At 42.7% G+C, this 121,896-nt stretch overlaps 1 protein-coding gene and 1 pseudogene across 5 annotated transcripts; one reads left to right on the top strand and one right to left on the bottom strand.

Moving 5' to 3' along the window:
• Nucleotides 1-7,945: 7,945 nt before the first annotated feature.
• Nucleotides 7,946-121,599, bottom strand: CHD2 (chromodomain helicase DNA binding protein 2). 5 transcript variants are annotated; one of them, XM_027522053.1, is made up of 39 exons: nt 121,013-121,599; nt 120,541-120,673; nt 102,444-102,675; nt 98,423-98,509; nt 96,777-96,838; nt 90,151-90,255; nt 87,241-87,381; nt 85,530-85,663; nt 84,611-84,836; nt 83,198-83,298; nt 82,270-82,314; nt 81,944-82,122; nt 79,824-79,948; nt 76,401-76,617; nt 74,525-74,614; nt 73,458-73,648; nt 62,760-62,948; nt 60,835-60,997; nt 60,350-60,502; nt 58,547-58,618; nt 55,223-55,372; nt 54,387-54,535; nt 53,202-53,298; nt 52,696-52,788; nt 49,114-49,284; nt 48,001-48,176; nt 43,126-43,167; nt 42,431-42,570; nt 39,423-39,561; nt 39,089-39,239; nt 37,855-37,977; nt 36,503-36,631; nt 35,531-35,671; nt 33,701-33,835; nt 29,146-29,324; nt 27,065-27,164; nt 24,312-24,525; nt 19,029-19,275; nt 7,946-11,462 (listed from the first exon to the last, which is right to left on the bottom strand). In XM_027522053.1, exons 2-39 carry the CDS (start codon nt 120,600-120,602, stop codon nt 11,129-11,131), a joined length of 5,484 nt encoding a protein of 1,827 aa, XP_027377854.1. In that variant the 5' UTR covers nt 120,603-120,673; nt 121,013-121,599; the 3' UTR covers nt 7,946-11,128. The 5 variants fall into 5 exon arrangements, with proteins under 5 accessions (XP_027377854.1, XP_027377856.1, XP_027377853.1 ...); XM_027522055.1 differs by lacking the exon at nt 90,151-90,255 and having other exon boundaries at nt 121,013-121,598; XM_027522052.1 differs by lacking the exons at nt 120,541-120,673; nt 121,013-121,599 and adding an exon at nt 116,851-117,273.
• On the top strand, nt 103,035-103,470 carry LOC113880046 (annotated as a pseudogene).
• Nucleotides 121,600-121,896: the final 297 nt, after the last annotated feature.

A 121,896-nucleotide genomic window follows, 5' to 3' on the forward strand; every position in this document is an offset into this window, starting at 1 on the left:
TCCCCAAAGCAGGGGTGGCGTCAAGCCAAGGTTCTGGTTGCTCTGGGGCTGGCAGGGAATGGGGCCAGACCCTCACCTGCAGGCTGGGCACATAGAGGGATGTCGATGGGCCCTGGAGAGAACAAGGAGGGCAAAGAGGGTCCCCCAGATCTGAAGTCTTCGAGCCTTGGGATCAAAGGCACCTGTGGATCCTCGGCGGGGTCACCACCGTCCAGGGGCGGTCATCAGCACCCCCAGCTGGGGGACAGTCTTGTTGCAGCTGCCAGTGCAGACCCCACTCCCAAACGCATGGAGCCTGGAGCCCCCCACCCTGCCCCAGCCAGGGCCACCTGCCGCATGCCAGGTACCCTGCCAACTGTCTTATCCAAGGACTGGAGGGTCACCAAGGAGCCCCGTCCAGCTGCCTCCTTCCTGAGGCTCAGGTGACTGGACTCCTGGGCTCCATCAGATGGGCCTGGTGAGCAGGCAGCCCTCAAGTCAAGGCTGGGGAGTCTGGACCCCCAGGGTCAATGCCATGGCCCTCAGGACAGGGCAGCCCCAACATCTGCCTCCTTGAGTTGATGCATCCTTCCTGGGTGGGAGGAGGTGGGCGGTAGATCCCTCCAGGAAGTGCCCAGGCCCCTCCCTCTGGAGGGGGTGTCTAACCGTCCCTTCTCTCCTGTCTGCACAGACCCTGGTAGGCGTGTCCCCTGCATGTCTGCTCCGGGACACTTCATTTAGTCCACACGCATTCAGTGAGACCCTATGACGTGTCTGGGGCTGAGCCCTCTGTTGGGGACACAGCAGGGATCCCAGGCCACCCACCTGGGACAGATCACAGAGGATGGAACTGCAAGGAGGAGATGAGAACTGCCGGGGGAAATGGCCCAGCGCTGGTCCTCACGTTGCTTGCCTTGTTCTCTGGCCTTGAGCCAGCCACATGCTGGCCCCGAGCCCCCATCTCTAGTCCTGGGGAAGGACCCGGACAGGGTCTCAGGGCCATCAGGAGGATAAGACAGTACCCGTCGGAGGCACTTGAGTGACAGTCAGAGAAGTCACTGGATGGGCAGGAACCAGCTCTGCCTTTAGAGGCAGGAGCAGCTGGAATGGAATCTGAGCGCCACCACTTCTCTTTGTGATCTCGGGTGAGTCACTCCAAGTCTCTGGGCCTCCGGATCCCCAGCTGGAAAATGGGGGAAAATCCGACCTCGTGGCAATTTCATGAGGACTAAAGGAGAAAGCAGAATAAAGCAACAGGCCCAAAGTCCAGCACCCGGTAACCACCATCTGTAGACGGGGGCTTCTGCCCACACGCCTGTAGCTCAGGTGGCTTCATTCACTCACAAGTCAAGGTCACGACCAGCTCGGGGCTCCCAGACACACATGACATCCAGATGCTTTCTAGGGGCTAATATTTCCCCGGGCCCCTCCAGGGCTGAAGTTCATTTGATAATTTATGAGGTAGGGATAGAATCTTTATAATTATAGCTTCTCTCAACTATAAAATCAAGACACATTTATTAATTAAGCCCAAACAAAACTACAAGACCAATAAAACACAATGGGATAGCATTAATTTAAGCAATGGGTGATGTTTCGCAGAGGCTAAGTGGGCCCTCCCCATGTGATGGAGGCCGGAGGCAGGCCGCCTGGGCCAAGGTCTTGCCAGCTCGGCTGCCCATCATCCGCCCCCCGCTCCCCCCACCTTTGACTCTGCAGACCCTAGGAAGCTTGTCATGGGCGTGAGTCCCCTCGACCACCAGAGAGCCAGCGTGGATCTTTCAGCTCCAATACACCCCTCAAGTCCCAGGTTCTTTTCTCCTTCCAGCCCTTCTTAATGACTGAAAAGATGTTCATCGAAACGGAAACATAAAGGAATTTAAATTCTTCTAGAGATCTCAAAGTCTTCCCTGGTGGCTCAGTGGTAAAGAATCTGCCGGCAATGCAGGAGCCGTGGGTTTGATCCCTGGGTTAGGAAGATTCCCTGGAGGTGAGCATGGCAACCCACTCCGGTTTTCTTGTCTGGAGAATCCCATGGACAGAGGAGCCTGGCGGGTTTCAGTCCATAGTGTTGCAAAGAGTCGGACGTGATGGAAGTGACTTAGCACGCAGAGATCTCAAAGGACTACCCTCCCTGTATCTGTAGGCCCCAACTCGGGAAACACTGAACTAGGACCCAGCAGGACAGGAATTGGCTAATCTGATTCCCACCTGCATCCGCTGTCCCAGGACTCAGGGAGTGAAGCGGCATTGGCTCTGTGCAGGGGATAGAGTGATCCAGGACAGGGTTCAGAGGAGGAGGCAGGAAGGCCCTGAGCAGGGGGCTGGGGCCACAGGGGCCTAGAGCAGTGTGGGAAGAGGTGGCCCCCAAAGGAGACAGGGAGGCCCACGGAGCCTTCATCTCCAGCCTCCCCTGGGGTACGGAGGGCAGAGAGTGGGCTGGACCTCACAACAGGTCACCAGACCCAGGCCGCCCCGAGGAGCCAGCCGCATTGGTGATGGCTCACCCTGCAGGATGCTTAACCCGGCTGGGCATTGTTCCCCATCAAACGGGTAACCCTGGTCCCCACCCTGCAGAGGTTAACACTGGGCCCAGGTCATGGCAATCGGGAGCAGCCTGATCTGAAGTTAGGTGGTCTCACCAGCACCCAAACTCTCAGCCGGGCTGCTTTGAGGGCCCTGGGTCTCCTTCCCGCTCCGTAGGCCCTCCTGTGTGAGCCCATGGAGCTCCCCTCCCTGTTGTGGCCACTACCCTAGACCTCGCTGCCTCTTCACTCTCTTGCCTGGCACAGGGAGCCTGGGGCCAGGACCTGGGTGCCTCCCTCCTGGGCTAAGGCAGCCGGCGGACTGTGAACCCATGTGCCTGCCCAGCATAGCCAGTCCAGGAGCTATGATGGGAGGATGCTTAGCAAATTGCTGGTACTTAATACTCCCCGCCTTGGTGGCTAAGACGGTAAAGAATCTGCTGGCAGTGGGAGAGACCCAGGTTCGATACCTGGGCCTGGAAGATCCCCTGGAGGAGGGCATGGCAATCCACTCCAGTAGTGTTGCCTGGAGAATCCCATGGACAGAGGAGCCTGGCGGGCTACAGTCTATGGGGGTGCAAAGAGTTGGACATGGCTGAGCAACTAAGGCAGCTTACCAATCTTTCCCCCAGGCCTTTATCGCCTCATTACCCTTCCAGTTATTTCCCTGGACCTTCTTAAAAATCCAGCAAATGAAGAGCTAATGGGCCGCAGGCCAGGCAGCCTCGGGGAAGTTGTTCCACCACCCAGAACTGGCTTCTGTCTGCCTTAAATGTCCCCCTGGTCCAGGCGGCCTGCCGACTGGGACCTGAACTCTGGTCTGACCCCCAGCCCGCTCATCCTCCAGGGAAGGGGGCACCCCAGGCCTCCTCTCCCGGGATTCCCTGTCTGGGCACTGCACAAGAAAGAGCTCCAAGCCTCACACCCACAGGGCCCTTGCAGAATCGGGGCTCAGGACTGGAAGCCAAAGAGACCTGGGCCCTGCTGGGAGCCCCGCTTCTCAGCAGGGGTGTCAGCAGTGACAACGTGGGGGCAATGGATTACCCTGGGGGCTCTGCCAACGTCTGTGGGCACAGGGAAGGGACAGATAGGAACGGGACAGCAGGTCAGAGAAGGCAGTGGAGAAAACCAAGCTCCAACTGCCTCTTGGGGAGAAATAGGATTCGTCAGGCACCAGGAGGTGAGTGATGTGAAAGCCGCTCAGTCGTGTCGGACTCTTTGCGACCCCCTGGACGGTAGTCCATGGGATTCTCCAGGCCAGAATACTGGAGTGGGTAGCTATTCCCTTCTCCAGGGGATCTTCCCAAGCCAGGGATCGCACCCGGGTCTCCCGCATTGCAGGTGGATTCTTTACCAGCTGAACCACAAGGGAGGAAGGGGAAAACAGTGGCTGGAAGCCAATCTGCTGATATCTGAGGCTGCGGGGGCAAAGGTCTGCCTTTGGCTGGAAGGTTTAGGCTGGCTGCAGCCGGGGGGACTCGGGAGACCAACATGAGCCTGGAGAGCTGGTCAGGTCGTGCAGGGCCTCGGACCCCATCCAGCGAGCTTAGAGCTAAGGAGAGGGTCACAGGGAGCCGCAGAGGGATGCCTGGGCCTCGGGGCTCAGGGCGGCGCCGCCCGCCGCCGCGTGTGGCTGGGAGGGAGGAGAGGCTGGCGCTGGCTGAGCCCATGCGTCCCCGCAGGGTGGCGGGAGGTGGCCATCGAGCGGGGCCGCCGGACCACCCCGGGGGCAGAGAGCCTGCGCGGCTGGCCTGAGGCCCGCCCGAGAATGGGCCGTGGCGGGGCACGGCTGGTGGGGGCCGGCAAGGCCGCGCCTCCCTGCAGCCGGCACCTTCCTCTCTCCCCACCCCGCCACACGCCCGCAGGGACAGGGCGCCTCCAGGTCTCTGGCTCGGGTGCGGGCTCACAGCCACGGGGACCGACCCCCTTCCTATCCCGGGTAGCTCATTGCCGGGGCGGCGCGGCCGGCCGTTTCTAGTGGGAATCTGCTGCCCTCTGCAGGACGGTTCTAGAACCGCGTCACTAGGCCCCTCCAGCAGAGACCCGGTGCTGATCCCCAAAGCCAAGGCGGACCCCACCCAGCTGGCCCGGCCAAGAGCGGTCGCCAGGTGCGGTTCCCCGCAGCCTCAGCTCAGTTCGGTCGCTCAGTCTTGTCCGACTCTTTGCGACCCCATGGACTGCAGCACGCCAGGCCTCCCTGTTCATCACCAACTCCCAGAGTTCACTCAAACTCACGTCCATAGAGTCAGTGATGCCATCCAGCCATCTCATCCTCTGTCATCCCCTTCTCCTCCTGCCCCCAATCCCTCCCAGTATCAGAGTCTTTTCCAATGAGTCAACTCTTCTCATGAGGTGGCCAAAGTACTGGAGTTTCAGCTTTAGCATCATTCCTTCCAAAGAACACTCAGGACTGATCTCCTTCAGAATGGACTGGTTGGATCTCCTTGCAGTCCAAGGGACTCTCAAGAGTCTTCTCCAACAGCACAGTTCAAAAGCATCAATTCCTTTGGCGCTCAGCTTTCTTCACAGTCCAACCCTCACATCCATACATGACCACTGGAAAAACCATAGCCTTGACTAGATGAACCTTTGTTGGCAAAGTAATGTCTCTGCTTTTCAATATGCTATCTAGGTTGGTCATAACTTTTCTTCCAAGAAATAGGTGTCTTTTAATTTCATGGCTGCAGTCACCATCTGCAGTGATTTTGGAGCCCCCCAAAATAAAATCTGACACTGTTTCCACTGTTTCCCCATCTATTTCAGAGCTTACTCAAACTCATGTCCACCGAGTCGGTGATGCCATCCAACCATCTCATCCTCTGTCATCCCCTTCTCCTCCTGGTCTCAATCTTTCCGAGCATCATGGTCTTTTCTAATTAGTCAGCGTTTCTCATCAGGTGGCCAAAGTATTGGAGCTTCAGCTTCAGCATCAGTCCTTCCAATGAATATTCAGGACTGACTTCCTTCAGGATGGACTGGTTGGATCTCTTTGCATCCAAGGGACCCTGGAGCCTCAGGACGTGCCAACATGCCCCTTTGATAATATCCACAGATGCCAAGAGACCCCGCAGGGACCTCACGCAGGTCACCACAGCCTGGCCGGAGGCTCTCACATCGTTTGTGTTTGAGGCTTGGAGAGGTGGCAAACTGACCCAAGAACGCCAGCTGGTTAAAAGCCAAGTGTGCCCACCTCCCAGACCCATGCCTCCCTGGGTCGGCCCTCACGCCGTCTCGGGCCCCCGTCTCTCTCCCTGGCATGTATGTGACGTCTCGTCCTCCTCCTGAATGCTTGTCCAGGGCGTGCCCCCCGCCCCAATCCCCAGCTAGGAAATCGGCTGAAAGAGGGCAGGGTCACAGAGCCTAGCACAGAGCCCGGTTCAGGGGAGCACCTCACTCTCATGATTTCGTCCCAGCTCTGTCTCCCCACCGGCCTGGGAGCCTTGAAGGAGCCGCCCTCTGTCTCCGTGTTTACCTGGCTCCAGTCCCCATGGGCCTTCCTCCTGTGTTTAATCTCCTCCGGAGCAGAGCAGGCTTTGTTGGGGCCCCCCTGCAGGGCTCTCAGGACAGGCGGCTCCCATTGTCAGGTCGGCTCCAGGGTGAGGGCCATTACGTTCTAGGTCCCCCCAACCATCCCTCCTAGACCCACACCCCCCGCCACCCCAGCCCAGAACTGATGGATGCTGACTGTTCTGCGTGGTCCTCAGGGCTTGCAAACCTCTCTCTTTTCCATGGCCAGAGTTCTCACTTACCCTAGGAGCCGTCTGCTTCCTGTGCAAATGAAGGTGAAAAGGCCACATGTCTTACAGCATACAGAGAGGGGCCAAAGGGACGAGGGATGGCTTCCCTGCCCACCCCCAAACCACCCCTTCCCCAAGGCCATCTCAGTGCATGGGGTCAGTGGGGACTCTGCTTTGGTAACAGTTTCCTCTTGGGTCACAAAAGAAATGCAGAGAAAGGTGTGAACCCTCTGTGGGGCAGCTCTGGCTGCAGAAAGTGGCTGTCATTCTGTCCATCTTGGAGGTCAGAAGTCTGTAGGTTAGGGACTTGCCTATATTCCACACGAAGTCCTGTCACGGGGCACAGAACTGACCTGGAGTCCCCAAGACTCAGCCCAGGGCAGGACCCCACCAGCAGCAGCGGGGGCGGCCCCACAGGCCCGGGTTTCTACAGATGTTTATCCAGATGAGCCGTATCTTCCTCCCACTTCACAAAGCAGAACAAATGCAGGTTGGGAGGTGAGCCCAGCGGTTCTCCAACCTCAAAACCTGATGGAAGAACTGCCTCAGGCACAGCTGGTCCTGCTCCTTTAAGAGCCACAGGTTGGAACCCGGAGCCGCAGGTCTGGCAAACTGTGGGGCCTTGTGTTTCAGTAAGTGACCTTTCTGTTGGCGCTAATTGAGGAGGACTTGCCCGGATGCCAGACGTGCGGGGGCCCTGCCAGGGAGCAGGGAGGGGCCTGAGACTACTCCTTCCAGTAAAAGGCAGGCGTTTTTGGCAGCGGTCAGTTTAGAAGCCTGGCTGCTATTGTAAATCATAAGCTGATTATTGCACTTGTTCTTAAAGTTTCCGAGAGCGGTTCCAGGCAAGCTGTGAGTTGCAACACAATTGAGAGTTAAGTTTATGGTCAGGAAGAACCCTCAGCTCTTCCTCGAGTCTCTGACTCCCACTCCTTACGCTGGAACCCCAGCGCAGCCGGGCGAGGGAGGCCCCTGCAGCAGCGTGTCCTGGGCGGGCGCCACAGGACTTCACCCCCAGGCTCCGAGCGGACACACGGGCCTAAGTGGTGTTGAGAATTAATGGAAGACCTTCGTGACGGCTGAAGTGTGGTTTCAAAGTCACCAAGTGTTGGAGAAACCCCTGGGGTCTGGCAGGCCTCTCCGCCTCCTGTGCAGACGGTCTCACCGCGGTACCACCCTCCCTCCGTCTGGGCCTTGCGGGAGCTGAGCCGCCCCTGCGCCAAATCGCTCGTTAACATTCGTGTCAGTGTTTCCATTATAAAGTGCTCTTTCCTCCTTCAGGAATATACGGCCCAACTGTAAAATTACCCTCGAGGCTGCAGGCTGGCTCAGACCCGGCGGTCTGGCTTCCTCCAGGGGGCTGCAAGGACCCCCGGGGATGGCCCCCGCCCGGCGTGACCCACCCAGGACTCAGGGGGCAGCCGCCCTGCACGGACCCTGGCGAGCGCAGGCAAGGGAAGGGGACAGCAGCGGCTGGCCAGGGACTGTCAGCCTCTGCTACTCGGAGAAAAGTCTAGAACCTGCGTGCGGTGTTAGGTCCTGGACCCAACGACACAACAGGGGCCCGGGTAGGGGAAAAGCTCCATTTCACAAGCTGTCCAAGAATCCTGATGACCCAGCGACAGGAGGAAGCGAGATGAGGAGGTGAGTCCGGTCACGGGTCACGCCAATGCAATGCAACGTGTTCGCCTGCTTCTAAAAATCCTCAGTAACACTTTTTAATATACAAGAGTCAAAAGTACAGCAGTTTTACAATGTAGGAAAATTTAATACATACTATATAAACAACATTATTTACATCAGAAATCACTAGGACAGTGGCATTTTTCACAAATATAAATTAATTACTGTTTAGTCAACAGGTTTTAAAAGTCCACAATTTTACAATAAAGAAAAATCACCCGTCCCCAACCAAGTGGGGCGCAGATGGACTAAAGCAGCCTGGACCCCTGGCCTGGCTCTCCTCGCCGACACGGCCGCCCCCAGACGAGCCGGGGGCCCACCGCTCCTGCTGACGAGTGGGTTTTGGTCTGTAGGATTTCCGCGTCGCTGTGTGAATTCGTAACTGGATTGCGTTTGCACCGTGCGCATGCGCCCTGATGCGGCCCTCAGGTATCAGGTTAGAGTGTCTGCAGCACGACGTGAGAGGTGTCCTGGGTTCCCGTCGGAGGGTGTGAGAAAGGAATGGCTGAAAGGAGGGGGAGCCCGGGGCAGCAGCCGATGGGGGTGCCAGTCTGGGGTTGCCGCGTCCTCGGCGGAGACGAGGGCACACAGGTGAATCCGTGCTCCTGGTCAGGTTCCTGGTGGCGCTAACTCTCCTCTTCCTCGGCCCCTGCTCTACCTAGTAACTACATCCTTCAGAGCCAGTCTCCATGGAAAACCATCCTCAGAGACTTGGGGGCGGCTTCTCCCATCCACGAGTCAGATAATTCCTATTTGTGCAAATTTCTGGTTTTGACAGAAGCATACAGTATTCATACTGACTGACTATGAGGAAATGCTTTTTCTACCAACCCACTCTGCACACACACTCCGGCACCTCAACAGATGCTTTTGTGAGGATACTGTACTTTCTGTAATCAATTTAACACTGATCTGGCTGATGCTGCCTTTTGTGGCAGCATATGGCACTACAAGTCATGATGTGAACAAAAGGAAGCTCCTTTTTCCTCATGATGAGACATCTTTGGGAATAACTCGCATCTCCTATCAACAACTCCAGAGGAAAAAAAAAACAAAAACCTTGAACTCTGAAACGCAGGCTCCACCAGTCCTCCCCCTGGCCCCTCTAACTCAAAGGGTCACGACCCGACCTCCTACAGGGGAGGCCGAGCTGGGGCCTGCTCTGCGGACCCCACGGCCTGTTGATGGCTCGGGGGCCTGCAAGCCAGCCTGCCCTTCCTCTCTGGCCCGGGTAGTGTCAGTACTGTGGGGAGGGAACCCAACCTGAGCAGAGACACAGTTTCCTATCTCCCCCACACAGCACTCAGGCATGGCCCCGGTGGGGTGACCGTGGCTGGGGCTCCGCTGTGGTCCCCCAGGCAGTGCTCTGGGCAGGTGCTCTACAAGCCCAAGCTGAACGAACCCAAGTACCAGGAGGAGAAGTGGACCAGGAGGTGCTGAGCCCACGGAGCTCCCCACACCAGCTGTGTGGACCCAGCCTCTCACAAGGACCTCGGCACAGGTGAGCCAAAGACGCTCCGGGGAGCAGAGAGCACGAGCCCCCCCGAGCCGCCCCTGCTTCACCGTGTGAGGCAACAGTAAAGGCGTGAGTGGTGCTGCCCAGGAACCGGCGAGTGAGTAGATGGTGACTCATGAAGTCCCCTGTAGAGGAGCAGTTAGTGTGGGGAGTGTGACCCTGTGTACACCGAGGGAAGGGTTTCCAGCAGCTCTGAGCCGGGAGACTCACAGGCTCACTGCACGTTCAAGTCAGTTATTCTGTCTCCGTCTAGAAAGGCCTTTGGATACTCTAACAATACTGGTGAGTTATATTTAAGGTGAACAGAACGGAAGGCCCGAGAACCAGGAGTTCTGAGGCTGCTTAACTGCTGTAGCTAACCTGCCTCCCATCCCCTCCTCTAGTCCAGCTCTTCCTACCTACAGCTCAGTCACCCTGTCCTTGAAGGCTTCCAGTTTTGGGGGCAACAGTGAACTTAGGTTTAGACTTAGCCTGACCTCATTCTAAAACCATACTGAGTTCAGTTCTAATGATCTCCAACCAGCAGTGCAGCATGTTCACCACAGGGAGTAACTGATTTGTATCTGGTCACCCACTGCAGGAATGGCAGATGTGTGATTCCATGAATCCTCCTTCCTCAGGTTGTGCAAAGGGAACCAAGATGAGCTGCAGATGGTGACCCACCACCGCCCGGACCACACCACCAACCCCCCCACCCCCAGGCTGGGAAACCCATCCACCCCCCTCCCCAGCGCCCTGCCCCGGTGCCGCCAGCACCCAGCCAGGCATGAGCCTCTTCCCTCCCCGTCCTCTCCAGTCATCATCACTCAGTGTGGGAGCCCACCTGGAAGTGGATTCGGGAGCTCTGGCCACGCACCCCTGCCCTGCCCCGCCCTGCACTCAAGGCCACTCCCAGGCAAGCCAGCCCCCGCCCACTGCAGCGCGGACCCACTACCTTGCCTAGCGGGGGCGGGGACAGGGGTGGGGCTGGGGTTGGGGGATGGGGGTGGGGGGGTTGTGCAGGCAGTAAAGGAGGCCCACGCAGGAGACCACACCTCTGAGACACACAGTGTGGGAAAATTTAGTGTTGCTGGGGAAGAGGCCGTGGAGGAGGTGGCTCCCCACCCCCGCCCCTCCACACCACAGCTGTCACACAGTGAGGCTCGAGTGTCACTTCTCCCGAGGACACGTCTGAGGGGGTACCTGCTCCCCTGCAAGTCCTGTGGTGCGAGACCCCACCCACGTGTCCCCTCACCCCGTCAGCAGCATCCGTCTCATCAGAGTGCACCAGACCCCGTGTGTCCAGCGGGTCCCAGCAGCCTTCATGCACTCGTGCCTTCCCTGACCCCACAATGAGGTCCAGGGCAACAAAACATTCACGACTCTAAGACCTCTCCTGCCTTCACAGGGAAACAGCCCGTGAAGCTGGTAGACAAAAGCATCACCGCTTCCTCCTGGCACCCATCCGAGTGGGAGGCCAGGACCAGGCCGGAATGCGATGGGTGCCCAAGTGCAGGAGGGGGTGACCCAGATCAAAGCCGGACTGAGTCGAAGGCCCCCACACTCTGAGTGCCCCTCAGCAGCAGGCTGACGGCAGCCCCGCGTCCAGAAACACCCTCTCGGGTCTGGGTAACCGGCTCCTGTGGATCAGACCAAAGACGTCCAGGTGCTTCATGACGCTTGCGCTCCCCTGCTTTCCAAGCGTTCCTTTATGTTTTCCTAACATTCCAGTTATAATCTGGGTTGTTTTTCTGTTCTAGTGATCTCTCCAAAGGAGACCGATGATCCAGGGGTGACTTGGAGTCGTGAGGAGATTTCTGAGAAGGGGGCGAGCGAGGATCTGAGACCGCGGGGTGCAGCGGCGGCAGGGGCTGTTTATACTCCCCCAGTTTGTCTGTGTGGAAAGAGCGGTGATGGTCCGAGGGCCCCTGGCCGTGGTAGCCCATAGTGGGGCGGTGATCAGACATTCGTCGGAAATCCTGCTGGTGGTAATTTTGAGGCCTAAATTCATCGGATCGCCTCCGCTTGGAGTCATGATGGTGCCTGAAATAGAGACAAGAGAATCAGCTGAAGACCAAGGCTGGATTCCCACACCTCCTCCGTCATCCACTGGCTCTTCCTCACGCTGGAGGACACTTCCAGGGACTCAGAGCAAATACTAACATTACTAGAACTCAAAACCAAAACCAAAACCAAACTAAACTAGTAACAAAGGGCTATTTTATACTTGTTGGCAAAACACAGCCCATGAAATGACATGAGCCTCATCAAGTCTGCAATGAAACAAGCACAAGCTTGACTCACTGATGGCTTTGTAAACTCACATTCCCTTCAGGAAAACTGGCAAGACCTACTAACACTTTCATGCTCCTCACCCAGCCCAGGAGAAAAAGAGCCACGGAAATCATTTTCCAAGTTATTAATAACAGCAAAAACTCAAGCAACCTAGATATTCAACAGTAAGTGCAGTGTTAATTACTTTCAAACAGACTCAATGTGAAGAATATTAAGATTTTTAGTCAGGACTATGGCAAACTGCCTATTATACTGTTAACAGAGAAGCTGTAAAAGTCAACAACAATCCCCAACTCAAGAATGGGCAAAGGACTTGAACAGACATTTCTCCAAAGGAGATGCACAAACGGCTCCAAAGTACATGAGAAGACACTCAACATCTTTAATGAGCATTAATCACTAGGTAAATGCAAGTCAAAACTACCGTCAGGATGGCTACATTCAAAACATGAAAATAAATGTTGGTGAAAATGTGGGAAAATTGCAATTCTCATACACAGTTGGTTGGGACTGTAAAATAGTTCTGCTCTAGTGGAAAACAGTTTGGTGGTTCTGTTTAGAACTACCATATGACTAACAACTCCAATCCTAGGTAAATAACCCCAAAGCACTGAGAACAGATACTCAAACACACACCACGCTCACAGTAGCACTATTCACAATAACCAAAAGGCAGAAAAACTCAAATGTCCACTAATGAATGAATGGATAAACCAAATGGACAATGTATTAGGTTGATGCAAAAGTAACTCTGGTTTTGCATTGCTGAACTTTGCCATTTGATGTGGAAATACATTCTTAAATAAATGTGTTGTACATCATTTTAATGTGCGTTTCTCACTTCATGTTTTTTTGCTAATGACATATTACTTGCTGTTTATGTTTATTTTAGACTACAGAAATGATGTTAGACAAAAAAGCAAATTTGAGTTATTTTCTTAATGAGTTCAAAATGGGTCGTAAAGCAGCAGAGACAACTCACATCCACAACGCATCTGGCCCAGAAACTGCTAATGAAGGTACAGCGCAGTGGTGGCTCAAGAAGCTCGCAAAGGAGCTGAGAGCCTCCACGATGAGGAATGCAGTGGCCGGCCCCTGGAAGCAGATGGCGACCCACTGACAGCAATCGCTGAAGATGAGGAATGCAGGGGCCGGCCCCTGGAAGCGGATGGCGACCCACTGACAGCAGTCACTGAAGATGGTCCTCTGGTAACCATACAGGAAGATGCCAAAGAACTCAGTGTCGACCATTCTGTGGCCATTCAGCATGTGAAGCAAATTGGAAAGGTGAAAAAGCTCAGTAAGTGGGTGCCTCATTAGCTGACCACAAATCAGAACAACCGCCGGTTTTCTATAAAACATCGATCCATTTCTCAGATTGTGATGTGTGATGAAAAGTGGATTTTACAAGACAACCGGTTAGGGGTTGGAGAAGCAGCTCCAAAGCGCTTCTCAAAGCCAAACTTGCACCAAAAAGAGGTCGTGGTCACTGTTTGGTGGTCTGCTGCCCGTCTAATCCACTAGAGCTTTCTGAATCCCAGCGAAACCATTACAGCTGAGAAGTATGCTCAGCAAGTCAATGAGATGTACCAAAACCTGCTACACTTGCAGCTGGTATTGGTCAACAGAAAAATGAGCCCAATTCTTCTCCACAACAACACCTGACCACAGGTCACACAACCAAAGCTTCCAAAAGCTCAATCAATGGACCACGAAATGTTGCCTCATCTGCCATATTCACCTGACCTCTCGCCAACTGACGACCACTTCCTTCAGGCATCTCAACAACTTTTTGTTGGCAAAATGCTTCCACAACTAGCAGGAGGCAGAAAATGCTCTCCAAGAGTTCACTGAATCCCAAAGCATGGACTTTTATGCTATAGGAATAAACAAACTTCTATCTCATTGGAAAACATGTGTTGATTGTAATGGTTCCTGTTTTAAGAAAGATGTGGTTGAGCCTAGTTACAGTGATTGAAAATTCAGTCTGAAACCACAATTACTTTTGTATACACCTAATATATACACTGGAATATCATTCACCCATGAAAAGAACTGAAGTACTGATACATGGTACAGTGTGAATGAAGCTCTAAAATATCATGTTAAACATCTGAAAATGCCAACCATAAAAGCCACATATTGTATGATTCCATTTATGCAAACTGTCCAGACTAAGCAAGTCCACAGAAACAGAATGCAGAAGACGGGTGGCTGCCAGGAGCTAGGCAGAGAGAAGATGGGGAGTGACTACTTAGTGGCCAGAATTTTCTTTAAGGGGATGAACGTGTTTTGGAACTTGACAGAGGTGGTGGTTGCACAACACACTGAATATACTAAATAAATGTCCCTGAATTGTTCACTTTAAAATAATTTATGTTATGTGAGTTTCACCTGAATGAAAAAAGAAGGAGGGGAGAGGATGGGAGGGAGGGAAAGAGAGACAGACTGCCCAGGTTCCAGCCAAGATACCTACTGCTCAAACAGTCAGAAAGGGACAAAATGTGTGGACAATGGTTATCAAGACACCAGATGTCAGGAAAGAAAGAACAACACTCCCTGTGGGATGAGAAACGAATGACGTAAGTTTTATAAGCACCCAGCTCAGCAGAAGCCCAGGCTTCCTGAGATGGGGCGGGGGCACCAACACAGCTGGAGTTCAAGTGTAGAGTGCAAGAGAAGAAAGTTCTGCAGAGAAAGGAGCTCAAAGATCAGCAAAGGTGTTCCCTTGGGTATCTAGCTGGATAAGGCTCAGGCTGTATGTGTGCCAAAACTACCCAGGGGCCACGGGGGAAGACAGAGAAGGACAAGAGATGCTTGTGCCCTGTGCTCACGCAGGGCTGGAGCAGTGCCTGCTCTCTTCTCACCAACCAGACTGGAACCCTCTGCTCCAAGGGGCACTGGTCCAACGCCATGAGGGGCCTTGCCACAGCGGGGAAGCCCATGTGCCCTCGCCCCAGCACTGCTCCAGTGCTGCCTCGTAAGTCCCACCAGCAAGATCTTAAACAAACTGTTCCCAAGTAACTAAACTGCTTCTGGACAAAACTCCAGAACATTTATAGGAAGACAAAAATATCCAGCACTTAACTAGGTATCTAATAAAAAATTATCAGGCAGAGAGAAATAAAAGCAAAAATAAGCAAATGGGACCTCATCAAACTTAAAAGTTCTTGGACAGCAAAGAAAACCATTAACAAAACAAAAATCAACCTATGGAATGGGAGACAATATCAGCAGACAATGCCACCAACAAGGATTTAATCTCCAAAATATACCAACGGCTCACACAACGCAGTAACAAATAAACAAACTCTGTTGAAAGCTGGGCAGAGGGACTCCCTTGGGGGTCCAATAATTAAGACTTCATGTTCCAATGCAGGTGGTGCAGATCTGATCCTTGGTCAGGGAGCGAAGATGCCATGTGCTGCACAGCCAGAAAACCAGGACACAACAAACTCAATACAGACTTTAAAACAATGGTCCAGAGGCCACCATCACCCTAATACCAAAACCTGACAAAGATCCCACAAAAAAAGAAAACTACAGACCAATATCACTGATGAACATTGATGCAAAAATCCTAAACAAAATTCTAGCAATCAGAATCCAACAACACATTAAAAAGATCATACACCATGACCAAGTGGGCTTTATCCCAGGGATGCAAGGATTCTTCAATATCCGCAAATCAATCAATGTAATACACCACATTAACAAATTGAAAAATAAAAACCATATGATTATCTCAATAGATGCAGAGAAAGCCTTTGACAAAATTCAACACCCATTTATGATAAAAACTCTCCAGAAAGCAGGAATAGAAGGAACATACCTCAACATAATAAAAGCTATATATGACAAACCCACAGCGAACATTATCCTCAATGGTGAAAAATTGAAAGCATTTCCTCTAAAGTCAGGAACAAGACAAGGGTGCCCACTTTCACCATTGCTATTCAACGTAGTTTTGGAAGTTTTGGCCACAGCAATCAGAGCAGAAAAATAAAAGGAATCCAAATTGGAAAAGAAGAAGTAAAACTCTCACTATTTGCAGATGACATGATCCTCTACATAGAAAACCCTAAAGACTCCACCAGAAAATTACTAGAACTAATCAATGATTATAGTAAAGTTGCAGGATATAAAATCAACACACAGAAATCCCTTGCATTCCTATACACTAATAATGAGAAAACAGAAAGAGAAATTAAGGAAACAATTCCATTCACCATTGCAACGAAAAGAATAAAATACTTAGGAATATATCTACCTAAAGAAACTAAAGACCTATATATAGAAAACTATAAAACACTGGTGAAAGAAATCAAAGAGGACACTAATAGATGGAGAAATATATCATGTTCATGGATTGGAAGAATCAATATAGTGAAAATGAGTATACTACCCAAAGCAATTTATAGATTCAATGCAATCCCTATCAAGCTACCAACAGTATTCTTCACAGAGCTAGAACAAATAATTTCACAATTTGTATGGAAATACAAAAAACCTCAAATAGCCAAAGCGATCTTGAGAAAGAAAAATGGAACTGGAGGAATCAACCTACCTGACTTCAGGCTCTACTACAAAGCCACAGTTATCAAGACAGTATGGTACTGGCACAAAGACAGAAATATAGATCAATGGAACAAAATAGAAAGCCCAGAGATAAATCCACGCACATATGGACACCTTATCTTTGACAAAGGAGGCAAGAATATACAATGGATTAAAGACAATCTCTTAAAAAAAAAAAACAAAAACAATGGTCCATATTTAAAAACAAAAAACACCTTAAAAAATGGGTAGACCTAAATAGATATTTCTTCAAAGAAGACACACGGATGAAAAGATACTTAACAGTGCTAATTATTAGGGAAACACAAATCAGAACTGCAATGTACCACCTTACACTGGTCAGAATGGCTGCCATTAGAAAGTCTACAAATAACAAATTGTTGGAGAGGGTGTGGAGAAAGGGAACCCTTTTTTACATTATTAGTGGGAATATAAATAGATACAGCCACTATGGAAAAAAGTATGGAGGTTCCTCAAAAAGCTGATATAGAGTTGCCATATGATCCAGCAATCCCACTCCTGGGCATATATCTGAACAAAACTCTAATTTGAAAAGATACAGACATCCCTATGTTTACAGCAGCACTGTTTATAATAGTCAAACATGGAAACAAATGTTCATGGACAGATAAATAAAAAAGGTGTGGTGCACATATACAATGGAATATTACTTTCAACTATAAAAAAATAAATGTCATTGGCTGCAATATGGATAAACCTAGATAATATACTAAGTGAAGTTAAATCAGAAAGAGAAAGATATCATTTGATATACTTTGTTTACATGTGGAATTTTAAAAAATGATGCAAAGGAACTTATTTACAAAACAGAGACTCAGATATAGAAACACTTCCAGTCACCAAAAGGGAAAGGGTGTCAGGGGGGATGAATCGGGAGTGTGGGATTAGTAGACACAAACTGCTATCACACAAGAGAGAAGCAACAAGGCCCTACGGGATCCATAAGAAACCAAAATGGAAAAGAACAGAACCAGGAAAGTAAGACCTACAGTGAGGCAATAATAAATCAATCAATTGAAACTGACCCAAATGATAAAAATTAGCAGACAAGGATAGAAAACCATTTTTAAATTGTATACCAGATTTCAAAACGTCAAAGACAGACATGATTAAAAAAAGATATGATTAAAAAAGGAACGGAAACTATCCAAACGAAACAGAGAAAACATCATTCAAAAAAAACACAGCACCAGTGAACTGTGAGACAAATGTGTAACTGGAATCTTCATAAGAGTGAGGGAACAGAATAAAGTAGTCAAAGAAATAATCGTAAAAAAATGAAAAAATGATAAATGTACAGCTCTAAGAATTCCCAAGCATAAGAAAAACAGGAAAAATACACCATGGCACATTATAATCAAATTGCTAAAAACCAGTGGTGAAGAAAAAGACACATTATGCAAAGAATAAAGATGACAGATTTTTTATCAGAAATGATACAAGTAGAAAGTAGATGAACATCATTAAAGTACTGAAATAAAGTGTCAATCTATAAATTTATACCTGTCAATCTATGAATTTATACCCAGCAGAAAATATTTCTGTTAAGTGAAGACAAAATAAAAACTTTTTCAGACATACAAACGCTGAAAGAATTTATCACCAGCAGACCCACACTAAAACCAAAGTCCTTCAGGCAGAAGAAAAATTGTGTGATATGGAAATACAGAGCCACGCAGGACAACGCAGGGCAAATGCCCACTGGAGCCAGACAAGAGGACAGGAACGCGTGGGGGCGAGGGGCACAGACCGCCTAACAGAGGCAGCTGCTGCTCAGCCACAGCTACTACCCTAAAGCAGCCCGGTGTCACCAGCTCTTCCAAAAAGAAGGCGGGATGTGGAGATGTTCATATGAGCATTTCCTATGTTAGATTCTAGGTGCAGCCAGAGCCTGTCTTTAGCCTAGGGGAAACTGAAGCTCCTAGGAAGTTAAAATATAGCTAAGTCCTGAAATTAAAGAGAGATAAAACCTCTTTAGCCCTTCCTAACTCTCACAACTACTCTTACAGAAGCTGGCCCATCGGAACATGATATAATGGCTGCAGAGAAGGGATGACTTGGACAGGCTCTGACCCTTGAAACTGCAGCTCCTGGCGTACCACCGGCTGGGTCCCGCCTGGTGTGGCCAAGAGCCTAGTACAGTCACCATTCTGACTGCTGATTCTAGCATTTTATGGCTACCCATTCTCTAGACTTTCTCAGAGGAAGAAAGCAAACTCTCCCTATGCAAGTGTGATGATGAAACCACAGGTGGCTCCCTGGCCCCAAGAATGACACGTAAAACCTGTAACGTAACGTGGCATTCAAGGCCCCTCCACCACCCAACCTGTCATCTTTGGGGTGGGCAGCTCATCCTAGGGGCCCATCCTTGCCCTGGTCCTGTGACGTCTATTCTCTCTCTCTCTACTTAACTGACTCTTTACGACCCAAATCAAACCTCCCTTCTTCCTCAGCCCTCAGGAAACACTCAAAAATCCCTTCTTTCATCCACCCATCCCTTGGCACTCAGCATCAGCTGCATCGTTATTTCTCCCCAGCACTCTGAAGACGCCGTGATGGCAGAACACTGGACCAGACTTGGGACCGTGCCCGGCGCACAGTGAGAATGAGCATCTGATGGAGAAGAACATTAAGTGTGCACTGCTTGTCCCTCCCTTCTAAACCTAAAGCCCCAGGCAGAGGTCAGTGCCGAGAGTCTGAGGGCCCTCCACACACCGGTCATAGTAGTCCCTGTGCCCCCGGTGGTCTCGGTCGCTGCTGTACTGGTCGTAAGGTCTCTTTCTTGATAGGTTGTTGGGGCGGTAGCTCCCTGAGCGGTGGGCGTCCACGTGCCGCCGGTCCCCATAATGGTGGTCCTTGTACCAGTGCTGCTCATACTGATGGTGCCTGTCACTCCCCCAGGGCAGATTGCTATTGCCACCACCATAGTTGAACTTTCTTTCCCTCTGCCAGTCGCCTCGATCTGCAAGAAAATAATAATCTCATGACTGCAAGGAATGGCTGCATTTCACTTTCACTAAAGTTTAAACTGCAAAGGGCTGACACGTGCCGCAGACAGTCCATTTCCTCCTTGGCCTCTGTGCTGCTGGTTATCAAACAAGTAATGAGTCCTAACATTCTTTCCCAAAATGTTTAAGGCAATTGAAAATTTAACACCTTTCTCCTTCTGCAATCTTAAAAACTACTGCTTTTTGTTTTTCCTTTCTTTGTTTTTCTTTTACTGCTTTTCATTTTCTATCTGCTTACCTTCCAATCCAGGGCAGACTCTTAAAATGATATCTCACTAAAGCAAACAAAACCCAACACCAACAACAAAAACCCAACACCAAGCAATTATTTGGGAAAAGGCACTGCTGAGTTTCACAGCTATAGGTAATACCTCTGTTTATACCTTTAAGGTTTATTTACCTGCTGGTACCGTCAGCTATGCCTGGCCCCCGGACACCTTGCCAGACCATACCCACCGAGGCTACTCTTCTTCCTCAGCCCACACCACTTCCTTGCATTCTTCCTGTATAAAGCGATTCCTCTACTCTGGATTCTGTAACTCTCAAGGATGGGAGCCAAACTGCAGTTTGTTTTAGATTCTGTAAGCCTCCCTTTTTTCCTGAGGTGAAGAATCACACTTACGAATCATAAAAGGCAGTGAAAACACTCAAGTCCAGGAAAGGAGGCTCAGCTGGGTTGAAATGTGGTCCCCCAACGTAGAGCCACGTGGGGCCTCTGTGACTGCAGTGAAAACAGGTCTCTGAGTTATAGGGACGGATCCTGACTTGAGATCATCTTGGATTTACATTGGGCCCTAAATCCAATTTGGGACAAAGAGACGCGTAGAGGAAGGCCACGGAGAGAGGAAGAGAGACCGGAGCCAGGCAGCCAGAAGCCAAAGCACCACGGCCTGCTGGCCCGCACCACAGACCAGGAGAGTGTGTGGAGCAGGCTCTCCCGCAGGCCGCACACGGGAACCCACCCTGCTGACCCCCGGCTGATAGCAGAGCTCTGCCTCTGAAACCGCAGAACATACTTCTCTTCTTCTAAACCACCTGGTTTGCAGCACTGTGTCACAGCAATCTCGGGAAACTCACAGAGATTTTAACCAGCAGGAACTCTGTGGTCTCACGGGACACCCATCTTCCTGTTACAATTTGTTAAGGTCAAAAGACGTGCCACCAACTAAACCTCTCTCTACTCACTCTGTTGGCCTTCTAGCGTTTTTCTACAAAGCCAAAGAATAATTCCATCAAGGAACCTGTTTGGCTTAGAAATTCAGACCATCAAAATAATACAAAGTCAACCAGTGGCTTAAATTCATTGCTGACCCAGGGTGGAGCAGGCCAGGGGACCAAGAAGTAAAAAACTTTTGATTATTTAACCAAAGAACCAACAAACAACAAAAAGACACACCTTCACAACATGAAAGGATCGTCTGAAGCCATCTTCAAATAAAAGATGAAACCTTCTATTTTGAAATAGAAGGTTTCAAAAGGGTGTCAAGGTATGTGGTGTAGTAGAGATGCTTAAAACTCAAGCCAAGTCATTTATTTCCAGAGAAAGTAAACAGTGCTTTTCTTCCTTCTTGAACCCTCCATGGGGTAGGGTCATAGGTTGGGAAGTACTGACTATTAAGCAGAGGGGTGACAAATCCAAAGTTTCAAAGACTACGAGTTAGTTTAATAAGAAGAGTTCTTTCTAAGGATCAGAAGAGAAAATCAGTGACCTCACAGTCTAATCCCAAGAGGAAAAAAAACCCAGTAAAACTGCTAAGACTGCAGCTAAGGACATGGAAATACTTTCCAACCACGTTACTGTACCGGCATTCCTCACCCCACCAACAAAATGGAGATCAATTAATTCAACTAAGATTTTTAGGATTAATAGATATGGAACTTCTTCTAGATAAGAGTAACTACTGCAGAATTACACCCTGCCAAAAACGATTAGAAAACGCCAGATAAACAGAAAATAATCTGCTTAAAGACATCAAAGAGCAGCCCAAGCAATAAAGACTAGAAGGGATAAGATTCCAAAGAGCAAAAAACCAAAGTCAACTTCTGCGGAAGTCACCGCAGTGCACTGGAGAGATCTGTGATTCTGAGCCTGAGCAAGCAGCTGAATATCTGGGCTTCTCCCAGCAGAGAAGCACTGCTGGAGAAACAGAGCCACCAGCAGAGCCCTTGGTGGTCTTTCTAAGCTCAAGGGGCACTGGAGACTCCAGGGACTCCAAGCACACAGCCAGTTTTCCCTCACAACACTTGCTGAATCTGCAGGGAGCGGAAGGCTGAAAAGCTGAGCTGGAGGCCTTCTGACAAGCGGAACAGTTGAGGGAGGCCCAGTGCCAGGTAAACCAAGACCAGAGTTTAACAGCGGCCGGCGGGGAGGGGCAGCGAGTGCAGCAGGCCCCCTGCCGAGCACCCTGCAGGGCCACGCCCCAGGAACGGGGGACCAGAGGAGGACCAGACCACTCACCGGTGGCAGGGATCGCCTCCCACTCTGCATGACGGGGGAGGAAAGAGCAATCCTCTCTGGGGCAAAGTGACATCATCTGGAGCTTGTACAATTTTTAAAACACAGTGCCTGCCATTTAAACAAAAATAACTCGGCACGCTAAAGGACAGGGCTGTATGACTGAAAACCAAGGGGTAAAAGAAAACACACAAAATGGCTCACAGTAATTCAGATATTAGAGTTAGCGGACAAGAATCTTTAAATATCTACAGTTAATGTGTTTCAAGTAAGAAGAAAAGATGGAGAACATCAATTTTTCTAAAGGCATGAGAACTTTACTGGAAGCTGAGAATGTACTTTAAAGAAAACAAGTCAAATGCAAATCCTAACACTGAAGTTTAAAAAGAAACTACAATGAAATGAAAGTTTATGTTTGGCAAAACTAATACAGTTATGTAAAGTTTAAAAATAAAATAAAATTAAAAAACAAAACAAAACAAAAACCAAACCAAAAAAAAAAAAAAGAAAGTTAGTTTATGGAACATTTGACTCTCCGTAAAATTAATACCACGCTTCCATATATACCAGTGGTTCCCAATCTTCTTGGCACCAGGGAGTGGTTTTGTGGAAGACGATTTTTCCATAGACTGGGAAGAAGGTTTGGTCTGGGGATGATTCAAGTGCATCACACTTACTGTGCACTTAATTTCTATGACAACATCAGCTCTACCTCAGATCATCAGGCATAAGATCCTGTAGGTTGGGGGCCCGTGATATATACTATATTTTTTTAAGATTTTGTTCTATATGCTTTTTTCTTATTATTTTTATCTTTAAAAGTAATTCATGCTCATTGTAACCAGTGAAGTAACAGATACGGAAAAATTAATTTTCTCCAATCCTCCCACATTTTACCAGCCTAGAAGAAAAAAAGACAAAGAAAAGGAAGTGTTAATTGCTCAATCGTGTCCGACTCTTTGGGACCCCATGGACTCTAGCCCACCAGGCTCCTCTGTCCATTCAGCAGGCAAGAATACTGGAGTGGATTGCCATTTCCTTCTCCAGGGGATCTTTCTGACCCAGGGATGGAACCTGGGTCTCCTGCATTGCAGGCACACTCTCCACTGTCTGGGCCACCAGGTCTAAGGTAACTGCTATTGTGTGTATGCTTTCACATCTCTCTCTATGCTTATGCAAATACATTATTCAAATATTTATGATGGGAAACAGCTTGGTGGTTCCTCAAAAAGTTAAACACAGAATTATCACATAACCAAGCAATTCCACGTTCCTAGCTATACACCTAAAAGACCTGAAAATAGGCACTCAAATAATTGCATGCGAATGTGCACAGCAGTACAATTCAGAACCACCAAAAGCAGAAACCCAAACGCCCACCAACTAGTGAAAGAACAAACTGTAGTCCAACCACGTAGTGGTGTATCATTCAGTCACAGAAGGAGTCAAGTACCGACACGTGCCACAGGGAAGACCCTGAAAACCAGAGCCCAGTGAAGGCCCAGCACATACTACATGAGTCTGTGTGACGCTATTAACACAGAGTCCAGAGTAAGTAAATCCACAGCTGGGGAGGGGCAAATGAAGCGTGTTTTCTCTCTGGGATGATCAAAACGCTTTGGCACTTGACAGAGGTGGTGGTTACACAGCTTTGTGAGTGTTCTAAATGTCGCTGAACTGTTCATTTTAAATGGCTACACTTCTTTACGGTACGTGACTTTCACGTTAGTAAAGTTAAACACACATGCCACAGAGATTCTGTGGTTCTTGCTGCTGCTTTTTTTCCTTCCAATTTTGACTTTTATCTATAAAGCAACTCATTTTTTTTAACAACTGCTAATAATACAGAGTATAAATGCCCTATTATTCATCTAACCATCTTTCTATTAGTGGGAAGTCAATTTATTTCCAGCTTTTTGCCATTACAAGGCTACAACAGCACCCTCATCATACGTGTCTGCATTTCTACAGGACAGACTCCCAGAAAATGGGCCTCTGGATTTAGATACTCCAGACTATTTTCTGGAGTAGCAAGTCACACTCAGGAATTGGTGTGAATTTCACCCTATAATTTTTGCTGATCTGAATGGGTTAAAAAAAACGGTTAACTTATTGTTACTTCAACGTACATTTCCCTAGTAGTAATACTGTTCATCTTGTCCTATGGGCCATTTGAATCTCCTCTTCCAAATGAATTGTCCATTCCTAACCTTTGCCCATTTTTGTATTTGGTCATCCGGCTGTTATCAATTCATAAGGGGTTTTTCAGTATTACCAGTTTACCATGTAACTCTCATATACAGTGTAAACGGTTTCCCTCAGTCTCTCGTTCGTCTTTTGTTTACTTGTGCGAGTTATGTTCTTCCTAAAGTTGAATTAAGCCTTTTGGATCTTTATTCGTGTATTATTTCACTGAGAAAAAAAAGAAGACAACAAAGTGAGAGAAAAGAATGAAGCACAAAGGCCGGGCCGCTGTCTCTGGAAAGGAAAACAATTTTTTTGTCACCTCTTCTTAAAGCTTCTCTGACGACTCACCTGCATTACTGAAGTGTCTCTTGTTGGGGTGACTGTAGTTGTCTCTTGGGTGTCCATGCATCTGCGGGCCATGAGAGGCAGGCAAGTGAGGCTTCTGTGGGTGAAGGTTGTGCGGGGTGTGGGGCTGAGACATCAGGGAGTCACGGCTGGAACCTGAGGCCTCTGGTCGAAATGGTTTCTTACCACCAATCACATCCTCTTTCTTCTTCTGCTCCTGGAGAGTCAAAGGAAACCAAAGACCCTCAGGATCCTAGGCGCAGTACCCAAGAACAGTATAAAGATCATCACCTTTGAACATTTCCCTCTTGATTTTTGACAAGTCCCTCTTGGCTTCCCTGCTGCTTAATACCGTCTTAAGAAAAAATGCTCATAAACTCCACTGAGTTCCAGGGCATGAAAACCCTACAGAGCTCCATCTGCTGCTGCACCTACTGGCCCCTCACTGTAAGGAAGCCAGTCTCCATGACCCGTAGCTGTCAGAGCCTGGGGTGAGGAACAGGTGCCAGGCTGTCAGCCCTCCTGCAGGCTGCTCTTGGACCACGTGAAACCAGAACCACCAACCCCCCGACTGGTCCAGTGGGAACTGGTTCCCATGCCAAAGTCATCACACTGAACATCTATCTAAGTAACATCATGTCTCTACCACAGAAATGACTATTCAAAATAAAAACATCAGAAAATATAGTAAGGAAACACTAAGAAATGTGAGGTGACGTGAAATCTCACCACCAAGGGAATTACTGTTAATAATCTGGGCCGGTATGTGTTTATATATATATATATATATATATATACACAGTAGTCCCCCCAGTCCCTGGGTGGTACAGTCCAAGGCCCTCAGTGGGTGCCTGACACTCAGGACAGCACTGAATCCGTGTGCACATATGCCCGTGGCACTTCACGGCAGGCACAGTAAGAGGACATCCAAACGGCCGGCGTCACTCCGCTTGGGCTTTGTGGCTATCATCAAATACAATAAGGATTACGTGAACACAGCACTGCAGTACCGTAACAGTCGATCTGACGGCCGAGGGCCACCAATTAACTAGCACACAGGCAGTGAATCCAGTGTGGACATGCTGCACAAAGGGATGGTCACGTCCCAGACAGGATGGAGCAGGACGGCTCAGGATTTCACCACGCTACTCAAACCCGTGCGTAAATTACAACTTCCAGATTGTTTATCTCTGGGATTTTCAATGTAATATTTTAAGACTATGACTCACTGCAGTTAACTAAAACTGTGGAAAGCAAGACTACATAGGAGGAACTCCTATCTTGTGTGTGTGTGCATGTGTGTGTGTGTTTTAAACAAAAGTATTACTTAACATTCTTTTTTCAGTTAATGTACTGTGAAAATCTTATGTGAATACCTACTGAATATTACTATAATATTTATGGTTGAATAGTCCCTGATATGGATACATGAAGTCATTTCCACATAAACATATTTAAATAATTATCTCTTTTAACTAAATTCTTAGAAGAACTGCATGTTTTAGTCTTTCTGTAAACCCTACTGAATTATCCTCCAGAAAGGCTGTGAATGTATACAATAACCCCAACTAGTAGGCCCACTAGTGTCATTACCACCTTAATCTAACTTCTGATAACCTGACTGATGAAGCCCTTTACCCTTTACAGCATATGTCCAACTTACACTTATCCTAACTTCCCCTCTTCCCTCAAGTGCCTTGCCCAACTGTTTCACTCCTTACTGGGGCTTTTCCTAACTATTCTTTCAAAGACTTTTCACAACGCGTAAAGTTCACGCTAACATTCAGCAAAAGTGTTATTATAGTATTCCTGTATATTGCTGTTCTAACATATTTTTCCATGTGAAACTAATTATAAACCACTTGACAATGCTGCCCCACAGCTCAAAGCAGTGCTGGCACAGGACACGTGCGTGCAACAGGAGACAGCTGCCCTGCGCCTGGCACGACTCCAGGTGCTGACGATCCGGGAGAGGATGAGCGCCCTTCAGCCCGCAGGCCTCCTCGGAGTGGACGGGTTGGTGAAGGAGGTGCTGGGTGTTCCTAGACTGGCTCTACGTGGCTAACTGGTGGGAGGGCCCACAGGGCAAGTCAGCAGATCTGCAAATGGACACACTTGAACAAGGAACGCTGCCCTGCAGCATCGGCCAAATGTCTTCGTGCCTATCTCCCGCTACCAAAGAAGGGGCAGCATCTCCTGGGCGCCCTTCTGTGTTTGCTCCTTTATGCAAGTGGTTGGTGCCCTGTGTGCAAAAGCTGGAAGGACACCAAGGGCACATGGCCCAGAGAGAAGAGAGAAGGCGGGCGCTGCCCACGACGTCCTCTTTCAAGAGCCACACTGATAAGCCACCGCTGAGACAGGTGCATATGGAGGGAAGGGCCTGGTGAGTAAACGCTTCCAGGACATAAGAACACAGAGGAACAGGCCCTCATCAGAATGCCAGCCCTATATGGCCCCTGTACACTGACACTACCATCCATCAGGTCTCAGCCGATAGTCTGACTGCTTGTGGAGTATGTGGACAAACTGCACGGCTAAGACGGCGGAAGAACCCAGCAGGCAAGAACCCACCCGCAGCCCCTCTCGGACCCAGGCCTCCATCTGTAAAGTAAGAGCAGGGAACCCCGGGCCCTTTCCAGACCACAACCTACGAGTTTACGATCATCTCCTGAGACAAAAACAGGAATGAGGGAATTTTTTTGGCAGAACTGGTTTTTATCTGTTTGTATGAATTAGGCTTAAATTTGTATTTTTACCTCTTCTTCTTGAGATCTTTTCTTATGAGCCATCTTGTATAACTTGTGCAATTTTCGAGCATCAAATTCTGTAAACTTGGAGACAAAAATCCATAGGTTCCTAAAAAAAAGAAAAAGAAATTTTTTCTGGTAAATTATAGAATTTTAAAAATAACTCTTCCCTTTATGGATGGCAAGTTAATTGATTTTGCTATACTTGGAATACTTTCCAAGTATAAAAAATAGAGAAATGATCTTTCAGGTCTTGGCATCAATAACAAATACACCTTCGGAAGCTAACTAATGTCAACAGAATTTGACAATCTGGAGACAATTACATTATCAATATTACATTGATCTGGAGACAAGGGTTCCGTCTCACAGCTAAAACCCCTCTAACTTATTTCCTGACGCCTGTGACCTCAGACCTAAGATCTCGCCCCACCTCTGTTCTCCCTGGGCCCTCAGGCAGTCTGTCATCACCACCGCCTCCCAGGGACCCAGGTACAGGTGGGCATCTCTGCACTGCTGCCCCTCCCTTCCTCCCAGCTGTCACCACCACAGCCTGTCATTCCTGCCTTCGAAACTCCAAGCGACTGCCCTGCTCCGATTCCACTGTGCGTGGCACGACTGTCAACAGGGCAGTGGCTGGTAGAGCAGGTGTGCAGAACACGGAGGCACAGGTACCCTCGTGTGCTAGAAGGAAAGGCGCGCGTCCTGGAGAGCAGCCACACCACGCCACGCAGCGCCGCTCAGAGAACACTGTCCAGCTCCTGACCAGTAAACCTGCGGCCTCCTACGGAAAGCCATTTACCTTTCTCTCTCAAGTCCTCTGTAGCAGCACTTCAGTCATCCTAACAACCTGCTTTAAACCTTAAGAGCCACTTTCAACGTTTTGTTGAAGCCTGAGAACTCTCCCATCTAAGCAGGTCCACTCTGCTTTCCCACGCCGGCTCGGTCTACCTGCCTGCCCCTTGCAAGTCTTCCCTCCCTGACTGCTCCTCTGCACGGGTTTCTACCTTCTTGGAATTCCTACTAGACTTGATCTTCCAAGCATCACTGCATGAGGGACAGTTTCTCATGAGTGGGCAAGGACTTACTTATGAACCACAGCAGGCCAGGACCACAGTACCCAGCACATCTAAACACAGACTGGCCACAGTGCACAGTATCCAGCCTAGCTTCATGGAACTATACGCTAGGATGGTGAGCTTTTGTTATCTTCCAATAGGGGTTAAGCTGGGTAAAAAGAGAGCCAGATGGCTAGATACAGGGATCCAGAAGTTGGGAACAGTCTAAGAGGAAAGTCAAGTCACATTTCAAAACTTAAATGTTCTTTTTTCATGGCTGTGAAGCATGCTATGAATAGCATCATGACAGAGGTTTTCTTAAATCTCCTTTTCACTCAAAAATCCGTCCACTGATGTTAGGCATATTACACAAAGATAATTAACTGTGAAGTATATGAGTTCAGTTAACTGTGGAGTATAGAGAGAGACTTAATGTTACAATTCTCTTTGAGAAATTACAGGCATGTTTTATAAACATCAGAAATGAATTATAAATGAACCTATGTAAGTCATGATGCCTTACAAACTGAAGTTCTGGATTAACTGCATTAATCCAAATTACTACTTGAGTTCTTCAACTATTAGAAGAAGCCTCACAGCTCCAGTGGTTTGAGCGTTTGCCTCCTCTTATTAGCTGATACAGAACTAACCAATTAGTTATATTATCTCTGACTATTAACCTGAGACGGGTAGAGCAGTGAAATTATACATGATTTCTATCCCTTCCAGGTTCAAAGCCTGAGTCTTTATTCTGAGGACAGGCCAGCAAATCCAGCACCACAGTATTTCTCTCATAAAATAATATCATCCTACCCAGTCAAGACTGGCCTCAGAGGAATAGGCTATTTCAGGAAAAGAAAACTGAAGCCTGCAGGTAAGCTGCCAGTCGTCGGCTTTTGCTGAGAAAAAATGTTTTCATTAGGTGGCTGTGTCATGTTGTATAAAACAAAAATAGAATCCCTAACACACACACACTCTGTCATCAAGTCAGGACAGACAATGCGACAGGCGTGCGGGGCCACGGCGGGTTACCTCCTCCACAGCTTGGTGTGCTCCTGGTCTGAGTAAGCTTTCAGGCACTCGGCTATCCGGTCCCCGATCTTCAGCAGGCAGCTCCGCGTGTGCTCCAGCTGCTCCTGGACGCTGAGCCCCTTGTCAGGCTTGTCCAGCTGCTTCAGCGCCTTCTTCACGGGCCGCATCCGCTCCTTACACTGCGACAGAGGAGAGACATAAGCCCTCTGCACCCCACGCTTCCTGTGCCCTGAACTCCCAGAGAACACACAGTCCCCCTCAGGCCACATGACCACTTGTAGAGAAGCAGGGAAAGAAAGGCAGGGCAACAAAGAAAAATGTTAGAGAGTCGGAAAAACGTCAGGCTCCAGTCTCGGCTCCAGTGCTCAGAGCAGCGGCGTTCACACTTTACTTGGCCTCCAGAACACCGCTGTTTCCCCATCTGCCAGAGGGGCATTCATGATGCAACTACTTAGTTCTGAAGCGGAACTACAGACCTAACATGAAAACCGGGCACCACAAACTACCTAAAACTGCAGGGTGAAATATTTACAAGTCCTTCAGGCTTATAAGAAACTGAGGGAAAGGCTTCCAGATAAAGACAGTGGACTGAACACAAGAAACTTGTTCTTGCTGTCTCCATCCACTAAGACGACAGTAAAGGAATTGACTTTAGAAGAGATAAGCCCACAAAGAAAAGGGAAATCCAAGAAACCAACAGCAGCAAACTATTACAGCAAGTGAAATCACTTAATAGATACTTACTAGAGAGCTGAGAGCCAGCCCAATTTATGCTGCAAACTTATTCCCCCAAAGGCTTGCTAAGTATCACTGGCAGTAGGGGTGAAGGCTGAAAATAAGGATTTTTTTTTTTAAGATTGCCTAAAAGGAATAGATACTCAGATTCATTACAGACACCCAGATCTCTAACTCTGCCCAACAACATATATGGAAGTTTATTCTCTGGAGAGGATAAGTCTTTTAACTGGGCTGCACAGGCATAGTTGAGGGGCAAGCCTGCTGCACTGAAAACAGCATTATATGGAATACATGTGTAATATATGCATATTAGATGAGCCACCAACCAGCTTGGTTTTTGGTTGTTTTTTTTTTGCCTCGCAGATTCCAGAATGAAGAAAGCCAGGTCTTAATCCTCCATCAGGAGAATTGGAGGATTCTTGTGCCTAAAACCTGACCACCCAAGAGCAAGAACCAAAAGATGCTGACCACCGGACTAAAGTTTTCTGAGGAAGCAGCCCAGCCAGATCACCCTACGAAGAACACTCTCAGAGCCGATCAAGTGCCACGCACATGCTCAGAGGTTCCAATCAGAAGCTCAGTCCTTACTCTTAAATATCAGAAGACAACCAGGGAGCACCATGCCATCTGGAAAAATCTAACACGAATGATGGAAACAAATCTAGGAGAAATACATGGGGGGAAAAGATCCTGGAAATAAAATGACAAAGAAGCGAAAGCCTCAAAAGAAATAATGGCATTTCTTCTCAGAAACAAAGCTGAGGAGATCTCCAAGAAACGTAGGATTGACAAAGAAGAAGTGGAAAACATTTTTAAGATAATATCAGGGACCACTCCCAGAGTCCAATGTCCGAAAACCAGGATAAAACTAAGAACTGAGAAGGAAATTACCACAGAGTAAGTCAGGAGTATTTCTCTGACCTGTAGGGCATGGCTGTCAGCCACTAAGTATCCAGTAGAAGGAACCAGTAAGCCACATGTCCACATAACTACATAACAACAAAAATCCAACAAACTCCCATCACTTCGTGATAATCTCCATAGCCATATACCTAAAATCTGCTTTTCAGTATTATATTTAAAGTTTTAAAAAGGACACAAGATAAACTGGAAGATACCTGTAATGACTGTAACAGACAAAAGATTAGTATCATGAACAAGATTCCTATAGAAAAGGTAAGGACTACCTGTAATCACTTTTAAAAATCCAGACGCATATCAGAATTATCTTGAAGTTTTTTGAGAAATACAAATGCTCAGGTATTGGGGGGGGGAAGGTATGGATATAAAAGTTATCTAGAATAGGCAAAAGATATGAACAGGCAATTCACTGGAAACACAAATACCTGATAAATATGAAAATAAATGTTCAACACCACCACTAGCCAATTTTTTCATACCTCTTAGATTGGCAAAAATTAAGAAGGCAGACGGAGAAGGCAATGGCACCCCACTCCAGTACTCTTGCCTGGAAAATCCCATGGACGGAGGAGCCTGGTAGGCTGTAGTCCATCAGGTCGCTAAGAGTCAGACACGACTGAGCGACTTCACTTTCACTTTTCACTTTCATGCATTGGAGAAGGAAATGGCAACCCACTCCAGTGTTCTTGCCTGGAGAATCCCAGGGAAGGGGGAGCCTAGTGGGCTGCCGTCTATGGGGTCGCACAGAGTCGGACACCACTGAAGTGACTTAGCAGCAGCAGTAAGAAGTCAGAAATTACCAAGTGTTTCCAAGACTGGGAAGCACCTAGAACTCACATTCATCACTAGAAAGAGAGCAAATCTTTACAATTGCCTTGAAGATGAATTCTGCAACATCTAATAAAGCAGAAGTGTGGACCCAAACAAACACCCGGCTTTTCTGCACAAGCTACACACTAGAGAAGTTATTACACACACGTTTGATGATATATTTACAATGTCACTGTAGCCTATTTGTAGTGGTGAACGTTTGGAAAACCCCAATGTCCATCAATAGGATAAAGAATGAATTGTGGAAATCATAAAACAGAATAACAGGAAACACTGAAATCAGAGACACAATTAACAACATGAATAAATCTCAAAACTGTGCATGCTGAAGCAAGCTACAAGATATACAGTGTGGCGTTTATCAGTAGGTTCCAGACCTGGGAAGCAGCAGTCATGCTGCTTATGGACAGTTGGGAGGATGCGCAGTGTAATGGGGAGAACCCAGACTCTTGGGTCAAATCGTGTGGGTAAGATCTTAGCTCTACATCTTAACTCTGTGAAAAAGGACAAGTTACTTAACTCTCCTCACATTATTTTTTAAGGGGTAAAACAGAGATAATACTTACCTCACAGGTTGTCATGGAGAAAATACACAAAAAGCACACTAACAATACCTGGCTGATTATGTGAACTATTACTGTCTTTAAAGAGATTAAGTAGTAAAACTCTGAAGTCACACATGAGAACCACGACACATGAGAACTACATCGAACTAGAATTGTGGTCACTGCTGGGGAGGAAACAAAGCAGAGCCAGGAGCTTCAACTTTAGAGTCTGAGCCTTAAAAAATTCAGACCTGACAAAACTTTGTGGTACCTCTATCAATGCCTATTATATTTCTGAAAATTGTCTGCATTTTTAAAAGATATCATAATATAAAAACAAGAGTAAATGAGCTGGAATATATAAATGCGATTTCCTTTTTTTTTTTTTTTTTTTTTAAATTCAGGTGCAGTTGATTGATGCTTCCTTCATGACTCAGTGGTAAAGAATCTGCCTTCCAGTGAAGGAAACGCAGGTTCGATCTCTGGGTCAGGAAGATCCCCTGGAGAAGCAAATGGCAACCGCTCTAATATTCTTGCCTGGGAAATCCCATGGACAGAGGAACCTGGAGGGCTACCGTCCACGGGGTGGCAAAGAGTCGGGGATGACTTCAGCGGCTGAACAAGAGCAACAAACAGCTGATTTACAATGTTGGGTAAAAGCCACTTTTAAAATAGTATGGTACCACAGAAGCATTAGCTAATGATATTCTCCTATAAATACTGGGTCAAGGAAGAACCAGAAACAGATCAGAGAGGCGGTTGTGTAATTAATTTATTCATTTACTCACTTACTGAGATACTTCTATCATCTACACCTACTTTAGAAGACATAGTACTTTCCCTCAGAGAGCTCACAGGAAGAAGAGTAAAGAGATTTAAGAAAAATGAGATAAGCGTGATGAGAAAAAAAAAATACACATATGCATATAGGTTTTTGGGAACATAGACACACACAAAAAAGGGTAAAACGAGAGAAGACTCTTACAGGACGAGGTCAAAATTCTATCCACTGCTGCCGCAGAGGAGGAATATTCTGAGAGTTGGAAGACCACTTTTTCTTCAAAACTAAATGAACATACACTGGAATCAAGTGAACAGTGATATAGGCAAGTTTGGGAGAGGAAGCGACCTCAAGAGAGGAGGAGAAAGGGGACGAGTGCAGCACAGTAAGGCACGCGCCCACAGCTCTGATGAGGGGCACGCCCCTGAGGACGCGCTGGCCTGTCACCATCCTGTGCAAGGCCTGGTCCATGACTCTCCCCTCAGCGTCCCTGTCTCTTAGGAGGCGGCGCGCCGCGGCTTGCACCACACCCCAGGCCGTGGCTCAGCTCCTCGCCCACAACACAGGAGCATGTGAAACAGGCCATGCTCACCACTGCTCCGGCTCACACGGCCGGACCCCAGCCTCGTCTCACGCCATGCTGCTTACTAGACCTACTAGACCGACTAGCTGGGCCGCAGGAACTGGGAGAGGCAAGCACGGCAGCTGCAGACCCCGCCCCCTCGATTCCAGAACTTACTATGCTGAACGTCTCCTGGTCCAGATCATCCTCCTCATCCTCTCCAATGGGGACGGGTTCGCTTCCTGCTGTGATATGGACAGGGCCCTGAGAGCGCTTGGATTTACTTGAAGATTTGGCATCACCACCTTTAGGCTTTTCAGAAAAGAGTTACAAGGAGTCATTGTCATTTGTGTGCTCCTGTCCTGCATTCGGACTTCTTCGCTGCGTCACATCACTGTAAGTGGGTATACTAGACGGCCTCAGTTTCAAGATATCATGAAGCCAAACACATTCAATTAACAGTTTAATCATATATCATTCCCATTCCTGTCTCTAAACAGAATTTTAGCTTCATCAGTGCTATTTTGGCTTCTATCGCCTAATCGATGAAATGTACAAAAATGTCATCAAGAGGTTAAGACTGTAAACTGAAGAGCTCCAACAGAGGAGCAAGAAGCAACTTTATTAACAGCTTAAGAATGAACATATGCTTCAATCTAAATAACTAAGATAGTTTAAGTGACTGAATTTATATGAATGCAGGTGGATGAAGCTCATTTATCCATGAAAGGGTGCAGAATGATGGAGATACAGATACAAATAAAAACTAACTGTAGGTATGAACATTTAAAAACATAAAACAATACTATGCTTTGCTTATGATTACATAACATGTAGGAAAAGTATAAAAGCATGGGTAAGGTGGTTTCATATCAATGTCAGAGCAGTGTTACAGAGGACAGTAATGAAACTGGGAGAAGGAACAGAGGGGAGCTCCAACTAAGGGGCGTTTGGTAATGGGTGTGTGGAGCACCAAACACAGCAGCCGGAAAAAAACCACTTGAAGTAAACAAGAAAAATGTCAGCAGCTGCAATATCTGTTGCTGGTACCAATATCGGGTACACGGTTGCTGGTTAAATCGTTCTCTGTCCATCTATTTTTTAAATATTTCATTTTAAAGGTATCTTTCTGCAGAAGCACAAATGCAAAGAAAGATATGTGTCACAACAGAGTTTATAATTAGAAATTTGAAAGCAATGTCCATATAGGAAACTTAAATTACTTCCAAAAAGTTACAATCAAACAAAATCTTCCTTATCTACTAAAAATGGCTTTAACTTTTATTTATTTGCTTGGAAAACTATTTGTGATATATTGCTATGTGGGAAGAAAAGGCAATCCAAATAGCCTGGCCTAATTTTTCTACAAATTTGTTTCCTAAACAAATTTTTATATTTGTTCTTATATGCATATAATAAAAAAAATTTCATATGTCCTCATCAAGAAATCTGTTAGACTTATAAGTGGTGGTAGAATTCAGTTATTTGCATGTTTTAACAATGATTATAAAGATTAACTGAAAAATAACTTCATCAGAAGTCAGCAAGATTCAACACTGAACCAGAATTCTAGGTTTGGAATGAACTTCATAAAACCGAAATATGAAGATTACACAATAACAAGGCTTTTAACCCATTTCTACTCTTGATAGAATCTGGTTCGAACTCTAAACCTTTCATGTATTCAGATTCATCTGTAGATGGTGGTTTTCTACCATGAGTCTGAGAACATGTATCACGTAACTTCCTGATCTCATTCTAACACCCTCTCTGAAATGTGTAATAAAAGAGCAAGGCTTCTACATTGAAGAATACCGCCACGCACACACTGCCCCCTCTCTGCAGGGAGAACTGCAGCCATCCTGACGGGAAGCCCCATCCTTCCTCCTGGGATATAGTCATGAAATGACGATTCTTTCAGGGCCCTCAAACCCCGTTTTATTTCTAAGTCCTAGAAGGGAATCCCAAAGGCTGTGGGCATCTCAGGAAGCAGAACAACACTGGTACCTTCTCTTTCTTGTCTTTCGACCTCTTCCTTTCCTTGTCCCCCTCCTTGTCTTTCCTAGAACTCATTTGTTTTTCCTTGTTCTCCTTGTTCTCCTTCTTCTTCTGTTTCTTTTTCGTTGGACTCTTTTCTAAGCCATCATCCTAGAAAACAAATGGGGCTGTGAGCTTTTGCCACAAACTTTTTATTCCCTCGTTTACTTTCTAGGAAAAAAAAAACTAGAAAGCACTGCCCTCAATGGTTCATCACTGCGCCCACAGAAGCGTGTTCTCAAGCACAGCCTTAAAGCCGTCTGCTTCAACTGAAGCCTATAGAGGCAGATGCTCTTCACTACATAGGCATCATTATTCCCGTGGAAAAAACCGAAGACCAAAGAGCTTATTGCTAGGTAGTAACTGGTAAGGTTGCTACAATTTGAATTTATGTATGCTTGACTCAAATCCACGCTAGTTCATATACCCACTTCTGAGCCTCCTGGAACTAACCTCAAAGTGCAACAAAATAAAATTCCATAGTTTTCAGTCCCTGATTCAACAGGCTGAATGCTACCACGTTACTTTTCACTTTCCTTAGACCAGAGGTTACAAACGGACAGATCTGGGCCAAATCTGAACCACAAGGAGTTTTTATTGGCCCAACAATGAACTGCATCATAGGTGCCCCTATGCATGAGGCATGTGCTCCCTGATTAACCAGTCTCCACCACTCCTTATCATCCCAACAGTGAGGCTGAGCATCAGCTGCCATTTATCACTAAATTTCGTGGTTCCCTTTATTTGCTTTCATTATTTCAATCACTGATTTTACATGAACAACTATATTCCTCTCTCACATGTTAAGCAAAGATATACGTATTTCTATTTCCATTTTACCTACTCTGGTATGTAAACCAAACACACTTCAAATGGTTTTACACCAGCTGGCACAATAAATGTAACTTAGAAAATCATCTCAACTGAAACGCAGCCTCACACCTTTACTTCTCCCTCTTCTGATGGATTGTCTGAGTGTCGAGGAGATGAAAACTCAATTCCATGCTCGTCCTTCAGCCTCGGTGCTTTGTTTTCCTTTTTCACTCGAGGCTTCCGCTTCTTTAATTTGGCCTGGAAACCAGAAGAAAATGATGATAAAACTACAAATCAAGTCCCTCAAAAGTATGACCACATAACATTACAATTCTTTGAATAGTAGCAGCCACATAATTCAAAAGAGGAAACTCAAAAGAAAATTCATGGTAGTGCAATCAATTTTATCTGAAGGAGGAAAAAATAAATCATTCTGTGCCTCACAAAAATGTCCATATTCGTGAACCCACTGACTCCATTTTTTGGAATTCAATCTCAAGACAAAATTCAAAAGAAGGAAAATCACCTTATGCACAAATACGAAGAAAGATAATATGCAAAAGATAGTAACAGGAACATAAAAAAATGGAGAAGCATGCTATATCTAAAAATAAGGAAAATGTGTTTATCCACTCAGATATAGTATTATCCAAAAGTAAAAACCATGGTCTCATCTCTCTCTCCAGAACCTAACTTACAGAATATCCTCAACATATTATGTGAAGAGTGACATTACTTACATAATGGGACTTTGTTAAGGACAAAGTATGGGATTGGGATTTTTTGTTTTCTGAAATTTGCTTTGTTTATAATGCAGGGAAATTAACACAAATGGCATAGCTCTGGGAGCACTTAAGGAGTGTGTACACACAAAGGCTACTGGTACTGGCTGTAACCTGAACTATCTCCTAACTGTGATTTGCATCTTTCCAGGCTTGAAGAGAAATGACAAGTTGAGGAAATAAAAGGTAAGGGAGGAGTCCATTAGTAACTCAGCTGAAATCTTTCACTGAGCAGGTAAGGTCACTCACTGCAACTGAAGTCCACTGTCTGAATTAACTGTGTATCCTAATTACCCATTTTATCCCTGGGACCTGTGACTACACGTAGCCAGTGTTAGCTGGACAGGCAAATGCAGTGATGTTCAGACAGTAACAAGATCTATATTCCAAAATCAAGGAAACGGCATAAAGCAATAGCAGAAGTCTATCTAGACCAGTGGCACTGGGAGAGATGAGAACTATTTTGAGGCAGTATTCTAGAAGAATGGGTTTATGCCAAGGTGTTTAGGTGTTCAATTACTACACGAACATTCCTACCATTACCAACCAAACCATTACCACTGAACTCCCAGTAGCAACAGCTGACAAGGAGAGGATAGCATTCTGTGCTGCACCCGGAAGGGGCATCTCTTGCCCACCTAACCCTGCAGGGCAGGAGCCTCAGGCCCCGGGGGACGCCAGGCTGGCAGCTGCACTCACCTCTTCCCCGCCCGTCACAGCGCCCTCCTTCTCCAGACTCTTCCTGAGCAGCTTCAGCAAGTAGTCTGCTCGGGTCTGCAGCTGCTTCCCCTGGGGCTTTTTATCTGTCTCCACGGGCAGAATCTTCAACAGGAAAGGAAGAGAAGCACCCGGCATGGCCCACAGCCCGGTTAGTGGATCAGGATGAACAGAGATGACAAACAGCTGAACGATCCTTTCCCTCCCCAACCACCCAGAACACAGATAAAGCCTCAGATCCTATCTCATGTCCATGGCTCCCAGTCACTGAACATCCCTTATGAGCCGTTCTCATTTTACAAAATGGGATGGAGAAATCCAGCTCTCCCACTGGCTCCTACCTGTGCTGTTAACAGGGTAGAACAACTCAGGTAGGAGGGGCTTGTTGGCTTCGTCTGCTAGAGCATCCCAGCCGTCGTGGATTTCCTCCTTCCAGGAGCAGGGAATCCCTGGAGCTAGGTTAAAGCTTCGTTTTAGATTGAAAATGCTTCTTAGAGCATTGCCGGAGAGCACTGAGCTACGCCAGGACGCAGCTGGGCCTCCTGGCCAGGCTGGATGTGGTCTCAGTGCTTATGGCAGGGTGCTGGCACCCTCTGAGAACACCGCACCTGGGATGAGCACTGAGGGACGTGCCGGGAAAAGCCCTGCCGGGAGCCCAACATGGAGCGCATCCTACGAAAATTTGAGCCAGTCAGCTTTCCCTGCTTACAGCTCTGAGCACGGCCTCACTACTAGGCAGCCTGATGTGCAACGGATAGGGTGGGAGGCTTAATTTTGTGGGAGAAGTACAGCCCGTGTTTAACTCCATTACAAAAAATACCAAGGCATGGCTCATTCTTTCTCCAGGTGGAGAACTGACCCAATATCGTTTTAAAGAAAGTGCCAACAACTCAGGCTGAGGAGTGCTTTTATTATTAATAATCCAACCCTGGTATTTGTTGCAATGAGATCTAACCTACGATAAATATCAGAATTTTAAGATTTCTCCTATATATATCCCCAAAATTTCACCTGGCTATTATCTTCAGCTCTGAAATAGTGCCACAGTCCACTAAAGACAGTAATGTTTTCAAGGATAGAAACCCCAGGAATTTACTGTTGTACTAATCTTTAATTTGATCCCCCACCCCTCAGAAAACAGTTAAAAGTAAGTCATTGATAAAAAGATATACAACAAATCTTCTAGAAATCTCCAGCACCACAGATAATCACTTACTTTGTCAGTTAACTTAAGCTCTGGGTCCGTTTTAATTAGCTCCCAGTTTCCATAGCCATGTTCATAAATTCCCAGCAATAGACGAGAGTCGTCCTCTACTCCCCATTCAACATCAAAATGTGCAGCCTTGACACGACAGGATAAGCAATATCTGAAAAGTTTTCCAAAGCAGGAAGACGTGAGAGGAGAGGCCTTTCTGATTTGGAAATAAACACAAATGAACATAGACAAAGCATTCTAGTACATCAAAAAGACAATGAAAATACTACTCTGTAACTTCAAATCTGTTTTCTAATGGCACAACCACCCGTGCGTGGGTACATGTTATACTCACTTTTTTTTTTCTTCAGGGTCTACAGGGATAGATTTATGCAGCATCTCAAACTCTTCTTCATGTTGGATAATAGATTTCACATTAACCTGAACCCCAGATATCTTGATAGTTGGGCCTCTCTTTTTCCCTGGTCCTTTCCCTAAAGAACATCAATTGCATATTTGTTACATGAGAATTCACTGTTCAGAAGTGTACACAGAAGAAGTATATAGAATTCTCACTATACGTGAGAATTCATAGAAAACGCAGGTGAACTTATTCCCTCAGTGTATATCTCTGGTTTACTGTTAATCCAAAGATACAATCAATAAGGCAAAAAGTTTTCTCAATTAATGTTTGTAAAATAATCTCTAAACAGTTCGGTTTTTTAAGATTTAGAATGTTTCAGTCCAGCAGTGTTTATAATTGTATTTTAATCTTCCTCTTTCTTTTATACTTTGGCTCTAAAACTAATGAAAGAAGATTTTCAAGGAGGGATATAAACACTTAAGATTTTTCTTTTGTTTTTCTAACCCATCGATAAATTTTTTTAAGATGAACTTCTTTACTATAAAAGCCTGAGATCAAGTTAATACCTAACACATTTGAAAGGATGAACAAAATATGTCATGGAAAGGTTATCCCTAGCTCCAGTTTCAAATTAAAGTAATCCTAGAGGCAAAAACAAAGCAGGTCAACTCTAACCACAGACTTTCTGGCCAAAGTCGAAATCCGTGAGATAATGGCACTTGTCTGTGGGAGAAAAGACAGCCCCGGGGACAGGGATGAAGGCAAGGTTCTCCATGCGTTCCTTATTTGACAGTTCTGACTCTGGGCCATGCAAATGGTTTACATAATTAAAACACACACAGTTTCATAAAAACAAGAAAAGCAGTCCCTAGAAACTGAAATGTAAACAAAAGATACTGAACTACATATTATAAGTTGGTGGCATAACCACACAGGGAAAAGAACAATTTCAAACAATTTTAAAACACAGTACTTCGTACATTGCTAAAGCATGGATTTTAAGGACAAAAAGAAATGCAAAAGAATCAGACTTTGCATTGAGAAGTCTTATTGTTAACAGTAACACTGGGGGGATTCCTTGGCAGTCTAATGGTTAGGGCTCCAGGCTTTCACTGCCACAGCCCAGGTTCAATCCAGGGAACTAAGACCAAGCAAGCTGAGAGACAGCCAAAACAAACAAACAAAAATCCAAACCAAAAAAAAAAAAACCCAGTAAAATTGGATATTAATATTTGGAAACACGTGTGAGACAAATACATGATTATGCTAACATTTCTAGGAACAAAAATTTCTTGGCTTGAGAAAAGAGGTATCAATAATCTTACACTAGAATTGGAAATTGGATTCAGGACTACAGTAAGTGCCAGTGTACAGAAAATACAGGTCTATGGAAGGGGCTTTCCTGGTGGCATATGCTAAAGAATTCGTCTGCCAATGCAGGAAACCTGGACTCAGGAATACACTCAATGCCAGTTTATAGAAAATACAGGTATATGGAAATAAGTTAAGTAATGCCCAGAGGAAGCAATCCATCAGATTCAGATTGTGAATAAGCAGAGAAAAGAGGTATGTGGGCGAGGGGGCACCTGTCACAAGGAAATATTCCCAAATATGCTGTGAGATGGACAAAGCAAGGTACAACAGTATGCATGTTACATCACCAACTGTGTTAAAATAGTATCTATTCCTTTTTTGAACATATATATATATTTTACATTTCTAGAAAGAGACAAGAAACAGGGATAGTTGGTTTTCATTTTTGAGCCGTATGAGTGTAATACTTATTCAAACCAATTACAAGGAAAAAAGAAAAGCACTGTAATGCTAAGGTTTACTTTTGAATGTATTCTGGGTGCTATAAAAGCACAAATTTGGATCATTGTCCATACCACTCAAGTTTTTCTTTCTTTCATGGGGAAAAAAAAACAAAAACCACACCTAAAAAATGTTTTTGACTATATTCAAGGTATTTTAAAATTCTATTACTTTCAGTAATAGTATAAAGAAGAAAATTTCGGAGCACAAATAATGCTCTACTTGGTGAAATAGCTAACACTGCAAGGCAAACATGATGACAAGCACTTCACATGTATGAAATTATTCAAGTGGCCATCCAAGCCCACTGACTCAGGGCTACTACTCCATTCTGCACCAGATCCTTGAAAGGCTATCACTTGTCTCAGATCTTGCAGCTGAGAACCATCAGGACCAAGATTCCAGGTACACTGGCTGCCTCCCACGTGTGAACCCTTAATCACAGCTGACAGAGCCTCCTGTGAGTAACCTCAGTGAAGGGAGACAAGAATGGAGGCAACTGCACAGATACACCACAGGCCAGGGAACTGGAATGGTCACACCTTCATCTCTTTGAGGGTCAACTCTAAGGGCGTCCTTTAACAACAAGGACCTCAGCTCTCTCCTGACACCTCCTGCTTGTAGAGGACAGGCAAAAGTGCTTTTGGTGTATAAGAGAAAACATGCTACAGGTCAAATTCAATTACAACAAATTCTAGTGCCAAAAAAGACTCACGCTCACAGAGAGTTTTATAATATTCAGCTACTGCTTTGTCTATTTGGATTAATCCTCTAAATCCTTCACCACAACAAAACAACACCTGTATGTGCATCCGAGATAATTCCTTCTGGTGCTCTGTAATGTGCTCTCTTGCAACCACGATACAATCGTGCCCAGTCAGGCTTTACCTCCTCAGATCTTTACATCATCCAAGCCAACGTGAACTTTCTACAGTAACATTAAAAGAAATCATTCCACTTGTTCAGTGCTCTGCACCCTGGGCAAATCAACTTCGTTTGGGAGTAAATCTTTGGGATCTAACAACTGAGCTCACATAAGTAAAGGCAGGTGAGAATACACACTTTCAAAAAGGAGGGCAGCACAGGATACAAGTGTGAAGAAAGAGTGAGGAGAAGAGACCCCTGAGCAGCAGAGATCCCGATCCAGGTCTGTGAGCATCACTGAGGCAGACTTGCTGACTTACCCTCGCTGGCATTTTCTTTCAGCTGCTCTTCATATTCCTGCATTGCTGACACACAGCTGTTGTGAATCAGTTCCCCCAAGCGCTTCAGATCCGCCACAGACTTATCTACCAGCTCAGCATCACGTGCGATGCACTCCAGCCTGAGGAGAGACACATACCGGGACAGCCCTCAAGGCCTGTGCCCAAGTGAGCTACCGCTTGGTTTTGCTAAGCTTGTTCCTGCAAAGACACTTTTCTCTTCATTCCTCATCTGACTGTTCAAGGCTCCAACAAGAACCCTCCAGCAGTGACTATGACTAACTTACTCACTTTCCATCATAAAGAATTTGACTTGGAAGAGTCCACAAAAACAGACTAATTCAGAAAACAGGGGAAAGGGCTCGGCTTTCTTTATTAACTAAATGGGCCGTCGGGTGACGTGCCCAGAAGCTATCAGCACTAGTTTGCCTCTTTGTGCTCACTTTCCTTTCTCCAGCCTACTTCCATTCACTGCAATGTTCCTAGAAGCAAAGTGCAGTTACATCTGCAAAATGTTTTGTTGATCTCCAAGTCATCTGGAGCATGTCATGTCTAAAAAATCAGACTGTCAATAGGTGCCAGACCTTAAAAATGGAAAACAGAACCAAAAAAAGAAACTGCTACATAACAGAAGGGAAAAAGAGGTGGATAAGAAACTATTGTGTTACTAAGCTTACCGTTCAAGAGGGAGACCAAACTTCTTATACGCCTTGATGAACCTAGGAAAATGATTAATAAATCACATTTAAAAAGCAGGCTTCGGCTATGCTGGTGCAAACACATCCTGTGACGAAATATAAGCCATAAAAATGGTCAAAAACATATAAATGGTCAAAAAGAGATTTTGCCCAATCCTTGCAACTGCCACTAAACGAGTAAATATTGAATGCCTTTGAAAATGGCCAACTTAAAATGAGTGCTAAAAAGCTTTTCAAACCAAAGATCAACTTTATTCTCAGTGACTGGTCATGAAACTGCTTAGGGATGTAATTGAGTATGGTGGCTTAACTCTGCTGCTAAGTCGTTTCAGTCGTGTCTGACTCTGTGTGACCCCATAGACAGCAGCCCAGCAGGCTCCCCCGTCCCTGGGATTCTCCAGGCAAGAACACTGGAGTGTTCTTCTCCAAGGAAATGGCTTAACTCTAGTACTATCAGTTTTAGAAGGTACAAGTTAATAGGTAATAGGTAATAAATGATTTAGTAACCACAACTCTTATGATAAAATCCCATACAGTTTTACTGGTCTATTCAGTCCACTGCTGTTACTTCCAATTCCATACTACAGTATTTTCCATTATGTTCTGGTCAATAATACAACTAGAAGAGTTTTAGGACTGCCTCAAGTACTTTTTGTAATGAGGCAAAGTAAAATATATGATTTTAAACTTTTTAGGCAAAACTATTTTGGAAACTCTGACTCCTTCTGCCAAACGGTGTCTCCAACCTAAAACCTAATCATCCTTCCACAAGCCTCTAGCCTAAACTATGCTAAATGCCAATATATGTGTAATCTGTTCCCCTCCCTAGAGCCAACCACTAGCACTTTCACTAAAAACCAAGATTCACAATATATGAAGGTCATCACTATAAAATGCCAAATTATCTGGTTAGCTAACAGTGAAAGAAGAGATACCATGGAGAAAAAAATGAAGAGAGAAGGCATAGCGATTCTTAAAAGTGGTGATGAACGTGACAACAGCTAAGAAACAACATTAAAGGAGCAGCATGGGTACAAGGATTAGGAAAGTGCTGTGTGTGAAAGCCATCTGAGGGCTATTCCCCAACTCCACATTTCTCTTTCTTGACATATACTCACATATTTCACATCTGAAATATGTCCTTTGAGCCTACTTCAAAATAATAGTGAGACAGAGAAGCATTCTAGGAATGATGCAGTAATAAGAACCCCTGAAAATCTGCTCCTTCACAAAAGCAACAAGAACACTGGCAAAAACTGTCCAAGTCAACTTTGTTGGAATGCTGGAAATTAATCAAAGGCTTGCAGCTAACTTATAAGCATATATTCAAGAAAATAGCTGAATCTCAGTATGAATGGTGAGCTCTCTGCCATTTTGACTTGCTCTATTTCCCGTGCCCTCTCCCCAGCACCAAGACTGCCTTGAAAACCCCTTTTCTAGCTACAGCAGCCGGCAAACAGCAACACAGCAGCCATTACAGGGAGCAGAATGGGCCTGGAGCTCCACAGAAGCTTCTTCCCCAGAGCACAGTGCTATCTGGCCTGACCGATGGCACCCTGAGAAACTCCATTCTCAGGCTTGTCTTCATTTGACTTGGGTCTTTGTGAAGACACTGTCCATAGTTCATCAGTCAAAAATTAATTAGAGACAAAGGTTTAACACCATGGCTGCCTGAAGCAGCATTATAAGCTGGGGATGAATAAGCTGATCAAGAACTGCTATGGAAAAACTGGGGTGTTCACAGGTGAGAAGATGTTCACAGGCGTCTTTGAAAAGCTCAGACATATTCCCAGGAATCTAGAAGGCTGCACATGTGTAGGGCTGTGTGCAGGCACAGCGAAGACACGAGAAGCCGTTCATCTCTCACCTCTGACCAGTCCTCAGGCTCCACACAAACACGAGCTGAAGGATAAGGCAAAGTCGTAAACTGCCTGCAAGAGCACTGAACACATGCCTCAGCATTCACAAGGAGTCCTTCAGCAAAGGCTGGAGATTTACTGTTTGGTAGACTTAAGGTGCTTAAGAAAGCCTCTGCCCAATCATTAGCTGAGCTCTAAGCTAAATGAGCAGAGACTTCACAGAACTAGTCCAGAAAAGTTACTAAGTAAGCAAACAATGACAACAAGGAACAGCAAACACAAAAAACTGGCTGGCAGGGGGATTCTGATGTCCAGACTAGCCACACTGTACCACTTAAAATGTCCAGTTTTCAACAAAAAGTTATAGGAAACAAGAGAGTATAATCCATATACAGGGGAAGAAGGCAGTTTTCAATGGAAATAGTCTCTAGGAAATCCAAAAGTTGAACTTAATAGACAAAGGATTTAATCAACTATTGTAAATATATACAAGAACTAAAGGAATCCATGTCTGAAGAATTTAATGAAAATTTGAGAATGATGTATCACTAAATGGAAAATACTAGCAGAGATGGAAATTATATAAAGGAGTCACATATAAACTGGAGTTGAAAAGTACAATACATAAGATGAAAAAAAATCACAGGAGTAGATGTGAACTGACAGAAGAAAAACATCAGTGAAAAGGTAAATCAACTGAGACTATCCGATGTTAAAGAGAAAAAGAATAAAGACTATCCTTCAAAAACAAAGGAGAAATTGACATTCCCCAATAAATCAAGACACAACTTGTTGCTGCAGACCTGCCCTAAAAGAAACACTAAAATAGAGTACTTGGGGCAGAAATGAAAACACATGAAACAACTCAAATCCACATGAATAAACAAGAGCCTCAGGAGGATACCTGAGTAAGTAAAAAACAGTGTATACGTATTTTTTTCAGTAATTTTTTACTTCATTCTGAAGGAGATCAGCCCTGGGATTTCTTTAGAGGGAATGATGCTAAAGCTGAAACTCCAGTACTTTGGCCACCTCATGCGAAGAGTTGACTCACTGGAAAAGACTCTGATGCTGGGAGGGATTGGGGGCAGAAGGGGACGACAGAGGATGAGATGGCTGGATGGCATCACCGACTCGATGGACGTGAGTTTGAGTAAACTCCAGGAGCTGGTGATGGACAGGAAGGCCTGGCGTGCTGCAATTCAAGGGGTCGCAAAGAGTTGGATACGACTGAGCGACTGAACTGAACTGAATGATTTTAAACCTGACAATAAAAGCACAAAAAGGGAGAAGGAATGTACCTAAATTGGAGTTAAGTTTTAGAATACCACTGAAATTAAGTTGATACTAGTCCAAACTAAATTGTTCTAAGTTAAAATATTAATTATACTCTCCAGGGAAACCACTAAGAAAATAATTTTTAAAATGTAAAAGAAACAAGAAAACTAAAATAGTATACTAAAAATCATGCAATACAGAAGAAGGCAGTAATGGGGGAAATAACAAAACAAAAAAGATACAAGACATAAAAAACAAACAAAAATGCAGACATAAATTCTATTTTATCAGTAATTGCATTAAATGTAAATGATTTAAAGACTTCAATCAAAACAAAGAAACCAATAGAATGAATTTTAAAAAATCATCTAAATACAGCCTGTAAGAGTTGCAAGTTAGATTCAAAGACACAAACAGATTGCAATAAAAAAGGGAAAAGATACCACACATACAATATCAAAAGAGTTAGAGTATCTACATGAGTACTGAACCAAGATATAAACTTTCAGACATAAACTGCTGCTGGAGACAAAGGACATTTTATAACGAGAAAAGGGCCAGTCCATCAACACAACACATCATCAAGTATACACACCTAACAGCAGAGCCCCAAAATATGGGACGCAGTAACTGACAAAATAGAGGAAAGAAATAATACAGCAACAATAGAGATGTCAACACCCATTTCCAATAATGCATAGGACAATCAGAGAACACAGAAGACCTGAACAGCAGTAAACCAAGCAGGCCTAGTGAACACCTCTGGCACCTCCCACTTAGCCATAGCACAACACACAGCATTCTCTGTGTGACACTCGGGGCAGGGGCGGCAGAAGCAGGGCCACATACAAGATGGACTACCGATTCGCAAGGGTTAAGACGATGCCCAGGGGAAGGCTGCTGACGTCTTATCAATGCTTGTATGTATTTATGTTTTTCCATAATAAAGAAAGAAGAACAGAACAGGTATAACATTTAGTGGGAAACAACGACCTCATGGTTTCAAATACTGACTTAAAAGGACTACATGATACAGTTAAATTAATAATATGGATTAGATCATAAAGCTAGCTATCTTCACAGTTTCTACTTTCTTCACCTGTTTAAAAAGATAACAGAAACTAGGGGGAAATGGTGTCAATGCAACAATTTTAGATTTTTCTGGAGGGCAGAGGGATTCAATCAGATACCAACAAATGTGTAATAAGTACTGAAATAGAAAGATACCTAAAACTGGCTGAAAGTGACAAGAAGCAAGCTGCCGAACAATATGCTGTGTATAACAACATGTGTGTATTAGTAAGCCAAACTGATACCAGTATTAACACTAATAGAAAGTAAACTGGGGTTATCTGTACTGCTTTAATTTTTTATATTATACCATTTCTTCTATATACACTGTTAAATATGCATGCATGTATGTACTCAAATTCTTCAATAAAAACAAAAAAAAGTTCCAGCCCAAGGTGACCTCCAACAGCCTCTTTCCTCGTGGCTGGACTTTCTTCATCATGAAATGTTCAGAGCAGAGAACAAGAAGTAAACAAAGAGCTCAACTGAGGAAAAGCCTGGAGAAGGCAGAATCATCCCGGGGTCTTGGGCACGACTCGTCTCCCTGCTGCCCTCCGCCCTGTCCCCCAGGTCAGGGACGCATCACCTGAGGCTTACAGCATGCCCACCCACACGTGAGGGGAGGGAGAGCGGGGCCTCCACCAACCTCCGGATCTCGGCGTCTGTGAACCCCTCCACCAGGTCCTTCCGCACACTTCGGGGACGCCCTCTGCGCTTGGGCTTCTTGTCGTCATCAGAGTCATCCGTCTCACTCTCAGAGGCAGAGGACCTCTGGGCCTGTCTCTTGGACTCAGTATCAGAGTCACTGTCATTTGTCTGAGCCTGAAAACGCAAAGTTACACTGTAGCAAATGCCAGGTCCAAGTGATCTAAGGACTAAGACCAGCCCATCTTAACTCCTTAAAGCTCAGAACTTCCTATTTATCAGGCAAGTCAATCTGCCTTTAAGAAAGGAGGAGGCAGATAGCATGCAATGAAAGAAGATCTGCTTGTGTATTCACAATGCCAGAGACATACAGTCTCTGGTCATCATTAAGTACATACTGTCTCTGGTCATCTGGTCATCATTAAGTACACTGGAATAAAAATATCTGGATTGTAGGTTCATGTTTATTTCCTTGGGCAAATTACCTCTCCATGCCTTTGTTTTCCATTTGTAAAATGGGAATAATAGCACCTATAATACAGGGTTTTCATATGAACTAAATGAATCAGTTACTGTAAAAGCACTGACTTATGCCTGGTACACTGTGCATACTCAGTGACAACTACTATTAGCTAATATTGATTTACTAGGATCTTAGGCAAACCTGAGTGTGCTATCACCAACAAACTGAGTAATAAAAACAGAGTTTATCTATTTCTATGTTCTTGCAAAAATCAAATTAGATAGTGCCTATGATGGCACTTTGTAACTGAAGCACCTTTATATAATCTCTTACTAAGTATTTATACCAAGTGCTATGAACGAGCATTTACAGAGGAAGAGACATTTGACTCTGAAAGCTGAAGGCCTCGCTAACCAGAGCCCAACTGTTAAAATTACTACTTTTAGTCTCAGGTGCAAAAGGCAGCCTTGTGTCAAACTCAAATCACGTCCAGCCATCTCACAAAGGGCCAAGATGCAGAGATCGAACGTCTCCCAGGTACGCTCCTGGGCCCTGTGCAAGCTTCCACTTCCCTCTGCTAAGTTCCCGAAACTCTGCCCTGGAACCCTGCACGTCAGAAGCACATCCGTCTCTTTTGTCTCACTTGATCACCTTTTTAGTGGAACTCCGAATCCGAGGCAACATGTAAATCTCTTCCAGCTCCTTCTGCCGCTCTTCCTCCTCCACTTTCTTCCTTTGCTCCTCTGGGATGATCTCATCCCAGTCCTTGTGAGGACGCTCGTCAAGCTCTTCTTCATCCTCCATCGTTGCAAAGTTGGCAACCTTACAACAAAAGGACTTCACTGTCTGACCGACATTTCACTATTTCCCAAACACCATCTACTGAAACACCAACTCATGCAGTGTTTTGAATCTAAAATGCTATGAATAAGAGGACTCTTATATTACATAATCAAAAAAATCAGTTTTCTACTAATTTCTCCCTTATCCCCTCAACAAAATCTACTCGCCGAGTTCTAAAGTTCATCAGGAATTTTACTGAAGAATAAAGAAAGATAAAAATATACAAGCTGTCTTATGTTTTATTAAAAGACGTGCTATTAAATCATACACATTTTCTAATATATTAACTAGAACTTTTAGATTTATTTAGATGACAATATTTGCAGGGAATTCCCTGGTGGCCCAGTGGTTAGGACTCCATGCTTCCACTGCAAGACTGCAGCGGATGGACACAGGTTTGATCACTGGTCAGGGAACTAAGATCCCACATGCTGTGCTGTGTGGCCAAAAATAAAGTAAATATAGATCATCACATCCGAACCCCTAATGTTAGCCCAGTGTGGACTGACAGGCCTGTGCATTGTAAGCTGATACTGAATAGAGCTCATCTGAAACAAAGCACAACTCAAAGCAGTAGCTACTGTCTAGTCAACTGGTTACCTGATTCACTTTTATTAAAAGTACAGAAGCTAACAGTATTTCATAATTTCACATGCTCAAAAGTGCGTTAGTCTCAGGAATAAAAACGAAAACATAAAATGCAAAAAATTCAAGCAAACTGGGAATAATATTCCATTTACTTCATTTTGTAGTCTGGTCACTAAGTCATGTCTGACTCTTGTGACCCCATGGACTCCTCTGTCCATGGGATTTTTCAGGCAAAAATACTGGAGTGGATTGCCATTGCCTTCTCCAGGAGATCTTCCTGACCAAGGGATCAAATCCCAGTCTTCTGCACTGTAGTAAGATTTTTTACCAACTGAGCTATCAGGAAAGCCTGATATCAGACATTTAATTATATTTATACAGACATAATATGTATCCCAGAAAGAAAGGCATCTGCATGTATGAGTTTGAAAGCCTTAGACTACGGCTACAGAGAAACATCTACCAACTCTGGCCACTTCTGAGCAGTGGTGGGCAGGCCCCAGGTCAGGACTGAAGTTAAAGAGGTTTACGAGGTTCCATTCCTCAAAATAACTTAAGAGCTGACACTGAAATCAGAACTTTCGGGCAAAATTAACTCTAATTTCCAACATGGATATCATGTCTTCACAATCAGAATTTTAATATTACAGGACAAAACCAGAGGTATATAATTTCTGAGATTTAAAATTTAACATTTTTCTGTTCCATAAAATGAATCATCTGACTGATCTCTCAAGTTAAGCACTGTTTTTAACTACTTTAGATCTCACTTTGAAATGGTATTAGTTGATACAAATACCAATACTACAGATACATCAGGGGTTCATGCAGTTGGGAATTTAACTTTCCCAAGAGTAGAATAGCACTCTACAGGCCAGAATCCCTGTCTAAGAAGTAATAACAACTCCAAACATGTGTGACTTTAGGAAATCTACTTAGCCTCCTTACATCTCAGTTTCCTCATCTATAAATGATGATAAGTGACTCCAACATAATATTGTTGTAAAAACTGAAAGACTGATATACAGAATGTACTTAAAACAGTGCTTACAGTATAGTAAGAATTTTCTAAGGATTGGTTATTATTACTTAAGAAACATGTAGTCATAAATATCTCAAAGAAATGTTTGTTATGTTTCCAACAAGTTAAATTAGCTTAACAAAAAAGAATTATTAGGAAAAGAAAGTCAATTCAGTGATGCACTCCAGACATAGAGTCCCTATTTAAGCAGAATCCTACCTAACCTGATGCTGAAACATAATGGCCAAAAGGGCCTTATAGAAAGACAAGTATCACCAATAATCTGGCTTCTGATCAATCTGTAATATGCAGAAGTTTTTCAGATCTAAATAATCATATAATATTTTGACTAGGACACCATCATGAAGATTACTTCTGTTTAAGAAGGGAGCATTAGTCACAGAAGTGAAATCCAGTTGAAATGCTAACAATTCACCTCCATCTTCTGCATCCTTAAGACACATTAACTCTGATCCTAGAGCTCTGTGATCCACTCAGCCCCTTTCTTCTTCTTCCACTGCGACAACTTCCACCTGTGGCCAACCCTGGACTTCATCACAAAGTACTGCTTCCTCCCAAACACTTCTCAGTCCTAGTGGGTCTACCACACATAATCATCCATGTAACCTCTTACCCTCTTCTCTAACATGCTCGGAACCAACCAATGATGAATCCACTCAACCACATTCTCACTTGAATCTGGGCAACTCTTTGCCACTTTGATGACTCTTCTGTGCCTCCTAAGCCAATCTTCCACCTTGGGATGAACAACTGATCCAGTTTTTCTGACCTCAAGTAATGCTGGAGAGTCATTTGATCATGCTGACTTGCTCTAACATGAAGCCCCACCTTCTAAATTCAGCTCTAGTCCCTATCAAGTTCCTCCCAGCAACTCCTGGCCCCTGGATGGCACCATCCCAAAACTTCTCCACTGCTCAGTAAACACCTCACTTACTGGTAAGTAAGGTCACCACCTGGAGCTTCTGCATCTTCTCTCCCCTCTCCTTCCAAAGTGGATTCTTCTTCTGTCTTTCGAAGGCCAGTTCTCCCATCTGTGCTTTTGATTGTATCCCTTCCACTCTCCTCCTGGGCAATGTGTAACCAATTATCCTTCTTTCCTTAGAACTTCCAGTGTTTTCCTATTCTCAAGCTCTTTCCTCAAGCTAGAAACATGGTAACACCTTTAAAAAACCTTACCTTGCCTGACCCTTCATCATTATAAATTACTTTCACTGTTTTCCTTACTAAGCTTTTTAATAAAGTCTATACTCAATGCGGTCACCTCCTACTCATCCGGTATCCAGCTTTTGCGTTTGGTCCTGATCTCATTTAATTTTCTATCAAATACCACCAACCATCCCACAACTTCCCTAATGCCACGAAGTCATCAGGAGCCTCCCCACTGCCACCTTCTATTTTCACACCTCTGACCTCTCTTTGTTATGATTCTATTAACGTCTCTCCCGGAGCTCCACATTATCTAGTTCTCCACCTGTCCCACTGACAGCGTATTTGCAGCCTTACTCACACCAACTATTTTTCTTCTGTCCACTGACTCTGGGCAAGATGGACTACTTCGGTGGTCACCCCCATGGGAAGGACTGTACAGTCTATATTCACACCATACTTGGAACTCTGGAGAGTGATTTTAAGGGGTATGAATTAAGTTAGGTAAAAAGAAAAGCCCAGAGTGTCTTGCACTGACAAAGTACTGACAGGCATTACTTATTATTGGTTCACAAATCAATGCCAAGGACTTTCTCAGACAATGATTTTAATACCTTAAATTGTGACAGAAGTTCATCTGTTGCACTTGTTGAGACTTCATTCTCTCTGGTTTCAGCCAAGCGCAAAATTTCATCTATATCCATTTCCTAAAAGAACATGGTGAAAAGCCAACAGTGGTCAGCATTCACTGAGAATACTGGTGCAAATAAACCAACCCTCTTCTCTGATTCCATTTTCTTTTACACTCACAGTTTTTATAATGTTTTATATCCAACATTTCAAACTACTATTTATACAAATCATAGGATGACACTTCAGAAATTTCAAGAAATAAAATTGGAATAAAAAACAGCAAAGTCAAAACCCTCCATGATTTTCTCATTCTTTCCCATTCAATTCTGTAAGCACTTTCAGCCATATAAGGAAAAAGAGAAACTATGTTCTGCAAGTAACTACTCTTTCTTTAGAAAAGTCTCAGGCTCAGAATGTGCTTCCAGAAAAGTTTAGACTCTCACAGATGATACTTATCAAGACATTCTTTCCCCTTGCTGTTAATTACCTGAGGCTCTGATTCTTCCCCTTCAAGCTCTTTGAAGAGATCCTCTGCTCCAAATTTCAAAATCGCCGTCAGCTCTTCTTTATTAAAAGGATTTGAACTGTAGAAGTAAAATGTAGTTGTAATCTCTTAGGGACATCAAATAACCTCTATTGAGTTCTAAATACATATTCTTCCTAAAGAGGTCCAACTACTGGTGAGAACAGAAATTCTGCCACAAGAAAAATGATCTCACAAATATTTCATGGTTTTTAATCCACAGGATGAGTCTGCAGTGGTAAACTTAACAAAAGACTAAGACAGCAATTATTTTCTGGTTGGTTCATATATTTACATGGGTAAGCAAGAAAGGTAATTAGCAACATGACAGAAGGGAATCCTCTATTCATCCTTTAATTCAGAAAGTTACTGTTCACCAAGAATTTTCAAACACCTGCTCTCTGGTCCAAAATAAAAGAACAAGCTTTTTCTGTCCTAGTTTTCTTTTTAGTGGAAAATCATCATCACCTAATTAGAAAGGGCTCATTTGATTTAACCTGTAACACAACTGTTAAGACTGCCACAGAAGATACTCAACAATCTGGTCAAAATGTAAACTCTCTAAGAGAAATTGTTGTGCTTCCAAATAAAGCTAGCTGAAACTTAACTATTTTCCTTTCATACCCTTTTGTTTTCAGTAGGAAAGGCAATCTCCACACCCAACATTTTTACCAATAATAAGAAATGGCTGCCAACTCAACCTGCTGCAGCCTCGCTGCTGAAAAGTCCAAGGCAATATGTGCCAGGCAGGAAGCCTGAGGGCGAGCACACAGCTGCCACTGCTGCTGCTGTGTCGTACAGGACAGGCAGAGGCAAAAGCAAGAGGCTGGAGAGGAGGGCAGCAAAGACAAGAGGGCACATGCAGAGGGCTGGTACCCCCAAAAAAATGAAAAAAGAGGAGGGCAGCAAAGACAAGAGGGCACACGCAGAGGGCTGGTATGCCAAAAAAAAAAAAAAAAAAAGAGGAAGGAGAAATGGGGAAGGCAAAATAAAATCAAAGTGTCATCTTGCAGTTTTGGCTTGGTCCTTTCCAGGTAATCAACGGATTAATGTCTGTTGTAGAGCATCTCATGAGAAGAATGAATGAATTACACAAAATGACAATGTAAAATTGATGTCTGCTACCTCTCCCACCTTTCTGGCACTTACTTGGACCTCCCAGAGTTGTTTTCCAGAACCGTTCGGCCAGTGGTATCCATGCGCTGAATCACCAGGTGGTCCAATACCATCTTCTTCTTGGCCCGTTCTATGATCTCTTCCTCCACGGTCCCCTTTGTAACCAAGCGGTAAATATTTACCTGTAGGAAAAGGCAATGTTATGCTTATGGCCTGTTCACACACATAGAAAGTTATTTCTGCCTAAAACCAAGAGGGGAAATTAAAAAAAAAAAAAAATCTGTTCTCTGCTATGGCTTACTACTTGTAAGTCATTGATCCAAGCAGACAACTTAAGCATTAATATATATTATATCTTCTACTATGGGCAGCATGCTACATTCTTAAATAAAAATTGCCTCTAAGAACTATTATTATAGCCTTGACCTAACAATAAAAATGCTGCTGAAGAATTATCTGTTTTACCAAAACTGAATCTCCAACCACATATGAAACTTAAATGGTAGCTAATACTGGAACAGACTTTGAAATTCATCCTTGAAGGAACAAGTGCGTACTTGAGCAGCATACAGCAGCGCTAACACTGACCATGTTAACAGAAGTAGACTGTGCTGAACAATGTGAATATCACAACTTTTCTATACAAAAACAGAAATTTTTAATTCTAAGTCTATTCATCATGCACCTTTGAGTAAGCCAGAAAGTTACTGGTCATACACGTTACAAACAGTGAAAAAGAACCGGTCCATAACTACACGCTCATCTCATCTCAGCCCTAAAGACAGCGTCTCTCTACGAGCTGATTAACAGGTATCGACCCACAGACAACGACCTCCCCTCAAGCCACATCCAAAGGCTTCTCCACTGACCTGCTTCTTCTGACCAATTCTGTGGGCTCGGGCTTGTGCCTGCAAGTCGTTCTGGGGGTTCCAGTCAGAGTCAAAGATGACAACTGTGTCCGCTGAAGCCAAATTGATTCCCAGGCCACCAGCCCTTGTCGAGAGCAGGAAACAGAAGTCCTGTACACAATGCAATATACTACTTTATGCAGTGGCCTCTCAGAAACAGCCTCACAGTCCAACAAGCCCTCACACCTGGAAACCCCTGCAGGTGCGAAGAAAAGTGAGATATGATGGACAAACTTTATGGAGGCTACAAGAATGTCAGGGACTTGATGGCAGAGTGAATTTTCATTTGATTAAAAGGTAAGAGTTGGTGCAATGAGCTAAGGGAGTCAAGTAGAAATGGATAAGGCAATAGGAGCAGAAGAATTAGTGGTCTTGCCCAACTAAAGCTAGTATACAAGTAGTTAACAGAAACCAGACAAACTTAGTTATCAACAGATCACTTCAGTACGTTGTCTACACACTTATTTCCTGGGTAAAGGAGAGTTATGCCATGTAAGGCAGGCAGTCCGTATAAGCAAGGAAACTTTATTGAGCAAATGTCCATTCATTTATTAGGCTGCTGAGGAATACAGAAACACTGTACTGACAGGCGACATGACGGAGCCACTGGTAGCACAGGGCCCTCAGTCACCACGGACATGCACCAAGGAAACCAGGGAAGGACAAGCTGAAGAGCCGCATACGGGAAAGACCCAGGCCCTGACGCATCCCAGCTTCCACAGCAACGGCATAACAGAGACTGGGCAGGCAGCCCACGCCCATCTGCATCTCGTGAAGGTGGTATCTGCATCTCAAACACTGGTAGTTCTGAGTTATCTTTTGATAGATGGCTGTACTTAATACATATACATAAATGCAATGAAAGGGTCTCCCCAGTCTGAATAACAGTCATTCACCAACACTGTCGGAGAACTAAAAATAGAGAGAGCTGTCTCACAAGAACTTTAAACAGTTCCAAGAGAGAACTGATCGCCAGGGGTGTTGAAGCACTGAGTCTGTGATCCTTGGTAGAAATACCCAGCAGTTCCACACTCTAGAGCGAAGCCCACAGGTAAACACTTGAGAATAAGACATCTAAAACATAAACGACATCTGAGCTCTGAATGATCATAAAAAATTATTTTCAATGGCATTCTTTATCAAAGGTAGTATGCAGTATATTAAGATATTAGTTATGTCTATTACCAAATAGGTAAAGGTTAAAAAAACTATGAAACTAAAGGGTGAGGTAAAATAGAAGTATTCATACATAAAAGTGTAAATATAGGGACTTCCCTGGTGGTCCAGTGGCTAAGACTCCACGCTCCCAATGCAGGGAGCCTGGGTTCAATCCCTGGTCAGGGAACTAGATCCCACATGCCTCAGCTAAGACTAGGCACAACCAAATAAATTAATACATTAAAAAGTATGAATATAAATTGTTTGGAAAAAGTGATTCAGCAAAAGGCACTAAAAACCTTTTTTACATGCTCACATCCTCTTAACTAAACATCTGACAACAATAAAATGGTTAAATAAATGAGGGAATAGGCATGAGAAATATTAGAAACCATGATTTTTAAAATCTTTAAATGATACGGAGAAAATGCTTCGAGTAGAATTTTGAATGAAACGTGACAACAGGACTATATGCAGCCTGATTCCAACTGGGGCAAACATATAAACAAATAAACGGTTTCCTCTGGGATGAATGAAATGGACCCAAATGATACGAATAGCAAGCTGCAGAGCGAGTTTGTACAGCTTTTCTTCTTGGTACTCTTCACCAACTTGCAAAATTTCTAAATGTGCATATAATCCTTTCCCCCAGTAATAAAGTACATAAATTTTTTAATTAATTTAAGAAAGACTCAGGTTTGCAGAAAATGGTAGAGAAACCATTTTCTCCTTCTAGCCATGGGGAAAGGGCTGAGTGGAGAACTATGAAGAAACTGACTTTAGTTTTTTCTGACACAGGGCAGTACAAGACATCTAACTCATACTGAGTTTAAACCTAGAGTAGGGCACAAAAGCCAACCTCAGCACACTCTCAATAATGCTCAAAACATTATTCACACTCTCAATAATGCTCAATAATGCTCAATGCACACTCTCAATAATGCTCAAAACATTATTATTATATAACACACTCTCAAAACAGCTGACACTGACGGCACGCTTGCTCAGGGCTGCGTGCTGACTGTTACTCTGAAGTCGCCACCACAGGGTTACGAAGCGGTGAGCAAAATCATGTCAAAGTTCACAGGTGAGGAACTCGGAGGAGGGAAAGGAGGAGTGGGAATTAGATGGTTATCAATAGTTTTAATAATTCAATTCCTCTTGTCCTTGACTATTCAGAGCCGTGGTTCTGAAGAGATTAGTGTCTAAAACTCCCCAAGGAAACTAAAATTTTAAGCTAGAGAAGAAGCCAGAATACCACAGTCTAATTGGGCCTGTGTGCAATTCGAGGGGCAGGAGTCCTGACTCTCTGGAGTGACAGACGCAGTGCTTAAAGCTCATGAGAAGCAGAAAGTCAAGTCCAGTTCTTTCTACACAGAAGAGCCGCCTGGGCTTCAGAGGTTCCCACGCTCTCTCCACAGACTGCTTAGTCCCACCTCCAGCACTCTCCTTGGCCTCCTCCCCTCCTCATACCACTACAGCCCCCCACGCTAAACCTCTTCCCCCTCCTTCTCTCAAATCCCACGGTATTTAACAGCTTGACAGGCACACATTACAAGGTCACACGGCTTCTAGCTTGTCCTAAGGGCTCTTCCACACAAGCCTTAAAAACAAAATACTTCATATTGCCAAATTCAAGCTGAACACCTAACAGATGGACCGATGCTGCTATCAGCCCAAGCAAGGGAGTTAAGCCACATCCCTGCCAAGGTCCAGCAAATGTGAAACACCACAAACACACTTTCTAAGACTCAAGTCACCAAGAGTACAGGTCGGAACCTTCTGAATTAGCACACGTGTCAAAGTTAATCCTATTGGTCAGCCCTCCACAACCTGGCCTTGTTTTTCTTCTAGGCTCAGAAATTTGTCATCTGGGAGCACCAGAGAGCACTCGGTTGATATCAGAGCTACTCTGCCATTAATTCAGCCCAGGGAAGAGAAACAAGCATGGATATGCTTTTCGGGGGTGACAACCAAACAAGAGCCACCTTTTACATCAGTGATTTCTCTTATCAGGTAGGACACTGTACTGTGAACTGTTTCTGAAACAGTATATTCAGCTAGAAAGGCTTTCCCCCTTGATACAGAGCCCAGACTGCCCAAGTAACAAAGCCACGCATGCCGTACCTCAGACCCATCTGCGTTGAAGTGGTCCAGTGCCTGTTTTCGGATTTCTCCCTTGATGGAACCATCCAGACGCTGTAAAAATAAACCACGAGAAAATCATAAGGTAGGAAAATCAGCTGCACTCAAAATAGAACAGAAGACTTGAAACCTTCCTCACTCCAACACCCTCTGAGTAAAAATAACCAGAACACACTGGCCAAGTGCCGTCCAGGGGCTGTGCTTGAGCAGCACACCCAACATGCCCCAAGCTCTCTGGTTACACACTCAAGCTCAGAAGCTTCTGGTTCTGAGGGCCACCTAGGTCCATCCAAGGATGAGAATTGCCACTAGGACATAAGGAGAAAGATGGCAACCACGCTGTGCTTAGAGGCTTTGTCTGATTCTCTATCTGTGGGTACTCAAGAAATCAGGAAACACTACCACTGCTCACCTCACAATCAGCTCCTGCGGAAAAGTGATGCTCCTAAGTTAATATGGCTGAAAGCTGCCCTCATGTTAACTGCTATATACATCAAAAAATCCTTTACATAATTTTGTTTGGAAGACATTTCCCCACAATATTGAAAACATTAAGCTGGTCATATACCCCAGCTTTTCCAAAAACTAAAGCATTCAAGCAGCCAAAATGTATCCTCAAGAGAGCCTCTGGCATTTCCCAGCACATACAATTCTTACATTAGACTGTATGTCAACTCTAGGTCCAAAACAATGTCACTGTAGAGATACCATAACACGTGGATACTAAAGAATTACTACCTGTACACTGTATATAAAGCATTTCTCACTCTTTAAAATCATTTTCATATTGCTGCCCCTTAATCACCACTTGAGACAAACTATCTCATTTTACAGAGGGCAAAACCGACCAGACAGATGTTGTCCGCTAGCCAGTCATCAGTGGCGGGGTGGGGCGGGATCTGGAAGGACCCACAGCTCAGCACTCTGCCCACCAAACCCAGAGCCACCTGAACACAGGCAGAATCACACGTGGGAACCCCCCTTCTTCTTTCTGACTACCAAGTCTACCTGACAGCCCTGACCCAAAGATAAGTCTTGAAATCAGAAAACCCAAATGCCCTCTTTTTAGTATTCTCACTAAGCGAAGGCAACAGGCATGATAACCTGAGCAGACACCAGACTACTCACTCCCTAGAGAAAAAAGTAACATCTTATTTCACTGATGCCAAATGATGAGCCAGACCTGAAAGCGGCCAGGGATCAGATGTACTGAAAGATCACTGACTCTTTCTGCTGTGCTATTTCTGATAATAACCACAGTATCAAGACAGCTGCTGAAAGACCACACCAGGTATTATGGATGTAACTAGGCCTTTCAGGGTACTCTGAAAGACAATCTGCACTGAGTTTTAAAGCTTGGTCTTCTTAGAATCACTAGCTTCAAGTATCTTCAATATCAGCCTAACTGCATTAGTTCATCCAAAACTAAAGAAAAAACTTATGTAATAATGTTAGGCCAAATAAATTGCACATATGCCTATACACAGATTACAGATAAGTTTTTGTTTTTTTATTGTCTAACATGCAGAAAAATATTATGCTAAAGAAACTCCTTCTTCCTCCTTATTTTTCTCCTAATCTTACTGGAGATTAATGAATGAAGACGAAAACTCTTAATTTTACAAAAGTAAAATTAAGACCCTCCTGGACTCTTAATCTCAATTTGTTTCAAACAAGAAAACTCTTTGTTTTCTACCTGAGGATAATTTAACAAGCAAAGCATACAACCCAAGAGGGAGGGAGGGAGAGAGGAAGGGAGAGACCCTAAGTACCGAGCATCCTTACCTGGAAAGGGTAGTGCTTAATAGTCAGGTACTCAGCCAGGATATCCAACATCCTCACCATCTGAGAGAAGATAAGGACTCTGTTTCCTCTTTCTCGAAGTCTTGTCAACAGTTTATCTAATAGAATCAGCTTCCCACTGCTCCTGATCAGGGACTGAAGAACGAAAAGACACGATCATGATCAAAAGGATACTTCAATCTGCCCTTCACCTCTAAGAGTTCATATTTTTAAAATCATCTTAAAGCTTCTGGAAGCCTTCTGCAATCTAACTGACAAGCAATTCCTAAAATGCTCTTTACCTGGTATCTGTGACAATATACTTTCCAGATTTTTCCTAGCTATTTGGTTTTCCTCACCTGTTTTTAAAGCTTCTTTTGATGCTCCTTGAAGAGCCATCAGGGAGGAAAAGGAGTGTTTTGAGTAAAAGCATCTACAGAAATTAAACTGTCCTTAAGAAACTAATTACAAACAAGGTAGGCACACACCAGAAGAACTTCCTGTCCATTTTCCCTTTCATTTTCCTCAGGGGGCTTAATCAGGTGACAGTGGTTGCAGCATTTCTTCAGTTCCATCACAATATTAAGGAAGCCAGATGTGCTTCCTCTTGTTCCTTTGGCGAGAGCCTTGTAATTCCTGGTCAGAATCCATCTGCAAAGTAAGACAATAATGGTATTATCAGATGCAAAGGAAGAGAACAGGGTATACCAGAATTTTATAAAAGGAAACACTATGACTGAGGGCATGGGGGCGGAGGGGAACTGAAAAGGCGAGGAAGGGCGCTTTACCTTCTATCTCCTGCCACCTCAGCAGGAGCCCTCACACACCTCCAGAGCCAGACCACTGAACTAAGGGCGCTTTACCTTCTGCCTCCTGCCACCTCAGCAGGAGCCCTCACACACCTCCAGAGCCAGACCATTCAACTAAGGACGCTTTACCTTCTATCTCCTGCCACCTCAGCAGGAGCCCTCACACACCTCCAGAGCCAGACCACTGAACTAAGGGCGCTTTACCTTCTGCCTCCTGCCACCTCAGCAGGAGCCCTCACACACCTCCAGAGCCAGACCATTCAACATTCTATCAGGTATTCAACCTGGCTGAGCACAGGAATATTCAACCTGGCTGAGCACAGGAATATTAAGAAAGGATAATAACAATAAAAAACTGATGTATGATGCAGGGAGCTCAATGATTAAGGTGCTATGGGACAACCTATAGGGATGGGATAGGGTGGGAGGTAGGAGGGAGATTCAAGAGGGAGGGGACATATGTATACCTATGACTGATTTATGTTGATGTATGGCAGAGACAAACACAATATCCTCCAATTGAAAGGAAGTACTTTTTTTTTTTAGAAAGCCAAGGCAAAAAAAAAAAAAAATATATATATATATATATATATACTAGAACATATATTACATTTATGTATTTCACATAAACAATGACTGTCACTGAAGCTGTCTTTAATATAGTATAAAAGTGGAAATTAAGCTATCACAAATTAGAAAATCAGTTAAATAAATGAGATGTATCAAAGACAGAGGCTACATATCCATTTAAATTGTGTAAAAGGGAGTTTTACAGAATACGGTGCTCATGATGAGTGTGTTTTACAACTCAGTTTGGAAAGAAGGGAGGATGGGGTGCGTGAACATTCACACATATCCAAATAAGCTCTAACCACAAACCCCAAAATATGAGAAGCACTTTTCTTCTGCACTGTGAAATTTCTTTACACTTTCAGCAATCACATGTTTTAGGAACCCATCTCAAAGAGGGATGGCTCAAAGACTACAGCACTATTTATAAAAGTTAAGATTTGGAACTATCCAAATGTCCATCACTAGGGGACTAGTAACAAACTTTTCCACAGATCCACTATGCGGTTGTAAAAAGCAAGGGCTGTCTGCCTCTGTACACCACTGTGGAGTGTTCCCAGCACAGCTGTCTGGCATCAGTAAGTGAAAAAAGTAAGGTACAGAAAAATGCACAGTGTGCTACCATCTGTATAAGAAGACAAAAGGCCAGAAGAAGCTAGCGTGTATCTGCTTCTATTTTAAAAATTAAAAATAAAGGAAAGATAAGCATTAAGACTTTTAAATATAACAGTAATCATTACCTAAGGAGAAGAGAAACTGGAATGGAGGAGACAAGAACGAAGGCAGGTCTTTGAACAGGCCAGACTTGGCAGTTTTGGCTTTGGAGCTCTGTTAACTATTAGTAATCATCAACAAAATTAAACAAAGCAATTCCTTAAAAATAAATTTCCCTCTCTCCGACCACAAATAAACTGCTATTTAAATCTGTGTTGAGACTTCACTAAAAAAAGGCAGTTTACCTGTCAGTTCTCTCTCTCATGTGTTCCTGGCACTGATCTTAATCCCAGCTGGGCCTGACTCAGCCAATGACTTACTTGTAATACTGTTTCTGAAGGGCTGACATCTCCACTCTGAGAATCTGTTCCACTTTGGCAGGAAGAGATTTCTCCACATCTTTCTTCACTCTTCGGAGAAGGAAAGGCTCTAGCACCTTATGAAGACTCTGATAGCCATTCTCTCTCCCTTTCCCATGGTCTTCTTCAAAATCTTCCCAGAACTCAAACCTAGAGATGAAACAGAACAGTGTTACTCAATTACACAGAAAAAAAAAAATTTTTTTTCCCAATTAAAATTTCTTTTTTAAGGAACTAGAAAAAAAAAAAAAAAAGTCCGTTAAAAAAAATGAGTCTTCCCTATAAGGATAAATAAATTTTATCTTTCACTAGCTCTTGAATATAAGAGCAGAGAAAACAAAAGGCAAGGAAAAATCAACTGAATCAATTTCATAAGTCTATACTGGATAATACCAGGTTTCCGATTCTGAGACTGGATCCAGGGTTCACAAAATATTTCAGTAAATCATGCAATTAGTACATAAGTAACAAGTTATTGTGATAAAATGTTAGGCAGAAAATTAATCATAAGCTATCGTTTAATAAGCTGCAATTTACAGGGAAAACAATATTCAGAGGTAAAAGAATAATTAGTGGTGGTATCAGGGCTGTCACCAAATGTAAAAACTATATCGTTTCCATCAGTCATCCTTACTGCCCACAGATTTAAAAGTTAATAGATCACAATGACAATCAACCACACGACAACCCCCAGACAAGAAGAATGATGTAAGTGATATAAATTTAATACTAACAGAACTTGGAGGCACAAAATTTATCAATGAAATTTAAAAACAAGTCACCCATAACAAATTCTGCCTGAACTCTACAGATCAAAGTTTCTCCTGTGTAAATATTAATTCAACCATCTTTCGATCACTAAAGGACCTGTGGCAGAAATTCAGTATGGGACACTATGATCAAAGCTCTTTCAAAAATAAAAATTGAAAGAAGTTTCTTTCATGGGGCTTAGAAAAATATAAGCTTGCTGACTTGCCAAATGAAAGCCAAGAAAGCACTTGGAAGAAGCTGCTTAGTTCTGTGTACAGACTGAAGCTCAGTGGGTGAGATGAGGCCCTGCTGTGCCGAGGTCAGTCAAGTCCCGGAATTATAAACTCAGGACTTGACACTACCTAGAGCTACCATGTAATGAGATCTCTGATAAGAGAGAAAGTCAAATGCCAGCACTGCCTCTGGGCACAAGGATGTTAACTGTCTGCTGCCATTTCTGATCTCAGGAATGGCCAAGCATGCCATCAGGCACCAGGAGCATCAGTTTCAAGTCCAGTGACACCTGGCAATGCCTGAAACAACCATGTTCAGAAAGGCAGAGAAAACAACCTTTAGAGGTAGCGATCTGAGAATACCATTAAAGCTTCTCCCTCAACAAACCAAAGGCACACTGTATTCTGCCATACTGCTATGAAAAATAAGAACATAAATTGAAGAATTAAAACTGATAAGAGGATTAAAAGGAACAATGTAAAAAATGAGCTATCTCAGCAGCATCTCAACGCAAAATGTATGAGGCAACTGGAAATGAAAGACCATTCCTATACATCAGGCTACTTTCTGAAGAGCTGGGAGATAAATAATTTCAAGGGAATGTTTTAATTTACATAACACATTTTAATTAAAACTACACTAGTCTAAAAACTTAATAAACTTTTTTTTAAAACAAGACGTACTGCTCCTACTGTTTTAGGCAACAAGTATTTTCACCCACCTAGTGTATTCTTATTGCATTAAAAAAGTTAATATGAGATATTATTTCTTAGATATATACTAAATTATTTACAAACTGCCTATGGCTGCTTTCTGTCTATACAGCAGATGAGTAGTCGTGACAGAGACCATATGCCTAGTTGAAATGTTGACTACCAAGTTCTTTAAGAAACATGTGCTGGTCCATGCAGTGGACAACTGTCAGTTTGTAATACCATGGATATAAAAGGTATACCGTCATCATGGTGAACTTATAATGATACCACATCACAGCCTATAGAGTCACTATTTTAACTATTCCTCTGTTAATCAACTTCTGTATTTATTTAACATATGCCTCTCACCGAAGTAGAAACAATTCTGCATTTTCCAGACCTTGGGATTTTGCATAAACAGAAGCTCACTCTAATGAGGAACAACAAAGAAGAAAATTAAATCAAAGCAGGGAGAACAGTATACTAGAAGTCCTGTGATAAATATGTGAAAGGAAAAGTGCAAAAAAATTCACAGACTGGACTAGACAGCAGAAGCAAAACAACAACAACAAAACACTAAGAGGTAAAAATCTCCGAAAATACTCTATCAAACTAAGTTATTTTGTAGGGTGGGTATGAAATACACATTTGCACATGATTATGTGTATACGCTGAATTCTTTGATGTAGTCGTAGCTCTTTCTCGCTTTAAAAGCAAGCCCCATACTTTGCAAAAACACTACATACAGAACACAGTGGCTCAACGATATGTGTCTCTAGTAAGGGTAGTAACCATAGACAGTAAGGGTGGGCTCCTGGTCAGAGTCGCTATGCAGAAAAGGCGACTGGATCGACTCTGCACAAAGGAAATGCCATCTCAGCTGGTTAAAAAGAACAGTAACTTTTGGATGCTGAGAACAATGGCCTATCACAGCTGAGGAAGGCAAAGTCTGGAAGTTATGTGAGTAAACCTCTCTTCTGTACAATGACGTTTCTTCAGCAGATCACTTCCCTAAAGGGAACACACGGTTGTAGAGAGCCGTAATGAACCTCAGGACCTACCACAAAGGGTAGGGGGAAGTACAGGATTTGTTGTCCACACAGCAAGCTCAGATGGAAATAAAGGAAAATCTAAACTCCTTAACTAATGGATTTCCTTCTTACACATACACCTTCGTGAAAAATGATTTTTTTAAATGTCTGAAAATAATAATGTTTTAAAAACAAAGTTTACAGAGAAAAAGCTCTCTTACACATACACATGCTGATACACACACACGCATACACACACATACACAAAGTACATCCCTTAACTCCAATCCACCCTCCAATAATTACCCAACTGGCCACATGGAAAACTTTGGCAAACACTAACTGAATGATCATCTCTAGTGGAAAAAAGTAATTCACAATTCCTCTCTTCAGTTATAAAAACAAAAACATAAAACTTTTTTCCCAAAATGTAGCCCATGCTGGGTGGAATGCTGCAGTTGCTTAAAAGCATCAAAAAATTAATTATGACCATTTAGGAGTCAAAATCCCTACCATCCACCTCGCTAGCCAAGAACAAAAGGACAAATCTTAGCTAGCCATTCACTGGAGGAAACTAAGAATCACGTTTCTTTCTCTAGAAAATGAGCACATAAGTTCCCACAGGCCTCAAGGTTCCTACTATGCAGAATACTTCTACTTCATCTCTATGGTGCTATGAAGAATGCACTATTTCTCTTTAGAATTTGAAGTTTAAAGACATGGGCCTGGGTCACAGAAGACCAGAGATTGGCCTCAGTCTATCCACTTATTAACCATATGATACGAGACACATTTTTCATCACCTCTCTAAGGCGGCATATTCTCACTACAATCTGAGGCTAAACATACACAGTATATCAAAAGTCAGATACAAGAAAACAATATGAAAACTCTAATATACTTGAAAATTCTCTTATCCATTTCAGAAAACAAAGATCACTAATAAGTGATACCCCCACTGTTTCTAAACTTTCATTCATCATCTGTTTTATAGCACGCACATTTTGAAAAACACACTGTATAAAAACATGGGCTTCTGCTAATACATGACGGACAGGGTATTCATTACAGAATGGACAATAGAATGTTTAAAAAGAGAAGGGGGAAACTGCCTCCCTCCTCAAAAAGGTGACTGCTATTGACTTACAGAGCTCTGTGGGAGGAGCAGAGGAGCAGGTGAGCAGCAAATGGGACAGGCGAAAGATCAGCAATGAGACTGGGGGGAGGGGGGAGGACGGCAGAACGGGCAATGCGGGGAGGCAGCAGGAACCCTCTCGCGTAGTGCTTCTCAAGGTGGTGACTTCACCCCTCTGGGGGACACTCGGCAATGTCTGGAGACATTTTTGGTTGTCACAACTGAGGAAGGAGGATCACTCCTGGCATGGAGTAGGTAGCGGCCATGGATGCTGAACACCATAAAATGCAAAGGAGAGCCACCCCCCACTTTGCAAAAAAAGAATTATCCAGCCCAAAATGTCAACAGTGCTGAGGTTAAGAAACTCTGTTCCAAGAGAAGGCAGAGGAAGGAGGAGTATAGAGAGGGGCCTCCTCTCTCACAAGTATACTATAGTGAGGATGCCTGCAAAAAAAGGAAATAGTCTAAGCCTGTTCTAAAACTGCTGTAGTAAGAGCATAATCAGAGCAGTCAAGCTTCTCTGTCTTCTGAGGAGTCTTAAACTATTCTTCAAAACTAAAGGTGAAAAGAGAACAGCACAGACAAATGAAGACAGAATTTGTGGGTAGAAGGCCTGCTTTAGAAGAAATACTAAACAGAGCCCTTCAGGCTAAAGTGACACCTGACGGCAACTTGACTGCACAAGAAGAAATGAAGATCACTAAAAGATGATAAAGTAAAATGGTAAGTAAGACTGTATAAATATATTTTCTCTTTTCTTAATTTCCTTCAAACACAAGCCTGAATAAAGCAATCATTTTATCACTGTATTCTTGGGTTTAAAACAATGAAGGAGGAGAAAACAGAGCTATACTGCAGAAAAGTTGCTATATTTTACCAGAATTAAATCAGTATTAATTTTAAGAATATTTTGATAAGATGTATACACTAAACACCTTGGAGCAACCACTAAAAACTATTTGTTGAAACAAATGAAGTCAGCAAAGAAAAAAGCAAAGGAACAAAAAAGAAATAAGACATATAGAGGGAAAACAAAACAGACATAAATCCAACCATATCAATAATTCTACTAAATGTGAATGAACTAAGTACTCCAATCAAAAGGCAGACATTATCTTACTAGAGAAGAAGGAAAATCCAACTATATGCTGTCCACAGGAGCCACATCTTAAAGAAAGATACAGGGCGAAAGTAACCAATGGAAGCAGTACACTGTGCAGACAGTCGTCAGGAGAGGGCTGAGGAGCTAGAGATCAAAGCAGACCCAGAGAGCGAGAAGCAGCGCTGGAGATGAGGAGGGCCGTGCTATAATGGTAACAAGGTCAATACATCAGAAACAAACAACAAATACTGGTTTAGCCAAAAAGTTCATTTAGAGTTTTCTGTACGATGTTATGGAAAAACTCAAATGAACTTTTGGTCAACCCAACATAAATGTGCACACATCTAACAACAGAACCCCCTAACTGACAGAACTGAAAGAAGTAGGTCATTCAACAACTGTAGTTAAATATTAAAACACTTCACTCAATTACTGATAGAACTACTACACATGGGGTCGGCAAGATACATAGGAGACTGTTAACAAAGGTGACTGAACAGACACAGAATTCTACCCAGCAAAGGCCGAATAAACATTTTTCAAGTATACATGGAATATCCTCAAAAATAAAAAACATAATAGACTATAACAAATAATTCATTTAAAGCATGTGCTCTAAGACAGAAGTAAACTACAAATCATTTTTAAAAAAAAAGAAACCCATGCACAAAAGAAAAAATCAAAAGAGCAATTCAAAAACAGGTGAAAATGAATTAAAACAAAAACAGAAGATAGCAACATTTACGGGCTGCAGCTATAGCAGTACAGGGAGGGAATCTGTATCTTTAAGTACCTATATTGGGAAAAGGAAGAAAAGATCTTAAATCAATAATCTAAGCTTCCATCTTAAGAAAATAGAAAATAAGAAAACTAAATGAAAAGCACAAGGAGACAATAATAAAAATGAGAGTGGAAATAAATGAAATTCTAAATAGAAAAAACAAAACAAACCAATAACCTCCAAAGCTGCTGTCTTTGAAAACATCCCTAATATTGATAACTTTTACCTATTATAAAAAGACCAAGAGACAAGACACAAATTACCATAATCAAAGTATTACTTAGATCAGTATTGATTCTTGAAAAATTAAAAGGATTATTAGGAAATACTAGCTTTATGCCAACAAACAAAACAATTTAGATGAAATACACTAATTCTTAAACACAAATTAACAAAACAAAGTCAAGATGAAACAGAAAACCTGAATAGACCTATAACTAGAAATGGAAATATTCATTAAAAATTTTCTCACAAAGAAAAGCCAAAGCTCACAAGGCAATACTTGGCGAATCCTATCAAATATTTTTAAAAGTAATACAAATCTTAACCAATTGTTTCAGAAAATAAAGGAGGGAATACTATACAATTCATTCTATGATCCTGATACCAAAGCCAGAAAGAAAGACATCACTAAAACAAAAAACAAACAAAAAAACTAGGTACCTCAGGAACAAAAATGGAAAAATCTTTAACAAAGTATTAGCAAACTGAATCCAGAAACAGAAAAAGGATTCAACATTACGACCAAGTCAGATTTATCCCAGGAATGAAAGACTGACAATAGCCAAAAGGTAACTAATGCTATATACCACACGGGTGGAATATAGAACAGATATCACATGGTCACCTCCACAGGCACAGAAGAGCAACACATGACAAAATCCAACACAACTCAAGAGCTCATAAAAACTCTTCAAAAACCAGGAGCACAAGACAATTTCCTCAACCTTATAAAGGGTACCTAACAAAAATCCTGCAACAGCCTACTCCCACCAACTCTACTCAACATGGAAAATTCTAGCCAATACAGTAAGAAAGAAATAAAAGGAATCTACCTACACTGGAGAAATGAGGTACTACAGCCTTAAGAGAAGATGTGAGTCTAATAAAGAACTTCCATCTAGACCACTTTTAAAAAATTAAAAACCTCTTCAACTCATTAAGGGTGCTGCTACATGGCGGAGTAGAAGGATGTGCACTCATCTTTTCCTGCGAGAACGCCAAAATCGCAACAAGCTGTGGAACAACCATTGACAGGAATATGTTGGAACACAACAAAAGATACCCCACGTCCAAGGACAAAGGACAACAAGGTAAACAATTTAACTTAAAAGTGGGTGAAAGACTGAACAGACATACGACCAAAGATACACTAATGGCCAATGAACACATGAAGAGATGTTCAGCACTACTAGTCATTATAGAAACGCAAGTCAAAACACAATGAGATACCACTATTTGCCCACCAGAATGCTGGAATCCAAAAGACTGACAATACACCAAGTATCGGCAATGATAGAAATGAAAAAATTCAAACATTTCTGATGGGAATGTAAAAAGGTAGAGTCTCTTTGGAAAACAGCCGGTAGCTTCTTAAGAAGTTAAATATATACTTTATGAATAACGCAGCAATTCCACTCCCATGTATACAGTCATTAACAAAATAGCCCCAAACTGAAGCAACCCAAACATCCATCAACTGGTGTATAGAATGGAATATGACTCCATAATAAGAGAATAACTCCTAATAAATTCTATAAATTCTATAACATGGGCGAATCTCAAAATAATTATGCTAAGTAAAAGAAGCCAAAAACAAAAGATTACTTATTAGGATTCAATTTAGATGAAATTTTTAGAAAAGGTACATCTCTAGAGATGAAAACTGTTTAGTGACTGCCTAAGGCTAGAAGTTGAAGCAGAGATTAACTACAAACAGGCAAGAAGGAATTTTTTGCGGTGAGGAACATATTCTAAAGGTAGACTGTGGGGATGGCTGCACAATTCTATAAATTTACTTAAAAAAAAAAAAAATTGACTTGTATACTTAAAATGGTACATTCCACGGTTGTTGCCGTTTTTCAGTCATCCAGTCTGTCTGACTCGTTGCGACCCCATGGACTGTAGCACGCCAGGCCTCCCTGTCCCTTGACATCTCCCGTACCACATTCTATGGTACATACATTATATTCCCATAAGCTATTTCCTTAGGCTGTCCAAAACATGCTGTGCTCAGTTTATGGCACAGAGTAAGCACTCAAGTCTTCTCCAAATTTAAAAAAAAAAAAAAAAAAAAGTGGCGCTTCATCTATTACCTTGACAATTCTTAATTGAACTGTTTACTGCATGCCACGTACTATTCTAGGTCTGTGGACCACAGATGAATAAACAAACAAGATCCCTGCTACTTCTAAATGCATAATTTAATGGCACAGGATCAGTGAGGAAATAAATGGGGTGGGGGGGGGAAGGTGACATACAGAAAATGAAACGGGGTGTGGAAGATAAGCATGTCCAATAAGGAATTTCAGGTTTGCTGGTCATGTAAGGTAAGGCAAAGGTATTAGTAAGTGACTTCCCCTTTGAAGATGAGGAGAAAGAACATTCCAGACAAAAAGAATAGCAATGCTTGGACCCACACATATATGGGCAGGTTATCTTTGACAAAAGAGGCAAGAATATACAATGGGAAAGGACAGTTTCTTCAACAAGTGGCACTGGAAGACGTGGACAACTATGTGCAAAAGAACGAAATAGAGCACTTCCTACCACCACACACAAGGATAAACTCGAGATGGATCAAAGAACGAAATAGAGCACTTCCTACCACCACACACAAGGATAAACTCGAGATGGATCGAAGAACGAAATAGAGCACTTCCTACCACCACACACAAGGATAAACTCGAGATGGATCGAAGAACGAAACAGAGCACTTCCTAACACCACACACAAGGATAAACTCGAGATGGATCGAAGAATGAAATAGAGCACTTTCTAACACCACACACAAGGATAAACTCAAGATGGATTAGAGACCTAATGGTAAGACCGGAAGCCGTAAAACTCTTAGAAGAAAACATAGGTAGAACACTGTGACATAAATCATAGCAAGATCCTTTATGACCCACCTCCTAGAATCATGGAAATAAAAACAAAATAATTAAATGGGACCTAATTAAACTTAAAAGCTTTTGCACAGCAAAGGAAACTATAATCAAAGTGAAAAGACAACCCTCAGAATAGGAGAAAGTAATAGCAAATGAAACAACTTACAAAAGAATTAATTTTCAAAATATACAAGCAGCTCATACAATACTCAATACCAGAAAAACAAACCACCCAATCAAAAAGTGGACAGAAAGATCTGAACAGACATTTCTCCAAAGAAGACATACAGATGGCCAATTAACGTATGAAGAGATGTTCAACATCACTCATTATTAGAGAAATGCAAATCAAAACCACAATGAGGGATCACCTCACCACAGACAGAATGGCCATCATCAAAGAATCCACAAACAAGTACTGGAGAGGGTGTGGAGAGAAGGGGGCCCTCCAGCGCCGTGGGTGGGATGTCAACTGACACACCACTGCGGGAGATGGCACGAGGGTTCCTTTAAAAGCAGGAGTAAAGCCACCATGTGACCAGCAGTGTCACTGCTAGGCACATACCCCGAGGAAACCCAAACCCGAAAAGACACACGGACCCAGTGTCCACTGCAGCACTGTTTACAACAGCCAAGACACCGAAGCAGCCCCGACGTCCATCAACAGACGGATAAAGCAGCTGTGGTACACACACACAATGCCCATAAAAAGGAACACATCTGAGTCAGTTCTCATGAGGTGGATGAACCTAGAGCCTACTGTACAGAGTGGAGTAAGCCAGAAAAACAAATATCGTATATTAACACATATCCACGCAATCTAGAAGGAAGGTACTGACGCATCTGTTCACAGAGCAGCAATGGAGAGGCAGAGAGAAGAGACTTATGGACAAAGGTGGGGAGAAGCAGAAGAGGGTGGGATGAATGCAGAGCAGCATGGAGGCGTGCACACCAACATTCGTAAATAGATGGCCAATGGGAACGTGCTGTATGACTCAGGGAACCCAAACTGCGGCTCTGTGATAACCTAGAGCGGGGAACGGGTGAGAGGTGGGAGGGAGGGGACATATGTACACCTGTGGCTAATTCATGTTGACATATGACAAAAGTCAAAACAACATTGTAAACCAATCATCAATCAACTAAAAACAATAATAAAATAAAATACAGAAAAGAATAGCAATGCTTGGCTTGTTAAAGGAACCAGAAGATAGCCAGAATGGCTGGAGCACAATCAGTGGTGGAGAAAATGCTAAGATGGGTCAGATGCTGAGTAGGGTATTCCACATTAGGGTAACAATTTAGATTGCAAGTATCATCAAACACCATTGGATAATTTTAAGTTTTATGAAATGTACATACCATCTCTCCCACAAAAATCTTTTCAGTAAAGACATCCCACAATTCTTTAAATAGGTAATTGTAACAAATCTCAAGTTGATGCTTTTACTATCAAAAGCTTAGATTTAGGATATTTTATTTTCAGATTGTATACCTTGTATACGCCATTCTAATTATATTGATGACCTTATAGCTACTGGGAGAAGGTATGAAATGTTTTCTATTTATCAACTATTTCCTCCAAAGCATTAAACAATTCAAATGCTTGGTAGACAATATGCTTTCTTCCTTAATAGACTGATTTCTGAGCTTTCTATCATTTGTTATAAAACATTTCACACTTTTATTGCTACCTCAGTTCCATGCTTTGCTTTCCCCAGACCATGCCATCTGTTTTCCCTAAGGTCTGCTAAAAAAGTTAAAAAGCATTGGCATTTCAGACATTCTAGCATCTTTTGAAATACATAGGAAGGAGCTTACTTCTCCGGCATAATAAAGTGCAGCAAGGACCAGAGCTCTTTGAGGGAATTCTGAAGAGGGGTCCCCGTAATCAGGAGCCTATGGTTGGACTTGAAATCAATCAGAGTTTTATACAATAAAGAGTCATCATTCTTCAACCGATGGGCTTCATCCACTCCCAGAAAGGCCCAGTTAATACTGCCCAGCACAGTCTAAAGTAAAAACAAAACAGAACGAGCCACCAGGTCAGAAGGGAACCTAAAAATACTTTCAAGTGTTAATCATCTCTGTACAAATACCATCACAAAGGTTTACACAGAAACATTTATTCTTCACTGACTTAAAAGTACGTAAGACTCTTGTGTTTATTCTCTTAGCTGCCAGACTGGTGTTTACTCTAAAGAGCAGGTCATCCTCTAAAACCTACAGGGGGTCTTTCAGGTATCGCTGCATGCCTCAAAGCAAAAACATAAAAACTGGTATGCTGGGCAAAAACAACACAAAAACAAAACTCATGATTTTGCAGTCTCTCCTTAATTAAGATTCTTCTCTGCCTATTCTCCATCCCAACCCTGAAAGCACAGAAACACCAAGAGCCACAAGCTACTACAAGCCACAGCTTGTAAACAAGCTGAACTTGCTTACACCTATCATCATCAATGGGATCACTTGGCACATACATTTCATAGTAACGGTAGAAGGAGATAATTTAAAGAGCTTCATTTTTCTGTCCTCTTCACAGAGACCATTCACAACGTCTGTTCTGGAGAAGTGCTTAACAATAAGATGGCAAATGCCTGAGAGGCACTCAAGACCAGCTTCCAATGACTGACCAGAATCTCCTATCAGGTGTGGGCCTCAATCCCCTTTCATCCTGTCTTATTCAATTGGCTTAGGTGACCCAAGGTCCCATTCGACTGTAAGGTTCTAGGGTTTTTATATATATATATAACCTTAACATTCTTCATGGATTTTCTGTTCTTCATTTGTTGGCTTTTTTAAATAAAAACAGAAAAATAACATGGCAAGGGGGAGGCAGAGACCACACCATTTGGACAAGTTACACTCCTGGGTTACCAATTACATACCTTATCTTTTAAGAGGATCTCATATGTTGTTATAAGCGCATTGAACTTTAGCCTTTTGGTCTGAGAGTGAATCCATTCATATTCTCGTATCTATAAGAGAAAATAGAAATTAAGACACAATTTCTACTTTAAACCTTCTATATAATCACCAAGTCTTATGACAGATGCAACAAAATATGCCAAATAAAAAATTAAATCTAATTAGAACTTAATGAATACCTAATACATTCTAAACTGATCTAAGCAACCGAAGTACAGAGCAATACAAGTTAAAATTAAAAGATCTATTACTGAGCAGCAAAAACTTTATTGCCAGAATTCAAACAGTCTTCTCTCCATATTCCCCCACCCCAATACATTTGAGAAAAAAATGCATTTCATGAGTAATTAAACCCTGGTGACTTGAACTTATCTAGAGATCTTCCAGAAGGAGAATTTTCTTAAGGAAATATAATTTGATTATTCTTTGGGTAGGGCATACTTTTATTAGTAAATAAAACAAATTCCAACTTCTGACTTGGTCAGAAATTTCATTAATCATATAGCAGTAAGATGTGGCCCCCAATAAGGAGGAAAGGGAGGCTTACAGGATTAAAATACAACCTAGTAAGAATGAAAATAACATCAATGCAAAGAAACATAAAAACTAACACATTCATACAAAAGTATAAAGTACATAACTGGACACCCAGCAAGCACAATGGCCCATGACAAAGCTCCTACAGTTTGGTTATCAAGTTAGGAATGGAGAATGGGTCAAGGAGAGCTTTTGAGAAAATCACCATCAAGTGGGAAGGAAGAACAAAGAAAAGGAGTACTGGGAAAAAAAGAAAGTGTACCTGACCCCACAATTATTCAGAGTTCTTTTTCTTTGCCCTCACCTTTCAGTGCAGTGGTGTTTGAAGCAATTCTACATAATCTAGATTTTCTTTTTTAATGGTTAACGGATGGATCAACAAACTGAGGAACTATTATGTACTTAGAAACTCAAAATTAGAGCAATGAAATCTGTCAGAGTTTAGGTTAGGCAATTTCAATGAAACCATCAGCAACTTCCTAGAAACAGTTCATTCCAACATACATCCAGTGGTGAAAAAGCCCAGGTCTGGGACTGAACACATCCTTGTCCCAACCCCAGCTCTGCCACAGTCCAGCTGGCCTGAGGCCAAGTGTTAACCTCTCTGTCAATTTCCTTCATCAGTTGATTGGAAAGAATATCATCTACTTTAAAGACTATCATAAGGATTATAGGTAATATATATGAAGTACCCAGCACAGGGCCTGGCACACAGTACCTTAAAAAACGTTACTCGTTACCAAGAAAAGATCTGTCAAACAAAGATAAACTTAAGCCCCTGTGTTCCAAGTTCCTGATGCTCAAGTTAACTTTGATATCAGACAAATAATTCTCATGTCTGCTGCTCTGAAATAGCTCACCGTCCTTTTACTCCTTTCTTATAAGTTATATAACTGCCCCATTTTTTAAAAATTAGGAAACAAATTCTAAGAACTAAAGTATTGTCAGTACTATCCCTGTCAACTACTACTAACATTTCATAAGGTGTAAACTCTATCGCATAATCCTTTGTAAATTAAGTGGTCTTCAAAGTAGACAGAAAAGAAAGAAGAAAAACTTAATACTGCAATCCAACTAGGAAAGTTTCCCGTTCATGTATAGCTGTTGTTTTTCTTTACAAAGTAAGCATACGTTTTTAAGACTATCAGAATTGTGTTTTTGTGATACAGAAATCTCCCAGTAACAAGGGCATAGCACAGTGTCAGAAGCACAATTTACTAAAGACTATAATAGCTTTAGGTCAATTTCCCAAATACATTTATAACACAGATTCTATCCCAATTCTTTTTGTTTACACACCGTATTTCTGCTCATCAGGTCACCTATGTAAACCACTACGTTAATCTCTGGTGCCCAGATTTCAAACTCCCTCTGCCATGAGGTGAGGGTGGATAAAGGGACGACTATAAGAAAGGGGCCATACAGCTGGTGTTGGTGGAACAGGTAGGAGAGGAATGATATGGTCTGGATGGTCTTTCCTAGGCCCATTTCATCAGCAAGGATTACACTGTTACTTCTGCAGAAAGAAAAAGATAAAAACAAAAAGATCATCAGTTCACAACAAAAAACAAACAAAACAGTACATGCACAAACAGCAGAGGCATCAAGGCCTCACGATATTCCTCAGCAAGTCAGGGGTTTTGAGCCTCAAATGTCTCTCCTCTCCTCTGCAATCGTCTCCTGCGTCAGAAGACAGCAGGGTAACAAGTAATCTAAGTATAATCGAGGTCTGGATTATTGTAAGAGCCGCTTTCCATCTACTTCTTATAACAGAAGGCAGGTTTGGAATAGTGGTGTAAAGCACATGCCCTGGGCTCCATCAATGCAGAAGGCAGAGGCAGACGGGCTACCCCACTCCTGGTGAGCCCTACAGCCTGACAGTCACGGGCCCTTGTTCAGACTGCCCACCCATTCCACTGCCTGCCACTGGGCTGCTTAATGCTGTAATCACTACTTTCCAGACCTACATGCCGCAGGTGCACAGAGCTTCCTTTAAACATACTAGTATCTAGCAGGGGTAGGCTGCAGATCAGATCTCTGAATCCTACCCCAGACCTGCTGAATCGGAATATCTGGAAAAGGGCTCAGAACTCTGTATTGTTAACAAGCACTCCTGGATACACTGTAATATGGGTATACTCCTTGGACCACACTTTTGAGACAGACGGCTCTAGAGGACAGGCAGGATTTCAACAGGGTGCTAATAGGAAAGGACTGTCCAGATACTAGGAAAAACTTTAATTAATTTGAGCTAATTTAAACTTAAAAAAATAGCCAGAGTTAGGAAATATGTTCTGGAAATAGAAAAGAGTCCATTTGGCAGGAAACCAGGGATGCATATATGCCATAAGGTTGAAAATATAAAAAGGTTCTTGAAAATCAGGCCACGGGAGGTTTACATATGTATAATACACACTTAATCAGTGGACCAGAGAGAACAAAAACTAATACTCAAGTTAAAGACAACTAACTGATTAGAAAAACAAGACATTTAATTCACCAAGAAGATATCCCTGAGTGATTTCCCTCTTATTTCTCTCACCTTTTCACACCACTGGGGAGGAAACAGGGTTAATTTTCTCCAACATTTCCTCTCCCTAGCAAACTGCCACTGTCCATTTATACACATGAAAGGAGGTCTGATCTGCCTGTTTTTCTGGAACTAGACCAAAACAGCATGTTACTTAACGCAAGGTTCCCACAACCAGGGCCCAGCAGCTAACTGGGCCTTTTTCAGCTGGTTCTGAATTAATGAGTTTAAAGACTCTACAGAGTGTGTCCTGAAGTGTAAAGCAAGAGGATTAGTTACACAACTTCTAAGGCTCCACTGAGCTTGTAATTGTCCTTTAGGAAGCTCACATCTCACTATTCTCGGAAACAAAAATAATCTTCCAGCAATCGAGAACAGGAGTTACCTCAGACCTCCATTCTCAGTCAAAGGAATGGAACCTCAAGATCTTTGTTTCTTACACTGAATGTTAAATATTACATAAATTTTAACAAGAGAAAAAACAGACGGCTCAACTGGGAAAGTCACATAAACGCATCTCTGTAATGAAAAGCCATCTTTTCAGCACTGAGAAAAGCAGCTCACACGTCTGCTTTGGAGCTGTAGTCTATTCTGAAGTAAGAATTCTTGCTTTGCCACCAAATCCTGACGAAATTAAGAGCTGCCATCTGGGGAAGGAATGTGCAGACAGACATAGGTGCTTCCCCTCCCTCCTTCGCCTCTCTGTGCCGCCGTGATGCTGCACATGGGTGTCCGGGCTGGCGCTCTCAGGAATACCAACAGTGCGGAGAAGAGGTAAATGCCAGGTGCCTATCAAACCACGCTCCAAAGCCACTGTCAGGCTTCTAACCCTGAAGAAGCAGCCTGGTTACGCTGGCAAATTTGAAATCATCCATGATCACTGCGCTGTACAAGTTGTTGAGAGCCTCAGAGGCAGGCTTCCTAAGTGTGGAGTGACCAGCCCCAGATTTGATGTGCAACTGAAAGATCTAGAAAAATGGCAGAATGGCCTGCTCCCGTCCCGTCAGTTTGTTTTCATTGTACCAACAACCTCAGTGGGCATGATGGACCATGAAGAAGCAAGATGAAAACACAGGAGGGGAAACCTTTGGATTCTTTTTCAAGGGATATAATACATATTTGCAAATAAAACACCTTGAGGGGGTTTAAAAAGGTACTTTTCACCCTGTATGTTCTATGAGGACAGGGAAATCCTGTCTTGTCTTGGTTCACTATTAAATTCTCAAGGCCTACATGGGTTCCTAATGCACAGTAATTAGGGAATACTTGAGTCTGCAATTGAACTTGGTGAATAAAATTCATGAGTACAGTCTCAACGTACCTTTAAACCTCATTGTCTCATCTCTCTTCTTTTTTCCCAAGACTATGGTAATCTTATTACAAAAAGTGAAGGATAATTTCACAAGTTCAACTGTCAGAAAACTTTCTCTAAATGGGATGGCCTGTACAGCAATTGGGGAGCAGGGGAATCACAAGACTCTTTAGCACCAGTATGTAAATTAAAGATCTTCTCTCGTCTTAGAATAATTCCTTCCACACCAAAGATTTGGGCAAATTACCTTGCTATTTGTGCTCACGAATAACACAGTATGACACAGGTCACTGGCTATTACCCTCCCAATAACTAAATAACAAAGTACTTTTTACTTCAGGCTAAAGTGGTAATTACACATACAGGGGAATTCCCAGAAGTGATTTCTCTTAATCAAATACATATATACACATATATACATATATATATATACACACATACACACACACACATATATATGTTTTTTTTTTCTATAATATACAATGGACTTCCCTTGTGCTCAGTGCTAAGAATCCACTTGCCAATCCAGGAGACATGGGTTCGATCTCTGGGTCAGGATGATCCCCAGGGGGAAGGAAATGGCAACCCACTCCAGTATTCTAGAAAATCCCACGGACAGAGGAGCCTGGTGGGCTACAGTCCATGGTATCCCAAAAGAGTCAGACACGACATAGTGACAAATAACAATAATAATATACAATGGGGCTTCCCTGGTGGCTCAGATGGTAAAGAATCTGCCTGCAATGCAGAAGACCCAAGTTCAATCCCTCGGTTGGGAAGATCCCCTGAAGAAGGGAATAAAAAGGAGTAATTCTTTGCATCTAACATCTTAAACAGCCACAAACAGTAGAGAAAACATCAAACATAATCTTCTACGTACTTGCACCAGGAGTGAGCAAGCCAGTTGAGACCTTCCAGCTGATAATCTCGGAGCTCCAGATTCTCTCCTCCTAAATATGCTGGCTGTTTCTTTAAAGCCACAAATCGTGGTCTCTGCTTCAGGGCCTGAAATGCAGAATTGAACAAAGACCAGGTATGAAGAAAACCTTCTTCATATGTTAACCTGTTAACCTTCTTCATATGCAAACCTGTTCGTATGTTAAAATGCTAACCATGATTTGTGCACTCTACACGAAAGCATAAGAACTGAAATTTCACATCTGTATCACCAACCACACCCAACCGACCATCAGTTCCTGCATCGCTGTCTACATGCCCAAAGCCAGACTGCAGCCCGAGATGTTGTTAGTCATTGCTTCTTTCCTGAAGTAAGCTTGTGAACATCATTGAACAGCACTGACTCCACATCATCTCTGCAGCGGGGCAGTGAGTCACCTATTTTCCTCTTGGCGTTACCTTACTCTCTAAACAGCACAAAACAATGCCTCTCGGGAAGTCTGTCTATGCTACCGTAACAGCATTTGTCAATTCTGAAAAGCAGCCCACCTCCCTTGAAGCCCCAACTCTGTGAGTCTGGCTTTCTGAAGGAAAAGATGCTGCTCTCACCTTCAGAGGTGTGAAGATTTGGCAGCCTAGTAAAGCCATGTCTCTATGGTTTGCACAAAATGTGTATTCTACGGCCAACTCAGTTTGGGAAACACTGGGTTAAAAAGTTACATGCATCCCATGGCTCGTGACTTTTCAAGTCTACCATGTTTGTGGATGCCGTGAGTTAACAGGAGAAGCTCATTCAGGAGTGCATCCCAGAGTGATGTGCCCACAAAAGCCTTTTTTGCAGGGAGCATTTCTCTGAAGATGAGCACTCTCTGGAATGAGTACCCTATTAAGAAGTGTCATCCTACTAAAGTATTTGATAAGGTAATTACTGTTTGTCTCAGCTCTCCTCTGTGAGCAGCGGGCAGTCAACAGAATCAGATGCCTCACTCGCAGCTGTCCACTCCCGCCAAGTCTCCCCACAAAGCTTCTCCCGTCTGACCCTTCAACTGCTGCTACTGTCCTCATCCTCACACCAACTCTCCCTTCAGGGGCTTATTCTACATCTTCCTGGTGGGACCTTCTGGCTTTAACAATTACTTACTCTGGAGTCTCCAACACACAGTCATTAGATTAAGCTTTCTAAATGAAATACTGTTTCTGGCCTGCTGCTCTGCTCAAGAGGGTAGGCTTATCAATACCCACAGGATAAAGTCAACATATCCTTCAAGGTATTCAATACATACACACTTTGATTTGTCAATATCACCTCCCTCTTCCAACCCTGAGGCCCGGTGGTCCCCCAACTATATTACAAGAACATCTTTCTCTTAGTATCTTTCACAAGAGGACAATAACCTGGGCCCCCTTTTATCTTGTCTAACCAGCTCCAATCTATTCTTCAAGGGTAGGGCACTTCATGTACCACAACTTCCTCTAGTTTTAAAACCCCTTCAGTGATCCCTGTGGCTCAGTGACTTCTGCCTCTGGATATTGTCACACTCACTGACCTCCAGTGACACACTGCTTTTTATAGGTACAGGTTTGATTCTATGAATCTGAAGACAACCTCTCGGACAAAGAGGCCATATCTTAAGTATAGTTTTATTACTGAGGACCCAAGCATTATACAGGGAATAAATACCAACAAAAGATAAGGATCTGTACAACCAGTCTAGCAGAGACTGGTTGATCCAGTCTCTGGATCAATCAAATAAGAAAGCCTGTACAGATCCTTGTCTTTTGTAGAATTCAGAGTCACTTCCTTTTCCTGCCACTTCTCTTTAAAGTGCTTTAACTCTTTCAAGGAGTTTCCACAGTATCTCTGAACTAGATATATCTAACTGGGTAAATAATAAGATGAAATGAGTCAGTAAAGCCATTATACAACACATCCTGCTCTCCTGTTTTAATGGTTTTCCTTTGATACCAAGATTAGGTCATCTTCTTCAACATGAGAACTGTCCTTTACTTCTGTAGTCTTTTCTCTCCCCCACATCTGTGTGTGGCCAGACCTTTAAGCAATACACCTTTCCCCGAAAGCCCAAACGCCAGCAGTCAGCACACCTTGCATTCTCTCGTGGGGATGGTTTTTGAGTTGTTGCGACTGTGGAAGCTGTCGATGCAGCTCTGGAATTTCTTTCCGATCAGGGCTTCGTCTTCCCAGCTGCACTCTGAATAGGGCAGTCCCATCCACTTGCATAGATACTCAGGTTCGTTGGAAGGGGCCGGCTTCCGGCTGTGAGCTATTTCACATACAAAAATTGACAGATCAGCAACTGCCAATTAAAGGAAAGGGGTGACATTCTGTTTTATGTGTAACCAAGGCAACACCACGTGGCAAAGCATGCACTGCTCTTAGACAATATTTATAAACAAAATCTCTCACTTACCTGGAAAGTCTGTTTGACCCAGTGTAGATTTGCTTGTCTTCACAGCTAAATAAATGGAAAATTAGGTAAGTTATCACAAAACCAAGAAAACAGTGACATTTCAGGCCCTGTGAGCAAGAGTACAAATATACTCTACTATCTCACATCTTAACAAAATAAAAAAGAGACAGCCGTGTTGTTCTCACGACCCTGTCTGGCCCCATTTCTCTGTCTCCCTACCCCCACCTGCAGCCCCACCACCCCATGGATTCATCCCCCCGGGCCAGGACTACTGCCGAGCGGAAGGACCAGGCCCCAGTCCTCCCTGACTGGCAACGCCACCTGCCGCCCGAGCCACCTGGTGCTTGGCACGCCTACCCCCTGGCTGCCACCTCACTGGCGGGCCTTTCTCACGCTCCTCCGTTGGTTTCTTCACAACTTTCAAAAGCTGGAATGCCCTCAGACTTCTGCTCTCACCATGTGTACATTTCTTGATGATCTCATTAAACCTCAGGCTTTAAATACTATCTACACAGAGATAAATTCTCAAGTTTCAATCTCCAGCTAAGACTGAGTTCTAAACTCCAGATTCACATACTCTACAGCCTTCACAATACTATCCACTTAGATGACTGTGAAGTATATCAAACTGACAAACTAAGCTCTTGACTTCTCTTCCCTCAGTCTTGCTATTTCAGTAAATGGTACCTCCAATCTCCTGTTTGCTCAGGTCAGGAATACTGACACCACCCCTCTGTCTTCCCCCATCTCCAAATCTACCACCAAGTCTTATTAGCTTTTCCTTCAAAATAAATCTAGGCATCTGACTATTCTCCAAACTTACACCTGCAAAAATACATTTTTTAATATCTATACATTACTCCCAAAAAAGGAAGTTCCTTTATTCCTGGAACTCCAACACTGCTTAAATGAGTTTCCATGTACTTACCTATTACTCTTTCTACGATCTGATACTGTTTGTTCAGCTCTGAGGCCAGCTCTTGTTGGCAGTTGAAATATTCCACATCTTCAGGAGAAACCTTCCCTAACCTGGCCAGAAGTCAAACAAGGCAGAGTACATACTAATTAGATCTGGAGAATCCATACTCATCTATCAATGCAAAGTCAAAACAGGAAAGGAAACTTAGTCTTTACTTTCATATGTCCCTTTAGTAATCTTGTACTAATAATTAGGCCAGAGATTTTAAGAAAAACATGTAAGACTTGTAGAAAACACTGAAACCTCAGACTTAAAGGACACACCAGTTGTTCTTGCTGATGTGGCCTGTTTATAAAGAAACCTAAAAATAACTATTTTGTGTGATAAATTCATATGATCTGTGATAAATTCATATATCTTAATAGACAAGGCCAATAAAACTCAGATTATAAGAAAAGATGTCTTTTTTTCATATATGATGGACTTTAGGAGTGATTAAATGTTGACATTTTTAGAAAACCAATTATTTTCAGTTATAAAATAACACCAGCAACTTGAAATTAAATACTACTATAACTTTCAAGGACTTTCAAAATTCTAATAATTGCTTTACAAACTACCCATACCTCAGAGATATATATTTTTTTGACTCAAAGAAAAAAAGTATCTGATTTACTGAAATAGCATATTCTGCACAGTAATAAAACAGGAATTGGAACCCATTTGTCCCTATTCCTAACACTAATTAACCTGATCACATGATACTGAAGCGTGTGTCTCCAGGGAGAACTTACACTTCTTATTTATTATCAGTTTAGGGGTGTGTGTATTGTGGCCCCACGTTTCTCATACAACTTGACATGTTCAAAGCTGTAAGTAAGCTAAAAACCACAAGGTGATCACAGTTTCAGAACATTCCTGTCACATCATTTCTGTAAACTGTAAAACCAAGATTAGTTTTAAGTATACCATATCCCAGAGAGTTCTAGAACACTAAACTTCTGACACCCAGGCTAGGCCAGCACAACCAGAGAAAGTGACAAGGTGCTCAAGGACATGAGCCTGGACTCAGGCTGCGGGCGTCCAGGGCCGCAGAGCGGCTCTGCAGCTCACTGTCAACAAATAGCACTCTGTACAAATCTCACAGGCTTACTGTGAGGACTGACGACAACATCAGGTCTGAAAAACGCCCCATACACTCGATGTTATTATTAAACTCTACAGACTTTCTGGCTATACATAAAAATACATACTATCTTCAGGTCACAGTTTTATAAAAGGTAACCATGGATGCCTCCACGTTCATTCAGTCTGACAGAGGCAAAATTTGATATTCTAGACAGTCATGTTCTCCACCATTTAAAAACTCTCCCTTCCCCCAGGCTGCAAGTGTATTTCTTTTATCTAGGAAAGGTAATGTACCACTGCTTGATTTCATCCTCTTTCTTCTTGAAGTTCTCTAGTTTTTTCAGACCCTTCACTTTCTGTTGCTGTAAGGACTCTTCACTCTCCCATGTGCTGTGGATATATGACCAGCCCTTCCACTTGATGAGGTACTGGACTTCGCCTTCATCCTTTTCAGGGTCAAAGTCGCTGCTAGGGTCTCCATTAGCTTCGACTGCATACACAGTGGTAGAAGCTCCCGTGGCTGCAAAAAGATTCAGTTAAATTTTAAAAAGTCTATGAAACCAGACCCTGAAAAGCTTCCCAAATACACAGTTATCTAAAGAGTCTCTTTTTGGATGAAGTACCAAAATCCTTTATCTTCAAATATGCAGATATTCACAAACAATACAGAACGAACATGCCCAGCAATTTCAAATGTTTTCAAGATGCAAACCCAATTTTTCCCATTTAAACAGTCTAAAATTTGCTGGTGAAATCAAAGAAATCTTTGTGTTCAAACACAATAAATACGGAACAGCAACATTATTTTGTTTTGGTCCCTACTAACTCAGGCTAAATACATAAAACTTGGGCCTTTCTGAGCAGAGAAATCTGCCAGCTTCCAATGGCAGGGAAGTGGCAGCAGGAACCATGTCTAGCCGCAAAGGTGGCAAGAAGCTCCTGAAGCAACGCAAGCAGCAGGTTGAGGAGATGGACAAGCAAGCAGCAGCATTCAAGCAGAAACAAGAGGCGCAGAAGGAACTCAGGGAGCTAAGAGCAGAGGCTGCAGGGAAGGGCCGGGGCCATAGGCGGTTAAGAAAGCCAGAAAAAGGGAAGCTGTTTCTGTGCCTGAAGCAACAGTGACCCTTAAATCCATTCCTCCTTCAAGATTTGCGCTCCCTGCCCTAAGGCTTGTTGCCACCTATAGCAAGAATGAAGCACTGTCTTTGCATACCTCCTTTCTTTCCCAGCCTTGAATCTAAGACCTTTTCAATAGTTTCACTATTATCCTGCTGTTCATCAACTCCTTCTCCAGTCATTTCAATGAGGTCATCTGAGTCAGTCTCAAAGTCATCGTCTTCTTTATAACTGCATGAGGAATAATGCCGAATAAATAAGAAACTATCTTTTCAGATCCAAAATTACCTTACGTAAGATCATTAGGACAACCCTTTTGGCTCCAACATGGTGTTTTGCAGATCAGCCACGATAAAGTGGGCTCAAAGTTCATTTTTTTGTTCCTGCTTAAAGTATTACTGCATGTTCACAGATAGCGGCAGGAAGGCTAACTCATATTTCAAAATAAAAACTGACTAAAGTGATTTTTGTAAGCAAGACACAGAAAACTACAAGGACATTCTTATGTTTTCATTTTTTAACAACATCATTATTATGTATAAACAAGGAAACAACTATGAAAAAAAGAAAATGCATAATGAAAAAAATTGCCTAATGAAAAAACTGGTTCTAAGATTAATGCATCAACCCTGCATTTTGTCTCCCAATAACAAGAATATGAAATTTAAGTCTTCAAGTCACTGAGCATGCTTCCTGGTACTAAAAATATTAAAACATAACCTTCCACCATATATTATATTAACAACAAAGGGTTTGGGAGTTACAAAAGAGAAAAACACAATGCTGGATGCAGTACAGCTAGCTATAGGAGGAAAAAGTGCTAAGCTACACATTAATATATTCAAAGCCTAGTCTTAGCTTTCAAATTATTAACTGGATTCACTTAACAGGTTATTAATAACTTCAGGATTCAGCTTCACCATCTTTAAGTAGACCAAAAGAAAACTATGTACCCTTCTAAAATGAAATTAAATGCCCTCTGACTGGTATAAAGTATGTATGTTTTGTATCTATTCCTTTATTTCATTTTCTATTAATTATTCATACACTATCATAACCTTGATAAGATTATTACATCCATGTAACACTATATAAAGAAACTGAAAGTCGCTCAGTCATATCTGTTTGCGACCCCATGGACTATACAGTCCAGTGAATTCTCCAGGCCAGAACACTGGAGTGGGTAGCCTTTTCCTTCAATAGGGGATGTTCCCAACCCGGGGATGGAACCCAGGTCTTCCGCATTGCAGGCAGATTCTTTACCAGCTGAGCTACAAAGGAAGCCCAACACTATATAAGCTGAAACTCAAAGGAATTTATCTGATTGAAAGTATAATTCAAAAGTAAGACTGCAATCCAAATGTGTTTCCTAAAAAACAGTGCTATACTTTTATTTTTGTTATTTTCTTGGCCAAACCACAGCGTATGTGGGACCTTATTTCCCCAACCAGGGATCGAACCCGCACCCCGTGCATTAGAAGCATGGAGTCTCAACCACTGGACTGCCAGGGAAGTCCCAAAGAATGGTATGAAATGAAGATAATGTCACTACCACACAAGGAAACGTGAATTTGAAGTAGTTCTCTTCATAGGAATGAAGGCTTGATATGATTTATCACTATTATTTCCATTTTCCTATTGGCCAGGACCATTCTTTTTGAAAGAACCTTTCTGAATACAATCTCAAGACACAGGTCATTATTTTCACCTGTCAAATGTCTGATCCTGGACCTATTAAAAGCAAGCTCTAGCCAGTTACACTATGCCCCTTCTTCTCACTAATGAAACCCTTCCGGGACATCACCTACCTCACATTTTTAGCTGCTCTGCGGCGTGTCTGCCTTTTGGGAGCTTCATCATCTTCATCCTCATCATCAGAAGAGTCTTGCTTTTTCCTCTTTCCACGCTGAGTCTTAGGTTGCTTTTTAACACGAGGTTTGGGCACTGTTCTAAAGTGAGAAAAGGAAAAATGGCCAAGTCCTTATTTCATCATTTGGTGTCTACTTCAAATCTATATAACTGTACTGCCCAGAGCAGGGCTTACCATAGAGATTAACCAAGGGAATGTTAAGACATGAATATTCCTAGGTCCTGTTCCATGAGATTCTAGTTCATGAGAAATCTGCTTCACTAGAAACAAAACAGTTCTACTGCTGACACCCTCCAGTCATTTACAGGAGACACCGTCGGCCGCTGTGACTGCAGGTCCCACACCCACGGACTTATCCAACCAGGGATCAAAAACTTATCTGGGGGGAAAAGAAGTCCACAAAGTTCCCAAATGCAAATCTTGAAACTGCTGCCCATTAGCAGCTGTTTACATAAGTATTAACATTGCAGCAGGTATTAAAAGTAATCAACAGATGACTAAAAGTACACGGGAGGAGAGGCCTAGTCTACACGGAATACAACAGCACAGCATTTCATATAAGAAGGGACTTGAGCATCCGTGGATTCTGGCATCTATTTAGCATCCCTGGCGAGGATGAAGGGAGGACCGCACTGGGGGTTCTCAGGCAACGACTCTCCACCGCTCCTCAGGATCGCCTGACACCACAATACACACACGGCCTGTTGCTGAGGGCAGCTCTTTTCTGGGCAGTTTGGAAATATCTACCAAAGTTACTAATGTAACCATTTTACTTCTGGGAATAAGTAAAAGATACAAACAGATATAAACTGATACAGGCACAGTAAACTATTCACTGTGGTATTTGCAATAACAAAAGATTAGGAAAACTGAATAGTCATCAAGTGGGAACTAGTTCAATAACAGAATACTTGTTATTGTTGTTCAGCCACTAAGTTATGTCAGACTTTTCTGCAACCCATGGACTGCACCAGGCTCTCTGTCTTCTAGTATCTCCTGGAGTTTGCTCAAATTCATGCCCCTTAAATTAGTGATGCTATCTAACCATCTCATCCTCTGTCACCCCATTCTCCTTTTGCCTTCAATCTTTCCCAGCATCAGGGTCTGAAAACAGAATACCATGCGACCATAAAAAACAATAGAGGGAGCAGTTTTCCGTGCATTGGTTAAGGAAAGATTTCCAAGAGAGATAATGAAAGAAAAATGCAGGAGAAGATGCATGGAATGTTATCATCTGTATAAAGAAGTAAAGGACAAGAAACAACTACACATTTTTTCTTCCATGTATATAAAAGACACCTTGGAGACTACCTGAGAGACCGTGCCCTGCCACAGACCAGGGGCACAGCTGAGGAGATCGGCCCTCTGCAGGCGGCGCCTCCCCTGCAGCCAAGACTGAGGGCCACAGACTAGGAGCTCTCACAAGGAAATCAAGTACTCCAGCAGCGGCGAAAAGTGAGAGGAGAAAGACAGTGACAGAAACTCACAATCACAGCCATCTCTTTCTCTCATACTTGCCATAACCAACACTCCACAGACAGATGACCAGAGAGTCAATAAAAGATGGGTAAAATCTAGCAGACAGACCTGGAGTGGATTCCAGGGCTGAGAGCTGAAACTCAGATGAAAGGAGACAACACTAATGAATCTCCCTACAGGGGTGGAAGGTGAGGGGGGAGGTACAACATCCTAAGCCATGGACAGACAAATATTTCTGCTGTAAATGGCCAGAGGATAAGTATTTTTTACTTTCTCAGACAAGAGGCAAAGTTGAGGCTACCACATAGGTACTTAAATAACAAGAGAAAATAAATTTCAACAAAGATTTTACGGAAAAATTCAAAATAAATAATAATGATCAAGTGTATTTTTTGTGATACAACATCTACTAATGAGAAGAACAGAATTCTTTTTGAAGTGATGATAGCATTTCACTTAATTAGTGTTCGAATTTAGTGTTCCTTATCATGAAACTACAAATGTTCACCAGAAGCTATACTGAGGGACTTCTCCAGTAGTCCAAGGGGTTGGACTTTGCCTTCCAATGCAGAACCCTGGTCGGGGAGCTAGGATCCCACATGCCTTGTGGTCAAAAAATACCAAAGCATAAAACAGAAGCAATGTTGTAATAAATTCAATAAAGACTTTTAAAATGGTCCACATCACAAAAACTTTTTAAAAACAAGCTATATTGAGTTCACAGGCCACATAAAAATGGGGGGGGGGGGTGGCGCGGGGAGTGGGATTTGGCCCAAAGACAACATTTGCCAACCCCTCCTAACACTGCAAGGAGAAAAATCCTCCTGGGGCCTCGTTGCCTCCTGTCTTCCTCCCCCTATCACCAATACCTTTTGTTGCCATCTGTCTGATCAGAAATTACCAGTTTCTTCCCACTTCCACCTACTTCCATCTCTGGACAGATTCTTTGCTTAAAGATCGTACGAACAGGGTAATAAACAGTCAAGTATGTTTCAATCAGCCAATTAAACGTAGGAAAAATTAGTTCTCCCCAAAAGAATCTGTACGCTGGTCAAATACACAGAGAGATTTTTTTTTAAGAGTGGAAGATGTATTTGTTCCTCAGAACCAGTCCACCTGGAATATGAAACAGCAAGATTCACTCTCTAGCTATGTACCATGCAAACACACAAAATCCACAGCAGCTCAGTCATCTAATTACTTGCTAACGAAGCAGATGAGCAAGAAGTTAATCAGGCATTCAGAATCCAGAGTCACAACACACTGCAGCTTGGCAACTGAGGCCCCCGTGCCAGCACTACACCGTCCTCCTCAACCTAACACAGACTGAGCTCAACCAGAGGCAGGGACGCGCAAGCACGCACGGCACCTTCTGGGGACAGGTCTTCTGGCTTTCACTGTCTGCTCTGGTTCGCTCTCTGCACTGGAGCCTTGTTCCTGTTCATCTTCCGAGAGCTCCCATTTCCGTTTTTCTCTGTGATCAAAAGCAAAGCAAAATTTTTTTTTTCTAAAAGAGTTCCTCGAGATCGTTTCGCTTGAAGAATCTGACAAAACCAATTTCAAGCAGAAGAGCCAAAAAAGGCAGAAAGTGTATATTTTAGATATTATGCTAAAAGATTTGTTTTAGCTTCAAATTTTGGTTGGGTTCCTTCCTGCGATGTGTAATATCTATTCCTATTTTGTATCCGGTATCAAAATAAATGATGAAGCTAAGGCTGTATTTTTTTTTTAACTATTGGTTCTGGAAAAAAAAAAAATGTTGCCAATTCTCTAATACTCTATTTTCATTTACTATTATCATTGATCAGACTGAAGCTATAATATATACTAGATCAGAGGTTTTCAAATTTTAGTATGGATCAGAACTATATAAAGGATTTGCTTAAAGAGTTTTCTGGGCCACAGCCAGTTTTTGATTCAGGAGGTCTAATGTGAGGCCTAAAAATCTGAATGTTACCAAATTCAGATGATGCTGATACTATTGAGAGAGTTCTCTTGAGTACTACACTAGCTATCTTCAGAATGTGTTGATTAAACAATCCCTAAAATTATGTTATTAATGATAAACCTACCACCTACTAATTAACCTGTCCAGCTAATGAAGTAGTTTTAATAATCACTAAATACAGTAGGTGTCCTTTTGCTCATCAAGATAACAGATGGCATGGGAGAGCCATACCCTATAGGTGCCCTGCTATGCCCCAACAGTTTCTGAAGTTTCCTTGAAGACCAAAAAAGAAATCACAGGAACTCAGCTCATTTCCCACCTGCAGGGAAGAAGGAAGGAACACACATAATAGCAACTGGTCGAGAAACATCCAGGGAAACAAAAAACTCAACAGGCAAGAACCTGGTTTAGGATTTCTCTCTAAACAAAACAATTACCATGTGCCTCTGGGTCTCTGTACAGAAAATGAGGTTATGTTAAAGACAACTGCTGTCAAATTGCAAAGTCAAGTCAATATTCTTCATGGGAAAATAACTCAAAGTAATAGTGGAAGAACCTTTCTAAACAGTCCTACACTTGATTCAGTCGAAACATCAGCAAAGAAAATGTTCTCAAGCCTTCCATGAAAAGGCCATAGAGCACTTCCACGTACATTACTCAAGTTCTACTGGCACAAAGGCAGGCAAGTGGAGATACATCTTTGTTAAATACAAAGAATGAATCCTATCAGTCTGCCAGACAGGTAGAGTGTGCTTATGGACAGTGACTGGTAAAATATTAAGGTCTGCTATTATCACCAATACCCATCCCTCCCTCTTTAAAGCAAACCATACTTTGGGCACCCGCCTTATTCTCGTTTCCTAGCGCCTCATACAATAAATGTGTTCTAAAGGATCCAAGGAATAGATGGTGATGGCCAGGAGGAAAAAAGATGTCTCCAGCAGTGGGGAGACTGGCACCTAAGGATCTAGCCTTCCTTGGCCAAGACTAGAACAGTTTATTTACCCCTTAGAAGGAGCTTACAGTCAAACTGGAGAGCAGTGGTTTCACAGGAAACAAGCTTGAAAGAACATGCACGTAAGACCTAATGGAAAGCAGATGAGATGAGAAAGATCTACAATCAAGTGTCATTCGTAATTTCTATAACTCTGCCAGGAACTGAGACTGTTATATCAGAGTAGCTAATGAGGTCTGCTTCAACAATTTTAGAGACTAAAGTGGCAGTAGACACTGAGAGAATGGAGGTTGAGAGTTTTCCAGTTAAACTGCAGATCTGTAGACGTACAGATAACCAAGAGGACTTCAAATCTTCAAATATGAGAAGGTACAAAAATTTAGCCAAGCAACTGGTCCAAAGTACTCTTCCCACACAGAGGGAAAATCAAGCCCAGTGGGAACAAGCTGTTTGGTGTATGTCAAACCCACATTTCTGCTATTCTCAACAGAACCTACTGAAGACCATTCCAGGAGGAGCTGAACAGTTAAGAGGCTTAAAAGGTTGAAAGGAGTTTTATACATATGTATCTGAAATTGGTGGATTATTTCAAATTTCATTTTAATTTTCAAGAATGGTGGGGGAGGGGGCAAGTTAGGACCAGCAATACTGTTAATTCTGTCTAAGTGGTGAAGTGAAAAGGGCAATCAATTACTAACACATTACTGCCCCAACCCTGGCTCTCCAACAGGTGAAACCAACATCCACCCCTAGAGTTTGCTGGCTTCTCAAATAATGTAGACTGTAGGAGGAAGACTCCCTGACTAAGCCGTATTATAAGCTGGGCTACAAAGAGAAGTCTCAAATATAGGATCATGATTGAAATATTTTCCATGTTAAAGGAGACTTGAATTGCCAGATCCAGTTCTAAGAAGCCACCAGTGGGATTCCCTAAATGGGACTCAATAGAACTTTGGCCAAAATTTTGGGAACTGGGGGAAAAAAATACCAAGATTTGACCACTGAGGCCTCAAGGCCATATAGATAGATAGGAAAAAGTCAGAATGCAAGTTAACTAGGTATGGTTTTCTTTCTTTACTGGGAAAAAGTGGATTCCTTTTTTCTTTACTGGGAAAAATCAAATCTAAACAACTATAAAGAAGGGAATGAACAAAAGCCATTTTAAAATAAAATAGGCCTAAAATTTGGCCAAGAGCCACTGAGGCTTCCTAATTAACTGTCTTTAAGAGCTCAAAGAAGGGAACTCCTTTCTCCTCCACTTTAGAAGGCAGATAAGGAAAACAGAGAATTAACTGCTTTAACATCACTGATTTTCAGTCGATTTTCCCAAAGAGGATGGTGTTCAGAAGCAAGTCTCAATGAAGAGGATAAGTCTGTTCTAACAAGGACTCTCTTCTGCTGTGTCACAGGACTGTGACAGACTTCCACTTTACTGCACTGGAAAGGAAGAAATAACTATAATCTCAACTATCATCTCAGGAGAATAACTTCAAATGATTACAGATAAAATCATTTTTTAAATTCCCGGTGGAAAAGAGGGTTCTGGAACCACTGTTCAGTGGAGCTGAACACTACTGGGACTGCAATGAGTCAGCAGAAGTCCTACCCAACATTTCACAAATTAGGACAGCATGAATAGGGACTGCCTTACCTACCTCCTGCAAAACCTCTATGCAGGTCAAGAAGCAAGTTAGAACTGGACATGGAACAACGGACTGGTTCAAATTTGGGAAAGGAGTGTGTTGGTTATATGTTGTCACCCTGCTTATCTAACTTCTATGCAGAGAACATCATGAGAAATCCAGACCAGATTAATCACAAGCTGGAATCAAGACTGTGGGGAGAAATATCAACAACCTCAGATATGCAGATGATACCACTCTAATGGCAGAAAGCAAAAAGGAACTAAAGAGCTTCTTAATGAAGGTAAAATAGAGTGAAAAAGCTGGCTTAAAACTCAACATTCAACACTGAGCATCCACTCCCAACACTTCATGGCAAATAGATGGGAAAAAGGTGGAAGCAGCGACAGATTTTTTTTTTCTTGGGCTCCAAAATCACTGTGGACAGTGACTGCAGCCGTGAAATTAAAAGATGCTTGCTCTCTGGAAGAAAAGCTATGACAAACCTAGACAGTATTAAAAAGCAGAGACATCTCTCTGACAACAAAGGTCCACAGAGTCAAAGCTATGGTTTTTCCAGTAATCATGTACGGATGTGAGAGTTGGACCATAAAGAATTGCCAATTAATTAAAAGAATGTTTTCCTCCTCTAAGCTTTTAAAATGCTAATCACATGACTCCAGCAGAGTTAGTCCCTTCTAAGACTGTAGTCCTTAAAGTGTCAATGTCACAAAAGCAAATAAAGTCTGTGAAAGTGCTCCAGACTAATGAAAGCTGACATCTAATACAATATTTAACCTGAGACTGGATTCTGTACTGTGGGTAGAAAAATATTATAAATGACATTGTTGAGTTGAATGACCAAATTGGAATCCAAATTAGACAACGGTATTGTACCAATGTTAAATCTATTTACCTTAAAATTGTATTTTGCTTACGAAAGAGAATATCCTTATTCTTAGAAAACACACACTTAGTATTTAGGGGTTAAAGACCATGCTGTATGAATCTTAGTCTGAAATGGCTCAGAAAAAATATTACCTTGTGTGTATACATAAATATATATAAAGAGAACTCTCACAATGATAAAGCAAATGGGGCAAAAACGGTACACAGTGGTGAATCTCAGTATACAGGATTCCTTGTACTGCTCTTACCCTTAAAATTTTTCAACTCTTTGAAATTAATCCCCCCAAAAAAGTTTAAAAAATGGTTCCTTTTAAAAACTTTAAAATCTGTGAGACAATCTGCAGTGTTTTGGAAAAACACTGCCCCGTGCTAATATTTCACAATGTCCACTCCTCTGAGCGCGTCTCGCTCAGTTCTGAAGCCCATGTGCCCACACACTAGGTTGTCGCCCTTGCTGAGACCACAGAGGGCCCGGCAGTGCCGCCTCTCGTGACCTGAGTCTCAGCACCTGCAGGACCTCCCCTAATCTATGTTACTAACTAAACTGACTCGGGAGAAGAGCTCTCCACAAACCCCAGTGCCCTCCAGCTGCCCAGAGGAGGGCATGGCAGGAGGCCAGCCCAGGGCCCAACCAAACAGGCATGAGGAGAACCTCCGCTTACGTAAGTTCCTAAGGAAGAGCCCAGAAGTAGACAAGCAGCCTCACAGAAAACACCCCCTCTCCCTCTCCCCGACAAGAAGTGGAAAGGTTCTACTCGGGCAAAGAACAGTCACAAGGGCCTCTGAGAGCTGCCTACTTTGGAGAGCTCTCAGGATTGAAAGGAGAGGGAAAAGCAAATACAGAAATCAGTCAAAATAGCAAGTCTGATGTATTACACAGGGGCTGAAAGCTGGAGGGATTCTCACACCCAAATAAAGCTACATAAATGAGGTGTTCAGGGACTTCCCCTAGTGGTTCAATGGTCAAGACTCTGCGCTCCCACTCCAGTGATGAAAGGTTCAATCCCTGGTCAGGGAACTAAGATCCCACATGCACAGTGGCCAAAAAAAATTAGGAGTTCAGGTTTTCAAGTACAGAACATTTAGATTCCCACCAATGGACCAGCAGAATGTAGCCAGACGGTGGAGGAAAACACACATGCATGGACTTCCCAAAAAGCCTCTGAAGCCTTTAGCCTGGGAAACTGAGATCTCCTAAGCAGGCCCTGGGATGGGGACAGAGCCTTCTGAGCTGCCACGAAGCAGGGGCTTGCCTACAGTCATCATTTCTGCAACTCTAATGAAATATTTAAAGCACAAATGGAAATTGCATGCCCTCTGGGCAGTGCAAAATTAAACACTATGACTTTTCTGACCATAGTTTCTAATAACTGTGTTAAGTTACCAGAATAAGTATTACCCTATTTTAGAGATGGGGAAATTTAAAGACTCACATTACTGTGCCTCTGGCCAAATACTTAAGAATTACGCTGTGCTTAGTCACTCAATCATGTCTGACTCTTTGCGACCCAATGGACTGTATAGCCCACCAGGCTCCTCTGTCCATGTAATTCTCCAGGCCAAAATACTGGAATGGGTTGCCATGCCCTCCTCCAGGGGATCTTCCCAACCCAGGGCTCAAACCCAGGTCTCCCGCATTGCAGATGGATTCTGGATTCTTTACTGTCTGAGCCACCAGGGAAGCCCATGAATACTGGAGCAGGTAGCCTATCCCTTGTCCAAGGGATCTTCCTGATCCAGGAACTGAACTGGGGTCTTCTGCACTGCAGGCGGATTCTTTACCAGCTGAGTTTCTAGGGAAGCCCAAGTTAAGGATTACAATACTTTAAAACAGAGAAGATATAACTGAGACTCTCAACAAGAGCCAAGGACAGCCGTTTACCATGAGAAACCCCTGAATTTGTGTGCAGGGTTTTGAGTATTTTTCTGAGAAGACAAGCTGTAGAATTCAGTTTGTCAAAGGGGTTCATACATTCCACCCCATAAAGATTTAATTATTTCTCAAAAAAAGTCAATTTTTTTTTTACCATAAGTAGAGTTTTTAAAGTTTTACAATAACAAATATATAATCCATACCATAAAGGAATTTCACATTAACCTCGTGAATTAAAATTTTCTTGCTTATGAACTGCCAACAGTAAAACTACACTGACACAATAAGGTATTTCATATTAAAATGGGTGTCCAATCAGTATAATTTTATCACACCTACACAGAGAACAAATCAACAGGAAAAACAGCCAGTCTACATGTGTTCCTTGCTTAACTGGAACAGAACACCAAATGCCTGTATGTTTGGGATTTGTGCACATTTTTAAGAAAAAAAAAATAATGGGGCTGATAGAGCAAATCAGATGGAATAGCTGTGGTGTGCCCTGAAAAGCAGCCCAATGTTCAAATGCCACTGCTGCTGCAGCAGACTCAGACAGACAGGAAGCCAAGACAGCAGAGACAGAAGCGGGCTCTGGGGCCCAGGGCGCACTGCAGACACAAGGCAGGCGGGCCCAGAGACAGCCGCACGCTCCGACTCCCCAGGCAGGACCACCCCAGGGGAGACTTACTGTTTTTTCAGCTGCCTCTGGCCTCTTCTCTTTGGGCTCCCACTCTCAGACCCGCTACTTGCCTTCAGGGTGTGAGGGGGGGAAAAGATCACAGACTTTAGTTCACAGTTCTCAGGGACAACACGAACCCCGGTTCCACAATCTACTCAATGCAACATTACTCAATATGAGCTTTCAGGCAGAAAGACACCTAAGCCTCTGTTTGGTGGTGTTCACTCTTTCATTTTTAAAATTAATTTGTCTCTTACTGCTGAGTTACCTGTAACGCCAAGAAGTATTTGTTTCAGCTGGACTTCTAAGAGAACATAGTCTAATAAAATTTTGTCATGAAGGAAACATCCTGTATCTGCAGTGGCCCACTGAGCAGCCAGCAGTCACACGTGGCTGAGCCCCTGAAATGTGGCTGGTGTCACTTAGGAATGGACTTTTCATTTTACCTAATTTTACCTAATACACATTTTAAAAGACCCATGTCTAATGGCGACCACACTGGGTGCTGATATAGAATGTCTGGCACAAAAATGCCACACAACATTAAGTGTGCCTTTTTCATTTCAGACTCAATAAAGCGCTTGTTCAGTCACGAGCCAGCAGTACTCTGCTGACAGCAGCAGAGCAAGCGATTACAGTCACGGACATCTGAACAACTCTTTTCCCCACGTGTTAAAACAAATCGGCAAGATACTCCCATTTCTGTTGGTCCTGTGACCTATCAACAATATGTTAATTTATATACAAAAGGGAAAAGGTTATATACACCATGTGCTTGGCTGTAACAAACATGGAAAAAGAAAGCTAACTAAGGTTAACCAGCTGAGAGGTCACTCAAAATAAAACACCACAAATGCTGTGCGTGTGTTATGGTCAATCACATTTTTAAAGCATACTTACTGCCCCAAACTCATTAACCTTTGGCTACTAATATTTAACTGTTACCAGTGGGACGTTACATAGTTAAGAACAGCAAAGTCCTCCAAAGAATGCAGAGGGGACATTTCACTGAGAGACCAAAGAACACCTCTTCAGAATGTAGTCTATAAACCTAACACAGAGTTAAAACAGAGGATTTCCCCAAAAACTTCACACAAACTGAGGAAAGGTCTGATTCTATAGAGACAACAAAATCCAATATATAACACTAGTTTTTAAAATCATCAATCTATTCAATCTCAGAAAGTAAATAGGCATTCATATTGCACATTAAAATGAACTCGGAAACCGAATTTTAACAATTTAGGTAAAATAATCACTTAGGCACACGCTCCCTTCTCAGCAGAAAATCCGAAACTACTTTCACTGTCACCGTTGCTTGGTGACCCAGTTAACAAAATCTAGAATTTACAAACTCCATGCTTTAAAAAGTAAACTTCTTGCTATAATCAACTGCACTATGAGAAACAAACAAACAAAACTTCAAGGGCAGTTTTATATAACACTCCACTAAAGCACACACTATGACTTGATCTTCTGGTAGTTTTTTTTTAAAGCCACATGTGGCTTTTCTGGCTGAATTAGGTTTAAAAAACTTGCTTTCCAGTCACTTAACTCCCATGCCTGAAGTTCATGGTAATACAAACCAGAGTCAGAAAGGATGAGGTAAGATAAGGAGTGTGATCATATCCCCTTAAAACGCTGTTTTTTCTTACCTCCTCCTTAATATTAAATCGTGATGGTTCTTGTCTGCTTCGGTTTGACCGCCTGACCCCATAAACATCAGGATATTCTTCCCACATCTGTAAAATTAACAGACTACACATCAATCTTTTTTTCTTGATCCCCATTTACTATTTACATTATTGGAACATATATTTCAATTTAAGTGAATTCAAATTTGTTTAATGAGACAATAAAGGACCATCTTTAAAAAGAATAAAGCAATTACCCTAGAACTCATTAAAGTTGTGACAATGCCTCTTCATCACTCCATGGCTATTAAACTAGAAAGTACGTTGCTTACCCATTGTCAAAATATAAACTTACAGTTGAATAACATGGAGACGTAAGAGAACAACCGCTTCCACTAAAAAAATATTTACTTATGAATTTTAAGTCCCTAATGCTTTCAGTTTCAGCTTTGACTGCCTAAGACTCATCTGAGAAACTCAAATAAAATCAATAGAACCCCACCACCAACTTTTTGTTAAGTATCAGTTTACTTGTGTATATTTAAAAATTCCTCAGGATGTGCAACATGCCAGATACAGTCAAAATTCACTATTTCCAACATTCAGCTTTAAGTTCTCAGAACAAGACCCACTGGCACCGCTGCTCCAGCACACTTCATTTTACTAACAATATTTAACCTTTGCCTTTAAGACCTGATTTTGGCCTCTCCGGCCTTCCAAGATGGCCTCCAGTCTTTCTGTGGAGTGTGTATCTCCACAAATAAACCTTCTTTCACTTTAAAAGACTCAAATTAACAAACCAAAAGGAAAAATACAAAAGGCCTCCCTTTTCTCCCTGCTGCTCTAAGGATTCGTCTAACCCCCAGCCTCTATTCTTCCCACAGGTAATGGCTAATAAGTATGTTGTGTGTGAGTGAAGTGAAGTCAAAGTCATTCAGTCGTGTCCGACTCTTTGCTACCCCCTGGACTATACATATAGTCCATGGGATTCTCCAGGCCAGAATACTGGAGTGGGTAGCCTTTTCCTTCTCCAGGGGATCTTCCCAATCCAGGGATCGAACCCAGGTCTCCCACATTGCAGGAGGATCCTTTACCAGCTGAGCCACAAGGGAAGCCCAAAAATATTGGAGTGGGTAGCCTTTCCCTTCTCCAGGGGATCTTCCCAACCCAGGAATCAAACTGCGGTCTCCTGCATCGCAGGCGGATTCTTTACCAACTCAGCTATGAGGGAAGCCCATGTTGTGTGTTCTTTTAATGAAATCAATCACCTATAGGCAAAATGAATTTAAAAGATTGTGGAACACTGAAGTGAAGATGCACAACAGGGTTAAACATTTAGAAGAGATGCTTGAAAGCCAAGATTAGAAAGCTGGATTTGCCACTGAAATACGGGAGGCAGCTAAGGTCATGAAAATATTTGGAGTGAGGCAAGAGAAGCCTCGGGCTGTGGCTCATCATGAAATGTGTGGAAAGTGGATCCCTAAAAAGACAAAAATGATGAAAGACGATTCAGGAACACAATATGTCACAAAGTCAAGGGAGGACATAATCAACAGTACCTTTAAAAAAAAAAAAATCCCAGGAAAGCCAAAGAAAAACAACCCCTCCAAAGATAACAAGCATGCTGTTCTAGGAATAGGCATTTCAGAACGAGAAGCCATATAACCATGTAGGTCAGTGTCCTCAGTTTACACAAGGGAAGAATCCTTAACCTTAGAATAATATGAGTCAGAGGACAAAAGATCCAACCAAGAATTAGTAACAATCAAGCAGCAGGAAATAAAGGCAAAAAAGGCAGCCAATGTCCACAACTCGAACCAGTGGGGCAGAGAAAGGGAGGCAGCAAGAGCTTTGCTCCAGCCCTGCCAATCAACCCACATCCACCCTTTCTTCAACCTGAGAGCTATGAAGTGGCTCCACAGGAATTAGTGTTTACTAACTGGGAATGGTACTACATTAATTAGTTTTACCATTTTAAAATCTGAGGCATTCAGGCTCACCTGTTGGGACTTTACTACAACACACACTGTTAACGTATACATCCTAAAATCATCTTGTGTTCCCATCTGTCCTTTTGAGGGCTGCAGCAGCTACTGCTGCTAAGTCGCATCAGTCTTGTCCGACTCTGTGCAACCCCAGAGATGGCAGCCCACCAGGCTCCCCTGTCCCTGGGATTCTCCAGGCAAGAACACTGGAGTGGGTTGCCATTTCCTTCTCCAATGCATGAAACTGAAAAGTGAAAGTGAAGTTGCTCAGTCATGTTCAACCCCTAGCGACTTCATGGACTGCAGCCTACCAGGCTCCTCCATCCATGGGATTTTCCAGGCAAGAGTACTGGAGTAGGGTGCCATTGCCTTCTCCCTTTTGAGGGCTAGTGATACCTAATCAACTCTTCAATAAAAACTACCATGTGAAAAAGAAGAGTGTACAGAAAACAAAGAGCGGTTCTTTAGAAGCTCGTTTCAGAATAATTATTAAAGTCATAACCTAATCATTCTAACTGGCTAGTACATCCATCCATGTATCTATTAACTTCTTAAAATTGATCACCTTAACTTTAATATTTCTGCCTAAACCTGTACTTCCATTGTGACATGCAATCTTAATCCAGTCTCTCCTTAAATTAAGTTTTACATATATATATGTATATTACACACACACATAGACATTTGGCCTTACAGTTGATTCGCAGAATCCCAGTCAACATGACTTTAGTAAAGTTTTAAACACCCCGTGCAAGTCGTGGTTTCTATGGCTTTCTTTACTCTCTGCAAGTAAAGAACTCTTCACTGTTCAGAAAAAAGTTTAAAAAAAATAGCCAAGCAAGGCCTTCTGCAGGTTAATTTCTGAGCTGAATGACACTCAGACAAGATACCGTAAGTGGTACCTTCCATACACAGGGTCTCTCTGGAATAAGTCACCACCTGACATGTCTCTTGTGAAGGGCCTCCACATACTGAGGCAGGCAACACAGCACAACCCTTGAGTGTCTGAAAGTCCCTTCTCTGGTGACGAGTTAGCTAAGAAGGAGTTTCCATTTCCCTGTCCCTAACACTACCCCACCACCAGCATTCCCCAACCTCCCACCAATCCTTCAGGGCCATTTAACCTTAAGCAATGACTATACTGGGAACAGAAGAACTGAAATAACAGTTAATCTCAATTCTGCCAACAGTTAAAAGCCACTTTGTTTTTTTAATTTCAGGATTGCTGAAGCTATTCTACAGAACTTGTAGGCAATTTAAAATTGTTTGTCCTCCAGGGAAGATCTCTTGTGTGCAGACACAGATTTGTATCTTAGAGGAAAAACTGATTTCTCATAAAGCTTTCAGCATAAGACCTTTTTAAATTTCTAAAAGCAATTTTTAAATATTTCTAGTGATTCTAAACTTAATTCTCTCAAATTAGAATTTCAAAAGATCAGCTGCATCTCATGACTACCTAGACCAAGTCATTATTTTTCCCCAAAAGGAATGCATCCAAAAGTTTGGACATCAGTGAGAAAATTCTATGCAACTCAATTTTCACCTTTTTGCATTCTCTGCTGGAAAATTCTTCTGTTAGGCGAAGAATATCTACATTGCCTAGGTAAAGATAATTTCTTTTCTGTGAGGAGTACTTCTCCTTCTATTCTTCAATAAAATAAAACATCCCTTATTCTTGGACTGGAATCATCCATCAAACTACAACTGCATTTCACAGTCATCTGTCAATGATTTTCTCTTGTATTACTACTGTGCTAAAAAAAAATATATATATATATGAAACCATCTTTTTTAAATGCTAAAAATCAAAACAAAATGTCTCTCTGCCCTATATGATGGTTCATGTAATTATTAATATTTTCCTCATAGCCCTGTGTCTTAACTAGTAGAGCAGAGAGCAGTCCCCATTTAGATCCAGAGACAGTGTATTATTAGAAAAGGCAGCTGCAGATGAATTTTCATTATCAAGACACACTAAGGAGCTTCCCACAGGAACGCAGGGGCCTGCGCTCTGGTCCAGGCTCGCGGCACACTTGTACTGTAAGCAAGGCCGATACCTTCTTCACATCAGCTATCCGTTCCTTCTTAGAGGCTGGTTTCTCTTTGGCTTCTGGAAGAACTGGCTGGGACTTGGAACCTGCCGATTCACTCTCAGATTCCGACTGACTCTCCGAAGATTCAGAACTACTATTTGACTCACTGCCATGGCCACTTCCTGGATCGCTGCCCTGCTCACTCTCCGACTGGCTGCCTGAGTCTGAACCCGAAGCTTCTTCAGATGCTGAATGACTTAATTAAAAAAAAAAAAAGATTAAAAAAAAAATTTAAGAACTGCCACATAAATCGGTTTTAAAAGAAAAATCCTAGCATTAATATGACAGCAGATAGTAATTTGGTAATACGAGATCAAAATTTTCAAACATACTTTTATATTATTTGCAAATAATGTCACTAGTGCCATTCTCAACATCCCTGACACCTGACAGCTACCATTTCCTGATTTACTTACATGATGCCATACGCCACATAATTTATATAGATCAGCTCTTTGAAAAAATAAAATAAAACGGGGGATATTATTTTGTCGTTCACTCAAATGAAGAAAAACTGAAGCTTAAAAGTAGTTAACCTCCCTCCTCCTAACCTTCTCCCCAGCCGGCCGCACGGGAGGGAGGCAGAGATGGCAGATGAGATCGCCAAGGCTCAGGTCGCCCGGCCTGGCGGCGACACCATCTTCAAGAAGATCAACCGCAAGGAAATCCCAGCCAAAATCATTTATGAGGATGCCCAGTGTCTTGCTTTCCATGACATTTCCCCTCAAGCACCAACACATTTTCTGGTGATACCCAAGAAACATACACCCCAGATTTCTGCAGCAGATGATGATGATGCAAGTCTTCTTGGGCATTTGATGATTGTCGCCAAGAAATGTGCTGCTGATCTGGGCCTGAAGAAGGGCTATCAAAATGGTGGTGAATGAAGGTTCAGATGGGGCCAGTCTGTCTATCAGGTTCTTCTCCATGTTCTTGGAGGTCGGCAGATGAACTGGCCTCCTGGTTAAGTGTGCTATAGGGATAATTTTGCCTTCTCTATGCAGTGATCAGGTTTGAAAGTTCCAATATGCTAAACAATTTTTTTTTTGGCCTGTGTATGGAGATATTGCAAAAATAATTTTAAAAACCCATACATAATAAAAGATATTGCTGCATAGCCTGAAAATAAAGTAAAAGTAGTTGAATAATTCTTGATGACGCAGGTAGTGTTTGAAACCAGGTACATCTGTCTGAATCCACTAAGTCTTATTTGTTCATTATTCAGCCCCTCCCTCCTTAAGACAAAGACAAAATCAAAACAAAAGGAACAAACAAAAAAGCAAACAACACAGAACAAAACAAAACCAAGGCAGAGTCACTCAAACAGTAAAAATACAATCGTTCCAACTATCCAATCAATGGCTCTCAAAAACAGGCGCAAATTAAAAACATATACACAGTAACCCCAAACCAGATCTCCTGCCCTGAAATTTCCTGCAGGTGAGTCCCAGACCTGGTAGACTTAAAAGAAAAGGATAAACAAAGAGTCTAGTCCAATAAAGACTGCCACTGGACTCCCACACAACCCCAACTTCATCATTCCAAGCCCCCCTCAGGAAAGCGCAACAGGTAAACGACAGCAGAAGTCACACCAAAAAATAAAACAGAAGGCATGTTCTTCAATGTTAAAAAGAGAGCCAGGGGCATGGTGGCAGGAATGAGGACACTACAGAGAAGAGACCTAAATGTGATGGACTCTACAGGAAAAAAAAAAGGTGGAGAGCTCCCCCAGCTCTTCTGCTTAGAAACCCTCTATTCATTTAGGAGAGGCAGAGCAGAGGAGGAAGCAGGCAGCAACCCAGAACCTAAAGCAGTGCCAACACAAAGGACCTCAGGTGTAGCGACCAGAAGACAAAGACACGCGGCAGGAAAATCAGAAAGGGTGTTTTAACAAGAGCGAGGCTGTTTATCTACCACCTCTCTCTTCCAAACCAGAAATGAAGTGCTACCATTTGACAGATGTGTCCAGAGAATGAACAGGACAGTACACAGGGATGGGACATTGACCCAAATATCCCGTGTGACCCACAGCAAGCAAAATACAGTCAGAGGGACTTCAGTTGACACGAGGAAGCAATGAGAACACAGGGAGTGGGCGAGTGTCTACCTTGGGAAAGGGAGCAGAAGGGGAAAGCGACTTATCATTTGTCTGATCATGTAATAGATGCCGAGTACCTTACATGTCTGTTTAACTTATATATCCACCAGCACAACACTTTTACCACCCTCGTGCGGAGGGTGAGAGTGCTGGGGGGGAGTGAGGCAGAAATTCCACCTGAAGTGTGGCTCTAAAAAGCTCATGTTTTATTTCACCACAGGAGTTCAAAGTCCTAGAGACTCAGCCGATCAACCTGAACCCTGTAATGGTGACTCAGTACCTTCAAGGCCCCACTGCACTTACTGACTCCTGGGTCCTTGGCACAGTCAAGTTAACTAGTCCAGGTGACTAACCATCTCAACTCACTTCTTCTCCACCTGTGACCACTCAGAAGGTGCTCAGCAAGCGAGAAGGAACACGAGGAAGTGACCAGTTAGAAAGTGCAGGCTCTGGCCCTCCTGGTGTGGGTCTCCACCATAGATCATCTCCGGCCTGCGCCCTCTTGCAACCCACGCCATTAGTCACTGCCAACATGCACGATAGAGACAATTTGATACCAGTTCCCACATCAGGGTACACCTGTGTCCATGAATACCTCCTTCTCTTAGAATGGCTTCACAGGATGAATACATATTTAAACTGCTCCCTTATTAAAGGGACATTTACATAATTTTTAAACTGTTCTCTTAATGAATAAGCTACAAATATCATTGATATACTTCCATATCTCTGTATTCCTGACCAAAATATTTAGATTTTAAAACTGTGCACTTTAACAAAACTGTTTTTGTATATATGCCTCATGTGCAGCTCTATATTTGTGTTTGTGTAGGAAAGTGACCTCTGGAAATGTGAGCAGGCATACAACACCTTTCAGGTAAAACATAGCTACGTGCATAAAATCATTTTAATCACCAAACTGCTAACACTGGTTTACTCTATGGGGTGGGTTATTTGAAGTACCTTGAGAATTTCATGAATTACTTACTTGTGCAATTTAAAAATAAAAATAGCAACTCTAAAAGTCAAATCCAAGAGAAAACATCAAATTTACAACCGTATTTACTTATGGGGGTTAAGGGAGGCAGATGTATTCTCCAGGAGTTGCCATGCCCTCCTCCAGGGGTTCTTCCCAACCCAGGGACTGAAACCAGGTCTCCCGAATTGCAACCAGGTCTCCCGAATTGCAGGCGGATTCTTTACCAGCTGAGCCACCAGGGACACCCAAGAATACTGGAGTCGGTAGCCTATGCCTTCTCCAGGGGCACTTCCTGACCCAGGAATCAAACTGGGGTCTCCTGTATTGCAGGCAGATTCCTTACCAGTTGAGCTACACAGGAAGCCCTCAAAAACAGTTAACTCTGAAAGTCAAACCCAAGACAAAACATGAATTTTCAACTGTATTTACTTCTGGGGGTAAAGGGAGGCAGATGTAATCAGAAAATGATATGGACAGGTTTTAGGACTGAGGCTGAGTGGTTGAGTTCACAGCCGTTCGCTATGTATCAATCTTTTTAGTCTTTCAAATTGTTCATAATAAATTCAACCGAGAGTCAAATTCAAGGCAAGGGGTGTAAAAATCCCCAATCCTACACAAAATGAACTTAAGATATGAATGAGAGTAAGACCAAGGGTTTTTTTTTTTTTTAAATCATTTCTGAAACAAGTCAGATTTAAGCGACCTAAAATAATATTTGGGGGGGGGGGGTTAAAATAAGCCTTAATAAAGATATAACAATTAATTTGCATACTACTTCTAGGAGGACAAGTTCCTAAATATAAAATTAGAAAAAGAATATTTAGGAAAAAACTATAAATATCTCCACATTTAAGATACTGATGACCTAATTATTAATTCCAAGGACATGAAATTTCCTGAAATATTATGAAGATTCACTGTTAATGCCTAATGATAATACAAAATACTATCAATATTAAACTGTAGGCTGAGATGCTTAGAGTAGGAGATATGTAAAGTCCACAAGACTAGAAAAAAGGACAAATCAAGTTAGAGGGTAAGTAGTCTTTTAACTAAGCTTTCACCTAAATTAAAGTCATAAAATAACCTGATTTCCAATGGCATTAATAGCTAGCTATAAGGCAATGAAAAATGGAACTTGAGAATAATTATCCACCATACATACAGAATTCTCATGAAAAATAAGTTTACCTAAAAATTACACAAAACCTAAGTTGCAGACAAGTTCTGTAATTTTTGATTGAACAACCACAACAATGGAAACACAATGCATAAATACATACAGGGGACTGAAGTCAAAACTGGGAACTGTTGGACTCCAATAGAAAAATACTTATTTAAAAAAGCTTAACACTTCCTGTCATTCACTGCTAAAAAAGATTTGATAACTCTTGAAAATCCCTTTCAAGCTGGCAAAAACACAGAGATTCAGTGTGTCTTTACAACTCGACTGTGAAAGCAAGCTGTTCCCTTTTCAATCACCACTTTAGCAATGACCACACGAGGGCAGCACAGCAACACTTGACTGAAGAGCAAGCCTGCGCGTTCTCTGCCCACGAACTTACCATTTCAGCACTTGCTGGGTTGTTTTTCCTAAACTTACAAAATGGCCGAGTTGCTTGGCAGAGCTTGTTTTTCTGGTTGGTGGTGGTGAAAGGAAAATCTAGTAAAAACACAAAGCAATCTACACTGGAATTCCATAAAGCTTACTTCCAGACTATGTACTATCAATAATAAAATAACTAGCAATTTACAGAGCACTTCTGCGTCACATGTTAACATTCTCCTCTAATCCGCACCCTCATTTTACAGAAGAGTTCTCGCCCAAGAATGTGTCTATGTCAACCCCATCCCCAGTCTCAATTATGAAATCCACAGTATTAACCTCTAAGTGGTATTTCTGTCCCTGTCATAATCAGTTAAAGAGATTATTAAACCACCCAGCAAGAGACCAAGGCCAGAACCATTTCAAGGGCCTGCAGGACAAGTCCTTCTCAATCACTCCTTTGTGTCATAAGAGGATAGAAAGGCAGGGATCATTAAGTCACAAGTTTCTTATTCGTAATAAAAAACACTAGATATAGTTCCTCTAACAAGTTGAATCCTATCTTTAAGACCTCCTCCACCTCTGGTTCAAGTCCCATGATTCTGAAGAATAAGCTACATTTTAAGTCAGGTTCAAAGACCAAGAGACAGAAATTTCAATGTACACACAACAAAGCACTTACACATACAACGTAGGAAGAATTACGTAGCAAAGAAAATTCCAGTAAAAAACTGGGCAAAGGAAATGAACATGCAATTACAAAAAACCAAACAGCAGAAGCCAATAAACATTAAAAAAAAAAAGGTAATCAGGCCTCACTAGTAACTTGAGAAGTGTAATTACAACACATTAAATTTACAGTCATCTGCTCTGCAGAAATTAAAAAGTCTGGTAACGTTAAAGGATGATGAGAAAGTAGGGAAAATAGTACTCATATATGATTACTGGAGAAGTAATCAGCAGAAGCTTTGGAAACATATTTTGTGTTATCCAGTTGAGATAAAAAATACGCGTATGAGTCATGTGATTTGATCAGTGGGTATATAACCTAAATAAATCATCATATGTGTGCAAGAGGTGGAAAAGTATAAAAATATTCAGAGATCTGCTCACGAGATTTTAGAAAAGGAATTAACTTACATGTTCATACACGAAAATGCAAAGATAAAATATGAAAGTCATCCGTTCAGTCACTCAATCATACTATGCAATTAACTACAGCAGTTAAGACTAGGGATGTGTCATCCATAAAAATATGACAATTTCAAAAAAATATGACAATTTCAAGGCTATATTTTTTAACACAAAATATATTGCATGAATCATAATTTTTAAAATGCAAAGTTTTTCATATGCCAAGTTCACAAGAGTGACAAGGGGAAAGGGGTAGATAGGATTTTAACTGTACCTATCTTGTTTAAACTTTAATTTCATTCTTTGAACTTTTCTGAACTTAACTTTTCAGAAAGAGCTGTGTTTCTAACATTGCAAAACTAATCAGTATTCTGACGCAGATCATCCTCAGATTCAGCAATACTTTGGGAATTTAACACTGGGAACACGAAGGATTCTCTTTTCAGAAAAAGGTATTGGGTTGGCTGAAAAGTATATTCAGGTTTGGAAAAAGCCGAATGAACTTTTCAGCCAACCCAATAACCCATATGAGACAAAATGCACACCAAAATGCTGTGTACAGTTTCAGAAGATAAAACGTTAAGTCCTATCAGTAACCACCTCTTGCTCCCAAGAAGTAGCCCGGGGCAGAGGCGGGGGCAGGGGAGGGATCTGCCTGGAATCCTCAGCTGGGGTCAGGCAGAGGGCGCCTGCATCTCTATCATGCTGCTTCTGCTGCCCGATGACCAGGAAACACGGGAGTGGCCCTCAATGGTTTAAAAAGCGTAAAACAAACGGAATCCGGGCAAACAAATCACTAGGGAAAAAAAGTGGGTTACAACAAGAAGCCTGGGTAAGGCACAAATTAAATACCCATTTCACAAACACCTATCCCAATCCGGATCTGATAATGCCCTAAGGACTACACAAAAGGCAAGCTTTCTACCCAGGTAACATGGAAAACCAACCCTTCATGCAATGAAAGGCAGTTACAAGTAAAACTAGCCCTGGGTTTTACAAGTAAAACCACCATGGGTTTCTCTGGTGGCTCAGTGAAAGAACCCGCCTGCCAACTCCGGAGACAAGGATTCATTCCCTGGGTCAGCAAGATCCCTGGGAGAAGGAAATGGCAACCCACTCCAGCATTCTTGCCTGGGAAATGCCATGGACAGAGGAGCCTGGCAGGCTATATAGTCCATGGGGTCGCAGAGTCAGACATGACTTAGTGACTGAACAACAAAGGCATAATCCACCATATCAACTGATGTATTTACCCCTATTTAAACCCTGAGGCTGGATGAACTTGTTTAACCAGTTTCTTTCAGCCCTTTGAGTCTTTTCTTTCCTTATTAATAAACGTTCAGGCAATTTTGTCTTAGACTTTTATAAGACAGTAACTCCAGAGTTCAAAAGAGATTTAAACGTCCTGGCTGCTAACCTCAGTAGTAAATGTGGAACTTATGCCCACACTGTCACAGGAAGTGAGGCCCCTGAACCAGTCCACAGAAAAGGTGAGGGCTCCCAACTTTAAGAACAGCCAACAGTTTTCGAGGCAAAAACTGTACTGTTTTCGACCAATTTCTCACACTCGCCATCACTGTTCTGGGCCAGACAACCCCGTTGGGGAGAGGGTGGAGCAGAAAGACAAGCTCGTGTATGGTGGGATGTTTAGCAGGGTCCCTGGCTGCTACCCGCTAGATGCCAACTGCGTCCAACCCCAACCAACAACACCTCCAGACGCTGCCAAAGTTTTGCAGGGGTGCGGGGAGGTGGTGTCCTTTATTTCAAAACTAGTTTACTAAATCATTATTTAATTCTAACTTCTATCAAAGAAACAAGCTCAGAGTGTCCTGTCTGCAATTCAATAGCTAAAAAGAAACAGAACAGACCCCAAATCCTGTCCCATTAGCCCCTATTTCCCAAACCTGCCTGAGTGCAGAAATCAAGGGAGCCTGTTGTCAACACAGATTCCTGGGCACCATCCCAGATGGTGCTAGTGGTAAAGAACGTGCCTGCCAATGCAGAACACAAGAGAGACACGGATTCGATCCCTGCGTTGGGAAGATCCCCTGGAGGAAGGCATGGCAACCCACTCCAGTATTCTTGCCTGGAGAATCCCATGGACAGAGGAGCCTGGCAGGCAAGTCCATAGCGTCACAAAGAGTCAGACAAGACTGAAGTGACTGAACACACATACATCCCTCAACGACTGAGTTACAACTTCCAGGCAAGCCTGGAATGTTTAACAAGCAACTCAGGTGATTCTTAGCAAGTAGATTTGGGGACTTAAATGCCTATATAAAGCTAAATTCAGAAGGAACAGACCTTTTAATCAGGCAAGAGTAAAGGAGCACTACAAGAATTTGACCCATCACCCACTTCCCTTTCTAAAGGATAACTTACCAGCCATATTCGACCTCCATGGGAAGGTCGAATAACTGGAGTGGACTTTTGACACCCACCATCAGGAACTACTTCTCTAGTGCACACATAGAATAGCTGTTCCAGCCCTGGCTTTTACAAGGCCACACCTGGAGCATAATTCTGATTATCTGCCCCCTCCCTTCCATCCCTCTCCTCCCCTCCCCACCCTCCCCTCCCTTCCACGTCCTCCTCTCCCCTCCCGTCTCCTTTTCCCTCCCTCCCCTCCCAAAATCCAATCAGGTATGGGCCTTCGTGTTTTGAATTCACAAGTGATTCTGATGCAAAGCCTACAGTGGGAAATTAAGCTTACCAACAGCAAAAGAGAAAAATGAGCAGCTCAGCGTCTACAAACTGGCCAAATTCAAAGTGCACGTGTGGCTGCTAAGTCGCTTCAGTCGTGTCCGACTCTTTGCGACCCCATAGACGGCAGCCCACCAGGCTCCTCTGTCCCTGAGATTCTCCAGGCAAGGATACTGGAGTGGGTTGCCATTTCCTTCTCCAATGCATGACACTGAAGTCGCTCAGCCGTGTCCGACTCTCTGCGACCCCATGGGCTGCAGCACTCGTGGCTGGAGAAGGTCAAACCAGGCAAGGGCAAGGTTCCAGAGCAGGGCTCCCTCCCCCCACCCACCACTACCCCCAGGGCAATCACTTCCCGGAACAATTTAACTTGAATCGTTTCCTGTAAAAGTATGGCCTTATGGCCTTTTGAAAAGCAATGTGTCTCTTCATCAGTCACACCATCAGTCATCAGAAGGTGATTTTCATCTTTTGGTTTCTTAGTAAGTTTAAGGTAAACAGAACACAGAATTATTCTACGTTTTCAATCACCTATGTACTTTCCGCTTACCCATCTGTAATAATTCATCCTGGGGCCAAACTGCCAGTGCCTGAAGCCAAGGCTACCCTTTGCTCGCCCTTGTGCCTCAGTTTTCTCATCTACAACAGAGAAGTAACGGTCGTACCTGCCTCACAGATACAACGTGAGGACAGACGGCTCAGAGGAACACATACCCAGGACTCAGAACAAGCGGCAGGCTCACAGCAGCCACTGCCATTGGCAATTACTGAACTTCTCCAGAATAAATCAACACAGGTTTCAATGAAACATCTCTCAACAATCAGAGCTACTGGTTTGATATTTAACCCAAGTGTAACACTGTAAGCAGAGCCAGCAAAAACGAATCTGAGAAGTAACGACAAACGCTCTAGCTAGGTATACAACCCAACTGAAGGACTGGGGTGACATGTTTAGTATAAAAAAGCTCAGCAGGATGCAGGACCACCCACAGAAGTTCAAAGGCAAGCTCTGGGGACGGTAGACCTGGGAAAGTTAGCGGAAGGAGGTCACTAGCAATCCTGCTACACTAACCTTCGCGCTAAATAAAATCTACATTCGAAACTCCTTAAAACAGTGCCTGACACAGTGAGCGCTCCATAAAATGTAAATCGACTCTGGTATTTTCTTATAAAATGTTCACCACATATGTTATTTTCCTTCAAGATAAAAATCCAATATGAAAGATTACCAGCCATGGCTGGACTGAGCAATCACTCCTATATATGCAATACCTTGAGGTTTATTTTATATCCTATTTTCTTATTCCATTCTTAATGCTGGTTACAATTCACAACCCACCAATGGGTGACAAATATGACCGTGAATCACTGCTTCACAGGACGACCCTGGGCAGCTGCTCCAGCCCTGAGCTACCTTTCCTCAGCTGGGGGAGGGAAGGAATTCTGAAGGGAATGTAACTGCATTCAAAGTCAATTATGCAATCCAAACTTTTAGAGGTCTCTAAAAGGGTCTCAAGAGTCCCTAGGATTGCAAAGAGATCTAACTAGTCAATCCTAAAGGAAATCAACCCTGAATATTCATTGGAAGGACTGATGCTGAAGCTCCAACACTTTGGCCACCTGATACAAAGAGCCAACTCACTGGAAAAGACCCTGATGCTGAGGAAGACTGACAGCAGGAGAAGGGGACGACAGAGGATGAGATGGCTGGATGGCAAGCTCCGGGAAGCCTATCGTGCTGCAGTCCATGGGGTCGCAAGGAATAGGACACGACTGAGCAACTGAACAAGAGGGTTTAAGAAGACAATCACAGTAAGGAAGAGACAGAGCAAGAGTTTAAAGCAATTGGGGCCAAGGGAAAAAAAAAAACCCAACACTATGAACAGTTTAAAGGTATGCTACAGCAGGATCTGGCACGCCGTTCAAATGCCAACTTTCCCTCTTTCCCTACACCACCTCCTTACTAGCACCCCATCCCCCACTGCTTCCAGACCAACTGCCAGTTGCCCTAAAAAGGCAACTGAGAAACCAGGACAGGTAATGGAGGAAGGGTTAGAAAGAATGTAACAAGTGCGCCATGGGAAGATTTGAAACACATGGGGAATCACGTCAATGTATGGAAACACAGGCAAATCTGAAACAGGTGGAGAGCTTTTAAAACTGAATCACAAGGGCTGGGCTGGACATTGGTATTTTTAGAAGCTCTCCAAGGTCTGATGTAGAAACAAACAAACAAAAAAAAGACAGAACTCAACGAACTCATAAACCAAAAGTGAAGGAAATGAAGGAAGGAGGGGAAAGGGAAACACAAATCATGAGACTACAGGTCTAACAGAATAAATTGGACACTGCACGTTATGTTAAATGAAATTAAGTGCCACTACGGGGAAGACTGACTAGTAAAAGCAACCTACAGCCAATCTGACATTTGTTGAAATATTATAGCAGTTACATTTATATCCAAACAGCACTGCACCTTGGTATGAATCATTCCCTCTGGCACAGCCTGAGATGGAGACGAGGCAGAGGGTAGACCGGGGCAGTGAACACCAGCTCAGGGAGGAGGAGACAAGGCCTCTACTCAGAGTGACTGCGAGAAGACTATGACTCAACACAAGCTGGTCTAGCCCAGAGAGACTCACACGCTCCCTTCAGAAGGCTGGGGTTCTCAGGAAAAAGCAAGCAAAAAAAATCCTAGGATTAACTACAAAATACACCCAAGGTTTCAACGAACTAAAAGAGATCTTGCCTTCTAAAATCATCTTAACCTAACTGGCCTCAACTGACTCCTGTGGGAGGCCTGGCCACCAGCCTCAGGGGCGACCTGGCTCTTAAAGAGGAACTTATCAAGTATTGAAAAAGAAAGATGAAACATGAGGAATAAAGTGTTACTAGTGGCTTGCAGTTATTGAGTACTTTCAACCTAACAGTGTCTCTGCTAAGCACTTTATCAGCATTACATAATTTAATCTTTGTAACCCAATGAAGACTGACATTATCCACACTTTTTTTTTTTTTGGCTGCACTGCAAGGCACCGGGGATCTTAGTTCCCTGACCAGAAACTGAACTCACATCCCCAGCAGCGGAATTGAGTCTTAACCACTGGACCGCCAGGGAGGTCCCATATCCACACTTCAAAAATCAGAAAATTCCAGCAGTGTACTTCACTGGCCTAAACTGAGAGAAGTCGTCTGTACTAAAGTAAAGGCTGCACCGTGCCTGTGTGCTCTGCCGTGTCCGATTCTTTGTAACCCCGTGGACTCTAGCCCACCAGGCTCCTCCGTCCAGGGGATTCTCCAGGCAAGAATACTGGAGCGGGCTGCCATTCCCTCCTCCAGGGGATCCTCCCCACCTAGGGATGGAACCTGCGTCTCTGTGTCTCCTGCATGGCAGGCGGGCTCTTTACCACGGAGCCAGCAGGGAAGCCTCAATGCTGCACTAGCGCTCATCACTGCACCCGCTCTCGCCAGGGCAGGCGGAGAAGGAACTGCTAAAGATGCCACAAATCACAAAATGACCCATCAGAACTGACATGGGTATAAAATCACAACTATCATCACAGTGATGCCTCATCACTTTTCTGCAACATTCTCCTCATAAAGAGGAGACCCCCCCCCCAAACTGTGAGGTCTCTCCAAAGTTATCACTAAAGTAACAAAAAAGGTGACATTAGCCAAGCATCTTAACATAATGCTGTACGTCAATTATATTTCAAAAATAAAGTAAATGATAGACATAGAGATGAGATTTGAGAACCAGAGGCAGGGCTTGGGAATGGTTCAGGGGGAGGGGAGTAAGGAGTCTGAGGGGACAGGGAGTTAAATGAAGGTAGTTAAAACGTATAAACCTCCACTTATAAAACAAATATGAAATATGTACTCCAACACTGCTAAATCACTGATAATAAACATATGACACTCACTGGCATTTACTGAACTGTGTCAACTTTTGTTGTTTCGGCTTTATACTAATAACACTCAAGTTCCAAAGACGTAGTAACAGGCAGTTTTGGTGAGGTATGAATTCGAATTCAATGTGCAGTCACGCTGAAATGCAGGAGGGAAGTAGTCAGCTATAGTAACAAATAGCAGCATAAGTAAGGCAACACAGTTGTTTTTAATTGTATACAAAATTACTCTCGAGTGATTAAAAACAAAACAAAACACTGTTTCTTCCCTAAAGGAAATATCTCTTCAAGAAATCCAACCAAGTTTTAAGGCTTTTCCCAAAAAAAAAAAAAAAAAACCCCTTAAAAAATTGATGCTCTGATCCAGAATAAAATTACCAGATGTCACACAGAGCAGTCACTTAATATTTATGTCAGGAACAAGCTGGCTATGCTACATTTTGTGTGAAAGGACAGGAGTCTAGAAATAAGTGGTTTTAGGAGGTAGATCTCACAATTGTCAGGGGTTTAACTCCATATGGAAGGAAGGAAGCCAACCAATTATAAAATCTGTGAGTTTCACATACTGTCGAGTAAAATGCAACCGAACTTCCAGATTCACCTCTCAAAAAATAACTTGCTAAAAATTTTTATAACTAAAGTACCTCATGAAATAGTTGGCCCACCTTCCTGCAATTGCTTAACCTTTACTAAAGATGTTACACTCCAAAAAGCCAAATATCAAATGGAAACTGCAGGTTTTCAAGTCAAGAATCTAAAAGAAAGAAAAAAGATTAACCAGCACTTTTCTTGCCATTTCATGACGTTTTGCACACATGAGGAAAATCCATAGAAAGCTCAATGAAGAGACCTAATACTTCCCTTCAATAAATTAACTGGTTCCAAGTAGCATGCAAATAGTTCACAGAGACTAAGGATGTATCATAATAGTCATTTTAATTCACACAGTAGTATCTATGACATCTACTACAGAGCAGTTTACATTCTAGAACACAACTGCAGTGTTACTTAATTCTCTTTTAATTTAGGGCATTTAGCAAATAAAATTTTAATGTAACCAGAACTCAATCACAAAATACAGGAAGAACAAACCTTTCTACTTGTTTTATATTCACCTTAAGTTGCTAATATGTTAATGATCTTCAAATTATGTACTTGTCCCTAAGGCTGTTAAAATTTTCATCATATATATTTGAGCATATAACTGAAATATCATTTACAGAATATTTGATGAACAAGTTTATAAAACAAACTGAAAACCCAATTTCACCTAGAAGTTTCAACAATTCCTCCTAAAGAACAAAGACTATGCGAATCTACAAAACCAATTAATAATGTAGTGAATTTTACTCTACAAACTTGACTCAGAAAAAAATTCATGATATGCCCAGATAAACATTTCTACCTGCACTCAGGAGTTTCACATCTCTTTGCAAGTATATTTTACTCTATAAAAAAAAAAGTCTTAACTATTGCCAACAATCTGATATTCCATTTACTGTTAAAACACCCCCAAAAGCTTGGGAAAAAAACTCTTCACCGGGGTATGATTACAGTATTGAGTACAGACCACTACTGTTTTTCCTCTGTGCTTAAATTCCTTACTTATGACCAAATTATAAAGTCATGGTTGGTAAGCTATGATTATTTTTTTAACCAGAAATCCTTGCAAGGGTTGCTAAAAAGGCAGACTATGAGCATCATTGTAATATTTTAACAAGTTTGCCAGGACTGAATTAAAATTTCCAGAACGGGTAAAGTTTCCTAAGATTTTACCAAGGAATTCCACTATTGCACATGCTTCGGGAGTCACTATTCTTTAGCAAGTGCTCTAACACTTAAAAGACTTGTCTCCTAACATTTGTTTATAGTACTGAATGGCTATTGATGTATTCGTTTGTTAACCTAACATTAGTAGACTAATAGTTACTAAGAAGGTGAAAATCTCTTGCTATTTTCTACCTAATTATCCCTTAAAAATAAATCACTTTGCACATACTGACCTGAGTTTTTCTCCATCAAATGTCAATTGAGAAAATATTTGGTACCAAGTAAAAATGCACGGGGACAAGTTCAAATAATCTTCCCTTTGTTTATGAGCCATGTGTTAGAACAGCTGTAACACCATTAACGAACTTTCAATTAAAAATATCTCCTAACAGTGAAACGCTTTTGGTTAATGGTTACAAACTCACTAATCTTCACAGGAAACACACACACAAAAATAAAAAAGAGAAAAAAAAAAAAAAAACCCTCTAGGATATGAGAAAGGAAAACGAAAATTGTAAATACAACACGCAGGTCCTTCACTTTCTCCAAAAGCTGAAGCCGCTTCTAAATCAGGAAAACCATTCCTAGGGTTGGGCAAAGAACACACGCCGCAGGGTGGAGACAGCCACGGACAGGGCGGAGGACGTCGCCGGGAGAGGCCGCCCACCGGAAAGTCCCAGCCAGCGTCCCTGCCCCTCCCCACCCCCCGTGCCCCGCAGCTGGCGGCTGGTTCCGCGAAAAAGAACGAACCAGGCTGCGCACGCAACCTAACGTCATTGCGTACACCCCTCCCTGTGGAGAGGGACGTGACGTCACGGGGCGGAGCCTGCCCGAAGGCCGCCGCTGTTGACCCGCTGTTGCCAGGCGCGCGCACAGCCAATCAGCAGTCGGCGACGGCGCCGGCCGGCCTTTGAACTCCGCACGGCAACTTCCTGCTGTTTGGCGAGTACACAGTGCAATGCAGTATGTCTGTCAGCGCTGCGGCACAAAGGAACAGCCATTTTGTGACTGAGCTGGACCTGCACCAAGATGCCAGGGACTCAGAGCTGCTGCCTGCGCTAACTACCAAGCTGCCCTTTATTTCAGTACCAAAGAAAGAAAAGGGGGGAGAGGGGCAGATGTTTTGGTAATTCAGGTTTAAATTTGCTTTATTTTCAGTCTTCTCAAAAAAATCCCGACTCATAAGAATTATCAGCATCATAAAATGGCTGCCACTTAAAAAACTCCCTGTTCCAGTTCACAAGCAACTGCATTATGCCAATTTCTAACCATCACCAGCCTTTTAAGAGCGACAACTAAAAGGCTGATTTAAAAAGCAGATTTTGCCCGCAGCTCAGCTTATCAAAATAAATCTGGTTCAAAGGCAGAGGGTTTGGAGATAAATTTTAATAAACTTTTATGATAAAATCAAAACGCAGCGTCCTACAACACAGAGCTCTTTGTGTGCACACTTCCACTCACTTGCCCTTCCCTTCCCTTCCCATTATTACTGAAGTCACCCCCACTGCGAATTGTCTTAGCTAAGTGTGTGATCCTCATTTCTCTGTCCATCCCTAAAACTTTGTTTCAAATACTTAAAACTTACATACCAAATCAAAACATTTTTGAAAGTGAACTTTTAACCTTCAAAAACCATGACATACAAAGTGTTAACATTATACTTAAGCATTAACTTCAAAAGAGTAACAAACTTACATAATGACTATTAAGTATTGCCATTATTTCCCAAAACAGGAAAATAACAGATCACATTCAATTCTCCCAGGTCCTAAAGTAATTTCACAGACCAAAAAGTTTACTTGACCTGCAAACTCCTCCCTTCCTCTGATGGCTCAGGCTGCAAAAGTGATTTTTCTAATATTCCCCAAACACTAGACTTTGTGCCATTGAAACTAGGTCCTTATGGAGAAATTCTGAAGCATTAAGGAACCAAGTACTAGCTGTGGTAAGTCACAGTTTTAGCTCATTTAAAAATAACAATTTACTACAATAAAACATCACTAACATTCTCTTAGCTTTACAATTTTTAAAGGAAGTGATGTCATAATTATGTACATGTATCAGTATGCAATTTAGGGGGAACAGTAATTTAAAACTCCATCTTCTTTTCAAGGTGTCTCAAATATTTGACACTCATCAGGTGTATGAACCAAAATATACTTGACAAAACATTCAAAAGTACAGTGCATGCTCCTAGTTAAGCTGCAACCCCATAACCAGAACACAAATGCATGGAAACTTGCATGTCGTTCTCCAGGTCAGAGTAAATTAATGAAAGAATAACAAAACCATTTAATTTTTTTAAATTAGAAAGCAGAGTCTGGTCAATGACGTTAACCACAAACCTTGCATGAGAAAGCCAGAACCCATGTGAAATATGCAAATCATTCACTCAAGGGAGTACCAATTTTAGGTATTGAATCTTTAATAATTTGTCAAAGATTTCTGGGGATTCCTATTTCTTCAAATCACCATCACTTTTCAGAAAAATCAGTTTAGAATCACGAGTTTTCTGTCCTAAATCTTGCCTAGATAATTACACGGGTAATTCAATTTCAAAGACAGTAATCCAAACTATGTGACAATTCAATTTGCAAAAGAATTTGGAAAGGTATTTTTCAAAGCAAGGGTGAAAATATTTTAAGTCTTATAACACAAATAAGAATTCAACATTATAAATAAACCATGTTCAAAACTTTCATATCACTAACCTAGTAATATGTATTGTTTATAAAAAATTGTAAAAGTAAAAGCAAACTGGGGAGGGAAAAAATTCATATAAACCAATCAAGTTCTTGTTAAATGCATTAATTTAAAATCTGTAATGTGACAGTTCATAGAATACACATCAAGAAATGTATTCATACATACTTTAGAAAATTAATATACAGATTATACAACAAAACATCTTAGAGGATTTTCATACAACAAGATATCTTAGAGGCTTTATTACTTAGTCACTAATATGGTGAACTCCAACAAATGTGAAACAAATCATGATTTGAACAAACAGTAACATTTGTAAGCTTCAGAAGATAAAGCATTCCAGACGACTCTGTCGAAATAAATCAATAAATTTAAAGCAGCTACAACTAAAATGCAAGGATAAAATACTACATCTACCAACCAGAGATCTAAATATAAGCATACAAATGCAAACCTTAAAGTATTTTAAATATAAAATAAACAATTAGAATCACAGTAACACACACAAAACAGAAGCATATTAATCGTATTCCAAGATTTCTGTGATCACAGGTTTGATTTTATAAATGCAGGAACTGTAACCATCAAGAGTGAAGGTTTTGATTAAATCTTACCAAAATTTCCTAAAATGTCAACAGTATCAAAAGAAACATAGAGTCAAATAAAAATATAAACTGAGAGGCATCAGTCAAAGGGTCCTTTATGCAATTTCATTTTAAAATGTACATTTTTTCATTCATATAACTTTCTCAAATGTCTATTTACTATAATTTACTACCACAAGGCTCCTCTATGGCCTTCAGTTACTAGTTTGGGTATCCTAGATTCTTCAAAGAAAAAATTTGCCTTGTATGTAAAATGGTGCAATGCAGCAATGGCTAAACCGACAAGGTCATTTTCCCACAGCATGAAAACCTAAAAACTGAAATTTACTGTCAAAAAACCTGTGGTTTGCAGGAAAGGCCCCCTTGAATAAAGGTACCTTACCTTTTGACTGCTGTAAGAGGCCTTAAGTCACAACTTAACTTTCATAAATTGCTACCAAAAAATTAGGGTGTGGCATATTAGCAATCTCAAGGTCACGCTTTAAAAAACGAACTCAAATTAGTAAAATTCTTAAAATAAAACAGACAGCTATCCTTGTCTGTCAAGGTAAACAATGTAAGCTGAGGTTTCCCCAAAAAAAAGAAAAAAGGAAGAAAGTTGATAGCTCATACCTCGATGCATTGCTGTGTAGCGAACTGTCCTCCTCTTGGCTTTTGTCCTTATTTCTCATCATCTTTTAAGTCTTAAATATTAAGGGGGAGGGGGAATCTGTGTTTGCTTTGAAGTCCTGTGCCCAGGTATTTACTGTCAAAAGTTGAAAGAAAGGTAAGGTCCCAGCTTCTATCGATGGCTTTTATTATCAGGAACAAAGTCCTGACTATGTAACGATATTGTTATAACACAACGGCGGTAAACACCAGAAAACAAAATATTTCTATTTTTTCCTTAAAAAAAAAAACATGATAAACCGAACAGAGGGAATCATCACTATCAATAAGGAAAGTTTCTCAAAGTAACACACTGGATACAAATAACAATCTCTGTATCTTATTGCGTCATCCAGGAATTTCACATATTTACAGAAAATAGAGCAAACTTAAACATGTAAATCTTTTAAATTACCACTAATGATCGTGAACTTACCTGATCCATGTAGTAGGTCCAAAGCAAGAGTCCTATCTAGTAGTAGAAAAATATCAGATCCCAAATAATTAAAAATAAAAACAAAATTCTCCGCTAAAAAGCAAAAAATAAATAATATAATCCTCAAATATGTTAACTGTTCAAAAAAATAAAGCAACAATTAATCCTGAAACGGGTCCGGAAGAAAAAAAACCTCATTAGGAGAGCGCACAAAAATGGAGGTGCGCCATGGCTTCTAAGCTGGAAAAAACAACGACCTGGGCTCTCAGTACGGCTGCTTCTTTCCAACAAGGCACGAAAAGAAAGCTCCCAAAAGCTGCTTTTCTCCCTAAAAAAGGTTCGAATCGACCCCAGTAAGTCACTAGGAGAGGCAGGGGGCTGCGGGGGCCCCCTGAGGCTGCCCGAAAGTTAGGGAAAGTTGCGTAAAGTGAGGCGAAGGCAGGGAGCTGAGCGCGCTCTCTCTAAGGCACAGCCGCCATCTAGAGCCTCCTTCCCAGCTCTGAGCTCTGCCTTTGATTGACACTCTCTACATTTACCCCACAACTCAGGTGATGTACCATAGACCCACCCCTTCATCTCCACCAAAAAAAAAAAAAAAAGATCCTCCATCCCAGGGAGCCTAAGGACCCCTACCCCCACCCCTCCCTGCCCCTCCAGACCACCCCATCAGGCGGAGGGGGGAGGGTTTCTTAACCCCCTCTGGCTCAAACACCCTTTTTAAGCCAGAGAGAAATGTAATTTGTTCCTTTTGTCTAAAGATCTGCTAAATATTTCAGTCCTTGAGCTAAAATAACTTCCTCTCTGGACAGGAAGTGGTGTTTTATCAAGCCATTTTGAAAAAGGGATAATTCTTAGGAGAATATAAAGCTCAGCTTAAGTACTAA

This window comes from Bos indicus x Bos taurus, chromosome 21 (assembly GCF_003369695.1).
Source record: "Bos indicus x Bos taurus breed Angus x Brahman F1 hybrid chromosome 21, Bos_hybrid_MaternalHap_v2.0, whole genome shotgun sequence".
Taxonomy (NCBI): domain Eukaryota; kingdom Metazoa; phylum Chordata; class Mammalia; order Artiodactyla; family Bovidae; genus Bos; species Bos indicus x Bos taurus.

What these genes read in the sequence shown, in the direction of transcription:
- CHD2 (XM_027522052.1), bottom strand. Translation starts at nt 116,951, where the DNA reads ATGGCTCATAAACAAAGGGAAGATTATTTGAACTTGTCCCCGTGCATT. An exon ending in GAGGATGAAATCAAGCAGTG is followed by an intron (nt 83,299 to 84,610) that starts GTACATTACCTT and finishes ACTTCTGGCCAG; the next exon opens with GTTAGGGAAGGTTTCTCCTG. An exon ending in ACAGACGCCGAGATCCGGAG is followed by an intron (nt 43,168 to 48,000) that starts GTTGGTGGAGGC and finishes TCATTTTCCTAG; the next exon opens with GTTCATCAAGGCGTATAAGA.